Source organism: Lithobates pipiens, unplaced genomic scaffold (assembly GCF_037356315.1).
Source record: "Lithobates pipiens isolate NorthernLeopardFrog02 unplaced genomic scaffold, aLitPip1_a1.2 Scaffold_30, whole genome shotgun sequence".
NCBI classification, from domain to species: Eukaryota; Metazoa; Chordata; class Amphibia; order Anura; family Ranidae; genus Lithobates; species Lithobates pipiens.
Genome location: NW_027507791.1, coordinates 67,351,561 through 67,495,739, shown reverse-complemented (window position 1 = coordinate 67,495,739; position 144,179 = coordinate 67,351,561). Strand labels below are relative to the sequence as shown.

Sequence of the window (144,179 nt, the reverse complement as noted above, 5' to 3'; positions counted from 1 at the left end):
CCGTGTGTATGTAAGACAAGTTTGAGCCAACATCCGTCTGAAAAAATCCCATGGATTTTGTTGTCAGAATGTTTGATCGTGTGTACGAGACATTAGTGTACGTTTCCACTATTGTAACCCCAAAGTTGAACAATTTAGAGTGCGACTTTGATGCGACTTAATGCATTCTGTGCATTAAGATAAAAAGCCTTCTGTGTGCAGCAGCCCCCTTAATATGTACCTGAGCCCCATCTAGATCCAGCGATATTGCAGGATGTCATTGGATGCCGGGAACTCCACTCCTCGTTGGCTGAGACAGCAACGCGGCGCTATTGGCTCCCACTGCTTTCAATCAAAATCAGTCAGCCAATATGGAGAAAGAGGGGCGGGGCTTGGCCAAGGCTCCATGTCTGAAGGGACACAGGGAGCTGTAACCCGGCTCGGGTGCCCCCATAGCAAGCTGCTTGCTGTGGGGGCACTCAACAGGAGGGAGGGACCAGGAACACCAAAGAGGGACACGAGAAGAGGAGGATCGGGGCAGCTCTGTGCAAAACCACTGCATAGAGCAGGTAACTATAACAGGTTTGTTATTTTTAACAAAAAAAAGAAACTTTGCAATCACTTTAGGGCTTTAGAACCACTTTAACTAAAATACACTGCTAACTACAGGCTGCATTGGCCTCTGCAAGCTCAAAGAATGATTTTGCTGAAGAAAGCCTTCAGCTGACATAATGATCACATGATTAGCAACCACTCCAATTGGTTCCTGATCATTAGCAATATATAAAAATATTTACTCTTCAGCAGCCACATCTCACAACTCTAAAAGCCAACCCTCCTCTTTCTAAAGCTGGCCATACATTTTACAATTTTCTTACTCAATTTCCTTTAACTATGTAGTGCAAGTGCCTGCCTGCTTGCATAAAAATTGAAAGTGTTAAGATTTGACCTCATGTTATATGGTTTTGGTAACTCTAAAGGAAAATTGTATAATGTATGGCCAGCCTTAGTCACAGCTTCCTACTCCTGTAGGTACATTACTCCTTCCTTCCATCCAACCCAATCCACATCTCACTGCCCTGGAATCACCTCCTCACCCAAGCCTTATGTCCCAACCCTCCCTATACTACATCCAAATGGGAATGTAGACCGCACCTCTCCCTGCCTGAATACCTCAACAATAACAATTAATTAAAGACACTCAACAACTTTGTTTGGCATATAATTGGCCGCGGCAAGTTTATTGGTGTAATAATAAATAAATTAACATCATTTTAATCATTTTTATTAATCCATAAAAACTCTCAACTTGCAAATAAAAAAATACAAAAACAGCTCTATCTTACAGGACTCGAGCAATACAGAATATCTTATAAACACAAGTACCCCCTTCAAATATAAAGAGCGATGAACCACATATACGTGCTTGCGACAAGGGTTGGGGGGTCTCAAGCTTTTGCTGATTCTGACCAACTTGTGAGGAAATTCCCATGGGGCCAGCTTTACGTAACGAGCCCCTTTCTGGAATGTTCTAATGGGTCATGTGACCCTCTAGAACGTTACTAGTGGTCAGCCAATCACATGGCAGCAACTCAATCCACTTAGGCATCTAGACATGGTGAAGATGACTTGCTGAAGTTCAAACTGATCATAAGAATGGGAAAGAAAGGGGATTTAAGTGACTTTGAACGTGGCATGGTTGTTGGTGGCAGACAGGCTGGTCTGATTATTTAAAAAACTGCTGATCTACTGGGATTTTCATGCACAACTATTTCTAGGGTTTACAGAGAATGGTCTGAAAGAGAAAATATTCAGTGAGCGGCAGTTGTGTGGACAAAAATGCCTTTTTGATGTCAGAGGTCAGAGGAGAATGGTTCAAGATGATAGAAAGGCAACAGTAACTTATATAACCACTTGTTACTACCGATGTATGCAGAATACTATCTTTGAATGCACAACAGATCGAACCTTGAAGTAGACGGGCTACAGCAGCAAAAGACCACACCGGGTGCCACTCCTGTCAGCTAAGAACAGGAAACTGAGGCTAAAATTCACACAAGCTCACCAAAATTGGAGAACAGAAGATTGGAAAAACATTGCCTGGTCTGATGAGTCTCAATTTCAGCTGCAACATTTAGATGGTAGGGTCAGAATTTGGCATAAACTAAACAAAAGCATGGATCCATCCTGCCTTGTAACAATGGTTTAGGCTGGTGGTGTGATGGTGTGGGGGATATTTTCTTGGCACACTTTGGGCCCTTAGTATCAATTGAGCGTTGTTTAAATGCCACGGCCTACCTGAGTATTGTTGCTGACCATGTCCATCTCTTTATGACTACAGTGTCCCCATCTTCTGATGGCTCCTTCCAGCAGGATAATGCACCATGTCACAAAGATCAAATCATCTCACCACTGGTTTCTTGAACATGACAATGAGGTCACTGTACTCCAATGGCTGCCACACTGACCAGATCTCATCCAATGGAGCACCTTTGGGATGTGGTGGAGATTTGCATCATGGATGTGCAGCCGACAAATCTGCAGCAATTGTGTGATGCTACCCTGTCAATATGGACCAAAATCTCTGAGGAATGTTTCCAACACCTTGTTGAATCTATGCCAGGAAGAATTCAGGAAGTTCTGAAGGAAAAAAGGGGTCCAACCCGGTACTAGCAAGGTGTACCTAATAAAGTGGCCAGTGAGTATATATATATATATATATATATATATATATATATATATATATATATATATATAAACAATCAATGGGTGGGTTACCTTCTTTTCTTTTAATCTGTTTGTCAAAGCACAGTCAGGGTAGACTCCCAATCCTCCACCTTTAATGGAATGGAAGAAAAAGATGGGAACAATGCTTCAATGCAATTCTTCTTTACTTCACTTTCATTCCAAAATATGTACAAAAAGTGCAAGCCACAGTACAGTTGCAAGCATCACTTCTCTTCATCAGGCTTACACACATAGCCAGATAAGTCTAATGAAGAGCAGTGATGCTCGTAACTGTGGCTTGCACTTTTTGTACATATTTTGGATTGAAATTGAAGTAAAGAAGAATTGCATTGAAACATTGGTCCCATCTTTTTCTTTTATATATATATATATATATATATATATATATATATATATATTATTTTTATATATATATATATATATATATATATATATATATATATATATATATATATATATATATATTACCCTTTGTATCGCTTGACCCTCCCTCTTAGCCCTTGAACACACGGTCGGAGATTCCGACAACCAAATCCGTCGGATTTTGTCCGTAACTGTTGCATACACACGGTCGGACAAAGTTGTCGGAAAATCAGACGTGATTACGTTATTTCGTTACGACGGGACTACGTTCACGCTAGTAGCCAATAGCTTTCGTGTAGGAATTTGATCTGAGCATGCGTGGCACTTTGAGTATGTCCGATCGGAGCATTTTGTCGGAAAATTTTACCAGCAAGTTGGAAAAGTTGGTCCGTCGGATACTCCGGCGGAAACAGTCCGATGCAGACCACACACAGTCGGAATATCCGACAAAACGGTCCAATCGGACACATTCCGTCTGAATCTCCAACCGTGTTTACAAGGGCTAACAATCAGGGCCCTCTGATTTCTCCTGTATTGAATTGTATTGTAACTATAATGACTGCCCTCATGTTGTAAAGTGCTGCACAAACTGTTGGCGCTATATAAATCCTGTATGATAATAATATATCTCCTTTCATTAAACCACATTTCTCTTAATTATTTACTTTGCAAATCAACTAGGCCCATTTTGCATTATGGATACTGTTTACTTTATAATTCATTTATAGAAAACATACTCATATTCCAACTTTTTGAGATTACAAAGAGGGACATCCTTATACTGATTTCTCAAAAATAACAAATGTAATAATTCAAAGAATGGATGAAAGGTTTTAGCATAAAACTTTTGGTAGTTAAATAGTTCTATTTTCAAAAAAATACTTACCATCATAGGAAATCGCCAAAAGAATTTCTAAGTATATGGTAGAGCTGGTTTAACTCTCTGCATTAGACAGATTACTGATGGGATAGTCGCTTTCATGAGTTAATTTCAGAGTCTTATGTGGAAAAATAGGTGACCCGCCAAGAGAGAATTGCTAGTCCTTTAGATTATGAGTTCTTCTTATAATTTAATTTTATGTGTACCTTCTCTAAATTGTTTTGTTTGTATGTTGCACCTCATTTTGTTATGTGTGCTGAGAACTCAGGGTATTGCACAATGCTTCTTCGGCATATGATAAATGAGATGGTTATACATCTACCACCACTTATATACTGTTGTGACTATGAAGAATCCCGTTGTTCAAGGATTGTATACCTATGCAAATATACCACGTAGTGCCTTGTGTCCTCATTAAAACTTTTTTATTGATTCAAAAAAAATAAAATTGTTCTATTTTCTGAGATCTGTACATCAGACAAAAAAAAAGGGACAGAGAGATTTGAAACACAGTTGTGAACTATGCCCTAAAGTCTAAATATGATTTTGTTTTGTTTTTTCGTTTTTCTCCATGTGTGTTGTACCAAAAGAATAATATTTCAGATCTTCAGTTTTTTTTTTCTTTCACTAAAATAATAAATGCAACATGTAACAATACGATAAACAGTACAAAATTATGAAGAAAAAAGAAGACTGGAAATAAAAACAAGAAAACAATTATATGCCAGCAAAGTGGGCGAGTTGTGAGAACAGTGAGAAGAATAGAGCCTTTTACCTCTCATTAGTGAAGCCATCAATGCTCCAGCAAGCAAGAGCCGAGGTCATGTTACATATGGCACACAGTCTGTTCAGCACTTTTAACATCAGCTTTGAAATTTTAGAGAAGTCAAAGGTCATCTTTAATAAGCTCAAGTTTGATGGGTCTCAATGATCTCTCAAACTCCAGTGTTGCCTGTGTGGGTGTCCAGCTCTGCTGTCCAAACCTATTCATAGCTTATCCTCACCAACTCTCTGTGCTATCAGAGCTGAATTTATCGAAGTTTTCTTTTTCTTTTTTTCCATAAAATCAGATGAGAAACTCGGCTGCATAGTTTGGTTTTTCAGAAAAAGCCAAACTCACTGTCAGGAGTCTGAGTCCAGACTTGTTGGTCTTCAATCAGAGAAAAGTAATTCGGATGGTTTGGCCTTGTTGTGTGTTTTGTGTTTTTCTCTGTTCTTCTCTGATTGCTGACATAATGGAAACCAGTTGTGGCAAGGGCTAGGAATGCCATTGCTTGCCAGTTGCTAATATATAACTAATAGATTATTATTTAAAATCACAGGGGTCTTTTATACAACAATGTAGGGAATAAAAAGAAAAAAAGACACATACTTTAAACTATTCAAGGACCCTTCCCTGGTGGGCTGGTGCCAAGGTGCAAGGGTCATTCTACTTGGACCCCCAGCGATCAGCTGTTTGTGGCTGTGCTAAAGAAGCTCAGGTCTGCTGGAGTGCTTGGCCTTTTCCAGCTCAAGTCTGCTGGAGAGCTTGCAGCTGCTCAACCCTTGTCAGCACTTTGCTCTTTAAGAATTTTAAATACATAAAAAGAAATAGGCTTCAAAAGTGAAACTAAACTGGCATAAAACATTTCTAAGGTACCAAGACTGCTAAAGTCCAGGGACCTTGTGTGGCCTGCAAGTACCTATGTTACTGTTCTAATCAATCTCTCTGCGAAGCCTCTTGGATGCATAGGCTATACATATGTATACAGTATCTCATTTTTGTAAATATTTGATTATATCTTTTCATGTGACAACACTGAAGAAATTACACTTTTCTACAGTGAAAAGTAGTGAGTGTACAGCTTGTATAACAGTGTAAATTTGCTGTTCCCTCAAAATAACTCAACACACAGCCATTAATGTCTAAACCGCTGGCAACACCCCTAAGTGAAAATGTCCAAATTGGGCACAATTAGCCATTTTCCCTCCCTGGTGTTTGGTGACTCGTTAGTGTTACAAGGTCTCAGGTGTGAATGGGGAGCATGTGTGTTAAAATTGGTGTTATCGCTCTCACTCTGTCATACTGGTCACTGGAAGTTCAACATGGCACCTCATGGCAAAGAACTCTCTAAGGATCTGAAAAAAATAATTGTTGCACTACATAAAGATGGCATAGGCTATAAGAAGATTGCCAAGACCCTGAAACTGAGCTGCAGCACGGTAGCCAAGACCATACAGCAGTTTAACAGGACAGGTTCCACTCTGAACAGGCCTTGCCATGGTCGACCAAAGAAGTTGAGTGCACGTGCTCAGCGTCATATCCAGAGGTTGTCTTGGGGAAATAGACGTATGAGTGCTGCCAGCATTGCTGCAGAGGTTGAAGGGGTGCGGGGTCAGCCTGCTAGTGCTCAGACCATACTCTGCATACTGCATCAAATTGGTCTGCATGGCTGTCGTCCCAGAAGGAAACCTCTTTTAAAAATGATACACAAGAAAGCCAGCAAACAGTTTGCTGAAGACAAGCAGACTAAGGACATGGATTACCAGCACCAGCTCGGTGATGTCATCATGGAGGAGTTTAAAAAGACTCCAGTGGCAACCTGTGAAGCTCTGTTGAACTCCATGCCCAAGGAGGTTAAGGTAGCACTGGAAGATAATGGTGGCCATACAAAATATTGACACTTTGGGCCGAATTTAAGCATTTTCAGTTAGGGGTGTATTTACTTTTGTTGCCAGCGGTTTAGACATTAATGGCTGTGTGTTGCGTTATTTTGAAGGGAATTTACACTGTTATACAAGCTGTGCACTCACTGCTTTACATTGTAGCAAAGTGTAATTTCTTCAGTGTTGTCACATGAAAAGATATAATAAAATATTTAAAAAAATTTGAGGGGTGTACTCACTTTTGTGAGATACTGTATATCTGGTTGTCTATAATCTTGAGATGAAGCCATATCCCTGCTGGCACGGTCTCCCATGCACATAAAGCCTAATGTTTTGATGTGTCAGAATTACATTCAGTAAACCCCATGCACCATTCAGTTTTCCATCATCATCCCCAGCTTGCACAAGCTGACTTGCTTGTGGCTAATACCCAGCCAGGGCCATTTCTTCTAGGGATTGCAAATGAATGGCAGGTCTGACCACAACACCCTTCAAACCCTAATATTGAGCGGATGGACTTTAAAGTCTCAGGGACTCAGAGGGATCCAAGGTCCTCACTCGACAATCATATTCATTCTGGAGTCCAGCTTTAGATCTTTGTGTCCTGGGCAGTCCCCCCAGCATAAGGTGTCCATGCAGCTCCCAGCTAGGACTATTTATAAGGTAAGGTGCATGAAAATGTCTGAACCCAGAGTGTCAGGTGGGTTGGAGTGTTATCAGGGTAAGGGTGGTGCAGTTAAACAGGTAAACCAAAGCAGCCCTCAAGGGGGCAGTGCTACATTTGCGGGCTCGTCTGGGGAGGGCCTACATTTTGGATGTGGAAGTTGAGTTGTCTCTGGACTATATCAGGGTATTGATGGAATGGCAGGAAGAGATACCTGTTTGTTTCCAGGAAGTAGAGGTACGCCTGGCTGAAGGAGTAACTTCTAGAGTGATCCCATTGAAAGTGGGGGGAGAGACTGTTGAGAGGTAACCACCACTGTGGGCCCAGTAAGGGAGCCTAGGATCTGTTGGGGTAGACTCCCATTGGGGCCAGTGCCCCCTGCCTCTTTCTATACTGACATGAGCCGATTAGTTGACAGCTTAGTGAACAATGGATCTGGAAATGCAAGTCAGAGCTATGAAAGCCTTTGATTCTTTTCAGGGCAACTGCCGACCCCTGTTGAGGAAGAAGAGTTTGAGACTTGGATGAGTCAGGCCATCCAGGCAGTGAAGGAATGGAGTGTTCCAGAAACTGTGAAACGGCAGCGGCTTACTGAGAGCCTCTGAGGCCCTGCTGCCGAGGTAATCCGTAATTTGAGAATGGGAAAGAAAACTTGTATTGCCATGGATTACATATACGCTTTGTATGCTGCGTTCAGAAGATTTGAAACAATTACAGATCTGTTGTGCAAGTTTAACCACACTCATCAACAAAAAGGGGAGAGTCTCTCCGGGTACATCTCTCGAGTAGACAGAATGCTGCACCAGATTATCCTTAATAAGAGCATTGATCCCAAGGATGCTGATCAAGCTCCTTTAGATCAGATCTTGCAAGGGGCTCGGCCCAACCATCCCATTGTCCTAAAGTTATTACTGAAAAGAACACAAGTAGTTTCCTCATATCTTTAATTGATGAGAGAAGTGCAGGAAGAGGAAAGTCTATTGGATAAAAGAGTCAAGGAATGAGAAAATTGAGGGGCAGTGGTGGAAAGAGATGGAAAGTATCTGCCCAAACTGACCATGCAGAGTCAGAGCAAGCAGGGCTGGCTATTCCTGATACTAACAAGCTGGTGGGCGAGTCCGGACCAGTCGAGTTAATGACCCAAGTTGCCAAAGCTCAAACGGAGATGTTCATGCTTTGATGCGAGTAATGGAAGCTCAAGCGAAGGTCCAAGAGCAAGGATTTCATCAAGGGGGGATAAAACTCTCTCGAATTCAAGAAAGGAGATGTTTGGGATGCAGAGAAGTTGGACACTTCGAGGCTAAGTGGCCCAAAACTGGAATCACCCCCCGTTGCTCACAGAAGTTCTAAGGGGCTTACAGAAGGTGCTTTTCCAAAAACAGGCGGGAAACTTCAGGGGACCTCAGTTGAGCGGAGGAAAATTATATTCCAACTCTAAGATGGAGTAAAAGAAAAAAAAGAAGCAAAAGCCATCTGCTATTCCTTCCCCTCCCTTACCTGTTAAAAATCGGTCCACAGAAAAGGGGGGACGGACACAGGAGATCAATGCACACCTTCCTGATCGAGTTTGCTTAAAAAGACTCCTCAGTCACCGAAGAAGCTGATTAGGTCTCAGATTATAGAGTCGCCAGTTAGAAATCTGACCAGGAACATGGTAGGGCCTTCCCCAATACTTTCATTAAAGTGGAAGGAATCTACACTCAAGCTCTGCTGGATACTGGAGCCCAGTTGACATTGTTGTATTGGGACTTCTAAAAGAAGCACTTAAAGCACATCCCTTTATGTAAACTTGAGAAGTTGGAGATCAGGGTCATGTGCCCATACGACGGACATATCAAGATAACTTTCGATTCCTCCTTGGCCAGGAAGCCTGAAACCTTTGACACCCAGGGGCAGGTCGCAATTCCTTGCTGATAGGAATCAACACCAACCTTGTGAGGAAGTTACTCACCCCATTGACATGGGAAGCTGCCCCTGTGCTAAAGATCTATCCTCAGTTGAGAAATGCTTTCCAGCGTGTACTGCAAGAGAAAAAGGCCACTGTCGGGGGGGTAGGGAGACTGTGGTGATTGGATACGCAATAAAGAGTGTTGCAGTCTGGAGAAAGGGCCTGAATGAAGGCTACTGTTAAATTCACTTGGGATAAACTGGGTTCTTATGTGATGGTTGAAGCCGATCCGTTGGAAGAAGATAGCGGAATAGAACTGGTTCCTGAAATCGTGCATACTAGGACCTTATTAAGGAGTGGTGGAAGAATTCCTGCCAGTGTGAGAAATGTCACCAGTTATCCAGCCTGAAACCTCATATGGTAATTGGGAAAGTGAGTGCAGCCACCCCATTAACTGGAGATGACTTAATCCAGAGGGAGAATGGGAGAGAGACCACTGTCCAGTGTCCCAATTTGTCTCCCAGATGTAAAGAGAAGATCAAAGCTCAGCTAGCCGATGGGAGAAGATGTTCTCCAAGAATGACTTAGATGTGGGTTGCACCAAAGGCGCTCATCCCGAATTTGGCTGAAAGAAGACAAGCCTTTCTGAAAGAGAGCTAGACGGATCCCTTTGTGTGACCTGGAAGATCTTCGGGAACAGCTGGCTGAATTGAAGAAGTCGGAAGTCATTAGAGAGTCCAGGAGCCCTTATGCATCTCCTGATGCGGTAGTGCGCAAGAAAAATGGATCCCTTCAGATGTGTATTGATTATAGAACTTTGAATCAGAGGACTATCCCAGATAAATACACCGCACCTCGTATCAAAGAAGCCCTGTAATTCCTATCAGGAGCTAAGTGGTTCAATGTCTTGGATCTGAAGAGTGGATGCTACCAGATACCTATGCATCCAGATGACCGAGAGAAGACAGCCTTCATCAGCCCACTAGGATTCTTTGAATTCGACCACATGCCACAGAGGTTAACAGGGGCCCCAGCCACCTTTCAGAGATTGATGGAAAACACAGTGGGTGACATGAATTTGATAGAGGTGCTTGTATATTTGAATGACATCATCATTTTTGGCAAGACGTTGGAGGAGCATGAAGCTTGACTTGAGAAAGTCTTCCAGAGATTTCACACTAGAGAAATGTCAATTCTACCAGACTACAGTCACTTATCTTGTACGCGTGGTCTCAGCTGAGGGAGTAGCCACAGATCCCCAAAAGTTGGAAGCTGTCACTGACTGGTCTTGACCAAGCACTGTCACTGAATTGAGGTAATTTCTGGGATTTTGCTCCTACTATAGGAGATTTGTGAAGAATTTTGCACAGATAGCAAAGCATTTAAATTAGTTATTGCAAAAGCAGACGGATGAAGACCCATACCAGGGGTCCAAGAAAATCTTGTGAGTCTATTCAAGAACAATGGACGATGAAGTGTGAAAAAGCTTTTGAACGTTTTAAGAGGAGTCTTATTGAAGCGCCAGTGTTGGGCAATGCTGATCTCACAAAACCTTACAAATTGCATGTGGATGCTAGTTGAGATGGGCTAGGGGGAGCGTTGAATCAGGAAGCGGAAGGAAAGCTTTGTCCGGTGGACTACATGAGTCGCAGCCTCACTCCCCCTGAGAAGAATTATCCTGCGCACAAGTTAGAGTTTCTAGCTCTCAAGTGGGCCGTGGTAGACAAACTGCGAGATTACCTACATGGAGCCCCGTTTGTGGTGAAAATGAATAATAATCGTTTGACTTACTTGCTGTCTACCACCTAACTGGATGCCACTGGACATCGGTGGTTGGCCGCATTGTTTGAGTTTTGGTTCAGTTTGAAGTATCAGTCAGGAGTGGGAAATAGGGATGCTGATGCCCTTTCCTGAAGACCTTATGCCACAGATGTTGGCCAGAAGAGCTGGGTCCATTTGCCGCTTGGGTGAGTACTCGCTGTATGCCAAGGAGTATAATAAAGGCAAAAAGGGGCCACAGGGGTCGAAGCTGTCAGGGTCACCCCTGCTGGAATACCAAGATATTACTGTGATTTAGTCAAGTCAAGAATTGCCCCAACTGACTAGAGAGGATGTGAGAAGAGATCAACATGAAGACCCACTGGGTGACCTTATAAGAAAGTCTTTGTCAGTTAGGGATCCTCATATGCTGCTAAATAGTTCCATTGAGGGAGCTAAAGTAGTACATAAAGAATGGGAACAAATGGGGCTGGAAAACAGAGTTATATACCGAAAAGGCCCATCTGAGGAATCAGAGGGCATTCGCCAAGTATTCCTCCCTGAGAGACAGGAATGATAGTGTTGGCTGCCCTTCATGATAACCATGGCCATTTAGGGCCAGATAGAACCCTCAAGCTGGTTAGGAACCAATTTTATTGGCTGTCCATGAAGGCCAAAGTGGAAAGTGCATTCAAAGAAAGACTTTGCCTGGCAGGGCAGCCCCAATGGGCTATTTGCAGAGTCAGGGACCAAATGAGTTGGTGTGCATTGATTTCTTGTGTTTGGAACCTGACCTGAGTGGTCCGAGTAATGTCTGGTTGTGACAACTCATTTTACTCGTTATGCTCAGGCCTTCCCAACCAGGGATCAGCAAGCCAGCACTGTAGAAAAGACCTTAGTGGAGAAGTTCTTCATCCATTATGCACTGCCACACCACCTACACTCGGATCAAGGTCGGGATTTTGAGAGCAAGTTAATCAGAAGATTGTGTGAACTTTTGAATATCCAAATATTAAGAACCACTCCTTACCATCCCCAAGGAGATCCACAACCGGAGTGTTTCAACAGTACTCTGTGGAAAATGCCGGGGACCCTGCCGATGGAGAAGAAGCAACATTGGGGTCATCGCTGCAGTAGTTCATGCTTGCAATAGCACAGTGAATGACTCTACTGGATACTCCCCTTACTAGTTGATGTTTGGGAGGGAAGCTCATTTGTCAGTGGATCTAGCTTTTGGAACATCCTTAGATCACATATCTCAAGGCTCTTACCGAGGATACATCGATAAGAAAAAGCATAAGCTGGCTGATATATGGCGTTCACAGCCCCACATCATCTGCAAATGCTTACCAGGGCTTCCTGTGTATCAGATCCGCCCTGAAGGGAAAACTGGTCGACTCAAGACTTGGCATCAAAGCCACTTGCTGCCTATATCTAAGTCATCAGTGTGTCCCCACCTTCCTGCCCAGAGACACTTCAGTGTACTACTCTAAGATCCAGGACCCGTCAGGGTTAGGAACCCATACCTCAAGAGGAGGAGAGTGATGAGGTAGAAGCAACCCTTGATTGGGTTCCTTCACCTGAGGACAACTCTACAGTTTCTCAAGTCCCTAGGGAGAACAGTAATGAAATGTCCCCACGTAGAAGAATAACACCTCCGCCTTATGAGGCTGAAGGGCCTGTACCCACCCCTGTGAGAGGGAGTAAGGAAGTTAAGATTGAGTCAAGTGACCATCTAGAGCAGCCAGATTCTGTGGAAGCTCCTACTCCTCCTAGTAATGAAGTAGAAAGTGAGATTCTTCCTGAGAACCCGGAGGAGGTAGAACCCGGGCCAGAACCAGGATGTCATTTCTGGGGAACAGATCATGAGCCAGAAAGTTGCAAAGTATCTATTCTATGTGGAGACAAAAGATTTGCCCTCTGAAGAGACTGACTTAAGATGCATTTGGGGAAAGCTCTGATGAACCTATAACTACCACTCAATGTCCTAGTCAAGCACTTGTCTCCTTTATCGAACCTTTGATAGAGGATGACCTTGACCCGCCCATGACACTACTGGGTGGGCCACTAATCTATTACTGGCCTGTCATCAAAAGTATGTGACTCTACCTGACAATGTATATAGTTTATTGTTAGAGAACCCTTCTCTAAGTCAGTTGTTTACTGTTGCAGCTTTTGGTTTGAAAAATAACTTAACTGTTTACTTTTCAATGTGGTACTTTAAAGTGATTACACAGGTTGTGTCCTGTCTTCGGGGACCAAAGACTTTCAAGAGGGAGGAGGATGTAGCTGACAGTGGACTACAGTTACCTTGTTCTGCAGACCAAAAAAAAAGACAGGAAGATCTCCAATATACAGTGGGTATAGAAAAAAAAATCACCCCCTTTAAAATAATCAAACATTTTTACTTTGCAGTCTGAAATTAAGACAGGTACAGTTTGTGTTTTATCCAGCTGTATTTACTCAGTGTAACTTATAACATCCAAGTAAAAGATATGTAGCTGACAGAGGACTACAGTTACCCTGTTCTGCAGACCACCCCCATCATTCTCCATCTATTCCAATGTCCCTCTAGTTCTGGGCTCCAGTAACTGACATCATATCTTTGAGCCAAACAGAAAGGTTTGTGGGATTAGTAGTCTCTTGATCAGCCATTCGAATGTTGTGATATTACCCTGGGACTAAACATTCCAGATGTCTTTCTGCAACACAAACAGACCTCTGGAAGGGACTATGAAGGGGCCAGCAGATCTGCCCCGCGCTGTCTTCTTCCTGGTCCTCACCGAGTGAACACCTCTCCGCTGCTTGGGAGAGGGCTGCAGCCTACCACGCGATGATCGAGTGACTCCAGCCCTGCCCTGGAGGGCCCAACTCTGCTTGCTGTTCGCGAGACATCACAGAGGCACTACCTCATCAGATGGAGCCACTGTCCAGCAGCTGGTGGGTAATCGCCGTTCGTCTCCCTAAAGGACATCTCATCCAGGATTTCTGTTCAGGAGGCTTGTGTTAGAGTGTCATTTAAAGGCGCTTGTAAGAAGATGTCTCAACCCAAAGCATCAGGTAGGTTGGAGTGTTGACAGGTCACGGCGGTGCAGTTGAACAGGTAAACCAAAGCAGCCCTCAAGGGGGCAGTGCTACATTTATAGCAGATATAACAGATATAACAGATATAACACCAACATGTCAGAAAAAAGAATTGGAAAAAGGATCACCCCCTTATGCCAGTATTTTGTTGAACCACCTTTTGCTTTTTTTACAGCCTTTAGTCTGTCTTTACTACCTTTGCACATCTGGACTGCAATATTTGCCCATTCATCTTTGCAGAACTGCTCAAGTTCAGTTAAATTTCATGGTGACCGTTTGTGGACTGCATTCTTCCACAGATTTTCAATGGGGTTTAAGTCAGGACTCTGGCTAGCCCATGCAAGGACACTCACCTTTTTCTCATTCAACCATTGTGTGGCCATTTTTGCTTTGGGTCATTGTTGGAAGGTAAACCTTCTTCCCATTGACAACTTTCTGGCAGAGGGCAGCAGATTTTCCTCAATATTTTTTCTTCTATCCTGACTAATGCTCCAGGCCTTGCTGCAGAGAAACACCCAGATAGCAGGATATTACCACCTCCGTGCTTTAATGTAGGAATGATGTTATTTGGATGGTGAGCTGTATTGGATTTCCGTCAGAAATATTCTTTGGTGTTGAGGCCAAATAATTAAACTTGAGTCTTATCTGGCCATAATACACTTTTTCCATGTGGCCTCAGAATCTTCAAGGTGTGTTTAAGGTGGTAAGATGAGACTAAATTTAAATCATTTGGCCTCAACACCAAATGATATGTGTTGTGTAAAGCCAATAGTATCATGTTCCCCTAGTGCCACGTCTTTCTCCAAGTAAGTTGGCTGCTAAGACCACCGGCATCCTAGCAAGCGATGATGTGCTTGACTCTACAGGAGATTGGAACTTCCTACATACTTACGGGCTCTGCCTCATGACTTGCTCTTACACTGACTATAGTCACACTGTAAACAAGATAAGGGTGGACCACTGTTGTAAGGAGGGCACTGATGAGACTATGATGGGGACCCTGGTGTAATGAGGATTGGGGGGCTCTGATGGGGACTCTAATGTGAGGGGGGTCTAATGGGGACTTCAATGTTGGGGGGGCTCTAATCGGTACCCTGAAGTAAAAGTGAACTCTGAATTAATAAATTATTGCAGTTTACAAATTCTTAGATGTGATGGCTGCTTTAGTAAGCCTAGAAAAAAAAAAGAAAGCTTTCTTCTGTTTTCATCTGATGATCTGGCCAGTAAGTCTGTTGTTTTTCAAAAGAACAAGTTCTCTTACAGAGATACCAGTTATAGGGATGAGACAAACCATTGGACACTGGCAGAGGTGCTTACAACGATCATTTTTATTTATGTAAAACCTTTTTCCCCAAAAGGAAAACAACTGTTGCTGTTACTTCGTGTAAAGCCTTAGCTGGAGTTTGGCTTCAATTTGTTAGTGTATTGAAATCTACTAGACCATCTAATACACCCCTTCCCCCAGACTGACAGTGCTGCTGTCCAAGGTGCTCCCTGTGCTCATTCACCCAGAGTGGGGGCATTCTAATATAGGAAGTGTGTTACTGGCCAGATCACCAGGTGAAAACAAAGAGAACAAGCCTAAGGCTGCATTCACACCTGAGCGTAGCGTTTTCAAGCAGAAAATCATGCATTTTTTGCTGTGTTTTTTACCGCAATTCGCGGCGGTTTTTACCACGATTTGCCGCGATTTTGTGCAGGGCAAAAGGTCACCAATGTTAAAAGAAGAAAAACGCCCAAATCTGCTCAATTCAAGCGACAAAAAAGGGTCCGGAACTTGTTTGAGCTTCAGGCGTTCGGCTTCAGGCGACATGGAGTGGAGATGTGAACCATCTCCATTTAGAATAATAGATTTTTTCCCCTCTAGCGTTTTGTAGCTTCAGGCTTTAAGCTACAAACGCTCAGGTGTGAATGGGGTCTAAGAAAAGAAAACGATGCAGCCGCCACATCTAATAATTGGTAAGCTGAAATATATTACATTTTTGGTTTTGGGTTTATTACTGCTTTAACTTTATTGCTATCAATAGCCCCCTAACCTATAGCATTTTGCTGGTGACAAGTCCCCTTTAAAGAGGTATTAGGGGTCTATTTGACAGCTGGGGGAAGGTATTATGTTCTGATGACCATGGAAGTGAACCAGTGACTTTACAAGCATACAAGTACACCTTGTACCAGCTGTGTGTAAAAGCTGTCGCTGCCAATGGTGTACGTCTTATGTTGATGGCAGTAAAAGGGATAAGCCAGTTGTGTGAAGCAGGATGCTGGACCGGCTCCTCAGACAAAAGGCCTGGATACTGCACAAGGGCCCAGGAAGAGTCTACCAGGAGTCTGAGTATTTCTAAACAGTACATCCTCCTAGACCAGCATGCTACAATGAGAATGACTGGTATGCCCTCCACCTTAAACATGCAGACAAAATAGGAGCGGTAGAAGTAGAAAGTAGGTTAGGTACTCCTCCAATGGAATCACTAGAGTGTCCACTAAGGCCTGAGAGTTCCTGTCCATTTTGTTTTTGGAGCTGGGTGCTAGAAGGTCCACATCCTACATCTCCAACCTGTGGCAAAGGGCTCAGAACACCTCTGAGTGGTCAGTCCGTTACTCCAGGTCAAGACAAGGTTTGTAGAGAAAGTCTTACTGCCAATTTTTCATGCCTGGACTGTGGACAGTAGACACAAGTGAAATGTGCAGCTCTGCCCAAGTGAAAATCAAGACTTCTTTCTGTTTGAATGGTGTGACTTCTAGTGCCTCATTGATAGTTGGTGTATGCAACTGCCATGCAATTGTCTAATGCCCTGTACACATGGTCAGACTTTCCAACAGAAAATGTGCGATCGGACTGTGTTATTGGAAATTCCGATTGTGTGTGGGCTCCATCTGACTTTTTCCGTCGGAATTTCCAACACACAAAGTTTGAGATCTGGCTCTAAAATTTTCCAACAACAAAATCTGATCGTTTAAATTCTGATCGCGTGTAGACAATTCCGACGCAAAAAGTGCCACACATGCTCAGAATAAATTACGAGATGAAAGCTATTGGCTACTGCCCTCTTTATAGTCCCGTCGTACGTGTTCTATGTCACCTCGTTCTGAACGATCGGATTTTCCGCCAACTTTGTGCGACCGTGTGTATGCAAGACAAGTTTGTGCCAAAATCCGTCGGAAAAAATCTGACGGATTTTGTCGTCGGAATGTCCGACCGTGTGTACAGGGCATAACTGTATTCTGGTTGGGAGGCCTTGTAGCCAAGGGATCCAGTGTTGAAGGGACAACTGAATTGCTTTGAGTTCCAAGATGTTGATAGGAAGTTGAGCTTCCTCAAATGACCATGTTCCTTGCATCACAAGGGCATCCACGACTCCTCCCTAGCCCAACAGACTGGCAACCATCGTGAGAACTTTTCATATCTTTGGTGGAAAAGGAGTTTTCTTAATCCTGTGCCAGATTGGAAATCTATAACATCTGGGACTATGGTACTGACAAACTGAGCATACGGCACTGCCTCAAAGGAGGCTACCATTATAATTAAGACTCTCATGCAAGCACAAATTGAGAGACAACCCTGTGGCAGGAGATTCCAGGTACAAGAGTGGAGAGACATAAATCTGTCCCAGGGGAGGAAAATCCTGGACAAGGTTGTAACAAAGTCAGGCCCAGGTACTCTAATTGGTGAGTCAGTTTCAACCACAACTTCCAAAGTTTATAGATTTAACCGAACCAAGGCAGAATCTGGACAGTCTGCTGGACATTTGGCAAACAGGACTCCTCCCTAGCCCAACAGACTGACATCGATCATGGGAACTTTCCAAAATGGGGCATCTGATTCCTGTGTCAGGCTGGAAATCTATCACATCAAGGAGAGCCTGGTCTTGGAGGTCAGACTACTGAGGAGGTACAATGGCCTAAGTTTGTTTGTACCACACTGCCTGAATGTTGAATTTCAGCAGTCTGAAGTGAAACTGGGCACATGGCATTGCCTCAAAAGGAGGCTATAATCAGACTCCAGACCCTCATGCAGACACAAATTGAGGGCTAACCTTGGGGTTAGAGGTCCCAGAAACAAGAGTGGAGAGTCAGAAATGTGTCCCTGAGGAGATAGATCAGAGTTCAGCAGTAGATTCCAGGTGTCTCGACAGCATCTGTCTCGAGGGGTGTAATGTGGCATGGCCTGTGCGTACCCAAGTGGGAAGGCTTCCAGGAAGGATGGCGTGTCCCTGCACCTTCCCTCCTTGTCTGGAATTTCTCCCTTCTGCCAAACACTGTCCTTGACAAGCGGGTGACCTGTCCCTACACTACCCACATGCGGAATGCGTGTCAAACCCAGAAACCAGGGTCCTAAATAGACCCTGCTTAACCCACAATGGCTACAAGAGTCACATCCCATACCACAACACTACCTGCCTGGAGTTTGCATGTTCTCTCTGTGCATGCGTGGGTTTCCTCCGGGTACTCCGGTTTCATCCCACACTCCAAAGACATGCAGGTAGGTTAATTGGCTTCTGTACAAAATTGGCCCTAGTATATGAATGAGGCCCTTGGATTGTGGGCTCCTTGAGGGTAGGGACCAATGTGAGTGTGCAATGTACAGGGATAGGGACAATTGTAGACACTCACTCAGGTTGAACTGGATTGATTGGTGTCTTTATTCAACCTTACTAACTATGTAACTATGTAACATAGGCACCATCATCCAATCGGATAGCTTCCCCAGTGATCCAGGAAACCATAGAGGCACTATATTCCTCTTGACTTCCTCTCCCTCTGCAATGCCACTACAGTTTGTGTGCTACCAGCAGAAGGGAAAGCAGACTGCACCTGCCTATAAGTTGAGAGTTTTCAGATCGAGAATGTGCTGAATGCCTCCATTTGCCTTTGGAACTGTGAACTAGATTGCCTGAAATCGCTTATAATTCGGGAATGAGGAAATTATACCCTAAGAGAGGAGCTGCTGAAAATAAGAAAGAAAATATGCCAATCTTTTTGGGGGGAAAGAGGTAAATTCAGAAGCATGCAGCACTAAGGAGGCTGAAACTCCAGCTTGTAGCTTCTGGAAATTATACTTTAAACCCAAACATCTGAAATTTCTTGGGACCAAAAGGCCAAAAAGGCTGACATGGCACTTCTTTATTAGGAAGAGGGCTTGGAGGCAGTCCACACCTTCTGATGAAATTGAGCTTCGGACTTGGACCTCAAGATTGAGGCCTGAGAGGGATGAAAATAACTTTTCCTAGATTTAGGAGTTGAATGTCAACCTGTTTTTCTTGGGGGGACAATATTTTTCCTTCTTTAAATTGGCTAAGGAAGTACCAAACAGGCATTCTCCCCTGAAAGGCATCAGCTTGAGGTGTTCATGTACAGAATTTCCACTATCCAGAATTTGAGCCAAAGGACAATTTGCATATGAATCGAGAGGAGACATATGTACCAGGTAGTAGCAAAAGGCCAGTAGGCCATAGGTGAAAGTGCCCTGAGGTAGAACAGATGGATCCATTAAAATGGATCTAGCTTGTAGGGAATTGCACTTAGACCACAAAGCCAGGATCTGGCAAACAGTCAATAAGGCAACCATAGGTTGCATGGCAGGACCCACCAAAAAAATTAAGGAATTTAAGATGGCTTCTATCCTCTTGTCCACAGTTTCCTTGAACATGGGATCTACAGGGTTGTGAGAGAATTAAGGCTGGGTCAACCACAGGGACTTTCCATATCTGCAGAAAACCCTGCTCAATAGGATATCACTGAGCAAAATGCTTAGGAGGGGGCAAACAGCTTTCCAGAGTAAGGCCTGTTACTGTACATTATGGGCTCTATGAGCAAGTGAACTGAAAATTTATTAGCAGGTTTGGACAATTTCAGGGAGTCAAAGCTGGAGACCTTAACGTGAGCAGACTCAGGCTGCTATTACACTACAACTGAGTGTATCACATTAATAAGTATAGTATGGTATTCTTAAGCTTTTTTGAGAAGGGGTCTTATCATGATCTTATTCCTCAAAAGTGGAGGGAGGGTTTTCCTCATCTATCTTCTCCTCAGGCAGTCAATAAGCTGCAAGAGCAAAGTCATAGACTGAAGGGGTTCTTTTATGATTTATGGTCTCCAAGGGGACCAAGATCCTACCAACAAAGTCAGATATGGTGGCAGAAAATTTGTCTCTAGATGAGAAATAAGTGCCAAAGGTGTAGTTGAATGTCCAGGTAGTTTTTTTTAGTTCTGGCAAGCCCTTTTCTTGACCTGTTTGTTTATGAGCCTGTAAACCTTTTTTGTGTCTGTATTGCTTACCCCGCAGTTGAATTACTTTTGAACATCCAATGGTTAAGTCTAAGATCTTGTGTTCCAAACTATGCAATGAAGGAAATAGGATTACTGACGAACAGTAAAAACCTTTTCTTGGAGAATAGTACAGGACCATCCCCTCTGTTCTTTACGATTCCCATATTGATTGCTACCAAACTCATGTTTGCTGGGAATTGGAAGGATTAGACAGGGTGATTAGATAGGGGATGTCCCTGCAGCTTTTTTTGCCAGTGTCCTCACTGTCAGAATACAATAGCGCTGCGGGGGAGATTCTTACAACCACATCGTTTGTGTGGATGTGGAGATCTGTACATTTTTTTCTTTCATTCAATCTGTACAAGGCAAGATCGGTCAATTTTTGTATAGTGTGTACACAACTATCGACATCCGATTCAGACTTTCTAAATTAAAATTTCTGAAGGGACAAACTCCAAAATTTTTCTCATACGTGAACAGAAGCAACGATTTTCACTTAATGCGTACTTTTATTGTAGGATTTGCGTACAAGAAAAGTTGCATACAAAAGACTGCGCATGATCAGAAACAACAAACATCAAACAACAAAAAAAGCCTTTGACGTTTGATAATTTTCATACAATTAGTACCATCCTACAGTTTGACCTCCTGTGAAACATTGAGGGAAAACCAGATGATCGTCCGATTTTCTTAAAGTGTGTACCGGACTTACTGCAAATCTTCCAATGGGGAATCTACAGGGGATTTCCTTTACTTTGAAGAGTTTTCTTCTCACTTCCTATTGTGTCTAAATGACAGGAAGTGAAGGATAATCTCCCCAAAGTGATACAGTTGGCCAACAAAAAAAAAAAAACCTACTCATTCCAAGTTTTAGCTTTAGATACAATTTAAAGGGTTGCTCCTGTAAGTAAATTTCCCATGTCAGTTGTAAGGAGGTTGACCAAGACCACTAGAAATCCCTGCTACAAATCGGCAACCTAAAAACTATTAAGAAATTATTTTTTGAAAATACTCCAGCACTGTTCACAATAGTAATGTAAAAGCCTTCATTCATAAGTTCCTTACAGTTTCCCTTTAAAAAGCAAAAAACACTCATTATTTCACACTTGATAATAATAGATGGCACATAATACTAGAATAAAATATATTGGAACTATTTTTTCTCTCCCCTTTCTATAAATATGAAAATACCACAGCTGTTTGCCTTCTGTTAAATTGCAATCAGGGTCTGATCTGAAAGCTAGACAAAGGCCTGATTTAGAGTTTGCCCCAGGCTAGTCTATTAGCAATCATTTTATGTCAAATGTCATATTTCATCTCATAAACTAAGAGTAACAGTTGACTCAGGTCAGAATTGTTCTATTGTGGCTGTACAAGCTGCTTATTGCTAGTTTCTAAACTGTGGCCATTATGGCCAAGATGCGTGAGAGCGCACTCAGAGTTTTAGCTTTTTCTGATTTTTTTTATCTTATTAAGTTCATATTTATGTGTTCCTTCGAGCAAAATTGTTCAATTATTTATATTTATTTTTATAATCATTATTTATCATCATTCTCAGTACTTCCATTTTACATCAGACGTTGCTATGTGTAGTACACTGGTCCACTCCATGCCCTTTTGTCAATACTCCTGGTTGTGACACAAGATATTAAAACCTAACCCTGAACCTTTCTTGCAACTGTAACCCTAACAATAACCCTCCCTGTGACCCTAATCCTTCCTGCAAATGTAACCCTAAACAAAATCCTCCCTTTAACCCTAACTCTGAACCCTCCCTGCAAGTGTAACCCTTACAGGGACCCTTTTTATAACCATAACCCTGAACTCTCCCTGCAACAATAACCCTAAGAGCAACCCTCCCTGTAACCCTAACCCTGAACTCTCCCTGCAACTATAACACTAACAACAACCCTTCTCGTAACCCTAACTCTGAACCCTCCCTGCAACTGTAACCTGTAACAGAAACCCTTCTGTAACACCAACACTGAACCCCTTCCTGCAACTCTAACCCTAAAAAGAACCCTCCCTGTAACTCTAACCATGAATCCTTCCTGCAACTCTGACCCTAACAGGAACCCTTTCTGTAACCCTAACTCTAAGGCCGCGTACACACGCGGGGACTGTTCGCCCAACTTTGTCCGTCAAACAGTTTCAGCAAACAGTCCGCTCAAAATTAGCATGGACGGACATGGCCACACACGACGAACGAACAGTTTGCTGAAACCGTGCGCGATGACGTGAACGGCACTTACGACGGGACGAAAAATACGACGTCCTATACACTGCATTATAACTTTCGGCGTGTAAATCCTTTCTGAGCATGCGCGGAACTTAGTTTGACGAACAAGCCTACACACGAGGGGACTGTTCGCTGTCAGTTTCAGCGGACAGTTTTTCGGAAATTCCGAAAAACCTTGTTCAGCGGACTGTTCGCTGAAACTGTCCGCTGAAAGCCCACACACGAGCGGACTGTCCGCCGAAACACTGTTCAGCGGACAAAGTTGGGCGAACAGTCCCCGCGTGTGTACGCGGCCTTAACCCTTCCTGCAACTCTAACCCTAACAGGAACCTCCCTGAAACCCTAACCCTGAACCTTTCCTGCATCTCAAAGCATAAGAGGAACCCTCCGTGTAACCCTAAACCCTTCCTGCAACTCTAACCATAGCAGGAACCTCCCTGTAACTCTAAACCTTTCCTGCAACTCTAAACATAACAGGATCCCTGTAACCCTAACCCTGAATCCTTCCTGCAACTATAACCCTAGCAGGATCCCTCTCTGTAACCCTGAACTCTTCCTGCAACTCAAACCCTAAGAGGAATCACTGTACAATCTTTGATTAAAAAAAAAAAAATTGGATATGAATATTTTTAGGTAAAGTTGATGTAAAGGGAAAAAATTATGCATTTGCTATTTTTTGTTTCAGGAGCCCTTAAAACATTGCACCAGCAAGCAGTAGATTGCTGATGCCATATACAGGTCTCCTGCAGATCTGTTAGTGTATCGGCTTGCTCGTACTTTGCAAGCCGATACACTCTGACAGGAAGAATCAATGAACTACAACAGCGCTCACAGCGCCATGGTAATTCATTGAGAACTACAAGCCAACAGCCGCTAAAGCTGTGAGAACTTGCAGTTTTCCATTGAAAGAACACTCAGCCCTCACGTTTTTTTTTTTTACATTGTGACAGCTAGGAGGAGGAAAAGATCCCCCACTAGCCATCAAAGCAGGGGAGCAGGGGCCGGTCTTTTCATAACATGTTACACCCTGATAATGGGGGTAACATGTAACTAGTTATGAAAATTGAACTCACCAAAACTACGCGGAGAACATGCATCAATTGCATTGGGGCACGCCCCCTTGGAATTTTTGAGTGGCAGAATAATAAATATTTATAAAGTCAAAATTAAGTAAAAGGCACAGTAGTGCCAACTTTATTAATATACAAAAATAGAAAAAGTGCGTATATCATACAAACATGCCCAACTAGTATAAATTGTGACAGTACATCAATGAATAAGCATATAAGACATCATAGAATAACCCAAACTTGTAATTCTAAAGTGCCATCCAAACCAAATAAGGTCAGCAGATTAGATGTTCAACCATGTACCCAACATGTTTTGGAAATGATTGCATTGTTGTACATTTTCCTTCCTCAGGGGTGGTTTATTATAAAACAAAATTGGGTCGTTATTTTCTTATCTGTAACATAAATATAAATATATAATGTTGTTTTATATATCAAAATGCCATCAACATCAAAAAATGCAATCTGTTGTAAAACAATTACAGAACCCAAAGTACTTACATATTAGATTCATTGAAATTTAGTGAAGATAAAAACAATTCAAGAAGACAGTACACGCTGGTCACATAACTCCTCACACCCACACTGTGTAGATGGTAACACGTATGTCCACAGCTCAAGTGTCAAAACGCATCCACAAAAGGCGCCTGGCAAATACCACAGCAACAAAATTTGCACTGTGGAAATAATTATAAGGGGGAGAAAAGGAGTAAGTCCGTCTTATAACATAAATGTACATGTGTGTGGATATATAATATAGTATAATATATCAGCTGGGCTGGGCCGAGGACCTGCCACGCAGTCAGACATTCCCCAGTCCACTGTACACAATGTATATAGAAAATAAACAAGGTTACCTTTAAGCTCAGAGTGGTGTGGATGCCAGATCAACAGCCGATAAACTGACAATCCCAGACCGGAGTCAGTAAGTATATACCTGGCTGTGTCTGGTATACACCAATCAGCTGAGCGGTAGTAGTGAATGGTAATAATCTCACTGATAAGCTGTAGAGGAACAGCTGATGGCAATGATCACTGATCAGCTGTAGGGGCACAGCTGATCGTGAAAACCATAGAGTCTTCCTGACGTGGAGGTGCACGACGCAACCACGCTCAGAGGGCGTGGTGTCGTCATGCATCCACGCGTCAACGGAGGGGTTCCCTGCTCACATCAAGAGCAGCGACGGAGACACACAGTAGCTCCACCCAGTGCCGATAGGCTGAGACATGGACGGAAATACTCCGTCACTTACCCAGCCAGCGCTGGTGGAACTTACCCGCCGGGTGTCTGCGTATAGACAGGAGCAAGCGGGAACATGATGCAGAGCCACCTAGTGGATGAAGAGAGTAGCAAACAAGCGTGTTTACATAAAATAACAAAACATACATAAATACAGCAACATTAGTAGCAGGAAAATAAAACAAAAATGAAATTTAAATAAATAAGGTGAGAAAAAAAAAAAAGAGTGAGGTCATATAGCAGTAAGAAATCCTATAGATTTAGCTCACAGATCCCCGATGTAAATCCTGGGAGAAAGGGTCTCAAACTGAATGCTTCATTTAACCCAGGTGATTGAGTTGTCTGTCGGTCAAAGATCCATCTTATATCCATTTCTATTCTTATACCTGTCACCTTCTGATATAGTTTTATTATCTTAACCCAAAATACTCTTATCTTCCAACAGCTATACCAAATATGTTCTAAAGTACCCTTTTCTATCTTACACCTCCAGCATGTTTCATTGTTTCCTTTATTTATTCTATTCATAACCACTTGGCTTCTATACCATCTTAAAATAATTTTATAGTTTTTTTCCTGGTATTTAGTAGCTAAAAGTATTTTATATAATCTTGCAAATATCCCTTCCCATTCTTTCTCTGTCATCTCATTCCCTATTTCTTCCTCCCATTTTCTTACTCCTTCTATTTTTTTAATATCACCAACAGGAAGTAATAGGTTATATATTTTAGATAATTTTTTATTTGCTTTATCCTTATTTTCCCCTCCTCCATGATTTGTATTATCCGTTTATGTTCCTCCATATTCCACTTCAGGAATTTATTCTCTTTTAGGGCTGGCATAAATTCAGGATTGGTAAATAGTGGAGTCATAGGGCCTATTAATGATGACAATTTACCTTTTTTTATCATATCATCCCATGTTTTTAAAGTTCTTCTTACAAAAATAGGAGTTTCCTTCTCCTCTGGTCTTAAAGCGGGGTTCCACCCTAAAGTGGAACTTCCACTGATCGGAACCCTCCCCCCCTCCGGTGTCACAACTGGCACCTTTCAGGGGGAGGGGGGTGCAGATACCTGTCAAAGACAGGTATTTACACCCACTTCCGGGCATAGACTCCCACGGGAGTCTATGCCTCTTCCTGTCCCTGCGCGCTGTCTGCTGGGACACACACGGGTCCCAGTGACAGCGCGGACAATTCATATTGCGCTGCGCGACTCGCGCATGCGCAGTAGGGAACCGGGAAGTGAAGCCGCAGCGCTTCACTTCCTGATTCCCTCACCTAGAATGGTGGCGGTAGCAGCCGAGAGCCGAGCGATCGATCGGCCTCGGCTGCCGGCATCGCTGGACCCCGAGACAGGTGAGTGTCCATTTATTAAAAGTCAGCAGCTGCAGTATTTGTAGCTGCTGGCTTTTAATATTTTTTTCCACAGTGCAATCCCGCTTTAACTTAGGATTCACCCATGGTTGATGTTTTATTTTAACCCCTAGTATATCTTCTTCTAGTTTTATCCATTGCTTGTCTTTTGTATTATGTTGCAAATCTATTATTCTCATTAGAGAAGCAGCTTGGAAATATTTAAGGAAGTCAGGCACTGCCAATCCTCCATTATTTTTCCTTCTAATTAATACTTCTCTGCATACTCTGGAAGTCTTATGCGAGCATACAAAACTTTCTACCATTTCTCTTAATTCTTTCATAATCTTTTTTGATGGTATAATGGGTACAGTTTGAAAAATATATAGCATAATTGGTAAGATCTCCAACTTTACAATATTTATTCTCCCAAACCATGAATAAGTTATTTTATCATATTTTCCTAAAAGTGTTTTTACCTTATGAATTGCCAAACTATAATTCATATCTTGCAGCAGTTTTAAATCTCTTGGAATATATATTCCCAAATATTTTATCGCATCTAATTTCATTTCAAAAGGGAAATCCTTTTGTAAGAGATTTTGCATTTTTTTCTTCTAGTGTAATATTCATTAATTCAGATTTATCATAATTTACTTTAAAGTTACTAATTTCCCCAAATCTATCAAACTCTTCTATTAAATTTGTTATTGTAATTATAGGGTTAGTTATATACACTAAAAGATCCGCATACGTGGCCATCTTATATTCTTTATCTTTATCCCTTTAATGTCTTTATTTATCCTTATGGCTTCCATAAGATGTTCCATTATCATAATATATAAGAGTGGTGATAAAGGACACCCTTATCGGGTTCCATTTGAGATCTTTATATATTCAGATTAAATTAAAACAGAAAGAGATAGAATTTTTGCATCAGATGACTTCAGTAGCTAAAGCTGTAATAGCACGTAATTGGAAAGAGGCCCCAACACTAACAGAGTGGAAATGTGAGATGAGCAAAGTGCTTTTTTTGGAAAAGCAAATAAGGCAAGAAGGTTATTTAGAGAAAAAAATTTCAGTATTGGAAAAGATGGGAGGAATTGGGTACCTCGGGGAATTTGTAAGAATTTTTGTAATAATAAGGGAAGGGGGGATGGACAGGATGGATTTGATGTATGTTGTGTTTTTTTTTTCTTGGGATAATTGTTGAATGTAAGTTTTAAAATATAAAATAAAGAGAAATTTGAAACAAAGATCCATCTTAGTTTGCACTGGAGGAGGCGCTTGTTAAAGTCGCCTCCTCTAGGGTGAAAATGCACCCGATCCAATGCTAAAAAGAGGACCTTTGGAAGTGAGTCCGGATGCACCGTAGCCATATGACGGCCAATCAGCGAATCCGAGTCACGTTTACGGATTGAAAGAATATGTTTGTAAATTCTTCTCCAAAATTAGTTAATTGTCTTCCCGACGTAGTAACATGTAAGCATGTATACTACGCCGGGAGTTTTGCAATTAACGTAATGTTTGGGACGGAAACGTTGTTAGTTGGGTAAATCAATTCCTCGGCGCCTGTCCATATACTGACAATATGGGCAGCCCACGCAGGAAAAAGTGCCTAGCGTTTTACATGCATCACTACTGTGGGGTTGATATTCACTGGTAACTATCTTATCACCCACAGAGGGAGCTCTCCTGAAGGTGACAGCCATTTTTTTCTGAGACAACTTGGGATAGTGATGAATCCATGGTTAGTAGATGCCAGTACCTGTTCAGTACCTGTTCACCTAAATTGTTTGTGTTGTACTGAATATGTGGTGATGATCCTAGTGCTGTCATCCACAGATGGTTGTTTTTGTGCAGCGAGTAAATCAACCCCTTTTCAGGAGTCTTGTCCTGAGGGTATCCACCTCACTAAAACTACAATTTATTGGAGAGGACGCCTAAAACTTGATTTGTATATTAGTGCAGACTTCTGGGAAAATCAGTGAGCCAATCACAATAGAAGGAAATTACATTTCTGGGGTGTTCTGTACACCATCTGTGTACATAATGCCTCCAGAGTGCCATTCTGCTGCAGGGTTAAAAGGAAAGGTACCGTATTTATCGGCGTATAACACACACCTTTTTCGCCTGAAAATACGGGGAAAAATCGCGAGTGTGTGTTATACGCCGACAATGTACCTCGGAGGGGAAGGAGGGGGATGAGTGCCGCCGGAAATCACCGAACCTCTCCACTTGGCTCTGCGACACACAGTCCCGCCTCTGCCACCGGCATTGGACCAGTGTTCTGTCTATCACAGAAGCTGGTCTAATACCGATGGCGGAGGCGGGACTGTGTATGTGACTGCCCACTGAGAGCGAGGAAACAGATGACGGCTCAGTGATTTCATCCGAGATATGATGAGCTGCATTGAGGGGGCAGATGGGCGCAGAACAGGCTGCAGATAAGCACACAACAGGCTGCAGATGGACACACAATAGGCTGCAGATGGGCACACAATAGGATGCAGATGGGCATACAAAAAAGTATTTTTTCCTGAAAATTCCCTCTTAAATTGGGGTGCGTGTTACACACCGATAAATACGGTAATTTTTAATAACATTAAAGCTGCATTCATACTTTGCGTAGTGGGAACTCACGTTCCCGCGCATGTTTTTTTTTGTGTATTTCATGTGACCATTTTACCTTTTTTTTGGAGTGGACTTGGGTGCGTTTTTGAACAGTGCAATTATTGAGAGCCAAAATGCCTTTAGGGCATTTGGGGTGCAATAAGAATTAATGGCACCCAAACAAGCGTTCCATGTTATGCCACGTTCTTTGAGTGTAGCAGAAACACACAGTTACATGTGTTTCTGCTATGCTCATATGTGAATGGGGCCTAAATTGCAACATGGCTTGTGTAGCAATTGCATATGCTATATTTTTTTTATATTTTTTTTCACGAAAGTGGATTTTGCTCTGATTAGCAGGGGATCTGTGTGATCCCCCGCTGATCGGAGCAGAGATTTTCTTTAGGCAAAGATAAGTATATAGATTTTTTTTCTCATTTTTAAAGTTTCCAGAATTCATATAATCTTTGTCAGCATGGTGGGGAGGGGTGGGGGGTCCCTGAGAAAAGGTTGCCTAGTTGGTAAAATTGCTCAGGAATGCAAAGGTCACTTAAAAACTATCTACCTCAATAATTACTAATCAACCCCAGATTTGGTGAAGGGCCAACTGAGACACAAATACAGCTGCTTTTAGTATTTTCCTACCGTGCCATGATATCTCTGATTAATATTTCCTGCTAAAATCTACATAACTGAATCCAGGAATACTTTCCAATTATCATGCATATGCAGTTCATTGCAAAGTTTTTCTTGTTAGTTTACTAATGTCTGTCCTTTTTGCTTTTCAAGTCTTAAAGCACAATGTGACCCCAATTCACAAAGCTGCAATATTAATGAAGCCATGATGAAATTACTGCGGTAATACTGGTTGAAAGTCCACTTTAGCATTCTTAAAGTGATATTAACCCCTCAGTTTTTTATTGCACTTTCAGCAACTGTTTTATTCACTTACTGAGTATTTCTTTATTTTTTGATTCGTGCCTGTGTTCTAGCTTAAAGTGGAGTTCCGAATGAAAAACATAAAATAAAAGTCAGCAGCAAAATATGAACACTTATGCCAAGGACACACGATCGGACTATCCGGCGAACTTGGTCCAGCGGACCAGAGTCCAGCAGACAATTCGGCCGTGCATGGACTCCTGCAGACTTTTTCTTCCCAAAAGTCAGGCGGACTTTGAAAGAAGTCTTGACTCAAAATTTTCCACCAGACTCGGCAGTCCGGCAGACAATCCGCCCGTCTGTGTGCTAGTCCGCCAGACTTTTGAAATGAACGGACTTGCCCACACATGGAGTAAAGTCTGTTAAATTTTGAACGTGGCTCCAGGTAGATGGAACTAGCGAAGGGAGTGAATGTCGTCACCTCCATCGGCGAGATTGACACCTCGCTAGCCCCGTCACCTGGTATGGATTTAAAGGGGAGCCCCTACGCTGAAAAAACGGCACGGGGTCCCCCCAAAGTCCATAGCAGACCCTTATCCGAGCACGCAGTCCGGACGGTCAGGAAAGACGGTGTGGATAAGCGAGCGTGCCCTTAACATGGGGGCGTGCTTTGGGGAAGGGGGGCCCTGCAGCCCCCCCACCCCAAAGCACCTTGTCCCCATGTTGATGAGGACAAGGGCCTCTTGCCAACAACCCTGGCAGTTGGTTGTCCTTGTCTGTGGGCGGGGGGCTTATCAGAATCTTGGAGCCCCCTTTAATAAGGGGGGTCACAGATTCCGGCCCCCTACCCTATGTGAATGAGTATGGGGGAAAAAAGTGTGCATAAAAAAAAAACACAACACAGGTTTTTAAAGTACTTTATTAGACAGCTCCGGGGTTCTTTTTCCGTCTTCATGGGGTCTTCTCGCCGGGCTTCTCCGCTATCTTCTGCTCTTTTGCTAGCTATTTTACTAGCGGAGGAGCCTGGCTTTCTCCTTCATCGCCGCCGCTGTCCGGGGGTCTTCTTCCAACTTCGGGAGTCTTGTCCCGCTCTTTGGTTCTTCTTACTGGGCCTCCACTTTCTTCTTCCAGCTCTTTAACTAGCGTTGGCCCGGTCTTGTCGCTGTCGCTGCTTTCTTCTTCTTCCTTCTGATGTTGACACGACGCTCTCTCCAACCTTAATGGCAGGGACGCGTTGTGCGGCGACTTATATAGGGATAAGGGGCGGGGTCACCGGGTGATATCACATGGTGACCCCGCCCCTTGTGATGTCACAGTCCCGGAGGATGCTGGGACTGTGACATCATAATCTTATCCCTATATAAGTTGCTGCACAACACACAAGAAGAAGAACAAGGCAGTGGCAACAGTGACAAGACTGGGCCAACGCTAGATAAAGAGCTGGAAGAAGAAAGCGGAGGCAAGAAGAACCGAAGAGTGGGACAAGACCCCCGAGGTCGGAAGAAGACCTCCGAAGTCGGAAGAAGACCCCCGGACGGCAGCAGCGATGAAGGAGAAAGCTGGGCTCCTCCGCTAGTAAAAGAGCTAGCAAAAGAGCAGAAGATAGTGGAGGAGTCAGGTGAGAAGACCCCATGAAGACGGAAGAAGTCCCCCGGAGCTGTCTAATAAAGTACTTTAAAAACCTGTGTTGTTCCCCCATGCCGTTTTTTGCCATAGTGGTTCCCATTTAAATCCATACCAGGTGACGGGCTGGCGAGGTGTCAATCTCGCTGATGGAGGTGGCGACATTGACTTCCTTCGCTAGTTCCGTCTACCTGGAGCCACGTTCAAAATTAACGGACTCTACTCTGTGTGTGGGCAAGTCCGTTGATTTCAAAAGTCCGGCGTACCCCCGCCATATTCCAGCGGAAAAGTCCAGTCGTGTGTGGGTGTGTGTGTTCAGGTCCGCTCGTTCGGAAAGTCTGGCGGCCCTCCGCTGCAAAGTCCGGTGGGTTGTCCACGATTTGGCCCTGCCCCTCTCTCTCTTGATCGGCTAACTGACTTTGATTGACAGCAGCAGGAGCCAATGGCGCTGCTGCTGTGTCTCAGCCAATCAGGAAGGAGAGTCCCGGGTGGCCAAGGGGCCAGTGCACATCGCCGAAAGAAGATTGAGCTCAGGTAAGTATTAGGGGGGCTGCTGAACACAGAAGGTTTTAAGATAAAAAAACCTTCTATTGTTCTCGGGTTGCAGCACCAAAAAAAAGATAAAAAGCCTTCTGACTTTAGCATCACTTTAATGGTTTATATTTATCAATTACGAAAATGGAAAGTAAATGAACAGAAGAGAAATCTAAATCAATATTTGGTGTGACCACCCTTTGCTTTCAAAACTTTTTTTTTTTTAGGTAGGCAGGTAGGTTGTACCAAACATATTGGAGAACTAACCACAGATCTTCAGATGTAGGCTGCCACAAATCCTTCTTTCTCTTCATGTAATCCCAGACAGGCTTGATGATGTTGATAACAGGGCTCTGCAATGGCCAAACCATCACTTCCAGGACTCCTTGTTCTTCTTTACACCGAAGATAGTTTTTGATGACATTGGCTGTATGTTTGGGGTAGATGGTCTGCAGCAGAATAAATTTGGGGCCAATCACACGCCTCCCTGATGGTATGGCATGATGGGTAAGTATCTGCCTGTATTTCTCAGCATTCAGGAAACCACTGATCCTGACAAAATCTCCAACTCCATTTTCAGAAATGCAGCTCTAAACTTGAAAGAAACCTACACCATGCTTCACTGTTGCCTGAAGACACTGATTATTGTACCACTTTCCAGCCCTTCGCTAACAAACATTCTCCTGCTACAGTCAAATATTTCTAATTTTGACACATCAGTCCAGAGAACCGGCTGCCATTTTTCTGCACCCCATATCCTATGTTCTCATGCAGCTAAAAATAGCGCCTAAAAATTGCACCTGTATAGCGCCTGAAAAAAGCGTCCCCTTTCACTCCAGTTTGAAAGCCCGAGGGCTTTTACACTGGACTGGTGCACTGGCAGGGCGTCACAAAAAGTCCTGCCAGCAGCTTTTTTGGAGCGGTGAAATCAACGGGGCAGTGCTGGGATACTGCCGGGAAAACGGCACTCCCGCGGCCTTTTTGAGGGCGGATTTAACCCCTTTTCGGCATCCAGCAGGGGGTTAAAACTGCATCGCTAGCGGCCAAATAGCGCCACTAAAACGACGGTAAAGCATCGCTATTACCACTGATGCCCCCTGCGGCTCGTGTGAAAGGGCTCTTCTAAGTCATGTAAGTTGCAAAGTGGGGCCTACATGGATCGGACTTGCTTTTCTAGCACATCTCACAGATGCTCAATTGCCTTCTGATCTGGAGAATTTGGATGCCAAATCAACACCTCAGACTTGTTTTGTTTCTCCTACCATTCTTGAATTCATCAGATCAGATCACCTTCTTCCATTGCTCTGTGGTCCAGTTCTGATGCTCACTTTTGGCTATGGACATGGGTCAGCTACACAGCCCCAGGCAGAGCAAGCTGGTATGCACTGTGTGTTCTGACACCTTTCTATTGGAACCAGCATTAACTTTTTTTTAGCAATTTGAACTACAGTAGCTCTTCTATTGGATTGGACTACAAGGGCCATGCCTTTGCTCCTCCCCTTGGCCACCCATGACCCTGTTGCTGGTTCTGCTTCCTTGCACCACTTTTGGTAGGTCCTGACCACTGCAAACCAGGAACATCCCACAAGAGCTGCAGATTGGAGTTCCTCTGACCCACTCTTCTAGCCATTACAATTTGGCCCTTGTCAAAGTCACTCAAAGCCTTACACTTCTCCTGCTTTCAGCACAACTTCTAGGTCAACATGTTCACTTGCTGCTTTATTTGTTCCACCCACTTTCACAGGACATTGTAATGAGATAATCACTGTTATTTATGTTACTTGTCAGCAATCATAATGTTATGGGTGATTGGAATCATATCATCGGATCTTATCAGAATATTTTTGTTATTTTTTAAGTTAGAAATCTGATCTGAAGTGATTTCTTATGCCGAGAATACACGACCGGACTTTCCGGCAGACTAGGTCCGACGGGATTAGTCAGTCGGACAATCCGATCGTGTGTGGGCTAGTCCGATCATTTTTCAAAAAAAAAAAAAATCAGACAGACCTAGAAATAGAACATGTTTCAACTGATTCAATTCCAACAGACTAAAAATCGGGAAAACCATTTGTGTGCTAGTCCGACGGACCAAATACGACGCAAGGGCAGCTATTGGCTACTGGCTATTGAACTTCCTTTTTTAGTCCCCTTTATGTCATCACGTTCAAAACAAACGTACTTTCGAACAGACTTAGTCCGTCCATGTATGGCCAAGTCCGTTCGTTCGGAAAGTCTGTCAGAACGGGAAGACCGTTGGACCTAGTCTGCCGGAAGGTCCGGTCGTGTGTACGCAGCATTAGACTTTTATTGGACTCTGGATATTTGTTACATTTTTTATTCTTCTTTTCTAGCACAGATAAGAACCCACACTTACCACAATACTGCTGTTTAAACAGTCAGAACTCTTTAAAAAAATGTATACCTGATAACAGTGAAGCTCTCCTTAATAAAATTATTATATGTGGACTCAAATATTAATATAAACAACAAAGCTCATAAATTCACATAAGTATCATAAATCATGTGCAGAATAAAGAAAAAAATGTGATAACAATCCCATACATCATCCGACTAGGTTGTAAGTAAAAAAAGTGAGAACAGCCCCAGATATAGTGCCTTGAAAAAGTATTCATACCCTTTGACATTTTCCACATTTTGTCATGTTACAACCAAAAACGTAAATGTATTTTATTGGGTTTTTATGTATTGGACCAATACAAAGTGGCACATAGTCGTGAAGTGGAAGAAAAATGATAAATGGTTTCCAAATTTTTTTTACAAATAAATATGTGAAAAGAATGGCGTACATTTGTATTCAGCCCCCTGAGTCAATACTTTGTAGAAACACCTTTTACTGGAATTACAGCTGCAAGTCTTTTGGGGATGTCTCTACCAGCTTTGCACATCTAGAGTGACATTTTTGCCTATTATTCTTTGCAAAATAACTCAAGCTCTGTCAGATTGGATGGAGAGCGTCTGAACAGCAATTTTCAAGTCTTGCCACATATTCTCAATTGGATTTAGGTCTGGACTTTGACTGGGCCATTCTAACACATGAATATGCTTTGATATAAACCATTATATTATAGCTCTGGTTATTTGTTTAGGGTCGTAGTCCTGCTTTAAGGGGAACCTCTGCCCCAGTCTCAAGTCTTTTTCAGACTCTTAGCCCTTGTACACACGATCGGAGATTCCGACGGAATGTGTCCGATCGGAGCGTTTTTGTCGGATATCCCAACTGTGTGTGGTCTGCATCGGACTGTTTCCGTCGGAATATCCGTCGGACCAAATTTTCCAACTTGCCGGAAATATTTTCAGACAAAATGCTCTGATCGGACATACTCCGATCATGTGTAGAGAATTCCGATCGGACAAAGTGCCACGCATGCTCAGATCAAATTCCTACATCAAAGCTATTGGCTACTAGCCTGAACATAGTCCCATCGTAACGAAATTACGTCATCACGTTCTGAAAGATCGGATTTTCCGACAACTTTGTCCGACCGTGTGTATGCAACAGTTTCGGACAAGATCCGTCGGACAAAATCCAATGGACAAAATCCGACGGATTTGGTTGTCGGAATCTCCGACCGTGTGTACAGGGGCTAATAGGTATTCTTCTAAGATTGCCCTGTATTTGGCTCCATCCATCTCTCCATCAAATCTGACCAGCTTCCTTGTCCTTGCTGAAGAAAAGCATCTCCACAACATGATTCTGCCACCACCATGTTTCACAGTGGGGATGGTGTGGTCAGGGTGAAGAGCATTGTTCGTTTTCTGCCACACATTGCGTTTTGCTTTTAGGCTGCAAAGTTCAATTTTGGTCTCATCTGACCAGATCACCTTCTTCCACATGTTTGCTGTGTACCTACATGGCTTCTCGCAAACTGCAAACTGGACTTCTTATGGCTTTCTTTCAACAATGGCTTTCTTCTTGCCTTCCACAAAGGCCAGATTTGTGCAGTGCATGATCAATAGTTGTCCTGTGAACAGATCTCCCACTTGAGCTGTGGATCTCTGTAGCTCTGCCAGAGTTAATATGGACCTCTTGGCTGCTTCTCTGATTAATGCTCTTCTTGCCCAAACTATCAATTTAGCAGAAGGGTCATGTCTTGGTAGGTTTGCAGTTGTGCCATACTCTTTCCATTTTCTGATGATGGATTGAACAGTGCTATGTGAGATGTTCAAAGCTTGGGATATTTTTTTTTAGAATGTAACTCAGCTTTAAACCTCTCCACAACTTTATTCCTGACCTGTTGGTGTGTTCCTTGGCCTCCATGATGCTATTTGTTCACTAAGGTTCTTTAACAAACCTCTGAGGGCTTCACAGAGCAGCTGTATTTATACTGAGAATAAATTACACTCAGGTGAACTCTATTTACTAATTAGTTGACTTCTGAAGGAAATTTGTTCCACTAGATTTTAGTTAGGGGTAGCTAGAGTAAAGGGGGCTAAATACAAATGCACACCACACTTTTCACATATTTATTTGTAAAAAATTTTTTTAAAACCTTTAATCATTTTTCTTCTACTTCACAATTATGTGCCACTCTGTGTTGGTCTATCACATACAATCCCAATAAAATACATTTATGTTTTTAATTGTAACATGACAAAATGTGGAAAATTTCAAGGGGTATGGATACTTTTTCAAGGCAATTTATCATCCAATTCCATTAAATCGTCCAGTTAGATTGTAAGTGCCCAGATAAAACACCACCACAGTTCATGTGCAACAAGTAAAGGTAAATCTTGCACGGTATCAGAAATCTTCCACCATGGACTGCCACCAAAGAGTGTCTGGACATACAGCACACTCACCGGCCACTTCATTAGGTACACCTGTTGACTTGCTTGGTAACACAAATTGCTAATCAGCCAATCACATGGCAGCAACTCAATGCATTTAGGCATCTACACGTGGCGAAGACGACTTGCTGAAGTTCAAACCAAGCATCATAAAGAGAAAGAAAGGGGATTTAAGTGACTTTTTTTTTTTCTTCTCAATTTAGTTTTTATTAGAAATTTTTCAGAACATAACAAAAGTATACATTCCCATACATATTTGTTACAAGAGACTGTTATAGGTGTATAAAATTCCAGAATGTCGTGATAGTATCCACAATCAGTAGTAAATCTTGAGACAGTATACATATATCATACAGGGAACATTTAGCTCAATAGTCGACAGTATTAATTCAAAAATTTTACAGGTGATTAATGTGGTACTTAACAGTTGCGGACTTTCCTTTACACGTAAAAGGATATATACGCCTCTAAGCTAGGAAAGCAGATATATGGAAAAGGTAAAAGAAAAAGAAAATCATAGAAAAAATTATAGAAAAGAAAACTGAGTAAAACCAAGACCAGGATTTAGGTGGTCTGGTAACAAGTCCTCTAACAAAATATAATCTGGAGAGTATTATATTACCAATTTGGACCTCCAGTATGGACCTATAGGTATGTATCCGCTATGGTACAGCACAATTAACTTCCTGCCTTGTCTCTTGGAGTAGTGGACTCACTCTTTTGGGCAAAACTTCAGGATTTAAGTAACTTTGAATGTGGCATGGTTGTTGGTGCCAGACAGGCTGGTCTGATTATTTCAAAAACTGCTGATCTGCTGGGATTTTCATGCACAACCATCTCCAGGGTTTACAAAGAATGGTCCAAAAAAGAGAAAATATCCAGTGAGTGGCAGTTGTGTGGACAAAAATGCCTTGTTGATGTCAGTGGTCAGAGGAGAATTGGCAGACTTGTTAAAAATGATAGAAAGGCAATAGCAACTCAAATAACCACTTGTTACAATTAAGGTATGCAGAATACCATTGCTGAATGAACAACACATCAACCCTTGAAGCAGATGGGCTACAGCAGCAGAAGACCACACCAGGTGTCACTCCTGTCATCAAAGAACAGAAAACTGAGGCTACAATTTTTACAAGCTCACCAAAATTGAACAATTGAAGATTGGAAAAACGTCTCGTCTGATGAGTCCGAATTTCAGATGCGACATTTAGATGGTGGGGTCAGAATTTGGTGTAAACAACATGAACGCATGGATCCATCCTGCCTTGCATCAATGGTTCAGGCTGGTGGTGTGACAGTGTGCGGGATACTTTCTTGGCACACTTTGGGCCCCTTAGTACCAATTGAGCATTGTTTAAATACCACGGCCTACCTGAGTATTGTTGCTGACCATGTCCATCCCTTTATGACTACAGTGTACCCATCTTCTGATGGCTCCTTCCAGCAGGATAACGCACCATGTCACAAAGATCAAATCATCTCACCACTGGTTTCTTGAACATGACAATGAGGTCACTGTACTCCAATGGTCTCCACAGTCATCAAATCTCATCCAATAGAGCACCTTTGGGATGTGGTGGAACAGAAGAATCACATTGTGGATGTGCAGCTGACAAATCTGCAGCAACTGCATTATGCCTTCATGTCAAAATGGACCAAAATCTGAGGATGTTTCCAACACCTTGTTGAATCTATGCCACCAAGAATTAAGGCAGTACTGAAGACAAAAGGGAGTCAAAACCGGGGCTAGCAAGGTGTACCTAATAAAGTGGCCGGTGAATGTGACTGTCCTCGTGTATTTTTACTTACAACCTAGTTGGATGATGTATGGGATTGTTTTCACAATTTTTACTTTTTCTGCACATGATTTATGTATGAATTTATACGCACATTTGATCATTTTATTAAGGAGCGCTTCACTGTTAGTAGGTAGCCAAAACCAATGGCTGGCTATAAACTGCGGAGAACACATCTGCACTAACTTTCCAGTATATAAGGTAATGCAAGAGTATAAAGGGGAACTTCAATGCTTTAAATAAAATTCAAAGGATACTTTTTCTTGCAAGTCAACAATCTTTTCTATCCAAACCTTTTCAAAAGATCTCGAAGCAGTTGGACATAGACCAGCTGAAATTTGTGGACATCTTTTAACTTAAAACCAAAGATGTCTCCAGGTATCAATTCATTATTTTTGTCACTATTTAGTAGCCAGCAGGTAGAGCTCTATGCAAGATATATTCTTTGTGAAGTCTCTTCCTTTCAGCAGCTGCTGTGCTAGGCGTGGAGGGACACGCCACCTTCATCTCTTCTGCGAGCAAACACAGCGCCTCTTAGCTGGGGATTAACAACACCATGAGCAAGAAAGCATGAAGGTAGAGATTGGCTTTCTAATTAGAAAGCACAGCAATGCTTATTTAAAGACTGTCATGAATGCACATTGCTATAAATAATCAGTTAAAAAATAGAGCTTTTAAAATAGAGGTAAGATGTAAAACATCAGTTTAAACAAATTTATAAAATTAATGAAAAGCCATTATGCTTTTCTTGTTATTTTCAGACACAGAATTCTTTCAGTACTTCCTTAATATAATGCTACTGTAAACACAGTAGCTCATGGGAAGCAGAGTTTTTATTTTTACAAATAGATTGAAATGTAATTGCAATTATTTTAGTAACCCAAGCTCTTCCTTGTCCCACTCCCAGCCCTATACTCGCTTGTCTCCTCGTTCCCCTTCCCAGCCCTATACTCACTTGTCTCCTCGTTCCGCTTCCCAGCCCTATACTCACTTGTCTCCTCGTTCCCCTTCCCAGCCCTATACTCACTTGTCTCCTCGTTCCCCTTCCCAGCCCTATACTCACTTGTCTCCTCGTTCCTCTTCCCAGCCCTATACTCACTTGTCTCCTCGTTTCCCTTCCCAGCCCTATACTCACTTGTCTCCTCGTTCCGCTTCCCAGCCCTATACTCACTTGTCTCCTCATTCCCCTTCCCAGCCCTATACTCACCTGTCTCCTCATTCCCCTTCCCAGCCCTATACTCACTTGTCTCTTCGTTCCGCTTCCCAGCCCTATACTCACTTGTCTCCTCGTTTCCCTTCCCAGCCCTATACTCACTTGTCTCCTCGTTTCCCTTCCCAGCCCTATACTCACTTGTCTCCTCGTTCCGCTTCCCAGCCCTATACTCACTTGTCTCCTCATTCCCCTTCCCAGCCCTATACTCACCTGTCTCCTCATTCCCCTTCCCAGCCCTATAATCACCTGTCTCCTCGTTCCCCTTCCCAGCCCTATACTCACTTGTCTCCTCGTTCCTCTTCCCAGCCCTATACTCACTTGTCTCCTCATTCCCCTTCCCAGCCCTATACTCACCTGTCTCCTCATTCCCCTTCCCAGCCCTATAATCACCTGTCTCCTCATTCCCCTTCCCAGCCCTATACTCACTTGTCTCTTCGTTCCCCTTCCCAGCCCTATACTCACTTGTCTCCTCGTTCCGCTTCCCAGCCCTATATTCACTTGTCTCCTCGTTCCCCTTCCCAGCCCTATATTCACTTGTCTCCTCGTTCCGCTTCCCAGCCCTATATTCACTTGTCTCCTCGTTCCCCTTCCCAGCCCTATACTCACTTGTCTCCTCGTTCCCCTTCCCAGCCCTATACTCACTTGTCTCCATGTTCCCCTTCCTGGCCCTATACTCACTTGTCTCCTCGTTCCCCTTCCCAGCCCTATACTCACCTGTCTCCTCATTCCCCTTCCCAGCCCTATACTCACTTGTCTCCTCGTTCCCATTCCCGGCCCTATACTCACCTGTCTCTTCGTTACCATTCCTGGCCCTATACTCATCTATCTCCTCATTCCTCTTCCCAGCCCTATACTCACCTGTCTCTTCGTTCCCATTCCAAGCCCTATACTCACCTGTCTCTTCGTTCCCAATCCAAGCCCTATACTCACCTGTCTCCTTGTTCACTTTCCCAGCCCTATACTCACCTGTCTCCTGGTTCCCATTCCTGGCCCTATACTCACCTGTCTCCTCATTCCCATTCCCATTCTTGGCCCTATACTCATCTGTCTCCTCATTCCCATTCCCGGCCCTATACTCACCTGTCTTATTGTTCCGTTTACCTGGCCCTATACTCACCTGTCTCCTGGTTCCCATTCCTGGCCCTATACTCACCTGTCTCCTGGTTCCCATTCCTGGCCCTATACTCACCTGTTCCCTGGTTACCATTCCCAGCCCTATATTCACCTGTCTTTTTGTTCCTCTTCCAAGCCCTATATTCACCTGTCTCCTTTTTTCCATTTCCAAGCCTTATACGCCCAGGTCTCCCTGTTCCCTTCCCCAGCCTTATACTCTGTCTCCTTGATCCCCTTCCCAGCCCTATATTCATCTGTCTCCTTGTTCCCCTTCCTAGCTCTATACTCGCCTGTCACCTCGTTCCTAGCCCCTATACTCAACTGTCTCCTCATTTCCATTCCCGGCCTTGTACTCACTTGTGTCCTTGTTCCCCTTCCCAGCCCTATACTCCCCTGTCTCCTTGTTCCCATTCCTGGCCCTATACTCCCCTGTCTCCTCATTTCCATTCCCAGCCCTCTTCTCCCGTCTCCTCATTCCCCTTCCCAGCCTTATACTCCCCTGTCTCCTCGTTCCCCTTCCTGGCCCTATACTCGCTTGTCTCCTCATTCCCATTCCCGACCCTCTTCTCCCCTGTGTTCTCGTTCCCCTTCCTGGTCCTATACTCGCTTGTCTCCTCATTCCCATTCCCAGCCCTATACTCATCTGTCTTTTTGTTCCCCTTCCAAGCCCTATACTAACCTGTCTTTTTGTTCCCCTTCCAAGGCCTATTCACCTGTCTCCTTGTTCCCCTTCCGAGCCTTATACTCACTTGTCTCCTCATTCCCCTTCCCACCTATACTCACTTGTCTCCTCGTTCTCCTTCCTAGCCCTATACTCACCTGTCTCCTTGTTCCCCTTCCCAGCCCTATACTCACCTGTCTCCTCATTCCCAGCCCTATACTCACTTGTTCCCTTGTTCCTCTTCCCAGCCCTATACTCACCTGTCTCCTCATTCCCATTACCAGCCCCATACTCACCTGTCCCTTGGTTCCCATTCCTGGCCCTATACTCACCCATCTCCTAATTCCCATTATCAGCCCTATACTCACCTGTCCCCTGGTTCCCATACCTGGCCCTATACTTACCCGTCTCCTCATTCCCATTACCAGCCCTATACTCACCTGTCTCCTCGTTCCCATTCCCGGCCCTATACTCACCCGTCTCCTAATTCCCATTACCAGCCCTATACTCACCTGTCCCCTGGTTCCCATACCTGGCCCTATACTTACCCGTCTCCTCATTCCCATTACCAGCTCTATACTCACCTGTCTCCTCGTTCCCATTCCCGTCCCTATACTCACCTGTCTCCTCGTTCCCATTCCTGGCCCTATACTCACCCGTCTCCTCGTTCCCATTCCCAGCCCTATACTCACCTGTCTCCTCGTTCCCATTCCTAGCCCTATACTCACCTGTCTCCTCGTTCCCATTCCCAGCCCTATACTCACCTGTCTCCTCGTTCCCATTCCCGGCCCTATACTCACCCGTCTCCTAATTCCCATTACCAGCCCTATACTCACCTGTCCCCTGGTTCCCATACCTGGCCCTATACTTACCCATCTCCTCATTCCCATTACCAGCCCTATACTCACCTGTCTCCTCGTTCCCATTCCCGGCCCTATACTCACCTGTCTCCTCGTTCCCATTCCTGGCCCTATACTCACCCGTCTCCTCGTTCCCATTCCCAGCCCTATACTCACCTGTCTCCTCGTTCCCATTCCTAGCCCTATACTCACCTGTCTCCTCGTTCCCATTCCCAGCCCTATACTCACATGTCTCCTCTGTCAGGTCTTGAGGCGAGGTGACAGGTGCACACCGTAGGGATGCGGAGTGCACCGCGAGGTTGTGGACCCTACGGCTGACTGCTGCAGACGGGGACAGATCCCACTGGGGATAGAGTGTGAGATTCCCTGGGGCGCGGAGTCTAAGAGCCAGCTGGTGTTCACCAGAGCTTCGAGTGGTGAAGATGGTCTTGGCTGCAACTGGCTCCAGGTCGCGACCCCCAGGGTCCCCCAGCTCACACCCACAGTAGGCAACAGGAGGATAGGGATGGTGAGGGACAAAGCCAAGGTCGGGGCCACAAGCAGAACAGAATAGTCGGGTACACGCCAATAGGTCAGGGTCACAGGCAAGCAGGGATGGTCAGAACACGCCAAGGTCGGTAACGGAAATCAGTAGCAGAGCACACGACAGGAAACAGGAAGCTAATACACAAAGGAATACACAATGGGTGATCAGCACTGAGCCCTGCAGTGCACAGGTTTATATAGGCTCCCTGATAGGGCCTGGGGTGGAGCCATGCTTAGAGGAGAGGTTATAAAAACCACCAGGTGGAAGTAGCTGGCTTCTTAGTCTGAAGACATGAGGGAAGGTAAGCAAACACAGGAAGATCACTGCATAACCATGACAGTACCCTCCCTCTTACGAGGCCTCCCCCTTCCCTGCCTGGGTCCAGGCTTAAAGGGAAACTCCAGATGGAACCTCCTTAACAGACAGGGAGCAAAGACCTCAGATGCAGTGATCCAAGACCTCTCCTCAGGACCCAACCCTTTCCAAGGTACGAGGTATTGAAGAATGCCTTTACGGAGCCGGGAATCCAAAACTTGACTAACCTCGTATTTTAGATTATCCTCAGAAACCAAAGCAGAGGTAGGGAGAGGACGAGAGGACTTGAGGACTAAAGGCTTTTTAGGAATGGGTAAGGGCATGAGAAGATCAGGAGTCTGAGCAGGGACCCCCTCACCCTTAAAGTTGAGTTGGGCATCCATCACAGGACCACCAAACTGGGCAGAGGTCAGTGGATCCCTGAGGTCAGGTTGGTTAGAGGGTGACATGTCGCAAGATTTAAGCTGGATAGCAGAAACACAAACAGAACCCTGAGAAAAAGATTGAAAACCCCTCTTGGCCGAATGAGGTATTCTATCCAAAGGATGGATTGAGCCTCTTAAATGGGTTTGAACGGACATAGTAGTAGTAGGGTGAGACTGGGTCACAGAAGGTCCTGAACAAGAAGCAGGAAGCTCATAGGGCATGGGCTGGACTGGCATAAGTGGTGTGGAGGCCGACTGATTAGTATTGTCAGATGTAGCGACCATCTCAATCGCATCACAAGGCATAGCGACTCTGGAACTTGCAGACAAGTTAGCCTGGCTGTGCGTCCAAGGGAGATTAGGGACAGGCAGAGGTAAATGGTTATGCGAACTGGAGCGAATGATCGACTCAGGTTCATAGGTGGGCTCCTCATCCAGAGTATCACATGACCCAGAGAGTGCACCAGTCCGACTATTGCAGGACGCGTCCCAGAGATCGCCATATACAGCAGGAAAAGCAGAAGATACTGGGGTGGTGGTAACGGGAAGTCTCTCCTTTGGGGTACCCTTGAGTAGACAGGAAGAGGAACAGGAGGAACCCCAAGCCAGGATCCGTCCAGCAGACCAGTCAACGTGTGGAGAATGGAGCCGAAACCAAGGAAGACCTAATATGATAGGAGATGAAGCCTTAGGTAAGACAAGGAAGGATATCCACTCCTGGTGGAGTGTCCCTACTGACATCTTAACAGGAATAGTCTGGAAGCGGATAGGACCCCCTGGGAGAACCGTGCCATCAATCGCCAAGACCACCAATGGTGTTGTAAGGGGCAAAAGGGTAAGTCTCATGGAGGATGCAGTTTCCCAATCCATGAAATTGACAGCGGCTCCGGAATCAAGATGTGCTGAGACCGAACGAGAGGAAGCACCGACATGAAGCAACACAGAAAGGAGAAGACGAGACGGTGAAGGTGATATTTCAGGGTCTAATACTCCACCTTCCAGATGTATTAGCCCTGAGCGTTTTTCCGGACGAAGAGAACAAGTGTCACGGAAATGACCTTTAGCCCCACAATAGAGGCATAGGCCCAGAGTTCTGCGCCTAGCGCGTTCTTCGGGAGATAACTTAGTCCAGCCCAACTGCATAGGTTCCTCGGTAGGCAGGGGGTGCTCCTCGAATCGAGGAGAAGGGACTGGGGACTCAGGATGCCTAAAGAACGGGGAGTGCTGGCGTCTTTTTTCCAGGGCCCTCTCCTGAAAGCGAATATCGATCTGGTTACACAAGGTGATGACACTGTCCAGATCAGCAGGAAGGGATCTTCCTGCTAATTCATCCTTCACTCTATCAGAGAGGCCATGTAAAAAGGTTGCAACTAGGGCCTCATTATTCCAGCTCAATTCAGCTGAGAGGATACGGAACTGAAGAGCATACTGTCCCACAGAAGCGGCCTCTTGACGGAGACTTAAAAGAGCGCTAGCCGCTGAGGAGACACGACCTGGTTCCTCGAAGATATTCCGAAAAAGTTTCAAGAAATCAGACAGGCTAGAAACCACTGGATCATTCAGTTCCCACAGAGGGGCGGCCCAAGCCAACGCCTCGCTGGACAGGAGGGATATGATATATGCGACTTTTGCCCGATCGGACAGGAAGTTTTGGGGCTGAAGTTCAAAATGAATTGTGCATTGGCTGAGGAAGCCCCTGCAGGCCTTGGAGTCCCCAGAGAAACGGGACGGAGCTGGCAGTACTAATGAATGCGTGGATGCGACTGGTGCGATAGGTGCAGTCGCAGATAGTGGTTGAGGTTGTTGAACTGGGGGTCCTAATGAGGCCTGAACCTGTTCAAAACGGGATGCCAAATCCTGAAGGAATTGCATCACCTGCGTCTGATGCGATTCTTGGGTCTCAAGTCGCCGAACTAAGCTCTGCAATGGATCATCTGCAGGAAGCGGCACGTCAGCTGGGTCCATGGCTGATCAAACTGTCAGGTCTTGAGGCGAGGTGACAGGTGCACACCGTAGGGATGCGGAGTGCACCGCGAGGTTGTGGACCCTACGGCTGACTGCTGCAGACGGGGACAGATCCCACTGGGGATAGAGCGTGAGATTCCCTGGGGCGCGGAGTCTAAGAGCCAGCTGGTGTTCACCAGAGCTTCGAGTGGTGAAGATGGTCTTGGCTGCAACTGGCTCCAGGTCGCGACCCCCAGGGTCCCCCAGCTCACACCCACAGTAGGCAACAGGAGGATAGGGATGGTGAGGGACAAAGCCAAGGTCGGGGCCACAAGCAGAACAGAATAGTCGGGTACACGCCAATAGGTCAGGGTCACAGGCAAGCAGGGATGGTCAGAACACGCCAAGGTCGGTAACGGAAATCAGTAGCAGAGCACACGACAGGAAACAGGAAGCTAATACACAAAGGAATACACAATGGGTGATCAGCACTGAGCCCTGCAGTGCACAGGTTTATATAGGCTCCCTGATAGGGCCTGGGGTGGAGCCATGCTTAGAGGAGAGGTTATAAAAACCACCAGGTGGAAGTAGCTGGCTTCTTAGTCTGAAGACATGAGGGAAGGTAAGCAAACACAGGAAGATCACTGCATAACCATGACATCCTCGTTCCCATTCCCAGCCCTATACTCACCTGTCTCAGAGCTAGGTTCTTCAGAACCACAAAGTCTCCTTTCAGAATTTTTTCTGTTTGGCCCCTGCATCAGCACCACAATCTCCATTCAAATCTATTAAGAGTTTGTACTCTTTGTGAAGTCCTAGGAAAGTCAATACCCCTCACCCGCTCACTATAAGTGGTAAAATTTTACATTTACCTGACTAGAAGGATTGAAAAAAGTAAAATTTTTAGACCTCAACGTTAATATATACATATGTGGAAAAACATATTGAAAAAAAAAACTGTTTTTCACTGGCTGCTGTAATTGCACCATATATATTCAGGTCCCCTAACACAATATAGTCTGTAAATCCATTACAAATACATTATGTTGATGACTCACAGTACATAAAGGTTAATAATGCATACAACTTAACAGAACTCCTTTTAACGTATTCACAGTCACCAAAAATACAATAATAGAAATTAATCCATTTATTTGTTCACATTAACAAGGCAAACAGATAATGGATTACAAAAGTAAATATTTACGAACGCAGTCAGTATTATGAATTGAGAATATATTCATACATTAACCAGCAATTGAACTGACATCCAATGTTGTGCTTGCAGCAAAATTTGTCCTATTAGCATTAGTAAACTGCATATTTTTACTGGTTATATTTAAAGTAGAACTATAGGCAAAACTTTTTTTTGTTTGTTTGTTTTTTTTTCAGTTTGATAGAGCTCCCTTGGGTTATAACCTGTGTCCCATTTCAGAGATTTCCCTTCACTTCCTGTCCCATAGCCAAACAGGAAGTGAGAGAAAATCCCTGTAAATTAGGAGAATCTCTTGGGGACCCCCAGGTTACCAGAGCAGTCAACCATAAAATTATTTTCACAACTAAAGCTGCTGATTGACCAGGGGACAGTCAGTCAAGCAGGGCAGAATGTCAGCACAGAACCAAACAAGAGAAAAAGGAGGAATAATGAGTAGTATGAAAGCAGCCAGCAGGTGGAGCTCTTGCCTCCTTTTCACATATTCTTCTGGGTCTCTTTATCAGCTATGTAAAAAAATAGCGCAAGCCGAAATGTGATAAACACACAAATAAATTAGTTAGAGCAGTAACTCTTCACTGTTCCCTTCAGGTAGCTCCACCTAGAGATTCAAATCAGGGATTGCATGTCTGAAAGGAATTTCTCTTTTTAAATAGCACATTGTAATCTGGGAAAACTCGGTGTTAAACTTTTATTTGAAAAAATAAAGACTTGCACATTTGCAGCTTCATTAAGATAATACCTGGCAATCCTGCCTCGAAGGTAGCACTTTATTTCATAGGCTGACATGCTGTCTTTGATCAGCAGCACTGAGACGCAAAAAAAAAAAAAATGAATCAAAAGGTAACAGTGGTATTCTTTAAAAAAACGCTACATGAATCATTTGCCCTTACTCAAAATGCCCACAGGCTGAAATGCTAGAGGGGCTTTTTCAAAGTGATTTCTCAACAAAGTAAAGCATGGAGGCATAGATGGATCAGGGAGTCTGCTTTGAATATTAAAATGTATTAAAATAGTGTTTTTGGTTTGTGGTGCTCAGATGCAGTGAAGATTCGCTTTAAGCTGGCCATACATGGTTCAGCCAGTGGGCTGAGCGTAAAAAAACGGAAACAATTCCTCCATGCACACATTTGAGGTGAATAGGGGAATCCCTCCCGCTGCACTATTGTACTCCATCACAGAGGAGACTCCCCCACTGTCAAAATACACAGATCAGCACTGTAGCCTATCGCTTGCAGCACTGATCGAGTGGCTTTTATCCATCAGGGAGGTTGAACAGAAGTCGATCAGTAGCCAATCGCAGTTGCTGTGCATGGATTAAAACTTGGCCCGTCCTTGCTGAACCAGCCAAATTTCGACTCATGTGTGGCCAGTTTAAAGTGTTACTAAACCCAGGAGACTGCATTCACTATATCTGGTCTCCCACAGTAAACAGAACATGGAATTGCAATTGTTTTAGGACTGTTACTGATTACAATTTTTGTGTTCGATTAATTGATTTTTTTCTAATCGATTAATCAACTAATTTTGATTAATTATAACACACATACAGATCCAACTACTTTTAGATGATCTCCTTGCATTGCAACTCTGCATTAGTCAGTGGTAAATGTGGTATACACTATATACAATCACCTGACACTAGTTAGTTTCCACAATCCATGACTTAACGTCACACAAATACATTTTAAATTCAAACTGTACCACTGACGTAAGTAATTTTTTTTTCCAAAGTAGCGTGACAATGCCTCCACCTCCGGTCTAACTAATTACTCTCACCTTATGGCATGGACCCCTGTGCAAACAGGTGGTCATGCAAGCGGGTATCAAAAGGGTTAACAGGGACCATAAACTTCTCTCGTGTCTCCTTAGATCTCAGCAAGGATGCCAGGTCATGGGTAGAAAGAAAAGATCTAAGTGCTCGCCGCTTAAGTATAAGATTACATTTTTGTGTTCAAACACAAACTACTCACATAAAGATGATAAAAACACAGCATGTAAAGCCGACAATCGTGTTAGTTTCCGTAGGGCAGCAGGTGAGGTCATCATAGCTCCTCCCCCATACGCATTACGTTCAATCAGAACTTCAACGTCACCGGATTTCTCCCCCCTTCCCTTCGTTAGCAGACGGAGGCACTTGGGGAAGGGGGGAGGAGTCCAGTGAGTTCAATGTCCATGATGTCACCAGATCTCCGATGGAAATCCCTGAAGACCCGGAAGCCAGCGGAGAGGTGAGTACGGATCAAAAGAATTTTGATAGATGAAAAAAATGAATCGATTAATCGAGGAATTCATCTTTAATTTCCACAGCCCTAGTTTTAGTAAATATAAATTGCTAAATGCCTTTTCTCATAAGCAGTATATAGCAGTCTTGTGACATCTATCAGCGTCTGGTTAAAGCTTGTAGGAGGAGTTTTCATTCTACTCTGTCATATGAGGCTGGAGGACGCTTGACCCTCTGTCTGGACAGTGCTGATTGGCCCTGTGCTGATCACATCAAGAAAATAAAAACCCTCTTTAACAATACACTCCAAACTGAGCACGTGCAGAGTGATTTCAAAGGCTCTGTTCTATCAGGAGATGGAGTGGGAACATTTTTACACAATATGGAGGAGTAAGCCCTTAGGTTCCACAATGAGTATAACAAGCATGCTTTACTGCATATACAGACGGATTTTACTGTTGTGGGCTTAGTAACACTTTAAGTCCCATTGTGGGCTGACAACACAGCAATTCTGTGCCTTTCTGGAAGTTCAATGGTTATTTTTCTGTACTTGCAAGGCTTTTAAGGGATAAAACCATAAGGATAAATCATGGGGAAAGGTACATTTATTTTACCCTGATATATACGCTTGAAGTCTCTGGCTGTATTTAGCAGATGCTGGTGGGACTTTGTGAAATTTTCTCTCACAGGGTACAAATGGTGTTTCTTCAAGCTAAATGTCAGGATGCATTTTTTCCAGCACACTCTGAATAGGGTCCTTTGTATGCCGTGGAATGTCTATAGTCCGGTCTGCAGGTATAATTTTACATCTCACAATCACATTCCCTTTCTGGCCAATTGTTCTCCACAAACACGTTTTTCATTCTACCTGCCTTGTTGTTCCATATTTTCGCTTGATCTCACACAGGTTCTTCCAAAATGCTTACATCTAAAGCTTTCATCTGCATATAATCTCAGACACTGTATACACGAAGAGGTAAACCGTAACATACAGTGAATCCATTTAGCAAGGATCAGACTAGTTATTTGCCTTTTGGTAAGTGCCAGAAAACGGAGGATTAATGAAGGGAAGCAGCATATTTTGTGGGGATACTTAATGGAAAATACAGTAAGCCATCTCAAATTTCCTCAAATGTAATTTTGAACTCAAATTCTTTATTTTTTTTTCTCCAAGCCACATGTATGCTAGGAATGAGAGGGCTACAGACACCGGATCATGGCATTTAGAGATTCATTAGGAATGTGGTTAAAGGGAACCTATCAGGATTAAAATATGAGGGTCTGTCAGTGCCAAAGGTACAAGATCAGGCGCTGTCATCATTAAAGGACAACTGTCAAGAAATATTCAGTATACAAATTCCTTATTTTATTTTCACTGCTATTATTTATCATTTTCTTCATATTTATTTGCAGGCCAACCTGTCCAGCAAGGGTGACAATGGCAGTGTCTGTCAAATTAGAACTTTACTAGGGGAACTTACAAAGATCACTTTTTACTCATAACATTTAAAGAGACAGTTACTCCCCTTATAAAAAATAAACTAATAAAGCATCTAAGGTAGTATGAAGAAAGTGTAGACACCTAGAGGACAGAGCTTTCCACCTTCCTTACACTGCAATTGTCCAATGAGGAAGCCCATCATACTAATGGATCAATAGGGGACAGGAGGGAGAGTGGACAAGGTCAGGCACTATGTAGAACCATGGGAGCTTTGCCTGGCATTCAAGCGCAGAGAGGCAATGAAAGTTTAAGCACGAGGCTAACAGCAAAACACATCAGCTAGTGAGTGCCATCATTTTGCAGTGGTGCAATGTCATGTAAAAGAGGTGTTTTGACTAACCTGTAAATTCCATATCTTGGGGCACAATACAGATTACAGGCTGGATATTCATAGACTCTGCGTTATAGGCTGGTACTTTTGGGTGATTGGACAGTGGTGCTGGACACACTCCCTGGGTGTACCCTTATAACCCCACCCAGGGCTGGAACAAGGGGTGAGCAGGAGGGGAAACTGCCATGGGCACAGCAGTTTACTGTATGGATGGGGACACCAGTGAGCTCATTCTGATACAAGGCATTTTGACAAGTGGATGACTTCTGGGGGTAACATCCCCTAAGTTCACACATAATGAAGAAGGAGAGGGGGGGCACAGTTTGGCTTCTTTGCCCTGGGCACTTAATGTACTTGTCCTGGCACTGACCTCACCTCATTCTGAGACCTCAGTTTATTTAACAAGCAATGTAGAGTGAAAAAGGAACAGAGGCAAGGGTGTGCTGTGCCCTGTACTGTACGCCAAGGTATGGAATATACAAGTAAGTCAAATTTCCTCTTAATTATACAGTGCAGAACACAGGCTGGATATTCGTAGACCATGGGACATCCCCAAGTAATGAATACGAAGGATGGGCAAACAGAATTGTGCTAGCAGGGACAACAATAACAAGGATCCACATACCCAACTCACAGTGCTGCTGCAAGGACTGGACCTTGTAGCCAAAATCTGCATCTGCAGAAGCTTGGGCACCTGGTAGAACTTGGAGAAGCTATGAACTGAAGACCAGGTCGCAGTAGTATAAGCTCTTGGAGCAAGATGTCCTTTGTGAGGCTCTGACAATAAGCCAAAGAGAGAATCTGTCTTTCTTGCAGAGGCTGTGGCTTTTAGATAAACTCTGAAAGCTCTGACAATTTCCAGACAATGAAGAACAATCTCTTTGGGATCCTTAAGAGTAGGCACAAAGAGGATAAGACTATGTCTTCATTAAAGTGAATGTTAGATACCACCTTTGTTAAAAAGGTAGGTCTTGGGAGCAAGAGAAATTTATTTTTTGTAAAGGTACAGTAAAGACCTGCTAGTTCAAGACGTCTTAGCCCTCGTACACACGGTCGGAAATTCCGACGGAAATGGTCCGATCGGATTATATTGTCAGAAAATCCGATCGTGTGTGGGCTCTATTGGACTTTTTCTGTCGGTAATCCAGACGGAAAAAATTTGAGCGCAGGATCTCAAATTTTCCGACAACAAAATCCGATCTGACTTTTTCCGAACGTTTGTAGAGAATTCCAATCGGACAAAGTGCCACGCATGCTCAGATCAAAGTACGAGAGAAAAGCTATTGGCTACTAGGCTGAATGTAGTCCAGTCGGAAAGAACGAACGTCATCACGGCGGATTTTGTGGTTGGAATTTCCGACCGTATGTACAAGGACTATGTCACTAAGAAGACCACTTTGCAAGGAAGATCATCCAAAGAGCATTCTCTGATGGGTTCAAAGAGTGGTGAACTCATGGGACTGTGTCTGCAACCATGCATATAGCAATATAAACACTTATTTAAAAAGTACAAAATAGTTTTCTTTATTGATATCACATCATAAAATATTCACCACTTAGACTTGTGGCATATTAAAAAAGTATTTATTTTCACACATTAACAGCAAAGACAGAGGATCTGCATTACAAAGATATGTTTGACAGTGTTACGACCAGTTGCTGTCCACATACTGGGATGTCACCTCCTCAGTGTGCTTCAACTGAAACTATCAAACGCATTTCGAACATACATTAAAACATGTTCTTCATCAGGGGAGTACCAGACTACAAAGTAACGATATTGTCATAAATAAATGAATATTCAATTGTGTTCAATACAATTTTTACATATATATCCTGTGCCAACTTACATCATATATAGCTGTAACTCCACTTATAATCCTCATAGACATCCAGCAGAAGAACCCATCATGTAATAGGGAAAGACAGAGACAAGCCCACAAGAAAAGAAGCCAGGTAGAAACACAAAAATGGCATAAAAAAGGGGCACACAACCATTATATGCTAAACCAAAAAGAGTTTATCATAAAAAATGTATTGCAAAATTGTGGTATTAACTTGCTTGGCCACTAAGGTAACTGCCCAGGGTCCTTATGTTTCCAATCACTCTGGTCATTATCTCAACCCAGATACACATTGACTCACCCTGGATACATCCATAGCCACTGACTCCTTGCTCTTCCCATTCCCCAAACATAACCCACATCCAGACTCAGCTGACCTCAAACAACCGTACCCATCTCCCCAACCAAAGACTCACAAATCTCCCCATTCACGCCACTAATACACAACAATCAAGGCACCCCCTCCAAGAGCAGAGCACCCTACCACAACCCATGCATTCTCCAAGGGGAAATTGGGAACCCATCATCTGTTCTTCCTCACTCCATACTTCCTATTGTAAGTGAAGGTATTAGAAATAAATAAAAAAAAACAGGCTGGCTATATTTAAAGCCACCTATACTAGTGGTATGCCTTACATTAACCCCCACCAGCAATATACAACAATCACTAACAAGCTTACCATTTACTTGCAAAAGGGCATAATTCTCCTCTATTACCTGGGGATAATCATCCCATCAGGGGCAATTCCAAATGAAGTCCAGTCATGTCCTGAAAGAGAGATATCTGAAGGTATATATACACCCTTATCTAATGATGCCTACAGGTGTCTCTACTTAAGCCAATGCAATTGTGTGGGCCATGTGATTTCTGCAGAACAGAGAGAGCAGAATTAAGATCCTAAATAAGTACTAAGGGCTGTAAGGATGGTCTAATCCAAGAAACACCTTGAATAAATGTTTTTAGAAGAGAAGATGAAGGCAGGGATATTGGAACAAAATTGACAAGGCCGAAACCAGTACCAGAGTACTTAAAGTGGTAACAATTTAAAGAACTGCAAAAACTGTTAACAGGCAGAGTTTTTATAACACAAGAGACAACAGAAGTCTCTTCTGTCATAAATGTTCCTCCTGCCTGTCAGTGGGTAATGTGATCTGAGCTGCAAATGTGCAGCTCAGACCACATTTAAGGCCTACTCTGTGTGCTGCGGCGATGCGATTTCAGTGCACATGCGCAGGAGTGATGTCACTTCGGTCCACCCATCCAAGCGGCCAAAGATATGAAAACCTGAAGAAAGACTGGGCGAAGATGGAAGCGCCGAGGGAGCCGTGACAGCACTGCGCTGGAGGGCTCCATTTCTAGGCAAGTCTGTCATAATGTACATTATGACTTAAACATTTTTTTTTAACAAGGTTACATAGACTTTACTACCATTTTAAGCTTTATATCAGTGACTGAGAATGACAACATGGAACAGAGGGCACAGATAGAATGTCTGGGATGTTTGGAAGAGGCCAGGGTTGGTCTCCTAGAAGTTTGAATATGCCTAGCAAAGGAAGTGGGGGGTTCACTGCAAGACTGGATTATTTCATTTCTCGGAAGTTGGGCTTTAAAGTGATCGTAAAGTCTAGTTTTTTTTCCTATAAAAATAACATACAGTGGATATAAATATTCTGCACACCCGTTAAAATATCAGGTTTTTATGATGTAAAAAAAATGAGACAAAGATAAATAATTTCAGAACCTTTTTTACCTTTAACGTGACCTATAAACTGTACAACTCAATTCAAAAACAAACTGAAATTTTCGGGGGGGAAGTAAAAATAAAAAACAAAAATAACATGATTGCATAAGTGTGCACACCCTCTTATAACGTGGGATGTAGCTGTGTTCAGAATTAAGCAATCACATTCAAATTCATGTTAAATAGGAGTCAGTGCAGACCCAGTGGCGGCCGGTGGTATTTTTTTGGGGGGGTGGCATAAGGTGCACAGCCAACCACCATCGCCCAGTTGGTTGGTCACCCAGCCGCAACACTTCTCCTTGTGTCTCATCCCTCCTCCTCCTCTCAGCGGTCAGCGTAGCATCTCCTCGGGCTTCCCTCCGGGCAACCGGATGGTTTCCCCTGCGTCTCCTTCCTCCTCGGCTCAGCGGCCAGCATAGCTTCTCCTTTCAGCCAATCAGGACATGGGTCTCAGGACCTGCTTCCTGATTGGCTGGGATGAGAATTAGTGTGACGCTAGCGAAAATTTATTTGCTAGTTTCACACAACTGGGTTGGCTTCGGGCGCAGCACTTTGCGCCCTGAGCCCACCCTACGTTGACGCCCATTAGAGCCTCTGGGTCTAATCACATACTTAAAAAAAAAAAACACCCACCCATTGGAATCCATGCATCCAGAATCCTGCATGTAAATCAGGTTCCGGATGCATGAATGGGGGGGGGGGGGGGGGCACGGCAGGCCACCACTGCATCTGCCATCATTTAAAGTGCCTCTGATTGACCCCAAATAAAGTTCTAGTAGGTCTTTTCTGACATTTCTTAGTCACATCCTACAGCAAAAGACATGGTCTGCAGAGAGCTTCCAAAGCATCAGAGGGATCTCATTGTTAAGGTATCAGTTAGAAGGGTACAAATTTATTTACAAAGCATTAAATGTACTGTGGAACACAGTGAAGACAGTCATCATCAAGTGGAGAAAATATGGCACAACAGTGACATTACCAAGAACTGGACGTCCCTCCAAAACTGATGAAAAGACAAGAAGAAAAGGGAGGCTGCCAAGAGACCTCTACAACAACATTAAAGGAGCTGCAGGAATATCTGGCAAGTACTGCCTGTGTGGTACATGTGAAAACAATCTCCCGTATTCTTCATATGTCTGGACTATGGGGTAGAGTGGCAAGAGGAAAGCCTTTTCTTACACAATAAAAACATCCAAGTCTGGCTAAATTTTGCAAAAACACATCTGAAGTCTCCCAAAAGCACGTGGGAAAATGTGTTTTGGTCTGATGAAACCAAGGTTGAACTTTGGCCATAATTCCAAAAGATATGTTTGTTTAGTGCAAAAACCACACTGCACATCACCAAAAGAACATCATACCCACAGTGAATTATGGTGGTGGCAGCATCATGTTTTGGGGCTGTTTTTCTTCAGCTGGAACATGGGCCTTAGTCATGGTACAGGGAATTATGAACAGTTCCAAATACCAGTCAATATTGGCACAAAACCTTCAGGCTTCTGCTAAAAAGCTGAACATGAAGAGGAATTTCATCTTTCAGCATAACAACGACCCAAAGCATACATCCAAATCAACAAAGGAATGGCTACACCAGAAGAAGATTAAAGTTTTGGAATGGTCCAGCCAGAGTCCAGACCTGAATCCGATTGAAAACCTGTGGGGTGATCTGAAGACGGCTGTGCACAGGGGAAGCCCTCACAATCTGACAGATTTGGAGTGTTTTGCCAAGAAGAGTGGGTAAATATTGCCAAGTCAAGATGTGCCATGCTGATAGACTCATACCCAAAAAGACTGACGCTGTAATAAAATGAACTGGTGCTTCAAAGTATTAATAGATCAAAGAGAAAAAGAAATACCGCGCTAAACCTAAATCTACACTAGTACAACTAAAAATCGCTGAAGCTCAGTTTTAATAAATCAAACATACCGTATATACTCGAGTATAAGCCGAGATTTTCAGCCTCTTTTTTGAGGCTGAAAGTGCCCCCTCGGCTTATACTCGAGTCACCGCTGTCTGACTGCTCGATCAGCGTATCGAGCAGACAGACGGCGGACATTAAAATTCAAAAGCCGCGCCTCCTTCTCCGCCTCCGCCTGTGATAGGCGGAACACTGAATTTCCCAGCAGTCAGTGTTCCGCCTATCACGGACATCCGCTCATTCTCATACTACGGACGAGTATGAGAGGATGTCCGTGATAGGCGGAACACAGGCTGCTGGGAAATTGAGTGTTCCGCCTATCACAGGCGGAGGCGGAATTTTGAATTGTAGAATGGCCGCCGAGAAGAGCGGCGATCCATCGGCACGGCACGGGACGGAGGAGGCACGGGACGGAGGAGGCACGGCACGGGACGGAGGAGGCACGGGACGGAGGAGGCACGGGACGGAGGAGGCACGGCACGGGACGGAGGAGGCTCGGGACGACGGCGGCTCGGGACGGAGGCTTGGGACACAGGTAGGCTGGACACACACACAAGGCTGCACGGACACACACACACACACACACACACACACACACACACACACACACAGGGATGGATGGATGGATGGATACACACACACACACACACACACACACACACAGGGATGGATGGATGGATGGATACACACACACACACACACACAGGGATGGATGGATGGATGGATACACACACACACACACAGGGATGGATGGATGGATGAATACACACACACACACACACACACAGGGATGGATGGATGGATGGATGGATACACACACAGGGATGGATGGACGGACACACACACAGGGATGGATGGATGGATGGACACACACACAGGGATGGATGGACGGACACACACACAGGGATGGACGGACACACAGGGATGGACAGCCATGTCTCACCCTCGGCTTATACACGAGTCAATAAGTTTTCCAGTTTTTTGGGGGTAAATTGGGGGCCTCGGCTTATATTCGGGTCGGCCTATACTCGAGTATATACGGTACCATAATTTATAAAAAGAATTATAAATAACAAGTGTTAATAATAAAATTCAAAAAATCCCAGTGAAAAAAATATATTAGAGTGTGAGTGTAATAATAAAAAGTGGGGACGGATAAATCTTTTTACGACGAAACGTACGTCGGGTGGCGGACATGCTGACATCATTGCGATACAGCGTAGGTTGGACGGGCAATTGCATGCCAGTCGGCATTTTTTATGGGCGTTTTTACTGCTTTCTATAATCCCGAGTACTGCCTTTCTGCTTCACGTGCTGCTGTTGATCATGGTCTGAGGAGGTGCTGTGGAGATTGACTATGGGCATGAAATTGCTTGCCTTTTGGTAAGCGCATATTTTGTGTGGTGGTGGTCACGATCCTTGGTGTGTTTTGGTTGAACAGAAGATTGAACACTTTGTATTTTTTATTTTATTTTTACATTATTAATACACTCATATTATCACCATTTTTTATTATTATCACTAATATATATTTTTTACATTTCATTTTTATTGCTACTATTAATCTAATATTTTTATTTTTCCATGAATTCTTATGAAATGTAGGCATTTATTAAGGTTTCACTGGACTATTTTTCATTTATTGGACTTTTTTATCACTTCACTGTGATTTTTGGAATTTCATTATTAACACTTGTTATTTATAATTATTTTTATAAATTATGGTATGTTTGATTTATTAGAGAGGTAGATCAACTTTTCTTCACTACTATTGCAATCAATCTCTCATAGGTGTTTATATTTAATTTTATTTACAGTATTTATGTATGTGCGTGTCTTCAAAGTACTAGTGTAAGGGTGTGCACATTTATGCATCCATATTTTCGTTTTTTATTTTTACTTCCTTCCACCTAAAAGATTTCAGTTTGTTGTTCAACTGAGTTGTACAATTTATAGCTCACATTAAAAGATGGAAAAAGTTCTGAAACAATTTATCTTTATCTAATTTTTTCCATCACAGAAACCTGACATTTTAACAGGGGTGTGTAGACTTTTTATATCCACTGTATATGTTATACTTACTTGCTCTGTGCAATGGATTTGCACAGAGCAGCCCAGATCCTCCTCTTCTCGGGTCTGTCTTCTGTGCTCCTGGCCCCTCCCTCCTGTAGAGTACCCCCTGTGTCTATTCAGACGTGGATCCTCGGCCTGGCCCCTGATTGACTTGCTGACTTTGATTGACAGCAGCGGGATGGAGCCACTATGCCTCCGCCAATCAGGAGGGAGAGTCTCAGATTGGCAAGAAAGTTGTGGACATTGCTGGACAGAGATGGGGCTCTGGTAAGTATTGGGGGGTGCTGCACACAGGTTTTTTATCTTAATGCATAGAATGTATTAAGATAGAAAACCTTCTGACTTTACAACCTCTTTAATCTGAAGATGAAGAGAATGGCTGCTACACTGTGTCCGAGCACTTTGTTGCATTTTACTTGGTGTCCTCTGTATAGGCACCCTTACTATGAAACAGAATAGGGTTTGTACTCAGTTGGTTCTCTTTCCAGCACTAATCTGTAATTGCACTGAAAAGCATAGTCATACATTCACTGCTTCCATTAACAGTGCATATCTGCTCTTTCTTGAGACACTTGGGAGCGGATGTGGGAAGCAGGGACCTTTGTTTTGTCAACATGGAATAGTGCATGTTGGACACATAAAGGAGAGGAAAGAATATGCAGAAGATCTAGTTAGGGCAGGCAAATACAAAATAATGCACGTATGGTATGTATCCCATCTGTCACAATTTAAAACAATGGTCATGTCAATACCTGCGCCTGTTTGGCTCGGGGGATAATAATATCATGAGTCAGCTTGTTAGGTGCAGGTAAAGCAGAGATTAAGGTTTTTTAATGAGAGTCAAACAGTCAGTGCAAGTACAGGTGAACTATGCTGTGGAGACTCCTACATATCAGCTAAGCTGTTGAATATTATTGTAGAAAAGGTATTAAATGGTTAACTCCTGTGCATTTGTGTTTCAGGAGTGAGTGTTCTCTTCACTTCTGTCCTAGGAACTCAATAAGAAGTGAGAGGAAATCTTTACAAAGTGAGGGGATGTCAACTCTAAGGCCTCATGCACACACAGCTCTTCTAAACACCTCTTGGCAGGAAAAATACACATTTTTGCATGAGGCCTTAGACAACCGTAACAGTAAGGCCCCATACGGACTCACTCCGCTGATCCCCGCTGAGCAAGCAGGTGACAGGTCCATCTCCACTCACTGTGCAGCTCTCCTCTATGGGGGATCGGATGAAAACAGACCGCCTGTCCCTTTTCATTCGATCCGAACTGCCAGACGGATCGAAAATAGGGTCTCCATCCCTCTGGATTTAGCAGATCGGATGTCAGCGGACATGTCATTTCTGACATCTGTCGCGCCATAGACCTGCATGGAGCGTCCGTTCAGGTCCATCTAAACAACTGACAAGCGGACCTAAACGGTCCGGCCATGTGAAAGGGCCTTAGAGCTGTCATCATTGAAAGATTTTCCTTGGTATTCTTGTTCTAGTCATAACTGTAATGTTTTGTATTTCCCATCACACTCTGTCCTGGTGACAAAAGTCACCTGGACAAAAAAAAAGAGAATAAATCTTCCCAGAGGGGACTCAGGCAGCAATCAAACGTGGCAATGGTCTCATTACTTACCTACTCTATCCAGTTTTGGCTTTAGTTATAATTTAATCTTTGTGAAGTTTAGGATGTATGAATCTGGAAACAAAATCATCACAGGAATAACAGAATCTATATATAAGCCAAGAGCTGTAATAGGAATAAAGTTGCACAGTTGGATATTTCAAGCATGCATGCTTATGGAAAGATCTACCTGTTTCTGGATCCATTTTGTATATCTGACTGTCTTCTAATGTCCATCGGTGCCTTTATGTTGGTAATACACGTGCCAATTTTTGGTCCATATATATTCGGACACATGCACAATTTTCATACTTTTGGCTCTGTATGCCACCAGAATAAAATTAAAACGAAACAATCCAAATAAAATCCAAGTGCAGACAATCAGCATTAAAGTGTTACTAAAGCCACAAAAGTAAAATCAGTCTGTATATGCAGTAAAGCATGCGTGTTATACTCACTGTGGAACCTAAGGGGTTAATTCTCTGAATTGTGTATAAAGGCTGTTTGATCCTGTATCTCTGATCCTCTTCTGGCTGTCCACTGTCTCCAAAACATAACCTGATATTTACAGAGCCAGGGGACATGCTGCACATGTTCAGTTAGGTGTGCATTGCTGGAGAGTTGTTTTTTTCCTCTTGGGAAAGTGCATGTGATCAGCACAGGGCCAATCAGCACTGTCCAGACGGATCAGGGAAGAATGAAAACTCTTCCTACAAGCTTTACTAGGAAGACTGCCTGACGTCTGGAACCCCTGGACATTACAGAGGACTGAGTTTCCTCCATTCAGATGCTTTGCCAGGCTCCAACTGCAGTTGTCTTCAGTTGTTCTGTTTGTGGATCTTTCTGCCGTTAGTTTTGCCTTCTGCACAAGAAAAGCATGCTCAATTGGGTTGAGATCAGGTGATTGACTCAGCCATTGCAGAATATTCCACTTCTTTTGCTTTGAAAATTACTGGGTTGCTTTTGCAGTGTGTTTTGGATCATTGTCCATCTGTAGTGTGAAGTGCCATCCAATCAACATTGTTGCATTTGGCTGAATCTGGGCTTACAGTATATCTCTAAAACATTGCAGAATTCATCCAGGCTGCTTCTGTCTTTTGTCACATCATCAATAAACACCAATGACCCAGTGCCACTTGAAGCCATGCATGCCAATGCCATCACACTGCATCTACCATGTTTTACTGATGACATTGTGTGCTTTGGATCATGAGCTGTTCCAAGTCTTCTCCACACTTTTTTCTTCCTATCATTCTGGTACAGATTATTCTTAGTTTCATCCATCCAGAGGATGCTTTTCCAGAACAGGTCTGGCTTTTTTAGATGTTTTCTGGCAAAGACTAATCTGGCTTTTCTATTCTTCACTCTTATGAATGGTTTGCACCTTGTGGTGAACCCTCTGTAGTTGCTCCTGTGAAGTCTTCTCTTGATTGTAGCTCCAGAAGACGTCGCTGTGACGAAACGTGTAGGATGTGGCCAAAGACGTGCACCTTTACACTGTCAGCAGGAGCTGTTATATACACACGATCAAATTTTAACTGCATTGTGAGTAATTTTCTTTTATACGAAATAAAAAGGTTATAAAACGGTTTTGCACTATGGATATACTTTTTTCTCCTCCTTCATGCATCTAACTATGGAACACACTTGGAAGTGAAGGGCAAACATTCCCCCAGCACATCAGTAGCAGAGTCCAAAAAGCAGCACAGTGGCTTATAGTGTGAAGGCTCGGCTAACCCTTTAGAGGGTGTTTTATCCGATGAGCGCAAATACATCCTCACAGCACTGAGTGGCGCACTGGGGAGGAATGTCCTTAGTCTTCCTGCACTAGTCACCTTATCCCACTATCAGCTCTAGAGATACAGCAACATGCGATTTTCCAGCAACTTCAGGATGCGATTTTGAAAAAATTTCTTTGCATATTGAAGGACTTTTTTCTTGCGTTTTTTTGCACGATTGACTTGCACTATCATTCTTTGCACTAGTAGTTGCATGACACTTGTTTAAGATTATTAATCAGCACTTTTTTGCACAATTGTAAAAAAATGTTTTTGTTTATCTTTGTTTATCTGGTACCTGTGTGTATTTCATCAGAAAACATATATACAGCATTACACAGTTATATATACGGCAAACCATCACCCACACTGATACATAGTATGTAATAAGAAAACCAGCATTCACACTGGATATATAAGCAATATTTTTTGTTAAACACGCACATAAGAAATAAGAATACCAACACCGACATTTGATACATAAGTAATAATTTTTTGCTAAACACGTACAGTTTTTCTAATTCTAAGGCACTCATTTGTACGCACTTAGGTGCACAAACATAGGGTTCTAGCGCCAAAGCTTAATTTTAATCTTCTATTTTTTGCCCCCTCCTTTACGCAAAGGAGGAGGATCTAGGCATAGGCAGCTTTAACCCTTTAAGATTTTGCTCAAGAATTTTCTCTTTTTTCTGTTTGTAACATTTACAGAATTAGTCCGTAGCGCAATCTTATTGATTTATCTCTATTCTCTTGATTGTAGACCTTGACAATGATACGCCGACCTCCTGGAGAGTGTCCTTCACTTGTCTGGATGCTGTGAATGGGTTTCTCTTTACCAGAGAGAGGATCCCGCCATCATTCACTACTGTTGTCTTCCATGGACGTCCAGGCCTTTTTATGTTGCTGAGCTCACCAGTGCATTCTTCTTTCCTCAGAATGTACCAAAGTGTAGGTTTGGCCACTCCTAATGTTGCTGCCATTTCTCTGATGGGTTTGCTTTGTTTTTTAAGCCTTACAATGGCCTGCTTCACTTGCATGGACAGCTCCTTTGAATGCATAATGTAGGTTCACAGCAATAGATTCCAAATGCAAATACCACAGTTAGAATCAACCACAGACCTTTTACCTGCTTAACTGATGAGGAAATAACGAAGGAGTAGCCCACACCTGGCACTGAAACAGCTTTTGAATCAATTGTCCACTTAATTCTGGGCCTTTGAAATGTGGGGTGGGCTATTCTTACGAGCTGCAATTCCTAAACCCTTCCTCCGATTCGGATGTACATACCCTCAAATTAAACCAGAGAGTTTGCACTTTCAGCCCAAAACGATGTTTTGATAAATTCCTGAAAAAAATAAAAATTTGCCTGTGTCCAAATATAAATATATATACACACACAGTTAGGTCCATATATATTTGGACACAGACACAATTTTATTTTAACTGTGTGTGTGTGTGTGTATATATATATATATATATATATATATATATATATATATACACACACACACACACTAAAACTGTCAATGGCAATCAATGCAGATCTGCCATTGTAGACCAAAGTGACCCAATCTATTCAAGCATTTATAAACATTGAAATCGCAGCCTATGGCTAGCCCCAGAAGAAAATATGGACAAAACAATAAAGTATCAGGATTATTTGCTTTTTCTGTAATTGATGAGAGTTAACCTAATTTCTGTATGGTTACCATGTAAGCAAGTGTGCAAAAGCGCTCCAGCTGGGGAACAGACAAGATTCGATTTATTCTTAAAATTGTATGGGGATGGATGAGAATCTGTCATTTTATTTGCCATCTGTGTCTCCAACTGCAAGACCTCCTTCCTGTTTGGACTTGAATATATGATGTTTAATCTTCCTAACATGGAGAAAGTAATAAAAACTTTACAGAGATTATACGTTTCCATTAAAATGATAAAAAGTTTTGGCCGCAGTTGGGCTGTAAAGGGCAATGTAAGATGGGTGGTGGGAGGCCACCACTTTTGCTTGGTTTAATGACACCCTGCATCATTCAACCTACTTCTTCAATGCTCTACCCTCCACTCTGGTCTCAGGAGAATGCTGCAGCTAGCAGATGTATGTCATTGTATGGTGTCAGGGATCCACACACCACAGAGGAGGAAGACAGCAAATTGGATTTGTGATGTCATCAAACCCCACCAGAGACACCTGCAAAGAGAGGAAAAAAAGTAAGTATATTGAGGGTGGCGAGGTTACAATTTAGAATAAATCCAGTCCGGTTAGGCTTAAAAATGGTACCTATAAAAGACTTTGCGGGTTGGCAAGCCAGTTGGCATCTAAATTATTTTACACACCTGAAGTTTGCATTAGGTGAATTTATGTTTGTGCCTATGGAGAAGGAAAGAAGCAAGTTCTGCAATCTTGTTGAGAGAGGTGGCAGGGAAGAAAAACCATCCTGGATATTCAATCTTTTACCCTTTCAGAAGGCACTGGGGGATGTCTACAACACGTACAAAGGTGCCCTCATCCAACCAAAACAAGAAAAATTGGGTGAATGTTTTTAAACCCAAAATTAATCTGGGTGTAGAAAACCACAAGTTAATATAAAAAATAAAATATATTACTTCTTACCAAACTTTAAACATGGTGGCTGTATTGGTTTTATTTTTTATGAGACCATTAAAGCAATGTACATTATGTGTATTGGTGCAATAAGGTGCCATTTACAATGAACGCATATTGCCAATGCATGGCAACACACTGAAGTGCGATGTACAGCACTGTTTGAAATGGTACCTACACCTTTTTTGGTGTGTGAGCAGCTCTTTCAAATGAACACACATTTGCATTTTGGGCCAAGGTTCACAGTAAGGACTGCTGCAATTTACTCAACACTGGCCTATATAAAACAAAGTATCTAGAAGGCTTATTTACTAAAGGGGTGGAAAATGTGCGTGAAGATTCACTTCATTTATCATATTGTGCAATTTGTTTATTTCTTCTGCACATTACTGGACAGATGGCCATTTCTGACTGAACATTCTGAACCCATTTAATAATTAGCTTTAAGTGGAGTCATAAAACTAGGAGGACTGTATAAAGCTTATAAACTGAAAACTGTAATTTTAGCTTTGATCATCATTTAATGCCCAATACTAAAAGTGTGCAATTGTAAGAAGCAAAACACATCAATAGCTCAGTTTTTACCCTGTGCCAGTTTTATTATAGTCGCCCCTGGAGGTTGCATACAGCAGCCAGCGTCTTTGTTTCATTAGCATTTCCAGGGAGTAAAAGACCAAGCGCACTTTCTCCTAATCTTATAGAGTGAATGCTTATGCATATCGTAAGAAAGGATTATCTGGATAATCTGACATAAACCAGGAAAACTACGTTTATTTTAAATCTAATTCTTTTTTGATGGGGTTTAAGTGTGGGTTTTGAGTCCTGGAAATGACAGTCGACGTAAAACACACTTAACATAATTCGGTATTAGTGTTTATTACAACATCCTAATAAGCTTTTAGGGTGAGATAGTTGCATCATTAAGTAATACATTGTAAAGCAGGGGTCATCAACCCCCGGGCCGCGGCCCACTGCCGGGCCGTGGCCTGCTTGCAGCCGGGCCGCGAAGGCTGCACTCTGATGAGCGGCGGCGGAGCAGGCAGAGAGATGACATCATCTCTCACCGCCCGCCCGCATTACCGCTGTTCCGCGCTCAGAGCGGGGCCGCTATATGGAGGCGAGCTAGCAGTGAGATGAGATCATCTCCGCCCGCATCGCCGCTCTTCCGCACTCACAGCGGGGATGCTATAACGCTGGAGTTGAGGCGGGGGAACAGAGAGATGAGCTCATCTCTCACTGCTCGCCCGCTTTACTGATACACTATTGAAGCTGAGGCAGGTGAGAACATTGCTCACTACTGGCGCCCCACTGCTGTTCTTCCTTACTATCCATTAGTGCAGGCTTGCCTCTGAACTAATGTGCACACCTGTGCTGCCACCACTGCAGTGACAACAGTCATGTGGTGGCAGGTGACAATCCACATTTGGTGGCAGGTGTCATGGCAAATGACAAGCTGCATCTGATGGCAGGCGATGCCGCAAATGACAAGCTGCATCTGATGGCAGGGGACGTGGCAAGTGACAATCCAAATCTGGTGGCAGGTGACGTGGCAAGGGACAAAATGCATCTGGTGGCAGATGACATGGCAAGTGACAAGCTGCATATAAAGGCAGGCGACATGGCAAGTGACAATCCGCAGTTGGTGGTAGGTGACGTGGCAAGGGACAAATTGCATCTGGTGACAAGTGACGTGACAAGGGACAAGCTGCATCTGGTGGCAGGTGACATGGCAAGGGACAAAAAAGCATCTGGTGCCAGGCGACGTGGCAAGGGACAAAATGCTTCTGGTGACAAGCTGCATCTGAAGGCAGGCGACGTGGAAAGTGACAATCTGCATCTGGTGACAGGCGACGTGGCAAGTGACACTCTGGCACATTCTGCGTTATGGTGAGTTGAACTATTTCATTATATATTACAATGTAATAATAGAAATAATGCGCTTCAATCATCCTGACATCATATCAATGATGGTGCCGGGATGATTGAAGTGCCAACGCCAGCCATCGCCCGATAAATTGCCCGCGAAAAGCTGTATACGCCCCCCTGGGCCTTGGCACAATTTTCTTCAACTACGCTGGTCCCCGGTGCCAAAAAGGTTGGGGACCACTGTTGTAAAGGATACTAAATTACAAAATCAAGCTCCTCATATCTCAGCAGTTTGGGTCCATTGGAAGCAAATACAAAATCCTCACCCCTCTTGATGAGAGTGGCCAATTTTGCCTTATGGGTAAGAAGACGGACATTTCTCCCCAACACCGCAAAGGTGGCTCTGGAAATAATTGTTACCATACTATCATTTTGTCATTATAACTGTGGATTCCATAAAAAAAAAAAAAAAAATTATTTTTAAATCCCATTAGTGCTTGTGCCATTACTACCCCAAGTAAATTACATATAGTTTGCTAAGACACCATGTATCATAAACAATTGCCATTTTCAGAATAAAATATGTTTTTTATCCTTCTTTGCCCCGCATTCTTTGTTGCCCTTCGGTGCTCCGACTCTTTGGTTGTCTCTCCGCTTCAGTTTTCTGTCCAAATGCCTTCCAGTGATAGCTTCATGCCATTTTTTCCTAAGAAGAATAAAATGTGTGTTTAAGCTACCCTTTGTCATCTCCACTGGAAGCTCATGTGATGGCGTGACAACACAGGAGCATGATTGGGAGACAGGGACACATCTGGTCACTCCCTAACATGAAGTGCCTGAACAAGGCAGTATTTTAATTAAAACTGCAGATTTAAAAGTATTAAAAGTGCTTTACAGTAAAGCATATTTTTTTCAATGTTTGTTTCTGTGCAATTGTATTGCACATAGCGGTCCCTTACTTCCTCTTCTGAAAGCCCCCCCCCCCCCCCCCGCTGGTGCTGTCCACTCCTTCCTACTGAGGCAAGCCTTGTACTATAGGGACACCTGTAAGTGGTGCGCTCCTGAGCTGGGCTGTGTGTGTGTGTTCAGACATGCACAGCACAGCTCGACCACGACTCCCAGTCCTTCCTCACAGGAATTGACTTGCTTCAGTATTAGCCTATGTGTGTGTTCAGGGCTGTTCACCTGCTCTTGCATGCCTTCCACATTAGGATGAACGGCTGCATCCATACAGGCACTAAGTCTCCATAGTTTGTTTGCCTGCAATCATATAACCAAAATGTGGATTTTTGCTAAACTCTACTCCACCTCCATACGTGTAATGGATGTGCCTGGACACACCCGGATCCCCCATGCTCCAGGGCTGCTGATAGAGCAGTACAACTGGCCCTTCTGTACTGGGCCTGGGCCATATCAGCTCAAAAGGGGACCCCGGGCACTTGCTGAGCATGAGGACCAGCCGTACAACCTTATTGTAAAAACTGTCGCTCTTGTGACTCCCCCTTTAGCACTGCTGACTTTTCCTCCTGTCCCTCCATTTAGCTGCACTGTAGGGGGATCAGTTCTAGCATCTGTGTCCCCATTCCCCTGCTGTCCAGGCCCCCCTGTGTGCCCCTTTACTCTGCAGCGCTGCTCTCTCCTCTCCAACAGCTGCCATGGACACACAGAGGGATGTTTCAGGATCGAGAGAGTGGGAAGGGGCCGGTAAATATGCAATTTACTGGCAACTTCCTTTTCCAAATGGACAGAGTGAGCGCTCAATACCAACCCCTCCTGTGTTCATTTATCGCCGACACATAGTTAACGGTTTACTATGCTTCAGTTTGTGAATGAATAGGAGGCCTGTGAGTGCTTTCTATTCATTCATATATACAGCTGAGTCTGCAGAGAAAGGGCCTGATTAATCTATGTCCTCAGTCTTTTGCTCGGTTCTAAATATAAGACATCAGGGGTCTGTTTTGAACCCTGATATTTCACCAAAGCCCCAAACAGGGCAGTTAAATTGTAAAAAAATTAAATAAAATCTAAAAAAAAAAAAAAAAAAAAATTTCAAAGATGAAGGATTCATTCACATGAAATTCTCTATCATTTCTGTCATGGCTAGGAATCATAGCATTGTGCCAGTGGCATGGCCCAGCCACTGCCTCTGTGTTTGCGCTTTCCATGGTGGACAAAAAAAAAAAAAGAAGGTTTAATCATACCAAATCCTGGATTTACTCATTGAGAAGAACTGAAACATTTTCAGCTTGTATGACCACTTCCTTTTTGAAGTTTTGAAAGCCAGCACCATTTCTAATGCTCATCAGGGCAATGGGTCAAAAAAAGATGATGATATGGGTGGCAACTAGCCATCTCTCAGGTCTACAAAGAAATGCCAAAGTCTGCATTTTAGCACACCAGAGGATGCCCCAGAAGATTTGAAGCAGATTATATAGTATCAATTTTGCAGGAGTGCCCATTTACCTGTTATGCACATGCATAGGTGTGAAATGTGACCAAAAAGTCAGTGCATGGATCTAAACCAACCCACCTAGGAAAGAATGGAATTTCTACTGTGCATTTGCATTTTCAAGTAGGGAAATTAATGTGTTTTACAGCATTAAAATAGACAAGTATGAGTAGGCCCTAAGGACTCATTCACATCTGGGTGCTGAGGTGCGTTAATACAGCCCATTCATCTGAATTGGTTACCAATGTACCACAATAGACCTGAAACACACTTGTTTTTCTGACTCGGTGGTTACAATGGTAACTCATTCTAGTGCATTATGGCGCCATTCAAAATGGATGCCACTGCAATGCACTAGAGTACACATAGGGGTTGATTTACTAAAGGGCAAAAAGACTGCACTTTGCAAAGTGCAGTTGCATCAGAGTTTAGTAAATGAGCAGAAGCTCTGCTGACTTCCATCAACCAATCATGTGCAAGCAAAATGCGTTTTTTTTTTTTTTTTTTCCTTGGACGGGATTGGGTACTCTTTGCAAACTGAAGCCATTACCTAATTTCACAAAGTACACACTCTATTTGCCTTTAATATATCAACCCCATAGTGAACTACTGGGGGAAAAAACCTGTGTAGAAAGAAAACCATAAATGATCCTCCACATACAAAAGACAAAATGTATAAATATAAAAGTTTATTCAGTATAGTGTTTAGAAAAATAAGTTCACATCATTTCAGAATACAATAAAACTTGTCCAGGCATAAATCCCTATTACAGTACAATGAAAACAAAAATATACCGCCATACCTCTTTGGTTGGGTAACTGCACAGAAATGATTTTTGACATGAGTTTGGTACCATTAACAAAAAAAAAAAAAAAAAAATGCATCATTAAAAATTACTACATAAAATGCGACAGGTTTATTTTCTGTTCAAACTGGATCATAAGGCACAAAAGAAACATATATAAATAAAAACAAAAAAACAGAAACATGCATAAAGAAGCAGTATGAACATGAGAAAAGAAGGCCAGATATTGGACATGCATATTTAAGTTAAATAATACATAAAACACAGCTAGAGGCCACCAATTCCCAGTTTCTAAACTAGAGGACATATTACATTTATATTGTCTGTCTCATCTGCTTCAGTTGCATTTTTAGGATGACTTCTCAAGAAAATGTAAAAAAAAAATAATAATATATATATATATCAGACATGCAAAAACACAAGAAAAGTCAAGTAAACAAAAAGACTTACAAAGAGTGGAGAGGATTCTCCAATGACACATATATAGGAAAGGAGAGAATTCATTTTTTTCACTAGTCAGAAACAAAATGTTAAAGTACAAATAGCATTTTGCCTCTAGCTATAAATTTATTAATGCAGGTTCCATGCAATAGTGAAAAAAAGTCTAAATATGTTTTTGTTAAAATAGTGCAAAAAGATTCAAAATTAAAATGTAGTGTACATTTCCTAGAAGGAATCTTTTACTGATATGGACTTAAGCTGAATACTGAAATAAAGCATATCTGAATGCAAAAACAAAAATATACTATACTGCAGAATACTTGTTCTTAGATGCAGTGGTTTCATTGGTTTACCTTTTTCATTTTTTTTTTTTACTTTGGCCTGGAAATCCTGCCAGTAACACATTTCTTGTCCTAGTGCGACAACCCTCAGGGTATTGTAGCTATGAAAAGGAAAGTGTTGTCATCCTAGGGTGCTCTCCTGCTTTAGACCACAGCACCTCCCTTTCTTGATATGTCCATTACATAGGGAGATGGTGTTCTGTAGTTCACAGAAGACAACTGGGAAAGCTAATAACATTGTTTGATATATCAGTTCAGTGCACATGAAATGACACACGTTTTCTGGACAGGATCGATTGTAATTTTCTGTACTTGCAGAAAATGTACATGGCCCAAAAAAAAAAAAAAATTTAAAATAAAATTAATGCATCAAAAGACTGGTAAGCTGCAATAATGATTTTTTTTGTTCTTGGGTTTAGATATACTTTAATTACTGATTGTCATTCCCTTTGGGAGCGGGTCACTAACCTATGTGCTTATGTTACTAAAAGTAACTACCATTATTTCCGTTTCCTCAAAGGCAATTTCCAAAGAAAAGCCTTAATTTGCCTAGCCCCTTTCCCCATAGCAATAGAGAGATGTCCTCAACTCCCACAATTCCTGTGTAAACAGTGCAACCCACATCATGAGACTGGTGGCAGTGCCTGGAAGACAAAGTTCCAGCATAGCAATATATTGTCGCTACAAGGAATCGCTATACAGAATTTTAGTGCCGCATTTACTGGTAGGATGGGAGCACAACTGAAATATCAAAAGTTCAGGTAAAACACAGCAGCTGTGGGAGGAGGGGGAACCCCTCTGTATTATTATATAGGGGTCGTCAAAGACTACTTCCGGGTTATACCCTTAAGCCCCCATTCACACAAAGCCGCAAAAACTGTCTACAAAGCCATACCCGAAGGTGCAGCTTTGAAATCGCACGATTTCCAATGTAGTCACACGATTTTAAAGCTGCAGTCAAAGTGAATGGGGGCTTAATCAGCCTCTATCACTAAGAACTGCCAGGAGTCCACCATACGCACCTGCCCGTGCCATATTTGCCACTGCCATATGAGTCACTGCAACAAGTATCAGAGAGAAACCCAACGATGGTCAGGATTCAAACTATAAGAATGGAATCCCAATGATGGTCAGGATTCCAGGCAAGAAAAGAGATCACTGACCTAGCATTGGCCTAGGAACATGATGGGAAGGAGTGGTCAGGTTTTGAGGCACAATTACATTGCATGGATTCAGGCTTCACCATTGCAGTGGGTAACATTACCATACTCACTTTAAAGGGAAACTATATATACTTTAATACATATGAATATAATATTTTAGTAAAAAAATACTAACGACCATAACAATATAAAAACATGGTTTCCGTGTGCTGAATATATATATATATATATATATATATATATATATATATATATATATATATATATATATATATATATATATATATATATATATATATATATCTATCTATCTATCTATATCCTGAAAGACTCTATAGCCTATCTCAGCAGTCATACAACTTGAAACCCAGGGAAATACTTAGAAACATCATCTAACTCAGTGATTAAAGTCACTGAATGCATTTTACATATGACTAACATTTTTACAAGAAATCGGTCGTGAGCTTCTTGTACTCACTATCATGGCAGCACTCAGACTGGGAAAAGGAGGAGCAGCACTCTCAGCCAATCAGGGCTCTATGGCTTTGAACAGTGCATGTCAACTCAACACTGAATGTGTTTACAGCAAAGGAGGGGTAACCTCACCAATGTGCTTGCTGATCCTTCACTGACAGGGAGGAGAGAGTCGATTAAAAAAAGCAGAACTTCCGCACCCATCAAATGGGCGAGTGCCAATACTGTGATGTCATAGTAAATTAGTGTAGGACATGTATACATCATAAAATTTAGATCCTGTGCTTATGAACAGTGTTTAGAGCTTTGATTTAAACAGGTCTGCTAATAATATGGCTGACAATTAAGGCATGCAATGCCCAAATCTAGAAAAGCAAGCATTACGTTAAAAATGTCATAAATTCAATTTTTTCAAATAATGCCAATACTGTAGAAAGGTACAGTGTGCATTCTCAAAACCAGTTATAGTTTCCCTTTATGGAGGTTTCAATCCTATAGGCTTATCAATGCAATGATGATGTGCAAAAATAATTAACCCATTGCACTCCAATTCCACCAATCCAAAGCAGACATAACACCCCCTGTGTATAGAGCAAATATTACTCCCTATACCATTGGACATGTGGTGCTAATAAGCCTGGTACTGTAAACATTCCTATGGAACCAACACCAAGTCCTTCCATTGTGCACTGTACAGCCATTGACAAAAGTTTTGAGAATGACACAAAAATGTATTTTCACAAAGTCTGCTGTCTCAGTTTTCACGATGGCAATTTGCATATACGCCAGAACATTATGAAGAGTGATCAGATTGCAAAGTCCCTCTTTGCCATGAAAATGAACTTAATACCAAAAAACATTTTCAATGCATTTCAGCCCTGCCACAAAAGGACCAGCTGACATGTCAGTGATTCTTTCATTGAGTCTGGGTACTGCAGGTGCCGATCACATGCGATCTCTGTGCGATGCCAGTTCAGCCATACAGTTGTATGGCTGAACTCGCATTGGATTCGCACAGAAAACAGCGCAGGGACTTGTTTTTCCCTGCACTAGAATCAGATCACATGGGTGTTCCCACCTATGCGATCCAATTCCTGTGCGAGTTCACAGTTCCCACTGCGATCTATGAACTAAACTGGGGGCTACATTATCTCTGTTAATGACACAGACAGCAGTTCGCACGAGGCAGTGCGAACTGCCTGCCGCAAAGGAGTGATGTAGGAACCGGTGCTGGAATTGCGCTGGTTCCCACATCGCACTAGTGTGAACCCAAGGTAAGGCTCAGTTCACACTGCTGCGATGCGAGAACCCATGTGAATCCATCGCATACAACTTGCAGGCAGTTCCCGCTGCCCTATTCAAACCACTTCGGGTGTCAATACAAAAGTTGACACCCCCAGATCGATTCGCATTTCGCAGTGCGAACTATCAATTTGGACAGGAATCGGATTGCATGGGCGTGAACACCCATGTGATCAAATTCTGGTGCAGACCAAAAAAAGGGACCTGCACTGCATGACTTTGGTCCGAATGTGGTGCGAATTCAGCCAGTCTGTATGGCTAAATTCGCATCACACAGACATCACATACGATTTACACAGCAGTGCAGTGCAAATCACATGCAATGTCTGACATGGCATCAGTGTAAACCCAGCCTAACACAGGTGTCATTGTTGATGAGGACAAGGCTGGAAGTCGCTCTGTAATGCGGAGTTAAAATAACAGACTGGAAGTTTTAAAATCAGGGTGGTGCTTGGAATCATGGTTCTTCCTCTGTTAACCATGGTTACTTGCATGGAAACACGTGCAGCCATAATTTCTTTACACAAATAATTCACAGGCAAGGTTATTGCTGCTACTAAGACTGCACCTAAAGCAACAATTTATCGGGCCATCAAGAACTTCAAGGAGAGAGGTTTAATTGTTGTGAAGAAGGCTTCAGGGCACCCAAGAAAGTCCAGCAAATGCCAGGACAGTCTCCTACAGTTGATTCAGCTGTGGGCTCGGGGCACCACCAGTGTAGAGCTTGCTCAGGAATGGCAGCAGGCAAGTGCGAGGGCATCTGCATGTACAGCGAGGAGAAAATTTTGAGGATGGTCTGGTGCAAAGGCAGTAAAGAAGCCATTTCTCTACAGGAAAAAACATCTGGGACAGACTGATATTCTGCAAAAGGTACAGGGATTGGACTGCTAAGTAATGAGGTAGAGCCATTTTCTCTGAAGAATTCCCTTTCCGATTGTTTGACATTCAGAAAAAAAACCTTGTCCGGAGAAGAAAATGTTAGCGCTACAATCGATCCTGTGTCATGCCAACAGTAAAGCATCCTGAGACTATTCATGTGTGGGGTTGCTTCTCAGCCAAGGGAGTGGGCTCACTCACAATTTGCCTAAAAACACAGCCATGAATCAAGAATGGTATAAAAACATCCTCCGAGAGCAACTTCTCCCAACCATCCATGAACAGTTTGGTGACTAACCATGCCTTTTCCAGCATGATGGAGCACCTCGCCATAAGGCAAAAGTGATAACCAAGTGGCTTGGGGGGGGGGGGGGGGGGAACATCGAAAATTTTGGGTCCATGGCTAGGAAAACCCCCAGACCTTACAAGAGATGGGTGAACAAGAAAAAGCCGCACAAATTCGATTCTGACAAACTCCAAGCATTGATTATGCAAGAATGGGCAGCCATCAGTCAGGATGTGGCATAGAAGTTGACTGACAACATGCCAGGGTGAATTGCAGAGGTCTTGAAAAAGAAGGGTCAACACTGCAAATATTGACTCTTTGCGTAAACTTAATGTAATTGTCAATAAAAGCCTTTGCTATTTATGAAATGCTTGTAATTATACTTCAGAATACCATAGTAACATCTGACAAAGAGATCTAAAAAACGCTGAAGCAGCAGTCTTTGTGAAAATTAAATCGACGTGTTCTTCTCAAAACCTTTGACCACGGCTGTATGTGTGTCTCCACTACAGAGAAATACAGCAATGTCCGTTCAGATAGTATTCTAGTGCTGCATGAAGAACAGTAGCTACGTGCACAGTCTGATGGGTGGTCAGCATTCCATGAATGAAATAAGATCACCCAATTCAAACGTTCTCGTTGCAATAAAGTGCCAATTGCACTGTTAATGGATCATGAATAGTCATAGCATCAGAAGCCTGAAACTGTCATCTGCTGTTCTAATAGTCCTCATGGATAGGGCACAAAAACTAGTGTTCTCCATTACTGCCAGTTAGTGATAGTAGATGTGCTTGTCAAATTAATGCAAGAACAAGCTAGTGACTTGTCAGTTACTGTAATGCACAAAAATGTTCATGTACCATATGCATCATACTACTGACATCGATCAAAGAGCAAATCGGTCCCTGAAATGGACCCACCTACACTCCCTGCTTTGAAAAGCTGGCGTGAGGAGCACAATCACAAGTGTCTGGCTTTAAGGCATCACAGGCAGAGCTTTTTGATTTTCCTACAATGATTTAAGATCAACCTTGACAAATATTAAGTTGCACAAACTTCTGATTTAATGCAATCTACCTATGCATATGAAAAAAAGCACACCCAGAGAAATCTAGAAGGCTCTCCAATAGGCAGCTGTTGGTAAAACTGGCTGAAAATCAAAAATGGCAGCCAGATGTGATGCTACACAATCCAACAAAACATAAAAACTGTCTGCAGGTCTCCTGTCCATGTGCTGGGCATACCACTGGAAGCCTGGACCTTATTCCTGGAAGCCAACTCAAGTGATGCTAACAAAGGATATATTGCCAGCAAAAAAAAGGTCACAAACATACATGGTAATTGTCACCCAGTGAAGTCATTAGCCATTATTTTATGACCATCTAACCAGTGGTCTCCAAACAATGACCAAACGTGTTCCTTTGCTTGTCTTTACCTTGCCCTTGGGGCACTATACCTCAAACTGATACAAGACAGTATTGATACATTGGGGCATAATTCCTCCCATTGATAATAACAGTGAGGCCTAATTCCTCCCACATGACACCAATGATTGGGCACTATTCCCCCCGCCCCCCCCCCCCCCCCACTGACATCAACAATGGGGAATTCCCACTGACCACAAGGCCTGAGGCAATTGCTACACCCACAGTTCGGCAACCCTGAAGTCTGAAGGACAGTATACCAGCTCTTTGTTTAAAAGGTTTGGAGAGCTTTGATCTAACCTAACAAGTGGATTGAATCGTCCAACAAAAATCTGTGTTGGGGCTTCACTGTCAGTAAAAGGTACGGTGAAAAAACGTATCTCAAATATAACCAGACAAACAACACACATATGACCGCTCCACTCTTTAGTATGTGCTTTGCTGCTAAATAAATGGCCCACAGGCCAGAAGGCACAGGTATTTTTTTTTTTTTAAATAGCTAGATTTAGATTAAAATAAAAAAAATCATTGCAGCAGCAGAGAACAAGCCCAAACTATGAAAAAAAAAAAAAAGTTACGATTTGCTATTCTAAGGCTTTTCAACATTCACTTTTAGTGTTTTCCAAAAAAAGTCTTGCATATTTTCAGCTTTTGCTACAAGTAAATTAAATTTAAGAGTTGTACAACTGCCACTACAAAGAAGGAGGTCTGTATACAATACCTTAAGTAAATGACACGGAATTCTACTGTTTTAGTTGGACAGCATAATTGGCAAAGATTAATAACATTCTTGTATTAGCAGAAGCTCACTGCAAAGTCACTGCTCAAATGTAACATTTCAATTTGTCTAATAAAGTTTGAAAGGAAAAAAAAAAAAAAAGTGTCAAGAGTGTGGTCTTGGGGGAAGGGGAGGATGCCATTGTTTTATCCCTTATTTGACAATTTTATATACATTTCCAGCATAGCCCAAAAAGTAATAAAGTACCAAAAAAATTGTTATTTTTTGTTTCGTACACCAAAGTGGTGCTTCCTTTAAATAACCAAGTTAAAAAAAAAGGATTTAACTGGCTTTTGGAGGGTAGAAGATCAAAATGAGAAAAACAAAGGGGTGATTTGCCAAAAAGATCCAACTTTAGTCAACTATTGATGAAACTGTAAAAAGGGTCATCAGAATCCATTGACTTTTTAGAAACTTTTTTTTATTACATGTCTTGCATATCTTCATCCATTTGAACATTCTGAAGCTTGACCAACTCCTTTTTGTCACCTTCAAGTTCCTCACAGCCAGAGTTGATCATACTACTTAGGACATACTGGGATTTTGCATCTAACAGCATGACGCTGCCACTAATAGTGGTGTTCTGGGCAATTGATAGGTAATTCTCCTTTGCCTCAGGTACACGCTGCAGAACCAGATTGTGCTGGTTGTTGAAATCCTGATGATGGACCTGATGAGCCAAGTGGCTGGTGTTATTATTGCTGCTTGTGGTGATGGGTTCCCCCAGGCCTGCCTGTGGTGTAGAAATAGACAACATGTCTTGAGTAGTGATGTAGTGACAGTTTGGAAGAGGTGCAAAGTTTGCGTTACTAGTGGGAGTGACGCTGGCTGTGGTGACGGCGACGGGTGCAGAAATGGGCTGGTTGAGAGCCGCCGCTTGGTTCCCTGTAACAGAAGCAAGCTGCCCGGCTGCGCTAATTAAGGTAGAAGGAGCAAGGGCGAAATTTGGGGAGTGAGTTCCGTTTACTAAGGAGGCAGCAACGGACTGCAAGGCATCCTCTGAAGGCATGCTAATGTTTACGTGTGCTGTGTTTTGATTAACAGGCATTAACTGAGAGAAGACGAGGCTGCGTTCCAGACCATCCTGTTTTATAGAATGCGGAACAGTATACACGACTGTGCTGGGCGGCAGGGAGCTGAGGAACACTTTCCCTTGATCGCTGTTTGAGGTGGTGTCACTTGTAAACGTCCCCCCATCTGAAGTACCAGGAGCAATGGAAAGATTCCCTGCAAACAAGAAAAGAAAGCATGATCAGAAAAGATACACAATGTAAAAATACGCTGCAAAACAAGACAGATCTCTGCTGAGAGCAAAGGGGCCCAAAAAGGAGCATCCAGCCGTATTAAAGTATAAAGACCCATACACACTATCTGATTTTCTGCTGATTTTTTCCTTCAGATTTACCAAAACCGTGTAGTATATGGTTTTGGTAAATCTGAAGGAAAAAAAAACAGCAGAAAATCTGATAGTGTGTATGGAGCCTAAGTAAAGATTTGGGTTTGGTGATTGAGTTAGAACCCCTGTCAGGTTTTTATTGCCCTTAGAATTATTCGCTCTCTCTGCCTGTACTGGTGACCACTTTCCCAGGAATTAAAAGGGACAATCCAATATAGTCTGAGATGTCACCAGAACAAGAAAAGTAAAATAAAAAAAAAAAAAAAAAACAATGGAGACACTTGTTTAACTGCTTCAGCCCTGGAAGATTTTACCCCCTTACTGAGCAGAGCACTTTTTGCGATTCGGCACTGTGTCATTTTAGCTGACAATTGCGCGGCCATGCGACGTTGCACCCAAACAAAATTGACATCCTTTTGTTCCCATAAATAGAGTTTTCTTTTGGTGGTATTTGATCACCTCTTTGGTTTTTATTTTTTGCGCGATAAAATAAAGAGTGACAATTTTGAAAAAAAATTTATGCTATAATAATTATCCCCCAAAAATATTTTTTCCGCAGTTTAGGCCAATATGTAGTATTCAACATATTTTTGGTTAAAAAAATTAAAATTGCAATAAGTGTATATTGATTGGTTTGCACAAACGTTATAGTTTCATGGCATTTTTATAAATTTTTTTTTTTTTTTACTAGTAATGGCAGCGATCTGCAATTTTTATTGGGACTGCCACATTATGGAAGGCATGTCAGACAATTTTGACACATTTTTGGGACCACTGGCATTTTTACAGCAATCAGTGCTATAAAATGCATTGATTACTGTAAAAACGTTGCTGGCAGTGAAGGGGTTAACTACAAGGGGTGATCAAGGGCTTGATATGTTCCCTAGTGTGTGTTATAACTGAAGGGGGAGGGGAATGTGTAGGGGAAGAGATAGATCACTGTTCATAGTCTGTACGAACAGATGATCTGTCACTTCTCCCCTCAGAGAACCAAAAACTGTGTTTGCACACACAGATCCTGGTTTTTCGTGTGCCCCAAGTGGTCACAGGGCAAACCGGCGTTTCGCCCAGCCGCGTCATTCTGCGCAGAACTGCGGCGGCTGGTCGGCAAGTGGTTAAGAGGACATTTTTGGGGGGGGGGGGGGGGGAATTTACAAAAACTGGAGCAGAACTCCAGAATCTGGAACTCTGGTGCAACTCTGCATGGTGGCCAATCAGCTTCTAACTTCAGCTTGTTCAATTAAAGTTGGTTCTAAAGCCTGAAAGTTTTTTGCCTTCATGCATTTAATGCATATTTTAAAAAAACCTTCAGTGTGCAGCTCCCCCCTCAGCCTCACCTGAGCACAATCCTGAGATATGCACAAGAGCAGAAGCTCTCCTGAATCTCTGCCACGTCATTGGCTGAGATATAGCGGAAACCATTGGCTCTCGCTGCTGTTAATCACAGCAAACCCATCCCCATGATGCAAGCTCCAGTGGGTGAAGTGAAACATGCTGGGGGCGTGACTTGGCGGGGGTCCAGGCTGAGACTGCCACTTGTCTACGCACAGCAGGTCATGTTTTGATGTACGACTCCCAAAATCTGCTCTTATCGGCTGTTAATCACAGCCAGAGAGTAGGGAGGGGGGCAGAGCCGAGCTGCGCTGTGTGTCTCACAGATACACAGAGGCAGCTCAGCAGAGAGCAAGCAAAAGTGCCCTCAGAATAAGCAGTTTACTCCTCCCACTGATGGAGGGGCCTGGAGCTTTTGCATGCGCCAATTTTAGTTAATCTCTACATATGCATAACTTTTTCCTCCCACTTGCTGATGTGTCCCAATGGGAAAGTTAAAAAAAAAAAAAAAAACAAAAAAAAATAAAAAAAAAAACACACTTCTAGAACAAAGATGGTATTTAAAAAAAAAAAAAAAAAAAAAAACAACAAATCTGGACAGGCATTTAAACCACTTCCCTACCCGCATATTGTCATATGGCATCCACAGATGGGATCTCCCATCCTGGGTGGGTGTCACATGACGTCTTCGGCTTCCTGGTGGTATAGGGGACACGTGTCCGCCGGGCACTCACAATCGCTCGTTACAGAGCAGGACCATGGATCTGTGTGTGTAAACACAGATCCATGTCCTGTCAGGGGAGAGGAGACAGATTGTGTGTTCATACAGTTAGAATCAATCCCTACGTAACACATTCAACCCCTTGATCACCCCTTAGTGTTAACTCCTTCCCTGCCAGTGACATTTATACAGTAATCAATGCATATTTATAGCATTGATTGCTGTAGAACAGTCAGTGGTCCCAAAAGTGTCCGATATGTTAGTCACGAAAAAAAAAAAAAATAATAACTTTTGCGCAAACCAATCAATATACGCTTCTTGCTATTTTTTTTTTTTTTTACCAAAAATATGTAGAAGAATACATATCAGCCTAGACAAAGGAAAAAATGTTTAACCACTTCAATACAGGGCACTTAAACACCTTCCTGCCCAGACCAATTTTGAGCTTTCAGCGCTGTCGCACTTTGAATGACAATTGCGCGGTCATGCTACACTGTACCCAAATGAAATTGTTATCATTTTTTTCCCACAAATAGAGCTTTCTTTTGGTGGTATTTGATCACCTCTACGTTTTTTTTTTTTTGCGCTACAAATAAAAAAATACCGGAAATTTTGAAAAAAATAATGTTTTTTTTTTTGTTTCAGTTTCAAAACTTTGTAAATAAGTACGTTTTCTCCTTCACTGATGGGCACTGATGGGGCTACACTGATGGGCACTGATAAGGCGGCACTGATGGGCACCAATGAAATGGCACTGATGAGGTGGCATTGATGGACACTGATAGGCGGCACGGATGGGCGGCACGGATGGACACTGATAGGTGGCACAAATTGGCACTGATAGCTGGCACGGATTGGCATGGATAGGCGGCACAGATGGGCATGGATAGGCGGCACAGATGGGCATGGGTGGGCACTGATAGGCGGCACGGGTGGGCACTGATAGGCGGCATTGGTTTTATACTGTACTAATGGATGCCAATCAGTGATGCCCATTGTGGGCACTGATTGGCATCCATTGTGCTGACCATGGGCATCCCTGGTGGTCTAGGGAGGATTACCTTTTCCCTGGTGGTGTCCCTGGTGATCCAGTGTGGGCATCCTCGGGGGGGGCTGTGCTGATAATCGATCAGCACAGACACCCCCCCTGTCAGAGGAGCAGCCGATCGGCTCTCCTCTACTCGCGTCTGACAGACGCGAGTGAGGAAAAGCCGATCACCGGCTCTTCCCATTTACACTGTGATCAGCCGTGATTGGACACGGCTGATCACGTGGTAAAGAGTCTCCGTCGGAGACTCTTTACCGAGATCGTAGTTGCCGGGTGTCAGACTGGCCCCCCCGCAACAACGATCGCCGCGATGCGCGCCCCCGGGGGCGCGCAGCGGCTCATAATCCTGAGGACGTCATATGACGTCCGGTCAGGATTATCAAAACACTTTGCCGCCGTCTATTTGTAATAGGGCGGGCGGCAAGTGGTTAAAAATAAATAATTTGGGATATTATTATTATAGCAAAAAATATAAAATGTGTTTTTTTTTTTCCAAACTCTTATTTTGTTTATAGTGCAAAATACCAAATGCCACCAAACAAAAACTTTATTTATTTGTGGGGGAAAAAATTGGGTACAGTGTAGCATGACCACGCAATTGTCATTCAAAATGTTACAGCGCTGAAAACTGAAAATGCCCTGTATTGAAGTGGTTAAACAAAGATGCTGACTTTAGAACTAAATGTAAAGTAACTGTCACACAAAAAAAAAAAAATAATAATAATTTTATTATCACAGGGGTCTCCTTTGATCATTCACTAGTCTGACTTTATTAGGCTGAAATCAGATTGGTCCCTGTGGGTTACGGTCATTTCTACATCTAGGCTGTCCTTCGCACTGCTGTACTGCATAAGTCTGCTTTTGTCCATGTAAACCCATTTGGCCTGTGCACCAGCAACCTCCTGGGACAAGTCACAGGTCCCAGGAGGTTGTGGGACCAATCAGAATGTTAAACACCAGGCAGTGAGCCTGCTTCTCATATCCAAGTTGGTAGCACTGGGAGACTGGCGAAGAACTGGCCCAGGTGGAGACAGCACTGGATCCCTGGGTACAATATTTGTAGCTGCTGATAATCTTTATAGAAATGAGCAGAGCTCCTCTTTAATGACAATACCAGTATTCATGATATTCTTCCTAGTCTGGGTTCAGCTCATTGACATTTGTTTCTTGTGCTCTTTATTCTGGAAGACATTATGCCAATGTCGTGGTTACACAAATGTACAGTAGGTATTGCAAACTAGACTGGTGGGCATTGACCTCTGGTTAAAGCCCTCCAGTAAATAAGAAAAGCCGGAGTAGAAAGGTAACACGGCTGATTCTTCTATGGTTTCTTGGTAACCCAGACACCATAACAGCCGAGAGATTCGGCACTTGTATTACATGTTCACTTGTCAGTTTAGCTTACAAACGGTGTTGATATTGATATCTCACTCATAGAAAACAATACACTTTGTGCAGCAGGTACCTTAACAGCTGTCAACAAACTAATTCCACAGAACCCCTAAGGGCTCCCTCTAGTGACTAATCTTAAAAAGCTCTGCAATTGCTACAACAAGAAACACGTGAAACGCTTTGAAGACAGCCCTTCCCATGGGTGTAGATTGGTATGGCCGTGTACCTGGCTCTGCCTGCAGGCTGGAAATAATATTTATAAACAGGTTGTACAGGATGGCAGGGATAGGTACTGGAAGGTAGAGGAGTGTCCCCATTATTTCCGTTATAGTCCCTTTAAGGAGGAATGAAAAGAAGCTCAGTTGGAGTACTCAGGGATTCTCACTCATGCAGGATAACAGGTTCCAGAGTGATCCAATAGAAAGGGAAAGCTGATTTGCAGCTTTCCCAGGATTATTAAAAGGATAAGTTCACCTTTCTAAAAATAAATGCACATCTTTTTGCATGTATGATGATGGCGTCTGAAAAGCATGTAGGACCCCTGCGGAATTCTCAGTTTATCTGTCTGCTCGTACCAGGTACAGGCAGGCAGATGCACACTGATAAGAGACAACATCACCATGGTAGTTAACTGAGAACTACAAGCAGACACCAGCAAAGGCTGTAGGTACTTGCAGTTTTCATTCACAAAGCGGCCTGGTGGGAGGAGCCCCGCACGGCTGTATTTTTTTTTTTTTTAAACAGTGACAGCGGGAGAAGATCCCTGGTTCACAGTCACTAGAGGCAGCAGAGCAGGCAGAGGCTGCAGGAGTATTAACATTACATCTTCCACCATAAAAATGGGTGGAACATGAAAACACATTCCCAAAAGTGAAATCATCCTTTAAGTACCTATATGGAACACAGAATTTGGAGGCTCTGAGAGATTACGAGTAGGAAAGATCCTTTCTTTTCCCAGACCCTGTAGCAGACAGGAACCCTAAACCTTGCTGCGGGACCATTATACTGGTGGTGATCTGTAGTGCCATTTGCTGTATACCAGTCATGGGCTGTTTTTGTTTAATTTGCTGAAGAAAGTGTTTTTTGTTTGCTCTGGTTTTCTTTTTAAAGAAAAATATTGACTATTTTCAACAAGCAGCCGGCTAGTGATCAGAACCCCAAAGATTTCAAAGCGTTCATATTTGAAGTGACAAAAAATTAAATGAAAAAAAAAAAAAAAAAAAAAACATTTTAATTAAAGTTTTAGTATTGAAAGCCCTAACGTGTTTTCACTTTTTCCCTACAGATTCTCCATATCGATTTCTGATACTCCCAACTTTCTCTATTTTTGCTGTACCCTGTATTTTAGTTGAACTTGCCAGAGATAGAATAGTTGGACATGCATGCATGGGCTGACCTTCTCCTAATGTCTGCAAGTGCAGCATCTCCCTGAAAGTGTTCCTGCTTAGGCACTGCAGAATCTCCATCAGGTTCTGATGAGCAAAAACATCAGCACCATGCTGCCTCTTGCATGTTCCAAGTGGTCATTTATGTGGTCCATAAAAGCTATAAAGGTAGGGATGCATCAATGCCCATTGTTATTCTATGGAGCCGGTTCACAAATGTTTCGGGCAGCCGCAGTGCGATTTTGAAGAGAGTCCAATACAATTTTCAGTCCAGTTCAGGTGCGATTTCAAGTACACTTTAAAAATTTGCACCTGAAGCTTTTTACAAATCGCCCACACACGTGAACCCGGTCTTGCAGGCTGCAGATTTGAAGCTATCGGTTTTATTATCGGAGCATTTGCACGAGTAGAAGTACCTGTGCAAAGGCTTAGTATTGCATTCCTGGATCAACAGCCAGCTGGACAGGAAGGTTTGGGGTACTGCTGCACCTCAGTCTGAGTTTGCCCCCTCCATGCCAGCCTTTTTAACCTCTTCCCACCGATGTAACACAAATATGGGGTCTCAAGAGACTGAGGTCTCACCAAGGGTCCCAGGCACCCTACTAATGATCAAGACCTGGAACTCCTCATTCTGGGTCACTTGATTGTTGTGGTAGCCATCCGATTGGCTACCACAGTGATCAGTCACTGAAGACCGTCCCTGTGTTTCTCTTTGTGAATGGAGAGGGGAAAAAAAAAAAAAAAAAAAGTGTGTATAAGCAGAGAGGAGAGAGAAAAAAAAAAAAAAAGCGTGTAAAAAGTAAAATGTAAAGAAAAAAAAAATAAAAATACTTGGATCAAGGTTTGATCTAGGTCACCAACAAGGTACGTGTTTGGGTCAAGTCAGGGTCTGTATATTTTAGGCAAGATTTTTTTTTATTTATTTTTTTTAAATTGTATCCGTGTCTGTGGTTTAGGTAGGACAAAAAAAAAAAAAAAAAAAAACACAAAATGCGCACTATTGATCCTAAGCTGTACTACGGGTACAAACAAATATGTGGTATCTCTGCGATCGTTAGGAGCAGGAGAATTTATTTTGAGTTGTTCTTAGGTGTTGGTTATGGTAGTAACAGGAAATTCAGAGCTATTTTTTATTTATTTTTTTTACTAGTTTGGGCCAGTTTTCCTTTGATAAAACCAAATGAAAGCCCAATTTGTCCTGAAAAAAAAAAAAAAAAACCAACAAGGGCTAATCCACCTAGATGTGCAAAGTAGTTGTGATGATATGTACGGCTTTACTAACACAAGTTAAAGTTGTGCTTAGGCACGAAGGGGTTAATATCTGCAAAGACATTAATTGTTATAGAATTTGTAGGCCTCATCCAGTCTCAAATAACCTGACCAGGGGACAATTTAATGTCTATGAGTAAGTAGTTGGCACTTTGGTTTTGCTTTATACACACACACACACACACACACACACACACACACACATATACACTTTGATCTTTAGGCCAAAGATTTTTTTTTTTTTTCAAATAATAGGTTTTGAATACATTTTTCATACAGAAAACAGAATAAAATAATTATGTAAGTCACATACCCCAAACAAGATCAATGGTTTGCATTTTGCAAAAAGTACAAATATACCATATAAATGTTCATTAACTTATCAATGCCATGTAAACATAGCATATAGAGAAATCCAACTGAAAACTCCTACTAAATATCGTAAATAAAAAAAAAAAAAATGGTGTAAAACCAGACTCGTGTAATGTGATTTCTGTTAGTTTTAGACAGGGTAACAGTTATTATATAGCACTAGCCAGTTTACATGGCATATAGTTTTGCCGCTAATACTGGCATGACCACTGACTTATCTCCTCCCATCATAGTTTACATAGTTAATCTGGTTGGAAACATTTGTTTAAAAAAAAAAAAAAAAAAGATAACAGTTTATCTAGTTCAACCCCCCCCCCCCCCCCCCCCCCCCAAAAAAAAAAAAGAAATAAAAAAAAAAAAAAATCACATATGAAGAACTTTTGTTTTTCAATACATTGATCAAGCCCTGATGAAGGGAGATTTTTTGGCCCCAGCATGTGTTGGCTGCCTTTTGTATTCCTGCTGTCATTTGAGGAAATAAAGAACTGATAGTGGTTGATCTTCTCAGACGATAATTTTACCTTTGTGCAAAAAAAAAAAAAAAAAAAAAAAAAAAAAACACACACCTTTTTTCGCAAGTAATAATTTTTTTTTTTTAAATCCCAGGAACCTGTAAAGCATTGCACTGCCTGTGGTCAGTGAATCACGGGTGCAATGTCAGGCTCCTGCAGACAGACACTTTGTACAGCTCTCTACTCATACCTCTACGAGCATAAAGTTACTGGAGGTATAGGAAAAAAAAGTCAGTGGACTATTGGGGCGCTGATCAGCACTCTCATAGTCCATTGAAAACTACAAAATTTGTCTACTGTGGTAGGAGACAGGGTTTCTGATCCCTTTGAATGAATGACACAGCTTTGCAGGCAGAGCCCCGCACAGCCGATCTGATTTTAAATGTGACAGCGGCTGCAGGAGAGAAGAATCCCTGCCTTCTGTCATGGGGTATAGCTAAAGGTGAGATTAGCCCTCAACTACATGCAGACTTCTCAATTTTGCTGACCCCTACAAGTTGGGAGCCCCCCCGCCCCCCCTCACCCCCCCCCCTCAACTGTGTCCATTCAAACATGGAGCTCGGCCCTGCCCCATCCATCTCCTGATTGACTCGCTGGCTGTGGCTTTTGGCAGCAACAGCTGTCAATCAGAAGTGCGAGTCCCCGGAGAGGCAAGGCTCTCGTGGACATCGGTGGATCGAGAGGGAGCTCAGGTAAGTATTGGGGGGGGGCTGCTGCACACAGGTTTTTTCTTTTTGTTTTGTTTACCTTGAAGCATAGAAGGCATGAGGGTAAAAAAACCTTGTGCCTTTACAACCACTTTAAATGATCACTACTCTCATCATCAGAATCCTCCCTACAACATAAAAGATACACAATGAAGCAAATCTCAAAAATTGTACTTCGGAATGGAATTTTATTGTTGGCCTGAAGTGTTGGATGCTGATCAGCAAGCTTATCTCTTGGTGGTGCAGGTGGCAGGATAGGTATTAGCTCTTTAATTTGCAGGGTACCTGTTTAAACTACTGATAGAGTGGTTTCAAAGCTGAAATCCAAGCACTATTAAAAAAAATAAAAATAAAAAAAAATAAAAATGTAACCGTGAATGGTCCAGCCTCATTGGGTGGCTTTGTAGGTGCCTGCAGCCATCATTGCTACAGCTACTGTCCATTAGTGAAAGCCTCAGTCCTGCACGATGCTCGAGAGCAGATTTGATCACCTCCTGCTACAGAGCGTTTTCTAGCCGTTCACCGACATTGTGTGCATTTTATCTGCAGTCTATTTTTACCCTAGCACCCCTTTCACACCAGGGCGTTTTGCAGGCGCTATAGCGTTAGAAATAGCGCCTGCAACCTGCCCTAAAGAAGCTGCACCATTGTTAGTAGTGTGAAAGCCCAGAGGGCTTTCACACTACAGCGGTGCCAGCGGTGCGCTGGCAGGACGTCAGAAAAAAGTCCTGCCAGCAGCTTCTTTGGAACGGTGAAGTAGCAGTGTGTTTACCGCTTCTCCACCGCTGCTCCCCATTGAAATCAATGGGGCAGCGCTGTAATGCCGCCGGCAAAACACCACTATTTAACCCTTTCGCGGCCGCTAGCGGGGGGTAAAAGCGCTCCGCTAGCGGCCGAAATGCGCCGCAAATCTGGTGGTAAAACGTCGCTAAAAATAGCGGCGTTTTACCTCCGACGCAAAGGGCGGTGTGGTGTGAAAGGGGTCTAGGTGCCACATTAGGGTTGCCACCTCATCCCTTTAAACCTGAACACATATGGAATACACAGGTTCTGAGGCTCATTTAATGCAGATAAGGAACCGAGTTTAATTACCACCTTAACCAGCTGTAGGAAGCTGTGTAATTAATATGTGTTAAGGTTTAAAAGGGATGGGGAGGCAACACTATGCCACATTCAGAAAACATCAAATACCAGTAATGGATTAAAAATTAATACACAGCAGTAAGATTATAGACACAAGCATGTTCACCATGCACTACATTTACTGTGATGAACTGTACAACTAGGAGGAATAATTTGATTTGTGAGGATGGTGTAACTAAAAAGAAATAAAAAACATTAAAGAATTTAAACTATTGCACATACAACTGACTGTTCCCCAAAAAAATAAAAAAAATAAATAAAAAACACACAGAAAGTTACATAGAAAATTGCTGTCTAAATCAGTATATTTTAAATCACAGTGTAAAAAACAAAATGTATAACAAAAATGTGTTGCCAAGGCCTTCCCCTTTAAACAAACATCATGCAGCACTAACAGTGCACAAATATATAGAGTAAGGTAATGGAAAAGGTTATGCTGTCTCTCTGTCTATTGCCAAACCATAAACACACAGGCAAGCTCAACATATTTCAATGGAAAACCTTCCTTTCTTCACATGAAAAAGCAGCTTATCCTTTCAAGAGATAGCTGCTAACTGGTTCCAGTGTTAAAAAGGAAAGGCAAACCTATCCAGGTGACATGATGAAATACAGGAGGACTGAACAGGCTGGGGCTACAAGATCAGAAGTGCTTAAAGTATAAACTAAAAAGGAAAAAACATTTTTTTTTTTTTTTTTTTTTGAGTCGAGTGGAGAGGGATTAGAACACCTGACAGTTTTTATTGCTGTCTGTGCCCCTGTTGAGGAGATACCCCCTCTATTGGTCCTGTTTACCATTATCATGGAAATTACCCAAAATTTGGAAAATTGGAAATGTAATAAAGGGTACATTTTCCAATGGGTACACTAGTTCTGGTGACCTGGGAGTCCCCAAGGAAATCCCTTGATTTACAGGGATTTGCTCTCACTTCTAATTTGGCTATGGGACAGGAAGTGAAGGGAAATCTACATAATGGGATAGGGGTTATCCCCCCCCCCCCTATACAAAATGGAGAAAAAAAAGATTTTGCTATAGTTCAACTTTAATGTTCAATTCCTCTTTAAGCTACAAAGTAAAATAATAAGTGTCATTGAACCTGCTTCTTGGAGAGTCCAGGGCATCGTGGACCCATCATGGACCTCTGTACTGATTGGTGCTTACACATCCCCTTTGTTGGTAATCTGGTTATCTTAAAACACCCCTTCTCACAGCCACTAGACTGAAGCTGATTTGGCGATTCAAGAAATACAGATCACTTGTCTGATCTGGGGTGCAGTTAAAAAAAAAAAAAAAAAAACCCAGGAAGCACAATGTCAACACTGCGTGTCAATGACAATCTGTGGGGAAGGGGGTGCTGTGCTAGGGACTGGGGCGATTAGCAGATCCACGACCCAATCTCAGACCTGGTGGGCCACCCCAGCATCCTCTTGAGAAGAGAATAAGGGGGATATGATTAACATGTACAAATACATAAGTGGTCCATATTGTGAACTTGGTGTTGAGTTATTCAGTTTGAGGCCATCACAGAGGCCAAGGGGAGCACTCTTTACATCTAGAGGAAAAAGTATTTCATCTCCAAATATGGAAAGGTTTCTTCACAGTAAGAGCTGTGATAATGTGGAATAGACTCCCTCCAGAGGAGGTTCTGACAAGCTCAGTCGATTGCTTTTTAAAAAAAAAGACCTGGATTCTTTCCTAAATCTACACAATATAACTGGGTACTAACATTTATAGGTAAAGTTGCAATATAACTGGGTACTAACATTTATAGGTAAAGTTGATCCAGGGAAAATCCGATTGCCTCTCAGGGGTTTGTGTATATGGGATTGTACTCATTTCTTTTTATTGTTGAACTTGAGTGTGTGTGTGTGTGTGTGTGTGTGTGTGTGTGTGTGTGTGTGTGTGTGTGTGTGTGTGTGTGTGTGTGTGTGTGTGTTGCACCCACCTTCAATAAGTCTAAACCTTCTCCTACTAGGTCTGTTAGAACTGTGAGGTAGACGGTAGGAGTTGTCAGACCCTGTAAAATAGCTTTTTGGTAAGAGATCAGAACCATCAAGCCAGCCCAACAATCAGGTTTGACATGGACACATTATTAAAAAAAAAAAAAAAAAAAAAAAAAAAAACACACTAGTTTAGAGAGCAAATCAAAATATGCTGACATGAAGCCTGTAGGACAACCTGAAGGGAGGGATGTGGCCAGAACAGCAAAAACTTTCCGCCGCTTACACCCACTTTCCTTTCACTCAATACCTCACTGCCCTATCCATCAGAGCTCCATCAACCCAGAACTACTAGGTATGGGTAAAGCATAATACCTTCCAAAACTAGGTGTGTATGAGCAGCCAATACTAGGCCTCGGTCCACTAATGTCTGGCTGGATCATCACCCAAAACTCAGCTTCTGGGGACCCGGAAGCCAGGTACCAGCACTACTAGTGCAGCACCTGCCATCAAGCACATCTGTTGCTTTACGTTGAATATGCCAAAGTAAAAATTCACTTTAAAAAAAAGGGAGGTGGTCCGCCCACCCCATAAAAAAAATAAAAAAAAGTCAGCAGCTACAAATACTGCAGTTGCTGACTTTTAATATTAGGACATTTACCTGTCCAGGGAGCCAATCGGTCTCAGCACGACTGGCGATCTTCGTATTGGCTGTCGGGTGCAGCCACCGCCATTGCTGGTAAGAGAGAACCTGGCAGTGAAGCCTTTCAGCTTCACAGCCAGTTCCCTACTGTGCACTCGTGAAGTGCGCTGCACTAATTGGCCTGGCGGCAGAGAAAGGAGGAGGGGACCGAATTTCTGAGAGACTGCGATGCGAGCCGATCTCCCGGAAGTGGGGATTTGGACCCGTCAAAAAAACAGGTCCCTGTTCCAACCTCCCCCTGAAAGGTGCCAAATGTGGCACTGGAGGGAGGGGACGAGACAAACAGGCGGAAGTTCCACTTTTGGGTGGAATTCCGCTTTAACAAAAAACACACACACACCCCCCATATCGTCAAATTATGAAGAAAAACATTAAATGGGGGGGACGACATTATTATTTATATATCTCACTGGTAGGCTTTTGCCAAATTGCAATACTCCAGGTATTTTTCCCCAAAAAGATAAAAACTTTTGTCAATATTCTTTTTTATTATTATTATTTTGGTGCACCTTGGCACTCATTTGTGCAGATTTCTTTGAACTTCATCTTGTAAAAAGGACAAGATATGAAATAATATCTGTCTATGAGAACACAGGTTTTTTTCTTCTAACAAATAATCTGAGCCTTCCTGACGCCATGTTATAATTAAAATAGAAAAAAAAAAAAAAAAAAAAAAAAAAAGGGTTTTGACCAAAGTTCCATTTTATGGTGATGAAATACAGCAGACATCAACAAGCACATTAAAGAATGTTTTTTTTTGTTTTTTTATTATTTACAATAAAATGCAAAATACATATAACAAAACGAAACAGCAAAGAACAGTCAATGATCCGGACTCATTACTTCTACTTCAGAGACACCTGCAAAACTATCTCACATTTCAGTTTCTTTCATGTGGAACATTCTCCGTTACCGCAGTACTGCCAGCTGAAGATTTCTCAAGAAGTTCCAGCATTTTTCCCAGTATCAAACCAATGTTGGCCATCTCCCCACGCAAACCTCGCAGGTCAGTAGCCATGCTCCTCTGGAGTTCACAAAGATCTTGTAATCTTTGGTCAACACATGAAAATGCCCCCCTGGAAGTACACTGGGCACTGCTTGCACATTCCTCAGGAGATATCTCAAACATCTGAGTGCTTTGAAAGTTCATATGTTTTTTTGACTCCGATACCAACAAAGAACGCCGCCTATATTTCTTCTTTTTCCTCACTTTAGGTCGTTCACGTTGGCTGGGTGCTTGGCTGTCTGAAGAAGAATCATGCTCAGCCAGGTAACGGTCCGATTCAGATATGCAATTTGAGGACACCTCAGCTATGGTCATCTGTCCCTGAATGGATTCGTCCACATTTGGAGGAAAGCTGCAGGGCGTGGTGCCGGTAATATGGGCATTTGCCAGCTTGTTAGCAGTTGCATACTCTACATTTTCATGACAGACTTCCTCAACATTTGAGCCCCGTGATAAAGAAAGCCGGTCCTCATCCACAGATGTTTCCATGTACTCAGAATGACGAAACGTATTCTCTTGCTTTAAGAAGCAGTGTGGAAAGGTCTTGGCTTTAGAGCAGTGTGGGGATGGTGCACATTGATGCATATCTTTAAGACCTCTGCCTGTTAGGGAAAATGGCTGTCTCTGTTCATCTCTCCCTTCATCTCCTGTGAAAAGGAAAAGCAAGAAAAAAAATAATGCATGAGCTCCTTGAATAGTAGCTTACATTCATATATTTCCTCATTAATTACTTACACATAATCACGGAGTAGTAGTCTGCAGCACAGGGTCCTGTCCACTGAGCTACTGCAAAGGAGCAGGAAGAGACTGACTGACCTCATGTTCTATCCTTAAAAACAAATAAATTTCTGCTTAAAATTTGGTGCCAAAAGGCATGGAGGTCAAAAATGTATTGTATTTTAAAATAAATTGAAATATTGTTTAATTAGGAAAAAAAAAAATGCAAATAAATTAGTTTTTTTCTTACCTGCAAAAAGTGGATCGTCTATCTTCCAGTAGTGCGCCAACTAGGGCTTGTGTTTGTATTCTGGCGACTGTCCACAATGCTGCCATGTTGTTAATGTTCACACAAGATAAAATTCAGAAAGCTTCTTCTCTCTCTTGCAGTAGCCCAGAATAGACATGGCAAGCAATAAACATAATACAGCAACTAAAAGGAGGCAGTTCATCCGTTCATAAAGGTCCCATGCCTCTGTCATATAGACAGGATAATTAGGAGTCACAACTGAACTGCACTCTTTTCAATTCACTTCAATGCCCGATATTCTGCTGTGGCCTTTAAATTATGCATTCATTATAAAGCACAGTATGGGTAGAGATTGATGACAGGTGAAGCAGGACCTCAAATAGGTATTAATCCCAAAAGTCAACATTATATTGCAACTTAATTCTTAGATGTGGTGAATGCATTTTATTTTTCAGGCTCTCTCTCTTACTTTGACCTGGTGGTGTGGCCAGTAAATCTGTTTTTCAACAGAACAAGCTCTCCTGCAAATGTAGCAGTTACAGGGCTGAGACAAACCATTTACCAAAAAGGAAAAAAAAAATTTTTTTTAAAGTGTCAGCTGGACTTTGGCTTCAATTTGTTTAGTGTATTTTATCTAAATCTGCTAGTATATTCAACACTCTCCAAACCCCGATTAACAATACCACTATATAAAAAGGTGCCTATGTGCTCCTTCCTCCAGAGTGGGGGTGCTCTAATAAAGGAGGGCTGTTAATGTCCAGATCAGATGACAACACGGGGGGGGGGGGGAACAAAAACACACACACACAAACACACACACACACTAATGCAGCATCCACATTTAACAAATGTGCACTATATTACACTTTTGGCTTTGGGTTTAATGTCATCTTTAAAAAAAAATATTGCATTCTGATCAACTGCACATGAATATATATATAAAAAATGTTGGGTAGAATTATTCTTTTAATGAACATCATAGTTGTAGGACACAGATACAGAATTATACTGAATTATTCCCTACCAAAACAGAAAAATATATGCCATTTCTACTTATTTGGATAGCAGATATTTCACAAAATAATAATTTATTCTTCTATTTTCACTTGTTTTCAACATCAAGCTTTATTGGCCAGCAAAACAAGGAACCACATATTTCTTTTTATTACCTGCAGCCAGCACATTGCAAGCACAAGCTTTGTGAAAGCTTTTTTTTATGCTGATGCTGTAAAAAAAATGCAATTCCTATCCAAATCTACATTTAATTTTTTAAAGAGAAAGGAAAGGTTAAAATGCTTAGCAAGTGTCAGTTGCTGTGTCCACGATGGGGGAAGCATAAAGTCTGGTCACTGAACCAAGAAATGCCATCAATGGGAACAGCAAATAGAGGGCAAGAACGTCAGTCGTTTTTTTTAATCTTTGTTCTTGTGGCTTGTCTTGAGACTGATCCCTGACAAGGAAAATTAGGAGAAATTTCCCCAATGTTTTTTTTTTTTTTTGGTAAAATAAAGATGTTCTGTGAGTAGTTAAAATAAGAGACCAAAAGGATTTAAAACGGTCTTTGAGAGGCAAAAAAGGTGCAACTTTCTTTTTAAGGTGCAAACATACTTTAGCCTCTATTCACACCTAGTAAGTGCATATAAGCAGTTTAAGCGTTTTACAAGTCTTTTTGCACATGTATGCAAACGCCTGGGCGGGGAGTAGAGAAGAAAAAAAAAAACAAAAAAAAAAAAAAACAGAGCAGTTGTTCAAGCACACAATACGTTTTATTGCTCTTTATTGAGGTTTATGGGGCACAAACATGTGACAGATCCAAATAAAAGGTTGTGTACCTTTTCAAGCTTTCAGTAGCGAAGCAGAGATGTAAACTGCCTGTACTGAAAAAAATGGGATTCATAATAAGTGTTGCTGTGCTTTGTGTGGAGGGAGCTTTCCCTTTATCTGCACTATAACACTATTCTTAAGCTTAAAGTAGAATTATATTTCCCCCCCCCCCCCATTTTGGATAGAGCAAGGGAAGGTTATAACCCCCCCCCCCCCCCATCTGTGTCCCAAACAGGAAGTGAGAGCAAATCCCCGCAAATTAAGTTTCTTGGGGACCCCAGAACTAGTGACCCCATTTGAAGATTTCTCCTCCATTACTTTTCTGGGGACAACTCAAAATTTGTGATTTTATTTACTTTCAATGATAAAACAGGACAAAAAACGGAGAGAGTGAATTTTTTTTTTTTTTTTTTAACAGGGACACATTCTATTTTGTAAATGTTTACTTTACATAAAAAGTTGGGAATTTACTTCTCTCGCTTTCTATACCTTCATTATTGGTCAGTACAACGCACCGATGGTAGAGGCAACATACTGGTGTATTAAAAAAAAAATAAAATAAAAAAAAATAAATAAAAAGAAGGTTGCATCAAGCGATTTTAAACTTTAAAAATACCAGTGTCATTTTTCAGTTGGATAGAAAAGCAATTACTATGGAATTCCAGAAAACTACACAATGACAAAAAGACATATAGAAGGTGGAAGATCTTCCAGAAGCCTAAAAATCAAGATTTTGGACAAGGAGCCTATATAGCAGAGCTCAGAACACCATTTAAATCTACAATATCTGTACAAATACAGCTTTCCTAAGATGACACTACAAGACCGACTTCCTAGGGTACAAGCACATGATATACAACTAGCATGCAGGATCCTGCTGGCAGAATTTGACAGCAAGATGGTGTAAAAAGTTCTGTATGTGCATGTATTTAAAAAAAAAAAAAAAAAAAAAACACATCATTGCAGCGTAAATAGCCCCGTTGCTAGGATGCAGGCAGCTGCTCACTGAAGCTGCCCAATGTCCTTCAGTTGCTAGGATGCAGGTGGTTTCCCAACTACACTACCTAGGGTCCTTAGCTTCCTAGGATGCAGGCGGCTTCCCAACTACACTACCTAGGGTCCTTAGCTTCCTAGGATGCAGGCGGCTTTCCATCTACGATGCCTAGGGTCCTTTGCTTCCTAGGATGCAGGCGGCTTCCCAACTACGCTGCCTATGGTCCTTAGCTTCCTAGGATGCAGGCGGCTTCCCAACTACGCTGCCTATGGTCCTTAGCTTCCTAGGATGCAGGCGGCTACTCACAAGGAGCCTCCTAGTGTCCTTCCATTGCTAAAATGCTGACAGTTTCTCATTGAAACCACCTAGCATGTTGTCATTGCTTGGACACAAGCATCTTTTTAAGGAAGCTGCCTAGTATCCTTCTGTTACTAGGACACACTAGACTCCAACAGAGCGCATTCGCACTACATGTGAAGGTTATCACAAACATTTACAGTACATATGTACGTGCAAATGACAGGTTTTCCAATATTTTTTTGGACAGACCTGTACATAGTAAGTTCCCTGATCTTTAAGAAATTGTGTGAAAGCTATACAGCGGTGTCTAAATTAGTGAAAAGAAGAAAGAAAAAACAAAATTACTGAAAAAATAAAATGTCTTTTTTTGTATCAGTACGCTTGAACCTTTAAAGATTTTAAATATTTGGACAAAATAAGCTGACTCAGTTACACTGTAGACCTGTATTACAGTATGCTGGCCAGAGAGCACTGGAGTCAACAGTTCATTTAGCAACTGGGGCACTAACTGTAGGGCACTTGAATGGGCTACCTGTGCTGTATAAACTGCACACGGAAAGTACTTTCCCACACTTTAAACCCCCACCCCGTTACAGGCCCTCATGAAGAGAGCCCGACCATGCCCAACTGCTCCATTCAAAGTAGGCATACTACTAGCTGGGTACACACTATGGGAAAATTGGAAGAAAAAAATGCAATACAAGGCACGATTGTTTGATTTTTGTATAGTGTGTGCACAACATTTGACATCAAATTCAGACTTTCCAAAAGGGACACATTTTTTCGTATGTGAACAGAACTAACGAGTTTAGTTTAATGTGTACAGTTTTCGTACGTTTTTTGTACAAGAAAAATAATTTTATGCAAGACGGTGCACAATCGGGGGGGAAAAAAAAGCCTTTGTCGTACGAGATTTTTCGTACGTTATGTCCTTCCTGGGTTCAGACTTGCTGTGAAACATCAAGAAAAACTAAACAATCATTCGTCCAATTCTCCTATAGTGTGTACTCGCCTTAACCACTTGCCGACCGCTGTCGGCATATATACGCCGGCAAGTATACGCTGGGCAAAGTAACATACCCGTTACTTTGAATTTCCCACTGTGCGCGCGCACCGCCAGAGAGCTCCGTGCCCGCGGGACCCGGTCACTGTGGGGATACCCGTGATCGTGTCATGGAGCTCAAGGATGGAGAGATGTCGATGTAAACAGCATCTGCCTAATGACAGGACACTGATCTTCTGCTCCATCATCAGGAGCAGCGATCAGTGTCCACGTCATACACAGCCCATCCCCCAGACAGTTAGAAACACTCCCACAGGACACACTTAACCCCTCCCCACCCCCTAGTGGTTAACCCCTTCACTGCCAGTGAAATTTTTACAGTAAATCAATGCAATTTTATAGCATCGATCGTTGTATTAATGCCAATGGTCCCAAAAATGTGTCAAAATTGTCCGATGTGTCCGCCATAATGTCGCAGTCAAAAAAAATAAATAAATCGCTGATCGCCGCCATTACTAGTAAAAAAAAAAAATATATATATATTAATAAAAAATGCCATAAAACTATCCCCTATTTTATAGATGCTATAACTTTCGCGCAAATCAATCAATAAATGCTTATTGTGATTTTTTTTTACCAGAAATATGTAAATATTGGCCTAAACCCAGGAAGTTTTTTTTATATATTTTTGGGGGATATTTATTATAGCAAAAAGTTAAAAATAATGAATTTTTTTCAAAATTGTCGCTTTTGTTTATAGAACAAAAAATAAAAAACCACAGGGGTGATCAAATACCACCAAAAGAACGCTCTATTTGTGGGGGGGGGGAGGACACCAATTTTGTTTGGGAGCCACGTTGCACGACCACGCAATTGTCAGTTAAAGCGACAGAGTGCCGAATCGCAAAAACTGCTCTGGTCAGGAAGGGGGTAAATCCTTCTGGGGCAGAAGTGGTTAAGGACTCATACACTCATGTTCTACAAAACTCTTGTAAAAGCCTCTCTCCTGGCAGAAATAATGCCTTACACTTGGCAAAAGTGTGTAGCACATTAAGGCGTGCTTCAAGCGTTTGGGTATTAATGCATTTCTTTGGCCACAATAATAACTTATTCTGGCCATTGAAATGAACGAAGGCTCAAGTGCTAAAAGGCGCTTAGCGCCAACACATGCTTTGATGCGTTAACATGCATTTACAAACATAAGGCTACTTTCACACTGGGGCGTTGCGGGCACTGGCGGTAAAGTGGCGCTATATTCAGTGACGCTTTACCGTTTTAGCGGTGCTAATCGGCCACTAGCGGGGCAGTTTTAACCTCCCTAGTGGCCGAAAAAGGGTTAAAGCCGCCCGCAAAGCTCCGCTGCAGGCGGGTTTGCAGCGCTGTCCCATTGTTTTCTATGGGAAGGGGCGCTTTAGGAACGGTAAATACACCGCTTCTACAGCGCTCCAAAGATGCGGCTTGCAGAACTTTGACCGTCCTGCAAGCGCACCTCTCCAGTGTGAAAGCCCTCGGTCTTTCACACTGGAGAGACAGCAGCGGCTGTTTCAGGGCGCTTTGCGGCCGCTATTTTTAGCGCTGTAGTGCCTGCAAAGTGCTCCAGTGTGAAAGGGGCCTAAAGCATTTTTTTTTCCTTTTCCCTGCCAAAAGCCCCACTGCTCCTGAATGTATGGACAGTGGGGTTTCTTTCTGCCTCTAAACCTGCTAAAACCCTAGGTGTACATGGACACATAGGCCAACATGCAGGGAAGTTTACAGGCAGGTGTGAAAAAAAAAAAAAAATCCTCCACAGTCCTGTGGGTTAATAAAAGTAACGGAGAAGGAATCAGTACACTTACTAAGGCCCCTTTCACACTTGTCACACTTTCACACTAAAAGTCACACAATTTTTTGACACGATTTTGATGCCACTTGAAGCAATTCCTGTGTAATCTTGAGGTCTATGGACCTCAAGTCACAAATAAATCGCTGCCGAAACTGTTGGCGCTATATAAAACCTGTATAATAATAATAATCAAAGTCGAACCAAAGTAGTGCAGGGGCTACTTTGAAGTCGCACAGATATGAATGGTACTCATTGGAACTCATGGAATACGACTTGTCATGCAATTGTGCAGTCCCAAGTCGCAGGACAAGTCGCACAAGTGTGAAAGGGGCCTGGTATGTCCCTTGTGATTTTTCTATTTGTAATTTTAAGTAGTCCATTTCATCCAAAAAGAAATAGGTAATAGAGTGACAGTTGCGAGCAGCCTTGACACTTTGACAAACAACAAGGCTGCTTGAAACTGTCACTCTGTTGCCCCCCCCCCCCCCCTTTTTTTTGGATGAAATAACTACTGAAGTATGTTGCAACCCTTCCTGTGTATTACTATATAAAAAGAAGTCTGAAGTGGATGCCTCTCCAGTTTATTGATATTTTTTGGTTACATACAACATGTGGTCATACTTAGTGGACACGTCACCATCATACCTACCTAGCCAAAAGTATGTTGACACGGATCTAAATTAAGTTCAAGTGTTTCCAGTGAAGAGTAATATTGATTCTACAATATTTAACCAGTTGTCAAACCTGTATGCTCCTTATAGACCAGAGAGCATTTTCTCATTTCCACTATTAGCCTACTGACACAGCAGCTTAGTCATTACCATTTTCCCACCCAGCCTATAGACAAATGACGGCCGGGTGGGACATTTGTTCCAGTTGGTCGTCATGACATTCTCCGGGATCAGGCGGCACTGCAGATCACTGTACTGGGCTGCTGCTGGTACCATGTGAATGCTGTGACCAATCACCATGACAATTTTAAACAATGGATGGCTTCCATTGAAGCCATTGTGTTGCTAGCTGTGATTGGCCCTGTCTGTACCATGTGCTCACACTGTGACCAATCACAGCCCATCTGTACCATGTGATTAGCTGAATGAACACAGCTAATCACAATACATATTGAATGAATCAATTTCATTCAGTAAAAACGGTTGCTTATAATAATGAACTTCACTGGTATAAGCAACTATAATGTGTAAGAGAAAAAAAAAAAAATATATATATATATATATATATATATATATATATATATATATATATAATCTCCATATATATCCCCTGATCACTTCCCTGGCACAATATTAACCCTTTCATGACTAAGCCTATTTTTGGAATTTGGTGTTTACAAGTTAAAATCCATATTTTCAACTAGAAAATTACTTGGAACCCCCAAATATTATATATATTTTTTTAACAGAGATTCTAGAGAATAAAACGGCGATTGTTGCATTATTTTATGTCACACGGTATTTGCGCAGCGGTGTTTTAAATGCAACTTTTTGGGAAAAGGGACACTTTCATGAATAAAAAATAAAAATAAAAAAATAATAAAAAAAAAAAAACACAGTAAAATTAGCCCAATTTTTTTTGCATAATGTGAAAGATAATGTTACGCCGAGTAAATAGATACCAAACATGTCACATGTGTGATTTGAACATCGTTTACATACGCGGGCGCGACTTCCGTATGCGTTTACTTTGCTTCGCGAGCTCGCGGGGACGGCGGGCGTTTTAAAAAAAATTTTTTTTTTTTTATTTATTTTAAAATGACTAAATTGTTTAAAAAAAAAAAAAAAAAAATATTGATCACTTTTATTGCTGTCACAAGGAATGTAAACATCCCTTGTGACAGTAATAGGCGGTGACAGGTACTCTTTATGGAGGGATCGGGGGTCTAAAAGACCCCCCACCCCTCCTTTAGACTTCAGTGTATTCAGATCGCCGAAAACGGCGATTCTGAATACCGGATATTTTTTTAAAACCGGCGCCATTGGCAGCCGAGTAAACGGGAAGTGACGTCGCTTCCGTGTTTACTATGAGGAGACTGGAACGAAGCCGATTACGGCTTCGTTCCAGTTCCTCCCCAGCGGCCGGAGGCATCGGATGGCGAATCGGTGCTCCCGATCGAGCAGGAGCACCGGTAACAGCGGCGGGAGGGGGGGGGGGGACATCCCCTCCCGCTCCTCCGGCATAACAGCCGAGCGGCTTTTAGCCGCATCGGTTGTTATGCCTGGATAGCCAATCGCCCGCTGAACAAAACGGTACCGGGATGATGCCTGCAGGTGCGGGCATCATCCTGGTATACCCCCCGGAAGGCGAGTATGCACATCTGCGTACGCTCAGCGGGAAAGGGTTAATATGGTAACACTGTATTGCTCTGGAAACAGCGTGTTTATAAATAAATGAAATATAAAGTAAAATTTTCTTATTAAAATTTTTTTTTTTTTTTGTATACTGTCACCAGTCTCTGATCACCACCACACTAGTCATGATGATGATGTACTGCACTGGTGACAGTATGTAAAAAAACACAAGAAATTACAACTTAAAAAAAAAAACTCACCATGCCTCTTACTAAATACCTTGTACTGCCTTCTTTCTTAAAAGGGGGCATTTGGTGGATATTTGTACTGTCCTGACATTTTTAGGCTTTTTTTTTTTTTTTTTTTTTAATTATATACATACATACATACATATATATATATATATACACACACACACACACACACACACACACATACACCATAGTTTGTGGACTTTTACAAACTTAAAAATAAACGCCGATTTTGGTTATTTTCAGGAAAGGAATGCAGCAGAATACAGTCCGACCTTAACTAAAATTGTAGAGCAAAAATAAATAAATAAATAAATAGCCCAGTGGTGATTAAATGGCACAAAAAGAAAGCTCTAGTTGTGTGAAAAAAAAAAAATTATCAAAAAGTTGTATGGGTATAGCGTTGTGTGACCACGTATTGGTCAAAGTGCAACAGTGCTGAAAGCTGAAAATTGTCCTGGGCAGGAAAGGGGTGAGAGTGCCCGGTACTGAAGTGGTTAAAGGAGTATGTAAACCCAACATTTCATATTCCTGATATGTGCCTACTGCACCACATACTTGTGTGAAGAAGTATCCTGTTCTCTTTGTATTGCTTCCCTTGTGTGAAATCCTTGGTGTTCCTGCCAGTCCCTCTGCTTTCCTAATAAAAACGAACCACACTAGGCATGAGAGCACACTGTTGTCAGTTCTCTAGCTATGGTGGGAACTCAGCCTGCTCTGCTCCAATGATCAGACATGTCCTGAAACCCCTCCCCCACAGCCTTTCAATGGGAAGATCAGTGTAATGCTGTTTTTCCTCCTCCAGCTCTTACGCAGCTGAGAACAGAGAGAATGTAATCATTTCTGAAAAAAGGAGAAAAAAAAAAAAAAAGTGTTTTTATTTTATATGTACACACAAATGTTTTGCCTTTCATTTCATTCCATGTGATCAGAGCAGAGATCAGTGAAGTGTCATACACAGCCACGCCCCCCACAGTTAGAAGCACACCCCTAGGACACACTTAACCCCAACACTGCCACCTAGTGGTTAACCCCTTCACTGCCAGTGTCATTTACACAGGAATCAGTGCATTTGTATAGCACTGATTGCTGTATAAATGACAATGGTCCCAAAAGTGTCAAAAATGTCCGATGTGTCTGCCATAATGTTGCAGTCATGATTTTAAAAAATATATAAAAATTAAAGATGTCATAAGACTATCCCCTATTTTGTAAACGCAATAACTTTTGAGCAAACCAATCAATAAATCACTTATTGTGATTTTTTTTTGCCAAAAATATGTTGAAGAATACGTATCGGCCTAAACTGAGGGGGAAATTTTTATTATATATATATATATATATATATATATTTATTTATTTATTTTTTTGGGGGGGGGGGAATATTTATTATAGCAAAAAGTAAAAAAAAAATGTTTTTTGTTTTCAAAAAAATATTTTGTTCTTAGTTCAAAAAATAAAAACCGCAGGGGTAATCAAATACCACCAAAAGAAAGTTCTATTTGTGGGGAAAAAAAAGGACGTCAATTTTGTTTGAGAGCCACGTCGCACAATTGTCAGTTAAAGCCGAATTGCAAAAAGTGCTCTGGTCAAGAAGGGGGTAAATTCTTCCGGGGCTGAAGTGGTTAAACTGAATGGGTTTACAAGGTGAGGGTTTATATATACACTTCAAACCCTGGATCAAAATTCAGCCATTTCCTGCCGAGCCCTCTGGTAGAACAAAAAAACAAATTGACTTACCTATGGCTAGCCTTAATGAGCATGTCTTAGTAGAATTTAAATATCAATGTGACGAGTATGTAATTTTTTTTACCAAATACCCATTATTATAACTGATAATTTTCTACTCTCAATTTTCTCCTTTTTTTGTTTTTTTCTCGTTAGTAAATTTTTTCTTACATATTTATAAACTGGCCAAAAAAAAAAAAAAAAAAAAACACAACATATATATATTAAAAATCAAGGATATTTGCACTTTTGAGCTCTTCTTCTTTCCTTATCTCAGAGTATATTTACATCTGGAAGTTTGTGGTGCTGCATATTTAGAACTAGAGTGGTTCTGTGTATTGGAGACTATCAATTATTTATGTTACCTGGGGTGTTGCTGGCTGAGGTCATCCTGAGAGTGGTAATATATACACACACACACACACACACACACACACACATTTTATTATGGATAGATGGAAACATTATAGATATACATGCACACAGTATCTCACGAAAGTCAGCACACCCCTCACATTTTTTGTAAATATTTTATTCTAGCTTTTCATGTGACAACACTGAAGAAATTACACTTTGATACAAAGTAAAGTAGTGAGTGTACAGCTTGTATAACAGTGTAAATTTGCTGTCCCCTCAAAATAACTCAACACACAGCCTTTAATGTCTAAACCGCTGGCTACAAACGTGAGTACACCCCCAAGTGGGCCCAAAGTGTCAATAGTTTGTGTGGCCACCATTATTTTCCAGCTCTGCCCGTTGACCCTCTTGGACATGGATTTCACTAGAGTTTTACAGGTTGCCACTGGAGTCCTCTTCCACTCCTCCATGACGACATCACAGAGCTAGTGGAAGTTAGAGACATTGCGCTCCTCCACCTTCCTTTTAAAGGATGCCCCACAGATGCTCAATAGGGTTTAGGTCTGGAGACATGCTTGGCCTTGGTTTTGGGTCGGTATGTTGAAATATTCTCCTGAGGTTCAGTCTCTGAAGGGAGGGGATCATGCTCTGCTTCAGTATGTCACAGTACATGTTGGCATTCCTGGCTCCCCCAATGAACAGTGCCCGGTAGCACTCATGCAGCACCAGACCATGACACTCTCACTACCAGTCTTGACTGTAGGCAAGACACACTTGTCTCTGTACTCCTCACCTGGTTGCTGCCACACACCCTTGACACCATCTGAACCAAATAAGTTTATCTTGGTCTCATCAAACCACAGGACATGGTTCCAGTAATCCATTTCTTTAGTCTGCTTGTCTTCAGCAAACGGTTTGTGGGCTTTCTTGTGCATCATCTTTAGAAGAGGCTTCCTTCTGGGACGATGGCCATGCAGACCAATTTCATGCAGTGTATGGTCTGAGCACTGACAGGCTGACCCCCCCAACCCCTTCAACCTCTGCAGCATTGCTGGCAGCACGCATATGTCTAATTCCCAAAGACAACCTCTGGATATGACGCTGAGCAGATGCACTCAACTTCTTTGGTCGACCAAGGCCTGTTCTGAGTGGAACCTGTCCTGTTAAACTGCTGTATGGTCTTGGCCACCGTGCTGCAGCTCAGTTTCAGGGTCTTGGCAATCTTCTTATAAACCTAGGCCAGTGATGGCAAACCTTGGCACCCCAGATGTTTTGGAACTATATTTCCCATGATGCTCATCCACTCTACAGTGTACTTGAGCATCATGGGAAATGTAGTTCCAAAACATCTGGGGTGCCAAAGTTCATCATCACTGGCCTAGGCCATCTTTATGTAGAGGAACAATTCTTTTTTTTCAGATCCTCAGAGAGTTCTTTGCCATGAGGTGCCATGTTGAACTTCCAGTGACCAGTATGAGAGCGATAACAAATTTAAACACACCTGCTCCCTCATTAACACCTGAGACCTTGTAACAGTAATGAGTCACATGACACCGGGGAGGGAAAATGGCTAATTGAGCCCAATTTGGACATTTTCACTTAGTTGTGTACTCACTGTTGTTGCCAGCGGTTTAGACATTATTGGCTGTGTGTTGAGTTATTTTGAGGGGACAGCAAAATTTACAGTTATACAAGCTGTACACTCGCTACTTGACATTGTAGCAAAGTGTCATTTCTTCAGTGTTGTCACATCAAAAAGATAGAATAAAATATTTACAAAAATGTGAGGGGTGTACTCTTTTGTGAGATTATATATATATATATATATATATATATATATATATATATATATATATATATACACACATATACACACACACACACACACACACACAGTGCCTTGCAAAAGTATTCAACCCCTTGGCATTTTTTGTGTTTTGTTGCCACACAACCTGAAATTAACAGGATTGAGGATTTGCATCATTTAATTCACATAACTTTGAAGTAGTTTTTTTTTTTTTTTTTTATTTGAAGCAAAACAACAAAATAGGACAAAATGTGCATAACTATTCACCTCCCTAAAGTCAATACTTTGTAGAGCCCCCTTTTGCGGCTAGCACAGCTCCAAGTAGTTTTGGATAAGTCTCTATGAGCTTGCCACATCTTACCACTGGGAATTTTGCCCATTTCTCCTTGCAAAATTGCTCCAGCTCCAAGTTGGATGGTTTGCGCAATCTTTAAGTCTGACCACAGATTTTCTATTGGTTTGAGGTCTGGGCTTTGACTAGGCCATTCCAATAAATTTACATGCATCCCCTTAAACCACTCAAGCGTTGCTTTAGCAGTGTGTTTGGGGTCATTGTCCTGCTGGAAGGTGAACCTCCGTCCTAGCCTCAAATCACACACAGAGTGGTACAGGTTTTGCTCAAGTAAATCCCTGTATTTAGCACCATCCATCTTTTCCTCAACTCTGACAAGTTTCCCAGTCCTGACTTCTGAAAAACATCCTCACGGCATGATGCTGCCACCACCATGTTTTACTGTGGGGATGGTGCTCTTTGGGGGATGTGTTGCGCTAGCGTTTTCTTTGACGGCCCAAAAAAAATCAACTTTAGTCTCATCAGCCCAGAGTACCTTCCTCCATACATTTTCGGAGAGTCTCCCACATGCCTTTTCGCAAACTTAAAACGTGACATTTTGTTTTTTGCGGAAAGTAATGGCTTTCTTCTGGCCACTCTGCCATAAAGCCAAACTCTATGGTGCGTACGGCTTATTCATAGTTTCATAGTTAGTAAGGTTGAATAAAGACACCAGTCCATCCAGTTCAACCCAAGTGTCTACAATTTTCCCTGTACATTGCACACTCACATCAGTCCCTACCCTCAAAGAGCCCACAATCCAAGGTCCGCATTCATATACTAGGGCCAATTTTGGACAGAAGCCAATTAGCTTACCTGCATGTCTTTGGATTGTGGGAGGAAACCGGAGTAGCCGGAGGAAACCCACGCAGGCACAGGGAGAACATGCAAACTCCGGGCAGGTAGTGTCGTGGTTGGGATTTGAACCAGGACCCTTCTTACTGCTAGGTGAGTGCGCTAACCACTACACCACTGTGCCGCCCATGACCACTGTGCCACCCATTAGATTGGGATCAAACTTCACTATTCCTCAACATACAATGCAAGAAGCCAATTTCTAACGCTGGCCATACATGGATTGAAATTCAGTTGGATCAGCAGGGACCGGCACAGATTCGATTCATCTATGGGCACGCTGATTGTACCAGAAATTGACATGGGTACAACCAGCCTGTTGGAATATTTACATGATTATTGCCGGTGTTTATAGCTTCTAGCAGTAATCATTGTGTTCTGCCACCTGGAAAGGCTCCCTGCACTGCGCTATAGGTGCTAGAAATAATCTGTGCTCTCCCAGCAGGGATGGCTCCCTTTTGTTACCAAAAATAAGTAGAGGAATACATATTGGCCTAAACTGATGAATACATTTTTGTTTTTTTAAAAACATTTTGGGGATATTTATTATAGCAAAAAGTGTAAAATATATATATATATATATTTTTTTTTTACAAAATTGTTGCTTTTTTTTGTTTATAGTGTAAAAAGTGCTCTGGTCAGGAGGGGGGAAAAAATCTTCTGGGGCTGAAGTGGTTAACTTTGGTCATCAATGAAAAACTCACCTGATTTCTGTATTTCTCTGGTCACTAAGCTTTGATTGAAAAGTAGATACTTTCAATGCTAGTGACTCAGGAGCTGTAAATGTGACACTCCCCATACAATTGATAAAGCTCAATAGATCATGGTAATGAGTTCAGAAACTCTGGGCTTTATTTCTTTCTTTCTTTGTTTATACTGCATAATTTGTTTTGTACATTGTGTTTAAGGTCTATGGGGTTCTGTGAACAAATAATACTCTGGAGTTAGTGTACTAAAGGAATAGACTGTTCACTGAGATCAGTAAATTAAATAAAGCTGGTCATTTTATTCAGCCAGTCCTGTGCTACCAAAACTATTTGCACACAATTGGGTATTTACAATGAACTCAGCCTTGCTATTTTTATCTTTGCAGTGTAAACATAGACTTGACCTATAAGGCTGGCCATAGGCGCTTCCAATGTTGGCCAGTTCAGCAGGGCCTGTGCCCAAGATTCGACCCATGGATGGGCAGGCTAAATGTACCCAAGTTAACCAATCAACTTGGGTAGAACCAGCCTTTTTGATTTTACATGCGATTTATTGCCGCTAGCAGTAATTGCTGTGTTCTACAATGGGGATGGCTATTCCCCCACCCCACATTAAACCCCCCCCAGTTGGGAAAACACAATGGCTCTGCGGGAGGGATTCCCCTTTCCACATTGTCTGTGTTGATGAGGTAATCAAGTGATACTTTGCTCCTTGCACACAATGCAAAAAAGGTTATTAGATGTGTGTATGTACAGTGCCTTGCAAAAGTATTCACCCCCTTGGCCTTTTACCCATCTTCTTAAATTACAGTCTTTAGTTCAATGTTTTTTTTTTTTATCTGAATTATATGTGATGGATCAGAACACAATAGTCTAAGTTGGTGAAATAAAATTTGTAAAATATACATAAAAACAATTTTTCAGAAATAAAAAAACTGATTGGCATGTGCGTATGTATTCAACCCCCTTTGTTATGAAGCCCAAAAAAGCTCTGGTGCAATCAATTACCTTCAGAAGCCATATAATTGGTGAAATGATGTCCACCTGTGTGCAATCTAAGTGTCACATGATCTATCATTACATATACACACACCTTTTTGAAAGGCCCCAGAGGCTGCAACACAAGCAAGAGGAACAACTAAACCAACAGTGCCATGAAGACCAAGGAACTCTCCAAACAAGTAAGGGACAATGTTCTTGAGAAGTACAAGTCAGGGTTAGGTTATTAAAAAAAAATATATATACAAATCTTTGATCCCTAGGAGCACCATCAAATCTATCGCAACCAAATTGAAAGAACATGGAACAGCGAACCTGCCAAGAGACGGCCGCACACCAAAACTCAGACTGGGCAAGGAGGGCATTAATCAGAGAGGCAGCACAGAGACCTAAGGTAACCCTGGAGGAGCTGCAGAGTTTCACAGCAGAGACTGGAGTATCTTTACATAGGATTGGAAAGTGGACTTTACTTCCTTACTAGAAATGCAAGAGGAAGTTAGAGAAAATCTCCCAAAGGAATTCCCCTTTTAGAAAGCGGTCACAGGAATATGCATCTGCATTGGAGGATGTCGACTGATAAGCCCAGTTTTGGATTCCCAAATAGCTTCCCATCTCCTGGATTACGGGAACCATCATGAATACAGGAGAGAATCTCACCATCAGGGACACAGAAAGCTAGAGCTGCACGGTTCTGGATAAAATGAGAATGACAATTTTTTTTGCATACAATAAAGATCACAATTCTCTGCAAAACATCTTTCACATTATACAAAAATTATTGGGCTAACTTTACGTTTTTTTTTTTTTTAAATTCATTGAAGTTATTTTTTTTCCCCCCCAAACAAAATTGCCTTTGAAAGACCGTTGCGCACATACAGTGTGAAATGAAATATTGCAACGACCGCCATTTTAAGCTTTAAGGACTCTGCTAAAAAAAAATTGGGGGGTTCCAAGTAATTTTAAAAACTTACTCATTTGCAGACCAATGTTCATCCCTTTGATCTAAAAGAGCCAAATGATACAATGTTTCTTTATCTCAGCGCTGGGCAATGTTGTGATAAACTTTGGGCTGCCTTTTTTCTTTTTTTCTTTTTTTTTTTTTGACAGCTCCAAGCAGAGAACGGCTCTGTGCAGCTCTACAGCCAGCAATCCAACTCCCACATGCTATCTAAAACCAAAAAAAGAAACACATTTCACCTTTGCATACACTTTGACCTGGCTCCTGGTTTACATTGATTTCTTAATGCTCCGACTATATCTCCTCAATGGGAACGTAAGCGCCAGTCAATGCAATCTGGACAAAAGGAAAGCCTACGTTTTACAGGCAAACTTTAGTTAAGCTTGCATTTGCAAAAATCTATAACTGGAATTAACTACATCTAGTCAGGAGTTGAAAACTTTGTATACACAACAGTATTGCAATTAGTATAGAAGTCAGCTGGTACTCACTTATGTCACACTAGAGATCCTGTAGCTAAGAGAACTGTCACCTGTTCCTAAGGTGTCACTACCTGGCTGGCCAATCCGGTGAGGTATCACTCTATCACTTGACCCTCACGGGTAGAGTAGATTCTGCAGCAATATTGGCGAGGACAAGGTTAGTGCTCTCACTAGTGAGTGGAGGCATTAGTGGCAAGTTGCGGTCAGCCACGGGATCACTATTCTGACAGGGACCCAACACCTGAGGGCCTATTCAGACTCTGGCATCCTGGTGTTGTGTATCAACAGGTAATAGCATGCATTACAGTAAAGTGGATGTTAGGCCCCTTTGGACATTGAGTCGCATGACAAGCCATAGCCCACGATTCCCAATGATAACCATTCATATCTGTGCGACTTCAAAGTAGTTCCTGCACTACTTTGGTCCGACTTTGATGCGAGTTGAGGTCCATAGACCTCACGTTAAACACAGGCATTCTCTGAAATTGCGGCCATAAAAATCATGTAAATTTCAAGTCGTGGCAGTGTGAAAGGGGCCTAAACCATCACAAATACCCAGTGAACAGCCTCAGATGATACTCAGAGATGAAATAAGACTCCCTACACACGTTTTACATGTTTGTCTGCTTTCTTCAGCTTGCTATATTCTTTAGAACCCCCCCCCCCCCCCCCCCCAACTTCCACATAGGCAGCGGAAGGAAGCCATATGCAGAGCTGTGCTGTGAATAGACCAGCTCTCTGCTGGTCTATTTATAGCACCCATTCCTGACAAATTTCAGGCTGGTTTTATCTCGTTGTCAGAGAACTTGTCAGAAGTTATCATACTAGTAACAGAAGAACAGAGCAGCAGAAAGACAGGGGACTCAGGGCTTTGGAGAGACACTACATATATATGTGCCCAGGTCAAATTTAAATGAATCATGTTTATATCCACTTTATTAAAGTGAAACTAAAAGGCATAAGTACTTACCTTCATTTCAAGGGTCTGACGCCTGTGAGGCCCTTTGCTGGCATCTTCTCCCAGTGGCTGTCAGGGAGACAGTCTTCAGTCGTTCTGATTGGCCAGCATGGGGTGACATTACTCTCATACATGCCCAGGAATGCAGTCATCCCAGCACAGTAGCAGTGTACCAGAAAGCGCATGTGCAGCTCAGTGTACATTCTGCAGGGAATTGCAGGCAGGCAAGTGTACTTTACTACAGAAAAGACATTGTATATCAAATCTGCAATAAAAAGCTTACCTGGTCAGACTTTTTTTTTATTAAATTCTGCTTCAAGGAAGCCCATTCAAAAAAATAAAACCGAGCTGGCAACTGACCAAAATGTCCCAAAAAAAAAAAAAAAAAAAAAAAAAAAAAAAGAAGGACATGCATTGTTTTTAGGCAACACAGCACACCAGAATTCATGTAGTGCCTTACCATGTGTTGCCATGCACTGCAATGAATGTGCACTGGAGCCGCGTTAAAATTTAATTGAAAAAAAAAAAAAAAAAAAAAAAAAGAAGAACAAAAGTAGAATTTGTATGACTGAAGAGATTCTATTGGTTTTTTTGTCAAAACTGCTTCTCCCTGGCTGTCAATATTTGTGCACATGTACAGCTCAGCGCACATTTATGGCACAGATCTGTGCCAAGGTGATGCAACGTCATGGCATCACCAATCAAGTGGCCAAAGAGTCTGGACGCTGGAGGAAGACCGGGAGAAGATGGAAGCACCTCCGACACTGCTTCCAAGGCAAGTCTGACACAACGTGCCAATATGTTGTGCATACTAGCACACTATGGCTAAAAGCTCCTGAGGCGTTAGTTGTTTTTTGTGAAGATTTAAAATTCCAGGTCAACTTGCCTTGGGTGCTAGTCAAAACTAATGGCGCCTCAACACAGTAAGGAAAATAACATGCAAATGGACTGAAGTGGAAAAGTGTGTTTGGCCCTCAGTGAAGGCAATGTGCAGAAGATTAACAAAAAATAAAAAATAAAAATCTGGGTTTTTTTTTTGCTAGAAAGTTACTTCGGAAAAAAAATAAATAAAATTTGATTATATAGAGTAGTGATGGCGAACCTTGGCACCCCAGATGTTTTGGAACTACATTTCCCATGATGCTCAACAACACTGCAGAGTGCATGAGCATCATAGGAAATGTAGTTCCAAAACACCTGGAGTGCCAAGGTTCGCCATCACTGATATAGAGAGAGATATTACATAATTATATATATATATATATATATATATTTTTAGCAGAGACCCTAGAGAATAAAATGAAGGTTGTTGCAATATGTTATAACATGCTGTATTTGAGCCGTGGTCTTGCAAACGCAATTATTTTGGAAAAAATACACTTTAATGAATTAAAAACAAAAACAAACACTGAAGTTAGCCCAATTTTTGTTTTGTATAATGTGAACAACACAGGGTAAATAGATACCGAACATGTCATACACACTTGTGGAATGGCGACAAACTACGGTACTTAAAAATCTAAGGCTTTAAAAGAGAAGTATGAGTTATTTGTTTTGTTTTTTTATGGTTGATTCATACTTACCTCGATGGATGCAGCATCAGACCCCACCGTCTCTGCACGGAGAACCAAACCACCGAATACCGGCAATGGCTCGGTTTTCACAGATCCCCCGCAAGAGGATCAGTCAGCCTCGCTTCTCTCCGCTCCTCCACGCTCATTGGAGCGATGAGCTGTGGAGGGGTGGGGAGAGGCCATTTCAGTGGCTCGATGAGACTGCCATCAATCAAGGCAGCTGGCGGATCCAAACATGGGAAGTGGGGATGACGCGGTGCCTCGACTGATAGCAGCACGGGTCACAGGAATGCAAAACGGACTGCACTCCTGTGAACTAGAGGAGAAGTCCAGCCTAAAGAGCTCAAGCTGGACTTATCCTTTAAAATTTTTTGAAGGTTACCTGTTCAGGTGTTAAGAGGAGGTCTTGCACTAAAATTACTGCTCTCACTCCAACGATCGTGACGATACCTCACGTTTGGTTTGAACACCGTTTAGATGCGGGTGAGACAAACGCATGCGATCGCTTCTGCATGTGAGCGCGGAGCGATTGGGCACTCTTAGCTTACTTTTTATACTGTCCATTTTTTAACACGTATTCCTATTACAAGGAATAAGCATGACTAGTCCTCTTTATTGAGAGATCTGGGGTCATAAATCTCTTTAACCTTCTTTAAAATCAAAAAAATACTACCATTGCAGCTGATTATTTTTTTTAATTTTAACGACCATTATGATTAAACAAGGGATACTTCCATTTGCCACTTCATTTATCTTATGTATTTTATACTCTATATAGGAGCCAACAGGACTGAGGGTCTGATTTAAAGGGGTTGTAAAGGTTCATTTTTTATTTTCTACATAGGTTCCTTTAAGCTAGTGCATTGTTGGTTCACTTACCTTTTCCTTCGTTTTCCCTTCTAAATGTTTTTTTTCTTTGTCTGAATTTCTCACTTCCTGTTTCTCCTCAGTAAACTTCACATCATCATCCGAGCTGGTGGTTAGTCAGCCAGAACAGCTTACTGAGGAGGAACAGGAAGTGAGAAATTCAGACAAAGAAAAAAAACATTTAGAAGGGAAATCGAAGGAAAAGGTAAGTGAACCAACAATGCAATAGCTTAAAGGAACCTATTTAGAAAATAAAAAACGAACCTTTACAACCCCTTTAATGATACGATACACAGACTTGTCCTGTTTTAGTGATTTTGGGGATACCCTCTGTCCAGTGATTATATTGATATGGTTACGATTGCATTAAATTGTCCTTTAAATTTATTTGGAGGCGAATTTAATTTTGTCCTCCTTATAGAATGGGGTACTGTGAATTATTGGCCAATTGATCTAGGGATATTTCTCATTGATCGAGTTGTCCCCGGGTGGCGCTTGGCATGCCGCATTTATAAGGACTTTCTCCGATATGTGAGTGCCATTTCATATACACTGCTCCCTATATTACTTATGGGGACTAAGTTACAGGATATCTGGCTGCACTTCTTATCCGTTCTGTGAAATATAATATTTCTCTCCTTTCTCTTCTATACAGAATCCCTCTGCTTGCAGTCAAGAAGAAAGGGTCCTGAGGAAGCACAAAGCGAAACGTCGAACTCTGACTCAGCAGCATTAGGGACATATATACACACACATCATGTGGTTATACCAATGAGAGCTTTAATTCTCGTTTTTATTCTGTACTAAATTTTTTATTTTGTAAGAATAAATCAATTTTCATAAAACTATATATAGTGTTCCTTTTCTGGTAGAGGTAAAGTCCACTCAAAATATCCTATATCCCTTAAACAGCAATAATAATAATATTATATATATAAATAATAGGACATTGAAATCTTTACCTTATATGAATTACAGCACTCACAATAGCGCAAAAAATACCAGATATAAATCAATGATTTACAGATGCAGCGTTCCTGGATTGAAATACTTATTTAATAAATATATATATATATATAATATATATATATATATATATATATATATATATATATATATATATATATATATATATATATATATATATATATATATTTTTTTTTTTTTTTTTGCACATTCACTGTAACACCAGTATTTACAATTTTTCACTATACCTTATATACTTTCTAAATATCACACACTGTTGCTTTCCACTTTTATATCTTTGCGTTTCCCTAGACACATGAGTATTTAGTGCTCCTGGTGCGCAGGGTGTCGTTTTTACATTTCCATGTAGTTTAGCTTTAAAAATCAACAGATAAAACTAAACCCATTCAATTAGGTCTCATGTATAGCTGTGATATATTTAGCTCCAAGCTGAACAGCTGCGAAATAAAAGAGGCAAATGCAAAGCTTCACTACTGTTCCTAATGACCACACGTGGCATTGGACGGGTACAGTTCATTAGTAGGATTAGAAATCTCTTCCATGGAATGAATGTTCTGCATACCTTCCAGAACTCACCCAAGGCCTGAGACCAGCACAGCCATCAAAAAAGGGGCACCAAGTAAGGGTTCCTAACATGCACCAAGTAATCCCTGATTTTCAAGATACACAGGGCCTCTACTAGGTGCAGGCATTAGTCAGTGGACCCAAAGATGGCTGGTGAGCTAGATCAGGCGGAGAAGACAGCACTGGATCCCTGGACAGGCAAGTGCTCCATTATTAAAAAGTCAGCAGCTACAGTATTTTTGGCAAAAAAAAAAAAAAAGTTAAATTTATATATATATATATATATATATATATATATATATATATATATATATATATATATATATATATATATATATATATATATATATATATATATATACACACATATATACACACACACACACACACATATATATACACACACACACAATTTTCAAAAGTATTGGGACGTCTGCCTTTACAGAAAATCACTTTAATGGCATCTTAATATGTTGATTCATTGAGTTGGCCCACCCTTTGCAGCTTTAACAGCTTCAACTCTTCTGGGAAGGCTGGCCACAAGGTTTAGGAGTGTGTCTATGGCAATGTTTGACCATTCTTCCAGAAGTGCATTTGTGAGGTCAGGCAATGATATTGGACAGGAAGGCCTAATTTGCAGGCTCCACTCTAATTCAGCCCAAAGGTGTTTTATCGAGTCAGGACTGTGTGCAGCCAGTCAAGTTCCTCCACCCCAAACTCGCTTATTCATGTCTTTATGGACCTTGGCTTTGTGCACTGGTCCAAATCATTTGGTAGTAGGGAGATTATGGTGTGGGGTTGTTTTTCAGGGGTTGGGTTTGGCCGCTTAGTTCCAGCGAAGAGAACTCTTAAAGGTGTCAGCATATCAAGACATTTTGGACAATTTCACGATTCCAACTTTGTGGGAACAGTTTGGGGATGACCCCTTCCTGTTACAACATGACTGCTCACCAGAACACAAAGCAAGGTCCATAAAGACATGGATGAGTGCGTTTTGGGTGGAGGAAATAGACTGGGCTGCACAGAGTCCTGACCTCAACTCAATAGAACACCTTAGGGGTGAATTAGAGCGGAGACTGAACCAGGCATTCTCCAACATCAGTGCCTGACCTCACAAGTTTTCTCTCCTCTTGCATACTTTTGTCACTGCATACTGCATACACCCCAAGATTGCAAGCTCAATTTTCCAACATGAATAGAACCAACAGTTACCAGACCAGGGTTTAAGGAGGAACAAAAAATACAATTTTTTATTCACTTCTTAAAAGCATCTGAAGAAACCACATTTGGGTAAAATTTCTGCTTTAAAAGAAAACTAAGTAATATTTTTTTTTCTTTATGATAAGGACTTGAAAAGAAAAAAAAAATTCCTTTTTTGGTTTTGTAAAAAAAAAAAAAAAAAAAAAAAAAAAAAAATGTAAAATGTTATATATTTATATAGCCTTCTTTCCAGCCAGCAGGTGGAGCTCTACTTTCTTTTCGACATCATTAACCCAATGACTTTTCAGCTGTGTTGAAAGAAGCCTGTTTACACAACTCAAGGAGTTATCAGTGCAGTGATTCACTCATTACTGAGTGTGGAGTCTGCGGTTCCTCTGCTTTGGTGATTTACTCATAGTGCTTTAAGAATCCTTTGACATGTATTAAATGTTTATTCGTAAAACAAATTGTACGAAGGCATTTACATTTTTTTTATATATATATATATATATATATATATATATATATATATATATATATATATATATATATATATATATTTAAAGTGTAAATCCACCCTAAAACTAAAATCCCTGCATCTACAGACATCCACGGTCTATCTAGCCCTGTAAAGCAGAAATCAGTATACATACTTTTTTTTTTTTTTTAAAGCCGATACAATCCTTTCTCCAGCTCCGCCGACAACGGCTGTGAAATGAATGGGGAGAGGCCACCCATAGACTTACTATGGGGCTTCCGTTGTCTAAAGCAGTGTTTCTCAACTCCAGTCCTCGAGGTGCCCCAACAGGTCATGCTTTCGGGCTTTCCATTATTTTGCACAGGTGATTGGATTGGTTTCAATGCCTTAGTAATTACCACAGCTGTTTTATCTGAGGGAAATCCTGAAAACATGACCTGAGGACTGGAGTTGAGAAACACTGGTCTGAAGTATCCTCTGCACGCACCTCCACAGCGAAGCCGTGGCTGACTGCTCAGCATGGAATCGGCTTTAAAAAAATAAATAAAATTGTGTAATGATTTCTTCTTTAGGCTAGGTTCACATTGCAGCGATGCGGGAACGCCGCGAATCCGCGGCGGGTTCCCGCATCGCATGCCTCCTGGCGGCAGTTCACACTGCCCTATGCGGACTGCTGGGAGTGTCAGTGAAACGTTAATGACACCCCCAGATCAGTTCGCATATCGCAGTGCGATCTGCAAACTCGGACAGGAATCGGATCGCATGGTGTGAACATCCATGCGATCCGATTCTGCTGCGGACCAAAAAAAGGGTCCTGTGCGATGCAAATTCAGCCATACTATCTGTATGGCTGAACTCGCATCGCACAGAGATCGGATGTGATTTGCACTGCAGTATGAACCCAGCCTTAGAGATAATTAAAACCAAAGTTAATATAATTGTGAACTATAAGATGTGTGAATACCTTTTCAGATAGTTTTATAGCTGGTCATGTGATGCTTTTATAATCTGTCAGTAAGTCTATGTGCTATAGGTGGGTAGATATTTAGCGGTCACGTGATGTGGGTGGAGCTTCAGAGATCATGTTATCCATTTATAACTTCTCCAAAACGTAAAAATTATGTGAGGCAAATGTGTGAAATACTTGCCTTTATGTGTTTGGTTTCATTGTTATGCACACGTGGAGCAGTTTACATTGGATCTCTCCTGTGTTCTGCCCACATATTAAAGTGGAAGTAAACCCATGGATTTAAACAAAAACAAAAAAAAAGGGCATGCCAGGAATGCTAACTGCACATTGGCTGTGCTCTCAGCCAAACTATCAAACCATCCAATGGCTGGTGTCATAATGGATCACATGTGCAGCACCATAGCAGTTGAAGATTAAACAGAGGCAAAGATGGCAGCTTCCTTGGCTGAAAACTATAGGGGAGTTTACTTCCACTTTAAGTAAGGATAAACAAAGCAAAGAGTCAACACTCCACTGTCGATCACGATCCTGGAGACATCGCGCATTATGTTAGAGTGTCACATGGGGCAGCTTAAAGAGGGATTCCACCAAAAAAAAAAAAAAATATTAAAAGCCAGCAGCTATAAATACTACAGCTGCTGACTTTTAATAAATGGACACTCACCTGTCCCGGGTTCCAGCGATGCCGGCAGCCGAGGCCGATCGATCGCTCGGCCCTCGGCTTCTGCCGCCACCATTCCAGGTGAGGGAATCAGGAAGTGAAACGAATCGGCTTCACTTCCCGGTTCCCTACTGCGCATGCACGAGCCGCGCAATAGGAAATCTCTGCGCTGTCACTGGGACCCGTGTGTATCCCAGCAGACAGCGGCGTAGACTCCCGTGGGAGTCTATGCCCGGAAGTGGGTGAAAATACCTGTCTTTGACAGGTATCTCCACCCCCCCTCCCCCCTGAAAGGTGTCAATTGTGACACCGGAGGGGGGGGGGGGGGATCCGATCAGCGGAGGTTCCACTTTAGGGTGGAATCCCGCTTTAAAGTGGTTGTATACTCATTTTTTTTTTACTTTTACCTACAGGAAAGCCTATAATAAGGTTTACCTGTAGGTAAAAAAAAATATCTCCTAAACCTGTACGGTTTAGGAGACATTCCCCTTGGTATGAGCCGCTGACTGCAGCGGCGCATGCTCACAAGGGGATTCTCGGCTGAAAGCCCGGCAGTGGCCAGACCCGGCCGGGATGACATGTGCGGGAGTGACAATATCACGGCTCCGGCCACTCACAGCGCCGGAGCCGCGATACCCGGAAGAAACGCAGAGGGAGCAAGTCAGCTCCCTGGGCGTGGATCGGACCAGATGTCGGGGCCTCGTTCTAAAGTAAGTATTTCATAATGAGCTAGCATGCTGTGCATACTAGCTCATTATGCCTTTTCCTTTGCAGGTAGGAAAAAAAACAAAAACACACCATCTGCGGGTTTACTCCCGCTTTAATACGGAAATAAAAAATTTCGGACCACACACACAGACTGGCAACACAGAGCAGTGATGATCGGGGGCAATAATGCTGCCACTCATAATAGGGAGCTGACAGAATCACTAGGCAATTGGAACCACAAAAGAACTTGTAAATAAAAAAACACACATTCAGAGCCAATACTTTTACAGCCCAAGCTAGAATTTAAGGTTTGGGTTCAATGTCACCAAGTGGTTAGCACTTCTACCTAGCAGCACTAGGGTCATTGGTTCAAGTCCCAAACACAAACTCAGACAAATAAGGTCATTGGTAAAAAGGGGAACACACCATTTTTTTTATTGTACATTTCATAAATGAACACTGTGTTCTGACATAAGGTACTGACCTTGTGAGACAGCGACAGAGGGCAGCTGGAGTGTGGAGAATCCAATACTTCCATTTATTAACTGAGCATTTGTTCCTGAATTGGGTATTTGCACAATGCCATAGGGGTTTATCTGTATGGGAGTGGTGAATGTAACAACTGTTCCGCCATCTTGAGAGGTGATGGGATGGATGGCCTCAGTCTTAATTTCAGAGGGAGGTATTAACCCCGGGAAAGAGGGCTGCATGTTTGTAGTGTACGTTGAAGAAGAATCTGAAAGGCCAGTCTGTAGAACTTTGACATCCTCAGAGGAAGACACCAAAAGATCAGAGTTCTGGACACCGTTGCTTACAATGGTGGGGGCCAGTTTTGATTGGTTCAGTGACAATGTTTGAGAGTTTGCTACATTGATACCATTAAGGAGCACTCCATTGGGTCCTTGGATAAACGAGCCCCCATTTAAGAAGACAGATGAAGGATTGGAGGACAATAAGTTTCCATTCAACAGCACTCCAGGGGAGCTCAGGGAGATTTTATTACCAATTTGTTGCATGTACAGTGTGTCGGCTTGAGAGGGAAGGTTTATGTTGGAAATCCCATCCGAACTGTTGGAGAGGGGATTTGGGGAGAGATCATCGTGACCTTTGCTCGATTCATCTTCAGTGCTGTGGTTCCCATCTGACTCACTGAAAATGCAACACAAACAAAAAAGACATTATTAAAACTAATCCAAATGGAAATGTAACAACCTGCCCATGCAAGACTATGCTCCCAGTCTTCTGTTATGTAAAAACAAACAAATGTTTCAGAATCGCCCATTGTGTGGAAGCTAAATGGACTCTCCAGCCTGTGTGAACTGGTAAGGAGCAAACATTACAAGGACAACAAGGACCATTTGGCAAGTCTCTGGTAATCAAGTGGCAGTATGTGCAATTAAATACCATTTGTCAAGAGGCCCAATACATACCAAGCTCAGAAAAAGAAAAGAAAAGAAATGGGTATGTTACCCACTTGCCGACCGCCTAACGCCGATGTACGTCGGCAGAATGGCACGGGCAGGCATAAGCACGTACATGTACGTGATTTGCCTCCCGCGGGTCGGGGGCCCGATCGGGCCCCCGCCCGGTGCCTGCGGCGGTCGGTTTTCGTTCGGGAGCGATCCCGGACGAGGGGACGGCCATTCATTCATGGCCACCCCCTCGCGATCGCTCCCGACGAATAGAAATCCCCGGTGACATCACTTCCTCTCCTGTAATGTAAACACAGGAGAGGAAGTGATGTATTCTCTCCTCCGTGTCGGTATTTTTCGTTCCGACACGGAGGAGAGCGGATCAGTGAGTTGCACCAACACATCCCACACACAGTAGAACATGCCAGGCACACTCACACCCCCCCTTTACCCCCCGATCACCCCCCCAATTACCCCTGCCCCCCAGTCACAGTGACACCAATGTCATTTTTTTTTTTTTTTTTTTTTTTTTTGCATTGGTGTCATTTGTGACTGTAATAACTGTTAGGGCAGTTAGAGTTAGCCCCCTTTAGTTCTAATGTACCCCCCTAACCCCCCCAATAAAGGTTTAACCCCGTGATCACCCCCCGTCGCCAGTGTCACTAAGGCTGGGTTCACATTGCAGCGGTTTATGAGAACGAATGTGATTCGCACCGCACTGCAGTGCAAATCACATCCGATCTCTGTGCGATTCGAGTTCAGCCATTCGCCGCACCCGCCGCACCCGCCACACCCGCCGCACCCGCCGCAAATTCGCACGGGACCCTTTTTTTGGCCCGCAGCAGAATCGGATCGCATGGGTGTTCACACCATGCGATCCGAGTTTGCAGATCGCACTGCGATATGCGAACTGATCTGGGGGTGTCAGTAACATTTCACTGACACTCCCAGCAGTTCGCATAGGGCAGTGTGAACTGCCGCCGGGAGGCATGCGATGCGGGAACCCGCCGCGGATTCGCGGCGTTTCCGCATCGCTCCAGTGTGAACCCAGCCTAATAAGCGATCATTTTTCTGATCGCCGTATTAGTGTCCCAGGTGACGCTAGTTAGGCAGGTAGGTATTTAGGTTCGCCGCAGCTTTTTATAGCGCCAGGGACCCCCATATACTACCGCATAAAGCCCCCTGATTGCCCCCTAGTTAACCCTTTCACCAGTGATCACCATATAACTGTTACAGGTGACGCTGGTTGGTTAGTTATTTTTTTATAGTTTCAGGGCACCCGCCATTTATTACCTAATAAAGGTTTAACCCCCTGATCACCCGGCGGGTGTCATTTGTGACTAATAACTGTTAGGGCAGTTAGGGTTAGCCCCCTTTAGTTCTAAGGTACCCCCCTAACCCCCCCAATAAAGGTTTAACCCCGTGATCACCCCCCGTCGCCAGTGTCACTAAGGCTGGGTTCAGATTGCAGCGGTTTGAGAACGGATGTGATTCGCACTGCAGTGCAAATCACATCCGATCTCTGTGCGATTCGAGTTCAGCCATTCGCCGCACCCGCCACACCCGCCGCACCCGCCGCAAATTCGCACGGGACCCTTTTTTTGGCCCGCAGCAGAATCGGATCGCATGGGTGTTCACACCATGCGATCCGAGTTTGCAGATCGCACTGCGATATGCGAACTGATCTGGGGGTGTCAGTAACATTTCACTGACACTCCCAGCAGTTCGCATAGGGCAGTGTGAACTGCCGCCGGGAGGCATGCGATGCGGGAACCCGCCGCGCATTCGTGGCGTTCCCGCATCGCTCCAGTGTGAACCCAGCCTAATAAGCGATCGTTTTTCTGATCGCTGTATTAGTGTCACAGGTGACGCTAGTTAGGCAAGTAGGTATTTAGGTTCGCCGCAGCTTTTTATAGCGCCAGGGACCCCCATATACTACCGCATAAAGCCCCCTGATTGCCCCCTAGTTAACCCTTTCACCAGTGATCACCATATAACTGTTACAGGTGACGCTGGTTGGTTAGTTATTTTTTTATAGTTTCAGGGCACCCGCCATTTATTACCTAGTCTCACTAGTGTACCCCTAAATTTAGGGGTGTCTACTTTCCAAAATGGGGTCATTTGGGGGGGGTTTGTGCCATCTTGGCATTTTATGGCCTTCAAAACTGTAACGCCCTTAGAAAGCCTGAAGGCGGTGCTTGGTTTTCGGGGCCCCGTACGCGGCTAGGCTCCCAAAAAGTCCCACATATGTGGTATCCCCGTACTCAGGAGAAGCAGCAGAATTTATTTTGGGGTGTCATTTCACATATGCCCATGGCATGCGTGAGCAATATATCATTTAGTGACAACTTTGTGAAAAAAAAAAAAAAAAAAAAAAAGTTTGTAATTTTCCCGCAACTTGTGGCAAAATATAAAATATTCCATGGACTCAACATGCCTCTCAGCAAATAGCTTGGGGTGTCTACTTTCTAAAATGGGGTCATTTGTGGGGGTTTTGTGCCATCTTGGCATTTTATGGCCTTCAAAACTGTAATAGGTAGTGAGGAGTGAAGTCAAATATTTACGCCCTTAGAAAGCCTGAAGGCGGTGCTTGGTTTTCGGGGCCCCGTACGCGGCTAGGCTCCCAAAAAGTCCCACATATGTGGTATCCCCGTACTCAGGAGAAGCAGCAGAATTTATTTTGGGGTGTCATTTCACATACGCCCATAGCATGTGTGAGCAATATATCATTTAGTGACAACTTTGTGTAAAAAAAAAAAAAAAATTTTTTTTTTGTCATTATTCAATCGCTTGAGGCAAAAAAATAAAATATTCAATGGGCTCAACATGCCTCTTATCAATTTCCTTAGGGGGTCTACTTTCCAAAATGGGGTCATTTGGGGGGGTTTTGTACTGCCCTGCCATTTTAGCACCTCAAGAAATGAGATAGGCAGTCGTAAACTAAAAGCTGCGTAAATTCCAGAAAACGTACCTTAGTTTGTAGATGTGACAACTTTTGCGCAAACCAATAAATATACAATTATTGACTTTTTTTTTACCAAAGACATGTGGCTGAATACATTTTGGCCTAAATGTATGACTAAAATTGAGTTTATTGGATTTTTCTAATAACAAAAAGTAGAAAATATCATTTTTTTTCAAAATTTGCGGTCTTTTTACGTTTATATCGCAAAAAATAAAAATCGCAGAGGCAATCAAATACCATCAAAAGAAAGCTCTATTTGTGGGAAGAAAAGGACGCAAATTTTGTTTGGGTACAACATTGCATGACCGCGCAATTACCAGTTAAAGCAGCGCAGTGCCAAAGTGTAAAAAGACCTCTGGTCATTTACCAGCAAAATGGTCCGGTCTGAAAGTGGTTACAACATTGAAATTTTTAAAAATAAATAAAAACACATTTATATTTCCTGCAAATGTGATCATATAAGCAAGAGCAGAAAAGTGATCAGATGTGTGAGTGGCCCTAACAGTGCCTTAGGATTATACAGGTTCCTGAAATCCTAACCCCGGATTAATATTTTGCTATACCAAAAAAAAAAAAAAAACATAAAAGCAGACCTTTATCTTCATCCACTCCTCTCCCCTCCTTTTATACAACCACAAATAATTTTTCTGTAAATATACCTTTTTTCAATGCCATATACTTACAGATTCTCACCTAGTTAAAAATGACTTATTTCCCCCACAGACTCCTGTGATACTTGAATCACACATTTCAGGGAGTTTCAGGGCAATCTACCATATGAGCTGCGTCACTGGGGGGGGGGGCTAGTTTTAGTTTGGATCATTCATGTCATCAGGGGGTTGGCTACAAGAACCAGGAGAGGCAGCAGGCCCCTGATGATGTCAGAAAACAAGATGGCTGCACGGACCTAAGATGTAGTGGCAGGTCACTACAGAACGCCACTGATTTTAGGAAGCATGTTTGTCAACAATTTCCCACCAAAAAAAGTAAGAGGAATAAATAAAAGATAAAAATAAATAAAAAAAAAAAACCAGGGGAAGTTCCACTTTAAGACACAAGAGTGTTGATAAATAATAACTGTAGCAACCAATCAGGATTCACTTTTAAATCAAGCACTGTTTGCTAAAAAGGCCAGCACAGTGGCCAAGTGGTTAGCACTTCTGCCTAACAGCACTAGGGTCATCCAAATTCCAACCATGGCACTACCTGCCTGGAGTTTACATGTTCTCCTTGTACCTGGATGGGTTCCACCGGGTACTCCGGTTTCCTCCCATAATCCAATGATATGCTGCTAGGTTAATTAGCCACTGTCTAAATTGGCCCCAATATGTGTATGTAGGATTGCGAGTAAGGGACCTTAGATTGTAAGCTGCTTGAGGGCAGGGACTGATGAAAAGGTGTGTAAAGAGCTGCAGAAATTGGCAGCACTATACAAGTACTAATAAAAAGAAACAATTTTCACTTTATCACCATGAATAGTTCTGTCTGCAATGCTGCATAAGCAACAAATTAAAACAAATTAAAACAACCATATTTTATAGTTTTCATTCAATTTCAAAGCAGAGTTCTCTAGGAATGATTGGAGGAAGACAAATACAGTTTATAACCTTTTTTGCTGGCTTTATTTATATATTTTTTTTTTTTTTGTGAAATAGAAGCACATTAGGTAAATCATATTTAAGCAAAGCAAAAAACAAACAAAAAATAAAAAAAAAACACTTTGTTCCGGTGTAAACTTTGAAATTAGATGTAAATGGGGGCTGGCCACTTTTATTCATTAAACATACAAGCCTTGCTGGCACTTGGAAGTTACCTTACTTCACAGGAAGTCTAATGGGATTTGTTTGAAAACAATGGATTGCGTAGTCTCCAATTAAAACCCCCCACCATGTTCCTGATAGAGAAAACACAATCTTTGCCTAGGCTTTAGGTTACAAATGAGCTTGAAACAAACAGGTTTTGTTTTTTCAATTATTCAAAAGAAAGACATACTTCAAATCAAATCACATAATCAAAATAAATGTGATTTCGTAATGCTGTGTCCAAATGATTCAAACTTGAAATTAATGAGAAGTTATCCTAAAAATGACTATTATAACCAAAGCATCATTAAGACCCGGTTCACAAAGGGGCGACTTGTCAAGAGATTTAGCCACCTGACAAATCGCGTTCCGTTCTGTACTATGGAACCGTTCTAATAAAAGGTTCCTGTACTGCTTGGGAAAGACTTCAGGGCGACTTTCATTGACTTATATAGAAGTCATTTTGCAAGCCACCGCTGAAGTCGTGTGCAGGTCGCACAGTATGGGCAGATTACTCCATCCACACTAAGACCCCTTTCACACTGGGGCGTTTTTCAAGCGCTTTAGCGTTAAAAAAAAGCGCCTGTAAAGCGCTTGAAAGACGCCTCATCTGCAGTCCCAATGTGAAAGCCCAAGTGCTTCAAGAGCCCTTTCACAATGTCAGCGCCCGAAAAACGCTTGTAAAGCGCCGCTTAAACTAGCAGCGCTTTACCAGCGTTTTTCGAGCGTTATTGGGACGCTTTTAACCCCTGCTAGTGGCCAAATAAAGGGTTAAAAGCGCCCACAAAACACTGCTGCCAATAGCGTTTTTCAGGCGTTTTAAAGGCGCTTCCCATTGATTTCAATGGGAAGGGGCGCTTTAGGAGCGTTGTATTCACCGCTCCAAAAGCGCTGCAAAGAAGCTGCTTGCAGGACTTTTTTTGACGCTCTGCCAGCGCAGCACCTCAGTGTGAAAGCACTCGGGCTTTTACATTGGGATTACAGTTGCAGCTTCTTTCAGGCGCTTTTTTTAACGCTAAAGCACCTGAAATACGCCCCAGTGTGAAAGGGATTTCGGTGTGAAAGCACTCGGGCTTTTACATTGGGATTGCAGTTGCGGCTTCTTTCATGCGCTTTTTTTAACGCTAAAGCGCATGAAAAACGCCTGAAAAACACCCCAGTGTGAAAGGGGTCTAAATACTGCAGATGGAGGACTCTGCAGTGCAGGCTATTCTGATAGCCGCTACCAGCAGGTGTCAGAATACCCAAACAGTGACTGCATACTATTGGAAGCAGGGGCCGTTTGACTGACATTTCCCACCTGACTGACAAAAGTGATGCTTCAACTGACTTTAGTTGATCCAGGTGCTGCCAGCAGGGTGTGGACAGTTATCTGAGTTGTGTATGGCAGCCAGTAATACACAATACAACAACACACTTCAGTGCTATTCAGTATGAATGGCACTCTATGTAAAGGGAGACAGTACAGTTATAAAACAAAAAAAAATAAAAAAAAAAATCAAGACAGGAGGGTTAGCAAGGCACACAAGAGCTTACAATCTAAAAAAGGGATGAGTGAGTGAAACTAAAGATAATAGCCATAAGGAATGAGCTGTTGGAGAATTAAAATTCCAGTTGTTCGGTAGAGGCAGGATAAGCTTTCCTAAAGGTTTTCAGGACACACCTAAGGCCAAAGTAGAAGATTGCTGCACATTTTGGTGTGGGGAGTTCCAGAGGCTCTGGAGAAAAGCATGGGGAGAAGGTGAAATGGTAGCTAAAGAGTAGGAGGTCAATGCATGGCAACGCACTACCCTACGTAGCGGCGTGCTGCACTGCACAAGATGGTGCTGGTCCAATTTTTCATCCATTGTGGTGTTTTGGCAGCCCAGGTAAATAATTGAGCCATCTTATGTTAACATGCGACATCATGCATTCGCAATAAAAGAGATAGATCTGAATGAGCACTAAGCAAAAGGAGGCACTACAATGACAGTCTGGCTTTTTGTTCTATGGAATAACTGGGCAGGAGACCAACTTTGCATATGTAAATCAGCTCTCTATGCCAGTCGAATTTTAAAGCTGAATTCCAACCGAACAGCTAAATACAAAGATGGGCGCTGCTTTACCTGCCAAATGATGTGCATTTCTGTCCATACAGTCCTGAGATTTACACAGCTCTTCCACACACAGCAGCCTGTCAGAAAAGGGACCTCCTTGTTCTCTGCTGCAGTGTCACTTCTAGGCCCCATTCACACTTGAGCTGTGCATTTTTATTTTTTAGTTTTTGTACGCCAGACTCAAACTTTTTTTTTTTATTATTATTTTTAGCCAATGGAAAGCTAGTTACTAGGCAAGAAAACATACACAAAGCTCACATTGCATGCGTTTTCCAGGTGCTCCCATTGAAGTCTTTAGGGGCCAAAACACGCAAATCTGCGCCAAATGAAGCCAATGTCCTTTTCCCAAGTGCCGAGCATAAAGCAACACTGCAGAATGTTAATCTTATGCTGGCCATACACGGTTAGAATTTTTTTTAAAAGCACTCAATATACTTTGAAACGTTCGTGGGCTAACTGATTTGATTTTAAAACAAATCTACAGCACTTACGTGTGTTAAAATGTATCCGATCAATGAAAAATCTACAGTTTCTTGCATTAATAATAGGATGTTGATAATTGGGCAACATCTGGATACAATGATGCAGTTATCGCATTCAACAGATCTTTAGGAATTAGACCAGTTTTTTTGTGAATTATTTTCTAACCGTGTATGGCCAGGATAAGTGTCGAGCATTGAAGGTGGAGTTTCAAATCGCTTAGGTGTGAATGGGGCCTAATGTTCCGGAGTCTTCTTCCCACAGACATCCTGTCACTGAACTGTTGCTGTAACTACTTAAAAAGGAGAAGTATAAAGCTATTTTGGCCTTACTAATCCCATGGATCACAGGGGTGCTAAAGCACACTGTCAGCTGACGTCATTCAGCCGCTCCAGGCTCTAAAGATCCCGACGTTACAGTCGGGATCCACCCAGATGCCTGGACCAACGGTTCATTCAGCCTCTCAGTGAGCTGCTGGAAGACTAAAGCCTAGTAAAACACAGGCCAAATATCAGCCGGTTCAATAGAAACCGCACGACATTCATTCCCGTGTGAATGGCAGCTGGTCCAAAAGAAGCTGGGAGAACGGCCCACGACTGAAAAAAGCCCTGCTGACCGGCTCCCGATCAACACTCACAGCCAATGGCTGAGAGCACTGCCTGGAGAGTTCTGGTGGGGGGAGGGGGGTTCCCCTCCGGCCCCCCTGTCAGAACATAATACAACAGGTACTAACATGGCAATGTGAGCTGTGCAAGCGCAGTTCAGTTTACATGCCACAGATGTCTGCGAGCAGCAAAATAGGTGTATTTTATTGCAGAAGAGATACATTATTTTTTAAATGCCTTCAGTTCCGCTTTAAAAAGTGCTACCTGGAATTCTGCTTCAGTTTGTTAGTCAAGTTCATCTAAATCTGCTACTGTATCCAACACCACCCCCCCCCCCCCCCCCACACACACACAGACACAGACACAGACACACACACAATGCTGCTGTCCAAAGGTGTGTCAGTTGCTCCTCCGTCCAGAGTGGAGACACCCAAAGACAGGAAGCGTTACTGACTGGATGACGAGGTGAAAATAAAAATAAAAAGGAGGGGGGGAGTCTAAAAAGAAAAACAAAATGCAGCCACACACATCTAAGGATCAGCAAGCTGCAATACATCACATTTTTACTTTTGGCTTTAATGATGTATTCATGAATACAAAGCTACGTCATCTTGTTTCTTCTAGATCAAATCAAAAACGCCATTTCATTTTTAATATTTAAACCCCCACATCCATCCTCGTCTCACTGTTTTGTTGAGAATTCACTCCAAGAAAAACCCCCTAGCATTTCTGCCAGCAGCCATTTTGACTAAGGGCAGATGATTCATCTAGAATTTCCTTCCTGAAATCCATCTGCCCTTAGCTCAGCCATGCAGGCGGATGTGCTTAGTTAAGAAAAATCCCCCCCCCCCCGTAGACTCCTGAGATGTACGAATATCATTTGCCTAGGCATGGAAACCAGGAAGTGACTGAAAAAAAAAAAAAAAAGTTTAAAGAAATAAATATGATATACTGAAGAGGTGGTTCTGTCCAGCTCAGTAGATTGCTTTTAAAAAGTCTGGGATTCTTTCTTAAACGTACATAATGTACTGGATACTAACATTTAAAGGTAAAGTTGATCCAGGGAAAATCTGATTGCCTCTCGGGGGATCAAGAAGCCATTGGCTGAGATCGCTGATCGGGAGTCGGTTGGCTGCTGGTTTTCCATTATGCACGGCCAGCTTCTGTCGGACAGACCGACATACACATAGGCAGATTTCCAGCGTTTTTCTTTCTTTTTTTTTTAAACTGGCCAATGTCTCCTGACATATGGCCCGTGTGTACCTGGCTTAACCACTTCTCGACCAGCGCACGACGATGTACGTCGACAGAATGGCACGGGCAGGCATATTGGCGTACAGGTACGTCCAACATTCAATGCCGCCCTGCCATCGGGAGCCCTGCGCTGGTCGGGACCCCCGTGAGTCCGGTCGCGGGACCCACGGACTCGATCGCCGCGGGCATCCCCGCGATCGTCTCACGGAGCGGCCGAATGGAGGAAATGCCGAGTAAACAGCATTTCTCCATTCTGCCTAGCAACTAGTGACGCTGATCTCTGCTCTATGTGATTGGAGCAGAGATCAGTGTTCACTAAATGAAAGCCCAACCCCCCCACAGTTAGTAACACACCCCTAGGAACACTTAACCCCTACACTGCCACCCACTGGTTAACCCCTTCACTGCCAGTGTCATTTACACAGGAATCACTGCATTTATATAGCAGTGATTACTGTATAAATGACAATGGTCCCAAAAATGTGTCAAAAATGTCCGATGGGTCCCCCACAATGTCGCAGTCACAATAAAAAATCGCCATTACTAGTAAAAAAAAAAAAAAAAAAAAAATTATTAATAAAAATGCTATAAAACTATCCCTATTTTGTAAACGCTATAACTTTTGTGCAAACCAATCAATAATCGCTTTTTGTGATTTTTTTTACCAAAAATATGTAGAAGAATACGTATCGGCCTAAACTGAGGGAAAAAAATGTTTTTTTTATATATTTTTGGGGGATATTTATTATAACAAAAAGTAAAAAATAATGCTTTTTTTCAAAATTGTCGCTCTATTTTTGTTTATAGCGCAAAAAATAGAAACCGCAGGGGTGATCAAATACCACCAAAAGAAAGCTCTATTTGTGGGAAAAAAAAAGGACGTCAATTTTGTTTGGGAGCCACGTCGCACGACCGCGCAATTGTCAGTTAAAGCGACGCAGTGCCGGATCGCAAAAAGTGGTCTGGTCTTTGACCAGCAAATTGGTCCGGTCTGAAAGTGGTTAAAGCAGTTGTAAACCCTGCTTTGTTATTTTTACCTACAGGTAAACCTATAATAAGGCTTACCTGTATGCAAGATGAATATCTCCTAAACGTGCACAGTTTAGGAGATATTCACTCTGCATAGAGCCGCCGACGTCAGCGTATGCTCTGAAGGTCCGGCATATCGTGCCAGAACTGAGGGCTCCCGCCCGCATAAGTAATGTCATCGCAACTCCGGCCATTCACAGTGCTCGTTCCATCACAGAGAAAAGGACGGGTGAAGATGTCAACCTACTCAGCGGTGACCGGGTGCCGCTGAGAGGGCTTTGTTCTAAGGTGAGTATTTCATAATGTGCTAGTATGCAATGCATTCTAGCACATTATGCCTTGGTCTTGCAGGTTTTTTTTTTTTTTTTCTACTTTTTCAGCGGTTTACAGCCACTTTAAGGATTAAAAATAATGTTGATTGATGCTTCATTCACGCTTGTATGACTCCAAAGTTGCAATGACTTTGGAGTGCAACTTTGATGAAACGTTTGGATGGGCGCAATTGGATAGGACTTTGACTAGTCATAAAGGACAACTGTTGCATTGTATAACATTCAGGTACAACTTTTATGCACCTTTTGAGGGATAACATTAAAGTTTATGGCACACAAGTTACATGAAAGTCAGACCAAAGTAGTGCATGAACCACTTTGAAGTTGCTGCAACTTTAAGTCGCACATATGTGAATGGTTATCATTGGAAGACTTGTCACACACCTTTGATGTCTGAAGTTGCATGACAAGTTGCACAAGTGCGAATGGATCCTGAGACAGTGAAGTTCCACTTTAAATACATTGAAGTCTGATCATTTCCCTTTAACTACTTATTCACAAAGCTAAAAACTCTTTACACAAAAAGGAAATGTATATTTAGAAAATCTTTGAATAAATATTAACCAAACTCGTGAACCATAAGAGTTTATGGGTTTGGTTACCTGAGTGGATTTTGTATTTTCTCCGTTATCAATAAACGGATCTCCCATTCCCAGAAAACAACTTTCTTTGTGTAATGATCTGGAGACTGCTGGAGTAAGAAGCACAAGTTTCTGCCTTAACTGGACACTTCCTGAGTTGACAGGCCTACAATTTACGAAGGGCCTGGAGGGTGGAGGCTGGAATGTCCCCAAGGTGTGAATGTGTGGGGGAGTGAGAGGAGCTTCAGTGAGGTGGGGGAGGAAAGACGTGAACCAGGAAGCAGTCGTTTAGAGGACCCAAGAATGTTACCTGTCTGCGTTTGCCCATCCATCAAGCAGCCCTCCCCCCACAAGCTCTGATCTAACAGTAGACTCATTGCTCTTTGCAAGAAAAAAAAACAAAAAAAAGCAAAAAGAAAAGCCACATTCTTTTTGCAAAACAGCAAACGTTTCAGGAGATTCTATTGAATGTAGCTATTTCCAATATGCAGCCTTGTCATAACGCAGAGAGCTGCACATTTAAAAGCTCATGAATATTTTACAAGCTGTAAAGGTTTAATCCATAACAAATATGTCTGCATCAGTGTCTGCATGCGTAGGCATGCGAGGACCCAAAAGGAAGTGGCTGGACCAACACAGCCTGCACAACCCCCATCCATCCTCTTTTCTACTCAATATTCGCTCCCCTTTCCTTCACCTTTTTCTAAACAAAGTAAAGACGTCTCGAGCAACGAAATAGGACAAGTAGATATATACTAGAGGTGACTGGAGATATATTAGTGCACTTGCAACAATAACAATTAGATCTGCGATATCTTTTTTTTTTTTTGCACAAAAATTCTAATTTTCAGGAAAAAATTTCAGGTGGCTGTATTAGTTTTATTTATTTTTTTTTTTTTTTCTACTTTTCGCCTGGTGATCCAGTGTTTTTTTTTTTTTTTTGGCTAGCTCACAAGCCAAGTAATATTACTTCATGGGAGTAAAAAACCCTTTCTTGGGCCTAATTAACCAGGGTTGCACGAGATACAATTCCAAAAACCAACACCTTTGCGGTGCGATTTGAGCGGTATCCCGCACTGTTCCTGTGTGAACCCAGGCTGAAGTCACTATGACAAGCCTTGGTGCACACAGGAGCAGTGCGGGAAACCACAAGCGATTCAGACATTCCTGTTCAAATCACAAATCCCTGCAGTGAGATTTGAGCCCATTCATTTTGGATGGACTCAAATCGTTTTGCACGGTACCTGTAATAGGTATCGGCGAGTATCGATACTCCTACTCGCTCTTAAAACAGGTATCGGTGCATCCCTATTATGAATATCACAATTTGCGTAATTTATGCACACCAACACACCAGGATAGGGAATCCTTATTTGTACAAAAATGATTGTCGTCGGCAGAGCACATTGAAATTTAAAGAGGACCTCCAGAAAGGTTTTATCCCCTTGAGGATAAGACCGTTTTTGCCATTTAGCACTGTGCTGCTTTATCGCTGGAAATAGGGGCGGTGCGCTTGCGGGACAGGGGAAGGAAAAAAAAAAAAAAACACAACCCTGCAAGCAGCATCTTTGGGGCAGGTTGGGAGCGGTGTATACAGCACTCCCAAAACGGCCCTTATTGGAATGAATGGGCAGCGATTTCAAAGTGCCTTAAAACACCACAAAATGGGAGTTTTCAACCCCTACTTTGGGGTTAAAAGCATCCTGCTAGCAGCTAAAACGAGCAACGCTTTAGCACCAACGCGGTCGCAGTGTGAAACTGGTCTAACTGGTAACTGCTTGATCATGTAATGCTGTACAAAATTAAAATTTATATAATTTTTTTCATACAAAAAGAGCTTTCTTTTGGTGATATTTGATCACCACTGGGTTTATTTTTTGAGATCTAAAACAAAAAAAGTCTTGGGGGGGGGGGGGGATAATTAATATTTTTTACTTTCTGCTACAAAACAAATATATTTTTATTTTGGCAAAAATGTATTCTGCTACATGCCTTTGATAAAAAAAAAATAAAAAAAAATCCCAATAAGTATATATTGATTGGTTTTCATGAAACTATGGTATATTTTACACACTATTAATGGCGGTGATCAGCAACTTATAACAGGACTGTGATAGTGCGGCGGGCAAACTAAAACTAACTGCCGCTGATATCACCAGTGACATTAATACAGTGATCAGTGCCAACACTATACACAGTCACTGTACCAACGACAGTGGCTGGGAAGGGGCTACCATCTAGGGGTGTTCAAGGGGTAAATGTGTGCCTAAAGCCCCGTACACACTGGCCAAATGTCAGAAGACATCGGCCAGTCCAAAAAAAAACTGCCGACATTCGGCCCATGTGTATGCCAGCCAGTTTGTCTGGGTTCTGTCGGATGTGCATGCCGAATCCCGATACGTGATCTCAGCCAATGACGGAGAGTGCTGATCAGTGTGTTCTGGTGGGGTCTGCCCCCCTGTCAGAACAAAACAGCTCAGCAGGGGAGAGCGCTGTACTAACATCGCATAGCCAATCTCTTTCTATCTATGAGAGATAAGAAACAGATCTTTCCCTTTGTACAGAGCCCTGTGTTGCCTGTGGCCTTTGGGGCAAATGCGACCCACCTGGTGGGCTCAAGTTTAATTGAAATTATTTTGCTTTGTTTTAATTATGTTTTTCATATTGTTCTAAAATTAAGCTAAACAAATAAAAAAAAAACCCTCAAAGTGAAACCTATTCATTTCAAATTTGATCATATAGGCATCTTGTGAATGATAGGCCTGTTTAAGCATCTACTTTTTCCAGATATTTCAGGCACATTCTTTTGTACATATTTGCGCATATTTATGTGCATTTTCACATATATGCGTCTGCGCATTTTCGTACAAGTTTATTCTCGCGTTCTCATTCTGCACAATATGCAAATTGGCATTTGTGCGCACGAGGTGTAAATCTTTTTTAGTTTTTACTGAACAATGCAGTGCTTGTTTACACGCCTGTGTGCATAGGTGCATTACAATTAATGGGCTGTATTTTAGCTCAGTATAAAAGAAAAATCTGTACTGAGCTTTTTCAAGCTGCACTGTGCAAGAGGCCTGACTTTTTTATTTTTTTTCCAGGCAGAAAAAAAATGTATAAACTATACAACATGTCCCTCATACCGAAAAGTTTGAAAACCCCTGCTCTAGCAGGGGTTGGAGGGTAGAGGACGCAGAAGCCTGTGCATTGCACCCATGATGCACTAATCGCGGCTGCAAAGGTTTGAAGGTTTCAAGCCAAATATGTAATACATGCAAATGTTTTATTTTATCTTTAGAGGAAGAGAAAATACAGTATGCAAAGCTCATTAAGCCATAGCAACCTATTAGAATTCTTTCATTGCACTGTTTCTGTCTAGCGATGGATGAAATCTTTATGGCTAACGGTTGCTGCATATCACCGCTCTTAGCATTTCCTTAAATCATGAGCCTCCAAAAAGGTATTCATTGTGCCATGAGTCTCGTGAAGATAAATATGATCATAAACCATAATTACTTATATGTCAGACTCATCCCTTGGCCCTTTGTGCACACGCCTGCAATGCTTCACAGCAAGCAGTATACATTCTCCGCCTTTCGAGAAAAAAAATGCCTGTGGGCAAGTTCTCTTTATAAAGTTCAGTAAATGGGTGGTGGAAAAAAAAAAAAAAAAAAAAAGAAGATCTGGGATGGGCCTAGCCTTCCGCTGGAGGAACCTGTCACCTCCACCTGGCAGGCCAAACCAGTCAGAAACCTGTAGAGATAAGTGATTTTCTGCCTGAAGACAACTACCAACCCCCTGCAAAGCCGCAAAATCCCTGAGCAATGTGGCCCTGGACCTTGCACCCACACACAATGAAAGAGCAGCTAATCTACAAGAAGTCCTTCAAGTCAAACATGACAAGAAGAGATGGTATCTGCCATAGGCACCTGTGTGATAAGGCTCTGGTGAAAGCAGCCTTTCCCTCCGATTCATATGACAACATACATACACTTGCTCTGAATCAATGAAGCTATAACTGCTGAATCACCAATCTGGAAATAGTCCATGCTAAAACACAGCTACTTACATCAGAGCTTAATCACACAGGTGCTTTACAGTTCAGGAGAGCAGCTGATAGCGCTTCTATGGCCTGTTTTACATGGCCTTCAGCTTGTAGAAGAGTAGTGTGAACAGCAAGCTTTGACAGTATTTGCTGAGCTTTGTTGAAGCTTCTAAAGTACCATTCAGCTCCACCAGGCCATTGCATGAGGCTCTCACACCTCTCCTGCACCTCCTTCCAGATCTTGACTGATGTAAGGGGGGTAGAGTTGCCACCTCATCCCTTTAAACCCAAACACATATTAATTACACGGGTTCTGTGGCTGATTAAGATGGTAATTAAACTCACTTGTTGCCTTCTCTGCAATAAATTAGCCTCAGAACCTGTGCAATTCATATGTGTCCAGGTTTAAAGGGATGAGGTGGCAACCCTGGGGCTTTGAGGGTAATCAATGCCAATATGGCACGCAATTGTATGGAGTTTGACACCCCTGTGCTAGAGATTCACAGGAATTAGCAACTATCTCGGGGGGGTACTAAAATTGCTAAAAGTAGCAACTGATCACTAAATAGATGGAACACACGGACATGTAGGAAATAAACTAAGTGTCACAAGTAGCATATGATACCAGATAAATCTCCCACGATTGCTATAAAATTTGTGTAACTCACTCTATAAGGCCCCTTTCACACCGGTGCCTTTGTAAAGCGGGAACCCGATTGCTCAGTGGGGGGACCTCGCTGCCGAGCATAGCAAATGACAGATCTGTGTCCAACACAGTCCTGCTCCCCTCTATGGGGCAATTGGATAGAATGGACCCCCCTGCCCATTTCCATCTGATGCCATGCGCCAGACGGATGGGGAATAGGACCTCCATATGTCTGTTTCTGGCAGACAGGATCGGATGGTGGTGATTGTCAGCAGACCATAGAAGAGAATGGAGGTTGCGATCAGGTCACCCTGAAAAACTGACACGTAAAGGGGCCTTAGTAGCCATTTCTTACACCTAGGGATTTATTCTCCAATGATGCTCGCATCACAACTGACCTACTGAGAACCTCCTATGTAGCTCCAGCTTATAGGAAACCACACAATTAGATTGTAATGTATATGGTCAGTTTATTAAACAAAAAAAAAACCTTTCGGATTTCTGACATGTACATCAAGTGCCATTCCTGCAGGACTAGCAGCTGAGGGAACAAACTTGCATCTGTTCTAACACTCTCCTCTGCAATCTCAGATCCCAGCAGATCCCAACCACCCCCCCCTCTGCCTGCTGGAGGGGATTGCCCGATCCACCTAAGCAGAAAATCGGACACTTTTCACGGCTAAAATGCCATGTTCTTCAGCAGTACAATACAAAAACCACAAATGTACACAAATCCAGCAAAAAAAAGTATTTTTTTATATAATATTTGCCTACTAGGTGAACCTACTAGATGACATGGGATTGCCCTCACTACATCTTGTGATGCCCATGTCACACATCCCAGAATGCAGCATTTTAGAGTGGTTCTTACCTTAAAGTGGTTGTAAAGAGTCTTTTTTTTTTTTTACCTTCATGCATTGTAAGCAAGAAGGTAAGAAAAAAAACTTCTGTGTGAAGTGAATACTTACCCAAGCCCCATCTCGATCCAGCAATCTGTTCCATCGCAGCTGCTTTCGCTTCTCATTGGCTGAGACAGTAGCAGTAGCCATTGGTTCCTGCTACTGTCAATTACATCTAGTGAGCCAAATGAGGAGAGAGTGGGGGCAGGGCAAAGCCACACTCCATGTGTGAACGGACACAATAGAGCAAGTCTGCTCGGGTGCCTCCATAGCAAGCTGCTTGCTATGGGGGCACTAGGCAAGGGCCACAAGTGCTGGCGGGGGGACCTGAGAAGAGGATACAGGCTGCTCTGGGCAAAACCATTCCACACAGCAGGTAAGTATAACATGTTATTAAAAAATAAAACGCAGAACCTTTAATATCACTTTAATACATCCCCTACATTAAAGCGGGGTGCCACCCAAAAGTGGAAGCTCTGTTTATCTGCTGCCTCCCCCTCCAGTGCCAATTGGCACCTTTCAGGGGGGAGGGAACAGGTACCTGTTTTGGGCAAGTACCTGTCCCCACTTCCGGAAGACTGCGCTGTGGCGATGTCCCTGGAAAGTTTGCGCCCCCTCTTCCTTCCTCTGCCGCCGGGCCAGTTAGAAAGCGCTAGCCGTAGGGAACTGGCTGTGAAGTAGAAAGGTTTCCCTTACCACGAATGGCGGTGGTAGCAGCCGAGAACCGATTGGAAAATCGGCAGGGGTGCTGGTATTAATACAGGTTTTATATAGCGCCAACAGTTTGTGCAGCGCTTTACAACATGAGGGCAGACATTACAGTTACATTACACCTGAAGAGGAGGGTTATCGGTGTTGTAACTGCTAAAAAAACACCCCCTTCAAATCCAATCCCGCATCTCGAGGAAGTCACACCAGTTATTCTCTTGGATGCCTTCTAAGGACACACTGCAGACCTCGGTGAACCCCAAATCATCATAATGTCACCAGAACAGGAATAGAGATTCTCGCTGAGGCTTAGTGTAAACTGCCAGTAAAACACTGAGCACTTTTCAATGGAGAGTGGCGGTTTTTTCACCGCCCTGCCAGCGCACTGCCCCAGTGTGAAAGCATTCATTGATTTTAATAAAAATAGGTTTTCGTGAGCTTTTCAGTCGCTTTTTTTTAGCGTGAAAGCGCCTCAGCGTGAAGGGGGTCTAAAACCTTCCAATGACGACATTTATTCTGGTGACGACCGTTTGAGAGGCTCTTCACCACTTCCTATTGTGTCAGCAGGACAGGAAGTGAAGGAAAATTCTCTTAGGAAACTAGGAAAAAAAAAAAAGGTGGGTTTTAACTATTGCCCACACCATTGTTGGCTTTAGATATATTTAAATCCTTCTGGACTTCAGACATGAAGTGCCATTCCTGCAGGACTGGCAGCTGAGGGAACAAACTCACATCTGTTCTAACACTCTGCAATCTCAGATCCCAACCCCCCTCCGGCTGCTGGAGGGCACGGCCTGATCCATCTAAGCAGCAAATCTGTCGCTCTTCTCAGCTAAAGTGACCTATTCTTCAGCAGTGCAATACAAACATCATGCAGGAAAAAAAAAGGGGAGGCTGGTCTGTGGGAGAAATTACCCCCCATCGTTGGTGTCAATGGGAGAAAAGGTGCCACAGCACAGATGTCAATAGGTGGGATATTGGCGTTTGTGAATAGTGCCCCATCATTAGTGCCAGTGGGAAGAACAGTGCCCCAATATAGGGGTTAGCGGAAGGAGCAGTGCCCCCCCACCCCCAATATTGGGTGGTTAGCAGAAGGAGCAGTGCCCCCCCACCCCCAATATTGGGTGGTTAGCAGAAGGAGCAGTGCCCCCCCACCCCCAATATTGGGTGGTTAGCAGAAGGAGCAGTGCCCCCCCACCCCCAATATTGGGTGGTTAGCAGAAGGAACAGTGGACCCCCCCCCCCCAATATCAGAGTTAGAAGGAACAGTGCCCCCCCAATATCGGGGTTAGCAGAAGGAACAGTGCCGCCTCCCCCCATATTGGAGTTAGGGGAAAGGAACAGTGCCCCCCCTGTCAGTGGAAGGCATAGTGCCCCATCGTTGGTGACAGTGGGGGGCATAGTGCCCCATCGTTGGTGACAGTGGGGGGCATAGTGCCCCATCGTTGGTGACAGTGGGGGGGCATAGTGCCCCATCGTTGGTGACAGTGGGGGGGCATAGTGCCCCATCGTTGGTGACAGTGGGGGGCATAGTGCCCCATCGTTGGTGACAGTGGGGGGCATAGTGCCCCATCGTTGGTGACAGTGGAAGGCATAGTGCCCCATCGTTGGTGACAGTGGAAGGCATAGTGCCCCATCGTTGGTGACAGTGGAAGGCATAGTGCCCCATCGTTGGTGACAGTGGAAGGCATAGTGCCCCATCGTTGGTGACAGTGGAAGGCATAGTGCCCCATCGTTGGTGACAGTGGAAGGCATAGTGCCCCATCGTTGGTGACAGTGGAAGGCATAGTGCCCCATCGTTGGTGACAGTGGAAGGCATAGTGCCCCATCGTTGGTGACAGTGGAAGGCATAGTGCCCCATCGTTGGTGTCAGTGGAAGGCATAGTGCCCCATCGTTGGTGTCAGTGGAAGGCATAGTGCCCCATCGTTGGTGTCAGTGGAAGGCATAGTGCCCCATCGTTGGTGTCAGTGGAAGGCATAGTGCCCCATCGTTGGTGTCAGTGGATAGCTGCCCTATCAGTGTCAGTGGGAGGAATAATGCCCCATCACTGATTTAAGCGGAGGTAAGTGTGTCCCGGGAGACAGTTAAAAGAAAAGGGCCACCTCCATCTACCCAAACAAAGTTCTCATAAATCCAATCCCAGAGTGACGGAAATCCACATCTAGTTGCCAGTGGAGAAGAGTGCCCGGCAGGAAGAGGCATGCAGAGGAGGCTGAGGCCGGCACACAAGGAGTCCTTCGTCTCTTTAACATTTCAATGAAAGCCGAGCCCAGCCAGGCCAGAATCAGGTTTCAAAACACATGCAGGCGGCTCCTCGCTCCTCGCCATGCTTCTCCTCCAGGATCCCAGTCAATGATTGACTCTGTCACCATCACACCCCATGCCTGGACACCGGCTTCATCTACGGACAGTGGGGTCCCACCACCATATTGCAGCACATTGGAGGAGGAGTAGAGTATGGGGAAAAGAGGAGAGAAGTATAGAGGACGACTGGGGAGGAGAGGGGTAAAGGGAAGACCAGGAGAGAAGTATGGAAGGAAGAGGAGATCAGGGGAGTGAGAGGGTGATGGGTGTCAATAGGCGTACAGAAAAGTCTAGGGAAAGGAGAAGAGTGCCAGGTAGCTCACCTCTTGGAGTACAGGGGAAGGAGAGGAGTGCAGCAGAGTGGGGGAAGGAGTATAGAGGAGTACAGAGGAAGGAGAGTAGTATGGGGTAGAGAGGAGTCTGGGGAAGGAGGGAGTCTGGGGGAATAATGAATAGTGCAGGCTAGGTAGCTCTGAGTGTAGGGGTAGTAGAAGAGTACAGCAGAGCGGGAGAGAGGAGTGCAGGGGAAGGTGGGGGGTATGGTGGAGGGTAGGAGAGGGGGGAGTATGGGGGAAGGGGTAGGTAGCTTGCCTCTTGAAGCACAGGGAGAGAAGAAGAGAAATATGTAGTCCAAGGTAGGTAGCTCACCTCTTGGAGTGTAGCGGAAGGAGAAGAGTGGGGGAGAAGTGTATGGAGTGAGGAGGAGTACAGAGATGTAGTAGGTAGCTCACCTCTTGGAGTGCAGGGGAAGGAGAGAAGTAGTATGGAGTGGAGAGGAGTACTGACCTCTTGGAGTGCAGGGGAAGGATAGGAGTGGAGATGAGTACTGACCTCTTGGAGTGCAGGGGAAAGAGAGGAGTGTGGAGACAAGTACTGACCTCTTGGAGTGTGGGGATGGATAGGAGTGGAGATGAGTATGGAGAGGAGTACTGACCACTTTGGAGTGCAGTGGGGAAAATAGGAGTGGAGAGGAGTACTGACCTCTCGGGGGGGGGGGGGGGGATAGGATTGGAGAGGAGTACTGACCTCTCGGAGTGCAGGGGGGACGGGACAGGAGTGGAGAGGAGTACTGACCTCTCGGAATGCGGGGGGGGGGGGGGGAATAGGAGGGGAGTACTGACCTCTCGGAATGCGGGGGGGGGATAGGAGGGGAGTACTGACCTTTCGGACTGCGGGGGGGGGGGGGGGGGGAAGGATGATAGGAGTGGAGAGGAGTACTGACCTCTCGGAGTGCGGGGGGGGGGGGGTAGGAGTGGAGAGGAGTACTGACCTCTCGGAGTGCGGGGGGGGGGGGGGAGAAGGATAGGAGTACTGTCCTCTCGGAGTGGGGGGGGGGGGAGGATTGGAGTGGAGAGGAGTACTGACCTCGGAGTGTGGGGGGGGGGGAGATATGAGTGGAGAGGGGTACTGACCTCTTGGAGTGTGGGGGGGGGGGAGATATGAGTGGAGAGGGGTACTGACCTCTTGGAGTGTGGGGGGGGGAGGATAGGAGTGGAGAGGAGTATGGGTACTGACCTCTTGGAGTGCAGGGGAAGGATAGGAGTAGAGAGGAGTACTGACCTTTCGGAGTGTGGGGAGGGGGAAGGATAGGAGTGGTGATGAGTACAAAGACGAGTTACTGACCTCTCGGAGTGCAGGGTAAGGATAGGAGTAGTATAGAATAGAGATGAGTATTGGGTGAGGAAACGAGTACTGACCTCTCGGAGTGCAGGGGGAAGGATAGGAGTGGAGAGGAGTATGGAGACGAGTACTGACCTCTTGGAGTGCAGAGTAAGGATAGGAGTAGTATGGAGTACGGAGATGAGTATGGGGGGGGGGGGGGGGGGGGGGGGGGGAAGAGGAGTACTGACCTCTCGGAGTGCAGGGTAAGGATAGAAGTAGTACGGAGCGGAGATGAGTATGGGGGGGGTGAGTATTGGGGGGGGTGTGAGTATTGGGGGGGGGGGTGAGTATTGGGGGGGGGGGTGTGTGAGTATTGGGGGGGGAGATGAGTACTGGCCTCTTGGAGTGCAGAGTAAGGATAGGAGTAGTACGGAGTGGAGATGATTAGGGGGGGGGATACTGACCTCTTGGAGTGCAAGGTAAAGATAGGAGTACGGAGTAGAGATGAGTACGGGGGGGGGGGAGATGAGTACTGATCTCTCGGAGTGCGGGGGGGAGTATAGGAGCGGAGATGAGTACTGACCTCTTGGAGTGCAAGGTAAAGATAGGAGTACGGAGTAGAGATGAGTACGGGGGGGGAGGAGATGAGTACTGATCTCTCGGAGTGGGGGGGGGGGGAAGTATAGGAGCGGAGATGAGTACTGACCTCTTGGAGTGCGCCTCGGAGGGGTTGCGGTCCCGCTGCCTCCGGTTCTTGAACCAATTGCTGACCTGGGTGAGGGAGAGGCCGGTGATCTTGGCGAGGTTCCTCTTGGCGGCGGGCGATGGGTATCGGTTGTGTTTGTAGAGCTCTTTGAGGGCGTTGCGGCTCTTCTCCTTGAAGCAGTAGACGGTCTCCTCTCCGTCCCATATAGTACGGGGAAGGGGGAACTTCCTGCGGAGCCGGTACTTGTCCACCGCCCCCAGCGCTCGGCCCCGGGCCCGCTCCGCCTCGTTGTAGCGCGCCTTGTACCACAGGTCCTGGAGGGCGGCGTGGTTGCCGGGCGAGAAGTTGTGGCTCTCTAGGACGGAGAAGAGCTCCTGGTAGCGGCCCTGGTGGAAGGCCACCAGAGCCCGGGCTTTCAGGATGCTCTCGTTGCCACGTAGCAGCTCGCTGTGGGGAAGAGACCACAAGAAGCGGGCCAGCCTGTCCAGGTCGCCGCCTTGCTGCAGAGCCTCGCACACACAGGCGACGTGCTCCGGAGAGAAGGCCAGAGTGTACGGCGGGGAGCCGTCACCCTTCACCGCCTCCTCGTCCTCCTCTCCTGCCCCGGCCTCCATGGAGAACACATCCTCCTGCTTGATCTCTATCCCGTTGGAAGGGGAAGACATTTTCTCCCCTCGCCCCCCTTCTGTTTAGGAAAGAGAAAAAAAAAAAAAGTCCTCCCCTCCGTCCGATCAGGTTTCCATCGGCCACGCAGCGATCATTAGGAGCTCCTCTCCTTCCCTCTGTGTGTGTTTTTTTTTTTTCCTCTAAGTGTAAACGGAGAACAACGTGACTTCTCCACTACTGCAAAACTCTGCCAGCAACGTCCCGGAGCTGGGAGCACCATTGGGGGACTGGGGGCGGGGCCTGCGCCGTGCAAGACCGGCCGTCGTCCTGGCAACCGTCACTCAAACTACGCCCACCTCCTCCTATCCCGCACACAGCACACACCTCTACCTGCCCGGACTCACAGGCTTTCCCGCACAGAGCTGACACTTCTTCCCACACTACCATACAACGCACACGGGCGGGGGACACATCCGCACGGAGTTTGCATTGCTCTCCCTGTAAGTGACACTCATGCTGGTGGCTTGAAAAAACAAACTATTCCCCCCCCCACACACAATATTTTATATTTACCATTTCAGCTCCAGAAAATGTACCCCCCCTCATGACCAGGCCATTTTTTTGTCTCTGACCACACAGCCAGCAGCTTGGACATCCGATTAATGTGCCATGTGGATCATTCCGTAATTACTTCTATTAGCATCCCTGATGAAGGGGGAGTCCTCTGTCCCCCGAAACGCGTTGCTTTTTTTTTACTGGTGAAACCTCAAATAAAACGTATTATATCACCTTCTTTTCTTCCACATTTTTTCTATACGGCACTGCGCTATTTTTACCAGATAATTGCTCAATCATGCAGCGCTGTACCTGAATAAAATGTACGTCCCCTTTTCCCCACAAACAGAGCTTTCTTTTACTGCTATTTGATCACCTCTGCAGGTTTAGTCTTTTGCACTTTAAGAGCACTTTCACACTGGTAGTACCCGGGCGTCAGCAGCAAAGCTCTGCTATTTTTACCATAGTTTTTGCAGTGCTTTTCAGCACCTAGGAGGCACTTTTAACACCCTGTAACGGGCAAAAAAGGGGTTAAAAGCACCGCTACAGCAGCGCTTCGGCGGCGCTGCCCAAGGATCTCCATAGGGAGGGAAGCTTCAGGAGCGCTGAATTTATGGCTCCTACAGCAGCTTAAAGATGCTGCTGGCAGGACTTTTTTTAGCGCCCTGCCAGCGCACCGCTCCGGTGTGAAAGCCCTCAGGATTTGACACTGGAGTGAGAGGAGAGGCGCTTTGCAGGTCCTATTTATAGTGTGAAAGGGGTCTAAACAGAAAACAACCACCAATAAAAAAAAAAAAACAATATTTCTTACTTTCTGCTATAATAAATATCCAATAAAAAATGTAAAAAATCGAATTTCCTCATCAATTTAAACCGATGTGTATTCTGCTACATATTTTTGGTAAAAAAAAAAAATCCCAATAAGCATATATTGATTGGTTTATGCATAAGTAATAGCATCTACAAACTATGGGATAGATTACAGATTTTATTTATTTACTAGTTATGGTGGTGATCAGCAACTTGTGGCAGACAAATCAGAAAATAACTGACACTTGACACTTTTTTTGGGGACAAGTGATACTAATACAGTGATCGGTGCTAAAAATATGCACTGTCACTGTACTAATGACACTGGCTGAAAAGGGGTTAACATCATGGGCGATCCAAGGGTTAAAGGGGTTGTAAACCCCCGTGTTTTTTTCAACATCCTATGCATTAGGGTGAAAAAACAAATTACACTGACACCCCCCCCCCGTTTAACTCAGTTGATCACGTTCGTTCCCTCGGCTGAGACGCGCTCTTCCTCTCTGATTGGATAGATTGATGGCAGAGCAGCCATTTGTCAGTCAAATCCAATGATGTGGCTGCCAGGGGGTGTGGCCGATGCCTGCATTCTGTGTGAATGTACACAGATGCAGGACTTGGGA

The 144,179-nt window shown here is 43.0% G+C and overlaps 1 protein-coding gene across 2 annotated transcripts; it reads right to left on the bottom strand.

The window, feature by feature from the left end:
- Positions 1-75,917: 75,917 nt before the first annotated feature.
- LOC143942944 (homeobox protein SIX4-like) lies at positions 75,918-142,488 on the bottom strand. Of its 2 annotated transcripts, none has more exons than XM_077464380.1 (3): positions 141,589-142,485; positions 118,606-119,270; positions 75,918-77,766 (listed from the first exon to the last, which is right to left on the bottom strand). In XM_077464380.1, exons 1-3 carry the CDS (start codon positions 142,251-142,253, stop codon positions 76,964-76,966), a joined length of 2,133 nt encoding a protein of 710 aa, XP_077320506.1. In that variant the 5' UTR covers positions 142,254-142,485; the 3' UTR covers positions 75,918-76,963. The 2 variants fall into 2 exon arrangements, with proteins under 2 accessions (XP_077320506.1, XP_077320507.1); XM_077464381.1 differs by lacking the exon at positions 75,918-77,766 and adding an exon at positions 91,242-92,110 and having other exon boundaries at positions 141,589-142,488.
- Between the last annotated feature and the right edge of the window lie 1,691 nt (positions 142,489-144,179).

Bases quoted from the DNA above. Each gene is read 5' to 3' on its own strand.
- LOC143942944 (XM_077464380.1), bottom strand. From the start codon at position 142,253: ATGTCTTCCCCTTCCAACGGGATAGAGATCAAGCAGGAGGATGTGTTC. The intron at 119,271-141,588 runs GTCAGTACTCAT...TTGCATTTTCAG, and splicing joins TCCGAGGCGCACTCCAAGAG to TGAGTCAGATGGGAACCACA. The intron at 77,767-118,605 runs GTCAGTACCTTA...TCTTGTTTGCAG, and splicing joins CTCTGTCGCTGTCTCACAAG to GGAATCTTTCCATTGCTCCT.